Below are 144,179 nucleotides of genomic sequence, written 5' to 3'. Positions count from 1 at the left end.
TGTAGGGTTTCCCTCTGAAATACTCTCAATAAATAACACTGATCAGTCTAACTCACAGTAGAGCATCCTGTGCTTGTTATGATATGCATTCAGTGTGATCACTTTAGAAGAGAGGAGAAGAAAAGCTTGCGGTTCATTATAGAGAGAAATGAGAGGAAGGGAACAAGTTAGATGCATTCTTAGAAACACAGACGACAAGGAGGAAGAACAAACGAAAAGTAGGAAAAAGCTCTAATTGGTCCAAGGATGGAGGGAAAAAAAAAAAAAAAGATTTGGTGGGAAGTGTCTTTTTTAATGCATAGGGGCATTTGCATGAGAAAACAGTTTTAGTGCATTTGTCATTGTGCAGAATGAAGAGTTCCAGCAGTCAGGCAGAAGAGGGTGAAAAGATGCAAAGGAAAGACAGGCCATTCAGATTATTCAACCCGGCAGGGCCTTTGGTCACCCGCCTCTGAGCCCCAAGACAGCTTTGCCTCTTTTATCTCACCCAGAGCCCTTCTCTTGCCGTCTTCACATGTCCCAATCCGAACCAGAGTCTCACCGTTCACCTCGTTTGTTCCCTGGACACTGGTGGCTCATTTAATGAACCAAACAGAGCAAAAAAAGAGAGAGAGGGAAATTTTTCTTAAAGAGGTGATGAAAATAACGAATACACCATTTGGAGTCTGGCATGCAGGAGGGAAACAGTTTGGAGCAAGCTGAATGAAAACTGAGTAAAACTCCCCACCGACACGATTCAGAAGTTAAGACAAGAGACCCTCTCTCTCTCTCTCTCTCCCTCTCTCTCTCTCTCTCTCTCTCTCTCTCTCTCTCACTCTCTCTTTTTCTCTCTTTCTCTCTCATCCAGCAGACAAGAGCACTGTACTAATTAAGCCTTTTCTGTTTGCCATTGGAGGCATTTCAATCATGAGCCCTTGATAAAAGACATTCCACTCTCACTGAACAAGGGGTAGAGTTTGAGTGACACAACAAGCACAAAAGCCTTATGACGATAACTGATTATTTACATACTTGACTGATTCTTACATTAGGCAGATAGGGCGAGTGTCAGTAATTTTTGTATGAGTGATGAATTATTCTTGGCTTTTTAGCTTTAGTGACAGAGATGGGAAAATGAAGAAAGGAAAATTTGGTTTTGCATTTTGCTGCTGACAAATAAAAAACTGCTCACGTCGGCACCCGTGAAATGGGTGATAACAAGATTTAAATTCAAATATAAGTCATTTAAGGATATAAAGAGTGAAACGCTCACTGGTGTGGACATACAGAAGGATTTGACAGCTTGTACGCTGTTTTTTTTTTTGTTGTTTTTGCTCCGCCTCATTCAAACAATAACACGGCAATACACAAACAAACAGATTTTGTGTTTTGTAGCATTTTGTTAAACACGGTTTACGTTCTCAGAATCTGTGTTAGTTTGATGTATAATCTCTCAGTGACATTCCCGTGAGTTTTAATGCTGGTTATGATTTTTAAGAGTTCAGTAACGTGTCTGCATTGTCAGTGGCATTTCTCTCAGTTAAAGTGGCAGTTTCCTCATTGATTACGCTTTGAGTGAGTTTCTTTAGACATCATTCCTTTGCTCTACAGGGGACCATCTCTATTTTTTTTTGTTTGTGTTGAGAGTGGCTTAGACAATAGCCTTTCTCATAGGAGTGTATGAGATCAATTCAGCCTAAGTATTCTGAGTTACTTGCGGGAGGTCGATCTCCTCATCTGTCACACGATTATACCAATTCAATGGAAGCACTGACCCCTGAAACTGCGTGTTATCTTAGACTGACTGGAGTTTGGGCAAAGGGCTGGAATTCTTTGGACACTTGTAGATGAATGAAGGATCCTTTTTCGATGTCTGTGGTGCCAAAAATCGGTTTATATTTAAAAGAGGGCAAAACCACACAAAATTCCTCTTTTACATCGTAGGGCTTGCATCACTATTATTATTATTATTATTATTATTATTATTATTATTATTATTTAGTGTTAATTATTCTCTTCGAATACAGAAAACACTTCTTTCATGTTAACTTTGTTTTCTACATTAAAGAACAGAGACAAACCCAAACCCAGTTGGACAAAACTCTTCACATTTTTATTTACCTGTGCCTACACCAGAGCTTACATCAGTGATCTGTCTGTCTTTCTGTGGGCTGCCCTATTGTAGCTGCAGAGGAGAACACTTTTACCCACTCTAAAATCACAGCCCTCCCTCTGAGCTGAGGTGTTTGCTGTGTCAGAGAGGTGAGGAAAAAGCCTTTGAGAGATTCAGAATATCATGTGAGGCCACTGGGTTGCAAGATGTGTTTGAGTCAACTTGAACATGCGCGAATAGAAAAAAATAAAATAAAATGTCAGCGGTTGATAAAAGTAGCACGTTTTACCAGAGGAAATCTGGTGATCACACAGTAAAAAAGAATATTATTTATGAAAGAAAACACATAGTAGGGAATCATATTATAAATCTACAAAAGACATGTTCCCCTCATTTTTAGTGACATTCTCTTCATATCCTGTATTGGAAAAAGAAAAATCTCCTTTTGAAAATTTTTAAACAAAACTGTGATATTTATTACAGTCAAACTGAGTTTAAACACCGCATTAATGAATCATCAAGAGTCGTATAACAGTAGGGAGGCTTTCTTAAGTGAAATGTGTCTAAGGGAAAAGAGCGGGCTCGTGGGAAAAGGGTTACCCGGCACTTTTGTCAAGATGTGGAAAGTTTGCTTTCCCCTAATGTGAAAGGAAAAACTTTTTACAAGAGCTTTGAACTGTCAACGTGAATCCCACGTCTTATCACTTTTTTTTTTTTTTTTTTGCCGTTCATGTAAACTGCATAACTCCCTCTCACCAACCTGACTGGGTCTTGAAGAACGCCGTTGAGTTGTGCAGGGAGTTCCATGGAGATGTTGTGTTGTTGTATTCCCATCACAACACATCTCCCAAATGTGCACTGAGTTTCCATGTTAAACGATGACTAGTTCTCTCTCATATGTTCGGTCTATTTTCTCACAAAATATATGTAAGATTTGCGGAGGATTTATTACACATGGTTTGGCTTGTGTTATTATATTGTTCTGATTTAATTTGTGGTCAGGGGTTTTTTTTTTGGCTGTTATGACTTCAGTACTTATTTACATTGTACAGCCAAATGAATGAACCGAAGTTATCGCCATTTTAATTAATCTAGCTGGCACGATTAAAGAATGTTCCAGGATGTTCTAGACTGCCTCTAGAGCACCTAGAGTCTCTAGAGCCCTAAAATAAATTTTGCATGAAGCTGAAAGAAGCGTTGATCATAATGACTTACCGTTCAAATCTTTCATTGATCCATTCATCAAGAGCCCTGGTTTTTCAACATTTTTATGGGTTCAGATTTATATGTATAATTCTGAATACAGTTTCATTTTTTATATAAATGAATGATCCAATGTTTTTCTACCGACTGTAATTCAATTAGACTCAAATCAACACTAAGGCCCTGGCTCTAGAGCAAGTGATTGAACCGTGAAGTTGTAGGCCGTGTTCGTCGACCAGAGACAATCAGGCATCAAGCGCTATCTAATTACATGTAATAAAATTAGAGAGGTTCTGTGTCATGAAAGGACATCACACACCATGAAACACTGGAAAATCAAAAGGTCTGCCGGCCACCAGGGGCATGGGATATGAGCCCCTCTATGAAATGTGATGGGGATCTATAGCTCTTCTCCACTGGCTTTGATTCACATCTTAATTAATTCCTGAAGGGATGCTGTAACCGGATGATACCCTTCTAACTCTTAAAGAACTTTTGACAGCCGCAAGCTGTGGGTTTACATCCAGAATTATAAATGTAACATCATCACTTTCATATTGAATAGCATTGTACGCCTTTCAGACAAATGCATGATGGCAGATAATCCCCCCGCTGTTTCTCAAGGCTGACTGACTGGTTTACTTGAGAGATGCCAGGGCCCTGAATTCTGGTTTCGAGCGTGCATAACAATGCAGGACACGGCGTCACACCGAGATTCAAATGTTTACACAATCCAAATTCAGTTATTGTAAGACAGAGCTCTCTGCAGCCAGCAACCAGGCCCTTGATAACTTATTTGTCTACGTCTCAGAGCTACAAAGCAGGCGAGTCGGGGAACTTGCCTTTGCAGGGTATGTTCTTCATTAGATCCATACGACAAGAGATTAAATTGAAAGGCGCTGAAATGCAGCCAAACCACAGACTCCTCACTGACAGACTGGAGGAGAAGACACACATGTGGTGCTCTGAGAAAGGAAAAAAAAAACCCCAACAAAAAAACAAAACATGTGGTGGTCTGAAAAAAAAAAAAACAGACTTGTGATTACCCTTAGCAATCACAGGCACTCCCACAATCAAGCAAAGGGTCAGGGCTTGGCTTCTCTCTGTACCTCCCATTGCAGGGAGAGAGGGAACAACCATCAGCTGTACTGGCAGTCTTCATCCTCCAACCACTCTTGGCTCTCTACTGTGTCTGTAACCATTAGTGCTGCCTGTCAGGTGAATTAAGCTCGTCGGTTTTATTTGACAGAACTGCATTCTGAACTGTAGAGATGGTTGGGGCCAAAGCAGGTGGCTTGATAAATCACACAGATACCGTCCCTCCAGCTCTCAGTTCAGTCGGTTTTCACATCGCAGCTACCAGTTTTAATGTTAGTGTGAGCATGGGAAATATGTCTGCATTTACCGCATAGCTATGATTGTTGTTAGCTTTAAGGCGTCAAAGAGTCTGTTATCCGGTTTAGCGTATCATGCTGTCATTGCCAAACTTACAGAAGTGTGACAGCCAGATCTCTGTTAAACCTTCCATTTCATTGGAAATACCCTCTGAAATAACAGAAGAACATTTTTGCTAATGTGTCAGCTATTATTTAAATTTTGAAGAGGCTTAGCTTGAATTAAGGCCAAAATACTTTCTTACTTAGTCATAATTATTGTTCAGGCAGCCAAATATATTAATAGCCGTTAAATGAAACAGCTACACTGAGAGATTGTGCGAATCACACTGTACCGTTTTCGTGCATGTTGAAATGCTTGCAAAAAGACCCTTACAGAACTGTATATGAAAAGTAGATGATGCTGGGACAGTCAAGGCCAGTGGTAGCTGCAGAACTGTTCCGTGCTAACTCCCACTGATCCAGGCCAATCTAGTGTTTGCTGAAGCTGTGGAGTGGCCTCTTGAATCCTTCACGAACAGAAAGGAGAGGAAGTTTACAACATGGACCCTGGCTGTTAAACCCCAAGTGTCTTTTAACAACACCATTTGGCCTGTGGATCAAAGCAAGTGGGGTGAAAAAAAAAAGAAAAAGAAAAAGAAAAAAAGCCTTCCTTTGGGACACAGCAGCGGCCGCCGCGATGTCCCCATTCCCGCCCCCCCCCGGGGGGGTTTGCTTTTCGAGGGCGTGCCTTGGGGGCGAAGGGGTCACACACTGTGATTTTTAGTGCAGTGGTCCTGCGTTCGGAATCTCCTGAAAAAGCCCCTCTTGGCACATGCGAGAACTAATAATTCTGTCGGTTGATTTGGGGAGACAGGACGAATCCTCCGGTCAGGTATTCTTCCTCTGAACTTCAGAAGGGTGTAAGCTCAACATCTGTTTGGCATTGGCAGAACCCAGGGAGATCATTCACAGGATATTGCACTTACTGGCAGGGGGTGTGATCTTAGCTACAGGGTTCCTCTCAGCTCCCCAGCCCAGTACATACTCTCCATGCCCTCTACACACACATGCAGGATTGCGTGCATACATACATGTGCACATACACACGCACCGCAGGCAGGCATGCGGGCTCACTGCTAACTCTAACCCTAACATTTGTATTCTTTTTCATTTATAGTCAATAGACCTCTGTCCCCTCTATTGTAACCCACTAAATATGGTAAAGGGCACTTGACATCTGAGACCTTCATTTTATCTCTGTAGACTTCTATTTTATATCCCTTCAAACATTGCGTGTTTCCGCAGCTCTGTTGCCAACACTTTCAAAGATTCCAAATGGTTCATTTTTACAGTGTTGGTGGAAGGAACCACAGCTTAAGACCAGATTAATGTAGTGTCTGAAATAAGTTTAGTTTACTCTAATCACAGTCATAAAGTCCAGAATGATCTCTTTTGCCAAACTATTCATAACAAGAGGCAGATTCCAAGTGTCCTGTCCAAAAAATGGCACTGACACATTTGGGTGAGTGTTTCTTTCATAGTTGTTCTTGGATAGTTACAACAAATTCCAGTGACCTGAATTTTGCCCTTAAATCTACTTTCTACAGGAAAAAAACTTGCCTGGTGCTTGACTAAAACCCCCCCCCCCAAAAAAACAAACACACAAAAAAAAAAAAAACTGTCTCTGAAGATACGAAGGTGAAAGAATACCCTACGCTGTTTACAAGTTTTGCTGGAATCTCTGGTGTTAGACTTTTTTTTATTGCTTTTATCCAGTGTGCATGTAAGTTACAGTAACACTAAACACCGTAAAAGCACACTTGGCTGGAGCAAGCGGGGCTGAGTGATTGCCGAAGCATGTGAGCGGTGGGGTAGCGTAGTGGAGCTCGACGTGAGTGCACTGAGATTTCGCTATGTGACCTTTCAATGCTCTGTCAGAGCCATTTGTTTGGCTGACAGCTCGAGCTGTAATTAGTCAGAATGATGGCTTGTGGGTAGCTGTAAGTAATCCTGCGTGATGAGCCAAACTGCTCTGCACAAAGCTCATTGCACCTGGAACATAGAGACATTCATTTCTTTAGACGTGAAGAGCGCGTTCCTCCCGCTCTCTCTGTCTTCGCTGAGCTTGGGTTCGAGGAATTGGGGCCCCCATTCTCTCACAGGCAAAATGCAAATGTTGAAAAGTACAAGGCTATCTTCTTTGCACATTAAACATGCGTGACATATTCTGTATATGCTGTCGGATGTAAAATATATATCTGCGCACGGCTATGAGTGCGGACACGCGTATTCTAAAGCAATAGTGTGGAAAAAGTTAAACAACACTTGAGCTAACTGAAAGCCTATGTGCGTTATGCATTGTAATTTAGACTCTGTGCATCACTATGATTTAATCTCAGCGTTATGTTTATTAGGAACATGTAATAGTGCTTAGGTCTTAACAAATGCATTGGCATGATCGGTGCAGAAACTTAAACTATAAACCATTTTTTTTTCTTTTTGCAAACTTCATGGAAGCAACAGCAAGGATTTTAGCTCTTTATGCAGAAACTTGAACCGCTTTAGGGACTGAATTTAAAGTGCTTTCCAAATGCCATTAGAAAATGTTGAAGGAGGAAGATATTTTTCTGTAGTTCAGATATACCTTGTTGGACTCTCATTCCCCGTCTTTGGGTTAAGGGTCATTTGTTTCTCAGACATCTTTCCATTTACCTGTAAAATAGTCTTGACCTTCAAACTCTACAGTGAGACGGACTAAAGGATAAACAAATATTTTCCTTTTACTTTGACCTAAGGTTTAATGTATTAAGTCTCTTAATGTAGTGGGCTTTTTTTGTTGTGTTACCAGTGCTGCTATGTACTGATTGGAAAAAAAAAAAAAGTTTTAATGGTGTCAGAGACCATTTTAGCATGTGAAATTAATGTTTGTTTTCACATATAACAATTACTGAATTTGGGGATGTCACTGATGGCAGTGCTCATGCGGTTGACTGGTATTCAAAATCCCACCGTCTAAGAGGAAGTCAAAAACATCCAGAGACCCTCAAACAAATGAACTCATTGATATCTGTTTGCTGAGCTCTCAGAGCTGGTGAGAGAGCAATCACAAGTAGTGACACTCCTGTGATCCGGCGAAGTGTTAACACAAACAGTCATTCATTTCAACACAATGAGGTGCCAAGTGAGAGAATTTGTTGCTGTTCCCTTAATTTACTTTTCTCCACTAACCCAATTGTCAGTTATCGTGCTCAAATGAAGCACTGTGTGTCTGTTTAAAGACAATGAAGAATGACAGAGAGGTGAAGATAAGCATAATCAGCTATTTCTGAGCACAAGGGGTTCTCTGCATTCCATGCATTTGTATGTTAAAGTACTGCTAATTCCCTTAAGAGATTTAATTAGCACATATAATCGTACCATGTGCTAATGGTGGTATGACATTTTCTAAAAAATAAAGTTCTGTTGCTAAATGGACCTTATGACCTTAAAGTTGATAATTAAGTGATGATTTCAAAGTTATGAAGTGACTGAAAAAAGACAAATATGATTAGCTGTACGATTCAATAATTAGTTAATTGCTTTAGTACAAGCACTCAAATATCAGGCACCAGTGGAGACGGCTTCCAGGATACTCAAAGAGATCCAGAGCTTTTAACAACTGGTAGCCCGGCCTTATTCAAAGGCTTACGCACGTGTAAATGACAACTGCTATGTCAACCAGTCTTACAAATGAGGTGGTACATGGAAGCTAAAGTCCTGAGCCTGACTGATCTCTCATAATGAGCTCACTCAGACTACAGCAAGGAGCTCAGTGTATGAGTGATATAACGTCCTTATGTTTTCTCTTTCTTAGTGGCACACACACACAGAGAGTATAAAGAGCCCTTCCACCTGTTACACCTCTTACGCCGCCTAAAAGAACCATTGCTGAACACACACAGAATATACACAGCTGCTCGTCAAGCTTTGTACTCTTCTGGTCGTATTCAAGTATATTGGGAAAAATTGTTAAAAAGGAAAAAAAAATTTAACTTTTCCAAAAAAGTTTTAGATCAACAACACTCCATTCAATCTTAGGACTTTTTGAATTGCTTGTGTTTTGGTGAATCACTGAAGTAACAGTGTTTTGCTTTTTAGTCAGAAAGCAAATTTCAGCTGTATTTATTTTATGGAATTCCTTAGTCATTGGTAACATCTCATATTCTGTGTTGCTGACTTGAGAAATACCATTTTCGTGATCATTCCTCAGGAAAATAATAAGGGTTATTGCTAATTGTATAAATGTGTGAACCATATTCTCAGCTCCTGCAAAGCAGTTTTTGAAATCACCTTTGGTAAAAGTAGACAAAACATTCATTGTGTTTCAAGAACAAAATATGCCACAATTAAATGGTCTGTTATGTTTAAAATGTCATTAATATATGCTGAATGGGAAAAACATCTGACTTCAATTTGATCAGACCTAATTGGGACTCTGACTCCCCTGTGAGGGGAAGGAAAGAGAGCCTTTACTCATGTCTGAGGGCAGATCTGATGTTTATCGTCAGAATGGGATTTGCTTTCTTTCTGTAATCTAACTTAAATGTCTCCATATTGTGGCATACTTTGAGAGTCCACTTTCACAGAGAAAATTAATATAATTCAAGACGAGAAAAGCTGTGTGGTGTGTGTGTGTGGGTGTGTGTGCATGAGTGAGTGTAAGTGCAAGTGTGTGTGTGTATATGTGTTTGTGTGTCTGTCTGCATGTAAGTCTAAGTGTGAGTGTGAATGAGCATGTGTATGTGTATTCATGAAAAGGCATAGTCAAGCTTAATAAATTATTACTGTTAAATATTATTATTTTAAACATCACTTGATCATCACACTAAACCTTAAATTTTTCCTTTCAATTTGCATTTTGGTTTTAGGTTTAAGCACGAATATACTGAGTTTCTAAGCTATAAACTTTCCTAACACGGTTTGGGATACATTGCGGAGCTTTTTCCCCGTGCAGGGGCATCTACATGAGGGAAAGCTGTGGAGTTTTCATGGGGGAATGATCCTTTTTCATCTTTCCCTATTCTCCCGACTGTCTCTCCTCTCTGATCTGGACTGTCTCTCCTGTGGTCCTGGTGACCACAGCTGAAAAAAAAAAAAAAACAACAACAAAACGACCGAGTACCTGGTGTAATTTGTTTGCTCACACTGCCATCTGTCTGTTTGGTTCCTGACGTTCTTGACACCTGTACCGCTCCATCATGCTCGGGCTCCTCTGGCACCTCCTGCTCTGTTTTGACAGCCTCCACCCAGCCCCGAGTCAACCGTCTCCCCCGGAGGCCAGGCCGGGACGGGGTGTGAGTGGAAGACAGGGTATCTTTACCCTTCTCCTGTCTTGCTCTCTGAAGTTACATGAAAGAGCCTTTATTTTCCCCCAATATGTCTCACACTTGACGTGGATGTATGTTGGAATCTTAAGAATCTAAGGTCAGGTAAATCCAGAGACATAAGCAAAGCAATATCCACGTTATGGTACAGACTGACAGATGTTTGATTACAAAGAATAATTGGGTATTATTTGCTTCTTTATTTTATTTATGTATGTATTTATTTATTTATTTGGTTTTACATTGATCTACATGTTTAACAGTGAATTGAATAATAGAGAACTCTAGGGAGATGTCCATCAGATTTTCTGCCAAAAAAACAGGAAATGTTAGCAAGGGAACTTGGAGCATCAATTTTCAAAGATGGAATTATAAAATTAAAAAAAAAAAAAAAAAATTCAGAGTGAATAGAGGTTCACATACATAAATTAATACTGATTCCGACAGTTCTCAGTTTATACTGGATTTAACTGTGACACTGGAGAATTGTGCTCTGCTTTTTTTGACCACTGTTTGTAGTAAAGTTTCAGGAAAGCTTTACAGACTTGCTCTGAGTTGTCTCGTTTGAAGCGTGTTTGAAAGTTCAGCAGTAAAAATGAAGTGCCAGTGATGATGGAGGGGGAGAGGGGCAAGGGGGGGGGGTCCTCGGTCTTGGCTGAGGAAACCTGAAACAGATGCCATCAAGCCCCCATAAGTAAGCCACCTCCTTTAATCGGCTTACCTTGAGGAAAAAAAAAAGAGAGAAAGAAACGGATGACTGAATAAACGCCTCTGCTCCATGCCTTGAAAGGTCACCTTAAAAGGACCATTTCAAGGTCATAGACAGCAAAGCTCAGTGTATATGTGTTAAACAATCTGCAAAATCATCTTTCACAGTATATGAAAGCTGCACTTCAATTTTTACATATATATCACTTGACAAATAATCCCCTGTACATTAATTTGATACTGAGGATCATGACTAAAACTGCGTTTTAAAACTATAAAGAGGCATTGCACACAAATCTCCCTGTCTCGGAATGGTTTTCATCATTTTGTTTTTGTTTTTTTTTCATGGCAATGTATTACCACAAGGCTCACAGCTGCTGAATTTATCAGTGAGGAAGGAATATTTGATCTGGGATCAGTTTTAGAAAATGTTATTTCTGTCTTGATTTTTTTTTGTGTGGGGTAGAACAACTAATTGTTTTCACATAGTGCTCCCTCTATTGGGAGTAAAGTGCACTGTAACATTTTTTTTCACTCATCTGCTGTGTCATAGTGTCCTGTTAAAAAAAAAAAACCAGGACTGTTATGCTTGTTTATAGAAAGCTCTGTATTGCTCCACACAAAGTGCTGTACTGCGCTTTTGACACAAACTAGGTGTGATAAAGATAGATTAAATTATGCTTGTGCTTCAGGGTGTCTAAAACTCAGCTTAGTACCAGCATTCAGTGTTTCTATATACAACACATTGGGTACGGCTGTGGATTTGTGTATTATTTGTATTCGTATTAACAGTTTGGCAAACCCATCTCTCCTGTGCTTACAGGCTCTTCCAGTTATCCTTGGCCATGGAGACCTCCACACCGCCAGCTGCGCAGAAAAAGGAGTGCAAGGGCTCCAGCCTGGAGGGAAACAGCTTCAGCGACCTTCCAAAAAAAACCTCTCCCTCAGCATTGGCCAGAGGTACAGCCCTAAATCTCCATCTTCTTTGTTCTGTCTTAGTTTAGTCATCGCTCTGGACATTCAGCCGTGTAATGACATATCCACACGGCGTATGGCATAAAACAAGAGAATATGGAGGCGACGAATTGGCAGATGTGTTAAAAAAAGTTTATAGAAAAAGCGCCAAGAAAAAAAAACAAAACAAAACAAAAAAAAAGAGCCCCTCAAGCTGACAACACACAGGTCAGTGAATCCTTGCCTCTGGTTTACACTCGGTCTCGCATATTCCAAAGACTTACAGGGCCGGACTGGGCTGGAGCGAGAGACCAGGCATGTAAAATATACCCTTCAAAGATAAAATGCTGAGTAGAGAGAGGATGCTTCTGGGGCTAATCGTTTCTGATAAGCTTTACCCAGATGCGCCTCAGAGTCAGAGGTGACTTACAGTGCACCTCTGATAAAAATCATAATATAACTTTGTCAAGCCGCATCGTTAATACAGAGGAGCTATTGTACTGCCGGGCAGATAATTCACGGCAGGAGGACAACAAGGTAGCGAGCGTGGTTCCTTAATCGTTGCTGAATGGTTAATGTGACAGGGAAGGGCTGGGGCATTCTAACGGTGTGATTGTGTTGAAATTAATGGATAGTAACACCAGTATTCTCTCCAAAGGAGTGGAAGAGGAGAGAAAAAGCATGTTTTAAACATGGCCGAAAAGAAGGAGAGAGTGATGAAAGCTCTGTATAATGAGGCTGAAAGACCTTGTTCTTACCTCCAGAGTATAAATGTTATAAATTAGTCAAAATGGCAGCAGAGCACTGGACGACACGGTCCTTCTGAGATTGACAAAGATGCTGGTTGAGGGGGCTACCTTTGAAATGTTAATCGAACTTGTGATTTTGTGACATTTTTACTGTTTAATGAAGGGCTTGGTGGCCTGCCATGATAAAGAAGAAGAAGAAGAAAAAAAATACATTAATTGTTAAAGAAATTTACAAAAATGAGGCCACACATCCGCATCGTGACAGTTAAATAATAAAAACTTTTGTAGCCTTGATCATTGTTTGCTTTTCTGAGTGATCTTTCTCATTTATTGAGGAGTTATTATTGTTATTTCTGTATGCTGCCATGAAACTGTCATCAGTTGGAAACACAGAACAGGCATTCCCTGAGTGATGTTTAAAGATCTACAGTATCAGTCCGTGAGGAAGCGCGATACTGCTTACGCATGTCATACGCCTTTCTTTGCATACCCCCCCCCCCCCCCCCCAGTAAGTTAACTTTCTGGTCTCCCAGCAACTTGAATATGAAAATATTCTGCTTTTGTTCCCTCACAAAAATATCATTTTTTCATTTTTTTTTTTTTCGTCTGGTACCAAACTGGCTAAAACAAGCTTTTCGCATGTCCTATTACCTTAGAATGAAAACGAATCATAGATAATTAAACAGTAGATGCATACCGCACATTTACTTTAATAGATTGTGGACAAAGTGTTACAGTGCGTTGGATTTTTTTTTTTTTTTTTTTTTGCCAGAGTCAACACAGGCCCACAGAATGTCTTTTGCATTACGACTAGAGTATGTCCAGTAGAGGAGAAGAGAGAGAGAGAGTGAACGAAAAAGCATGTTTTAAACATGGCAGAAAAGAAGGAGAGAGTGATGAAAGCTCTGTATAATGAGGCTGAAAGACCTTGTTCTTACCTCCAGAGTATAAATGTTATAAATTAGTCAAAATGGCAGCAGAGCACTGGACGACACGGTCCTTCTGAGATTGACAAAGATGCTGGTTGAGGGGCTACCTTTGAAATGTTAATCGAACTTGTGATTTTGTGACATTTTTACTGTTTAATGAAGTGCTTGGTGGCCTGGCATGAAAAAGGTAATGTTATTAATTGTTAATTGATTAAACTGATACGTTAAATTAGGCTATCGGCACAAGAGCTGTGAATGACAGTCATCTGTGTCATAGCAAATGGGCGTTCATATAATTCAGTTTTCCTATGTGATTTTGTATTTCACAAGATTATTGTAAGTTTTAACATGTATTAAATCATTATTATTTATGCTGATATTTTACTTTGTGCCTTGACGTTTTCAGACAAAGAAGTATTTCAAAACGTTTTCGTTTCACAAAGTGTTCCTAACCCAATTTGTCAGTCATAGCAAAGCAGTGAGTTCAGTGAGAGCAGTGAGCTAAATAGACTTTAATGAGTAAATTCCTATACAATGAATACCTTGTTGGAATGGAATATGCTTCAAATCTTGGCTAATGGGAATTCAAACAACGTTTCATCACTTATGAACCTGAAATCTCAGTCCCTTAATATGATCAGTGCTGCTTATTTAATCTCTCTTGTGTAGCTGAATGGGCTCAATTCAAACACAGATTCTGAGGTCATGATTTTAAGTACTTTGGGCAAAGGGAGACCTCTCATTCAGACCAGTGCCTCTTGAAGGATAAGTCCCCTCAGAGAGGTTGGGGCCGGGGGGTGGGGTGGGGGCCAAGGGGGGTGGTTTCGCTTTGAAATGGTCTGCAGAGTGTAGCCTGGCTAAGAACAGGAGCAGCCCTCTTCTACACAGAAGTACTACCCTAGTGTGTCATAGCCCAGGTGTGTGTGTGTGTGCGTGTGTGTCGGAATGTCTAATTGTCTGTGTCTTCGTGTTTTTGTGAAACGCTGAAATAAAACATATTATGTTTGGTGTACCGAAAGCACTACACATGTACCTGGTGCCTGGATCTATAGAAAGCAAAAGAGTGAGAATGTGGGAGCAAAAGGCTTTGGAAATGAGAGAAATAATCAGATTCAGTGTTAATGACTTTGGCAGTTAAGTACAGTCAAAGGTTTTAGTGTCTGAAAACTGCACTGCTAAGGGTGTCAGATGCACTGTGTCAGATGAACTTCTCTCTCAAAAACAAAATATTTGTATCCCTTAAAGTGAACAGCTATTATTCAGACTCTGCTGTTATTCTGCACAACCTACACATGCATATGGAGGTAAGAGAGACAAATGTATTACATTTAAAAAAAAAAAAAAATATTGGACATCTCAGCAGCTCTGTGATCAGGGTTCTGAGCCTATACCCTTCTGTTTGAAGGCTCCTCGTCGCAGCCTCGTGACCCTCCGTTCTTGGACATGGTGTCTCTCTGCAATATAATCTAAAATAGGCAAAGAACCATCACACAGGCTCAAACAGGGCAGTAAGTACTGTCCAATAACATCTCATCCAACTGGCTCGCTGTGTCCTATTGCTCTGCTGAAACTTCAGCAGCCTGCCAGTGCTCTCAGACAGGACAATTACTTATCAGAGTATCACGTATTATTATTCCTTCGGCTAGACGCAGATAAGTGAATATGCAGTATTGGGTAGAGCGAGCCGGTTGAAGTAAGGTCCTTGAACCCTAGAAATACATCCCCCGGCCCCGGCCGGAGAGAGAGAGAGAGAGAGAGAGAGAGAGAGGCAGACACTTTTAATAATATACGGCCTTGTTACGGTGCTTTACTGTCGACGTATAGTTTACAGTGGGCCGCAGGATTCTTGTCACCTCGGTCGTGCCCACCTCGGAGAGCGGCTGCCTCCTCTATTAAAACACCCACTCCGTTTTATCCTCCCGTCTGGAGTTATTTATTCCTAACAATTTCCTCTCTATCAGAGAACATGGCTAATGCAGACTTTTAATATGTTATTTACACATAAAAAACAAGCTATTTACAACACTGGATGTACGCGAAGGAGAGAACGAATGGCCTGCCTCTCCCCTCCGATCCGTTATATCTGAATTTAACAATCTGGATTGCTAATAGAACCATTTATCACGTGGCGGTCATTTGTTTTACGCTCGCGGCCCTGCGCCTGGTTCCCAGCGGTCTATGGAAATGGAGTGCCTATAATGAACAGGAGGGAGAGTCACTTTGTTTTAAAAGTGAAAACAATGCTCGGAGTCAATTAACACGGGACCAGGTGTCTGCTGCCGTCCTGGGCGTTTTACTGGACCGACTGTGGCATTCCGCCTCTCTGGGCACCGGTTATATATTAACGAGAGGTTATGAGAGAAAAGGCTGTTTGAAGGCGAGGAGTCGAGTCTTGTTGCGGTTTATCGCAGCGTTGGACATCGGCGCGGTTTTAGTGGCTCATCAGACTCGTGCTGCCCTCTGCGCTTTATTAATGAATTTAAAACGAGAAGCTGCGTCTCTTCTGACAGCTTGCATCTGTCTGGACTCCAGCAGGATAGGAATCCAGATTCTCTCGTTTTACGCTCGCACGCGTGTCACGATGCCATTCACAGATTGGTAGGAGGGGAGGCCTTGTTACGGAGTGGACAGATCTCAGCTTGGCCGTTTTTAAAACGCCAAAATATTGCTATATAACCAGATCTGAATAACATCCAAATATATGCTGGAACTGCCAGGCTACTTTGTATTACTTTCTGTTGGACTACAAAATTTAAAAACCTATAATGTAAAAGTCAAGATCTTCTTCAATCTTCTTCTTCTTCTTCTTCTTCTTTTTCTCCTTCTTTTCATATCAAAGACGTTGCTATGTTTACACCTCTAATAAATTAAATGTGTTATAATACACTTAAGATTAATTTAAGATGACTGAAAAGGTATACAGAAATCAGGTGATATTTGACTGATTTGATATCGAGATTACTAAAATTATTTTAGTAATCTCAATATTATGGAACACAGTAATCCATTTTTCAGAGGTACAGGCTTCGGTTCACGTTTCTTCTCCTGCGTGTCTGTGTGTGTGTAAACTAGGGCAGCCGGCCGGGTACTGGTAATGATTTGATTAACTGGGTTTGGTAGCTGCTGACATACATCATGCTGAAAGTGAGTTTGTCATGTGAGAGGGAGATTGATGGGCACCGCTAAGCGCCTCTGCTTCACTGAAACCCATTTCTGCTGAGTCGGGTCGGCCCGCAGGGACCTCACTGAGTACTTAGCACCTCCCTGCCTGCCCCCCTCCACCCCCCACCCCGGACCTTCAGACCGCACTGAATTAAAAAACAGAGTGTCACATCCACAACCTGGAGCCAGGGTCAAGGAATAACTATAGCAAGAGATAGGTATATTCTTGTTTCCAGAGTATTTCAGAATCCATAAGTTCATGATTATCCTAAATATGTCTCTAACGCAGGTTTGGTCACGTTCCATATGTATGTTATATGTATTTATTTTATCTTGACACAAGGTGCATATTAAAGAAGGAAAGTACATGCATTATTTCAGAAGATCCACAGAACCTCTGCTCATTGCAATGAGAGAGAGAGACTGTTAGATGGATGGTTGAGAGGTAGGCTGAGTAAATAGTTTTTTAAGAGAGGCGGGTTTGCGATAAGGACAGTTTCCTTTATCAACTGGCTTAAGTTGTGGTGGCGACAGTGAGTAATTGATGGAGGAAAGATGCACGGCCCCGCGGCGACTCTGGTTCAGCGTGGGGACCACTCCAGGGGTCAGGACGATGGCAGAGAAAAATGCGCCTGAAAAAGCTCAGCGTCCACCTCCTACTACTAAAGGACGGCCACTAATTTTTCTCTCACAGGGAATTTCTATTTCTTTCTCTCTCTGTCTCTGTCTTTGTCTCTCTTGTTCTCTCTCTCTCTCTCTCTCTCTCTCTCACTCCTCTTCCTCTCCTTCCCTGATTTTGTCTCATTTTTTCCAAGTACCTTCAACTCTGTCTTTTTCATTCGTACAAGAGTGACTTCAAGTACTTTTGTATTATCTTTGTGTACCCCTCACTTTAAAGTACAAATTAACACAGACGTGGACTCACAGTATGAAATTTCAAATTATTACCGAAATTTAGGAATGATTCTCTTTTCTTTTTTTTTGCTGCTCTATTCAATCTTGATATTTTATCTCACTAACAGGCCATCTGATTTGAGTCAATCTCTGATTTGAGTCAGTGCACTTTTTACAGATAATGGACAAGGAATGGAGGTGGGGCTCAAGGGCCTGAATAAAAACAGTTCTTAAGGAGAGGCTATGAGCAAAAGAAACAGATTACAGGAAGGTCTGTTGAGTGTACTGCCTCTATAGCCGCCGTGAGCTAAAACATATGTTACACACAGGCTGTACCTAATACAGGCAGCAATTATTTCTGTAACCCCCCCCCCCCCCCACACACACACACATACACACATGAAAACGCTCTTCTGTAGCAAGGGGTAGACCAAGAATAGTCTGGATAATGGGTTTGTAGCTTACATACATTTAAATGGCTTTTTGTAAACATTTAGCTTGATGGCCCTCTAAGATGCCCTTCTTATTTTCCCTGAAATTTCGGTTGGAAACGAGGGGGGGGGGGGGTGGCTGAAGGAGCTTAAAGATGAGATATACAGTACTAAGTGAAAGCAGAGTGCCTTCTCATTTTTCAGCCTATTTATAGACAGGCCCTTGATTGCCGGATAAAAATCAGCTTGAAATACACAAGCTTTTTTTTTTTTCCCTCCCTTTTCCTCTGTAAGAGAGCAAGAAGTTGTTTCTCGTGCTTGAATTTTGGTCATTAAAGGAACTTTCAACTTTGAGGATTAATGGCCCAGATATCCCAGAAACTGGGAAGAAAATTCATGAGTATTTTTCCCCCCCTCATCATAAATCACAGAGGGTTTCTATGTTTTACATTCTATTTCTGTAGCTAGTGGTTGAAGAGGCGCATTTCATAATCACTAAAACAATGAAAAACTTAAACCGATTTAATCAAATGTTGTTATTTATCTGAGGAGTTGGAGGTTTAAAGTGCTGGTGATAGTCAACATATAGGCATAATTAGCTGCATACAGTTAACAATGCAATATATTAAAGTCAACTTTCAAGACAACACAGTTTTGTTACACTTACTGGCCAATACTTGTAATGTGTGTCAGATCCAACATCAGAATAGATATTGACAGAAAAACTGCTATGTTGGAACCTCTGCGATTAAGTGTAGCCTATCTGATATTATTTTGTTGCATAGGAACATTTCTTTCTGACATCAAAGCACCTCAGTTAAAGTAATAGTAAGCTCTGGGCAATGTCTGGAAACATAAATCTCTCCAAACCAGAGGAGTTTGCACGAGCCCAACCCAAAAACAACACACTACATTCCTGGCGATTCGCAAGTGTTGGCGAGAGCTTCAAGCACTATATGAATGCTTAAGAGGATTAGTCCAAACTTCCTCTCTCTTGCTCCCCTTAAAGAAGCAGCATGCTATTCACAGGACGTTCCACCCTTCTCCCCAGTCTTACCAGTGTTCCCAACCAAATTTTAGCCCTCCCCTTTGAGACTGAAGCATTTTGGGATTTGAGCGGGTTCTTGGGAAGCTTCCCTGCAGCACAGACCTACAGAATTCCCCTCGTTGAGCCATTCCCAGTGGAGAACTGGGCAGAAGAATATGGGAAATTGGGCCATTTCACCTCTGAGTGTGCCATTCGGCCTGCCAAAGACATGAGCAATTACCCAAACAGAGCCAAACACCGCTAAAATAAAATATTGACGTATTTATTTTTCATGGCCCGATTTGCCTCACGTTTTATGAGAGGACAATTTTTAATTTATACAGTTTTCAAAAACCATCAAGACACATTTAAATAATGCTCATAAATGTTTGTTATAGACATGATAGAAATCAATGAATAAAGTAAAGAACAATGATTTTTAAGTCCTGTTTTAATCAAAGTCGACGGCTCTTAGTTGTGATTTATTCATGACGGTGGAACCAAAATAGAGAGTGGATTAGGAGAATGATAAATAACACCTGAAGATAAGCCCAGGGAATGAGACACGGAGTTAGATCAACAGTTTTCTCATGACAGCAGGTTTCTGACAACCCACAGAGATATTTAACTTTTTACTGATGGAAACATCCCACAAGAATAATGTGTGAAAATTGCTGTTTTCTTTTCTTTTTCTTTAAGCCTAAAGCAAACTGAATGGTGCCCGGTTCGGCTGCACATATACTAAAGCAAGCAGAGTGTCCACAGACACCTTTGCATACAAAATTTTAGCATGAAAAGGTAATCATATCAAAAAGCATCTACATGTAAAAATGTTTTACTTTTTGATAAAAAGCCTTTTAAATCAGTATTATTTAATGAAAGCGGTATTAATATTACTTTTATTCATAAATGTTCATTATATTTTATATCTTGTGTTTTCTTCATATATTGTCTAGATGCTACAATTAGTATGACAGACTCTTGAACACACACACACACACACACACACACACACACACACAAATCTGTCATTACTAAGAGTTGTATGATTTCTCATCTTCCTGTTGTTGGGCAATAACGCTGTCATCTTTGTCGTAGTGCATACCACCTCTACACAGTTATCCTTGCTGAGTGATACACTATATTTTCATGCAGTGACCCTTTCATTTAAACATCATGTAGTTACGACGCAACAGCTCTAGCTGCAGTTCATGTTCTGGCCCATGGGTCCGGGCGTTAGCTTCTGTGTGGCCTGAGGGCAATCCAAATGCTGCCAGATACTGACAGTGTAATCTGTCCTTGAGGAAATTCAAAAAGAGATGTGTGATCCAAGAATATAAAACTATGAGAAGGAGGCTACATTCTTTCTGCCTGACGTTTAGTTGTTTGAAGCCAGAGCCATAATTATTGGAGTTTTATGCGAGTAGTAACAGTCTTCCCCACTGAACACTGAAATGTGGATTCAAGCAACAAGGCAAATGATCAAGACAACACATTCAGAATTAGGTCAGCAAGACTTCCCAAATCTCAAGACCAGACATCTTCCTCAATATGGCAAACACTGTCCTTCTGGTAACATTTTTTATCTTTATGAGACGTCAGTATAATTGTTCATTTTTGCTAAAAATCCCGAATGAATCCAGGCATCAACACATTTCAAAATCAGAGTCTTCCAGTTAAGAAATAATAAACTTTGAATTATAAACTTTGAATAACTTTAATAATACACTAACAGTACGTAATGTGTTCTCTGTGTAAACTGTTCAGTAGCAGAGAAACACTGATAGCTTAGGTTTTGTTGAGTTGATTCTGGGGATTGTAGAATACCCTTTTGCTCCCAGTGAGAACCTGGGTTTAATACTGCTCTTGAATCAGCAGTGTGTTGACTGCTAGCCCCCACCCAGAACCACAGAGGCAGCTGAACTAACTATGTGGGCAGGCAGAGCGGGTGGCAGACGGGATGCCAGGCCCTGTGGCACATTATTACACCAGCCCAGACTCTGCCCACATTCACCCTCTGGGAAATTTAGGGCTGAAGTTCAAATGTGTGAAGCAGTAGGGTGTGCTGAGAAATCAAACCAAAATACTTGGGTCAACAAACACAGCGTTTATTTCAAAAACCATTTACTTTTCTGTTTTTTTTTTTTTTTTTTTTGTGGCCGTGTTGATTTTGGACTGATTAGAATATTTAAATTGTAAATGTAGTGGGGAACTGTAATGCAATACATGACCGAAACTCAGAGCTTTAAAACCATATACTTTGTGACTTAGTGCTGGTATCATGGTCTCCATACTGTCTGCCCATATCTTAGGGTCTATGAATGTAGACACCAGTCTGTTTCTTTTTCTCCCACTGAATCTGGATTAATAACGAGAAAATGCCTTAAACAGGACAGCAGAAAAACATCGAGGAACAACGATAAAAGGAACAGTGATAAAAGGGAGCAGGAATATTGAACAATGAGCACTATAAGAACTCTAAGGGAACATTCAGGAAACCTTTGGTGTAAGAACAGAGAACGTAAGCTGTGGAAGTACCTAGCAACATGGCAACAGATTCATTCATGCAATGCAGATCTGTGTCTGGAGCCAGAGACGAGCAGGCCAAGAGTTAGCGAACAGCACAAATCACTCTGATATCAGAGAGTCCTCTGTGTATGGGTCTTTGGAGTCTTTAACATGCTGATTTACATGAGAAATGTAAGAGGAGAGAGGAGAGGAATAATAATAATAATAAAAAAAGAAGCAAAACAGAAAATGTAAGGCTTAAGGTCTTTGACCATGACAGGGTAGGGAGAAGGGGGACTGGGGTATTATCGTATAAGAGCTGTTTTTCTCCCCTCCTTTCTTTCATTATTCTTTTATGTACAAGAGGGATATGCTGTGTACATGTTAGCATTTTGAGGGAGCTTGGACTGCAGCCAATTAGTAGACTAACCCCAGGTAAAGTTTGCCCCTGTGTGTCTGACCAGACTCTGTAGGTGGAGATAGAAAGGCACCGGGGCCAATACATCCACTGCCAGCTGCAGCTATTACACTTCTAAAACCAATCAAAAAATCTCACATATTTGTAGGTTCAGATTAACATAATGTTTATTTAATGTATATTTATGTAATATTTAATGCTTACATAATTTGCTTATTGTGTGTGTGTGTGTATATATATATATATATATATATATATATATATATATATATATATATATATATATATATAATGAATAATTATGTTTTGAGAGGAAGATATTTTTGTATGATTGTAAAAAAAACTGATAATGCTGAGGTTAAAATGCTTGTCTTTACCAAAACTCAGCTGTCAAGACTCAGCATCTGTCTGAGGGCACTGTCTTTCGTGTGAAAAAGCACAAACTACTGCATTATCTAGAAAAATTAAAATAAAAAAAAGTAACCAGAAAATATTTTGTAGTGTTATTAAGCAGTTAATTTTTTTTTCATGTGATAAATAGGTTAGGAGGTCAGAACAGCTGTTAGTATCAATTAGTGCAATCTGCCTTTTATAGTGGAAGTGCAAACACTCTTAGAACCATATTTTTAATCTTGACAGCAGTTTTTTATTCACAAAAATAAATAAAAATGAATAAATAATAAAAAAAACCCCAATAAATAAATAAATAGGTGATGAAAAAGAAAGAGAGCCCCATGAGAAATGGAAGAAAAGGGGGCAAGAATGTGGATCTACAATGAGACCCCAGATCCCTAAATCTATTTAATCCCTCTATTCTTTAGCTCTCCATCTTTGTGACATGTGATTTTGGCCGGGACCTACCCAATGCTCTCCCCAGTGAATGGGCTTCACGCCGTGAGGAAAATGTGGGCTCAGAGTAGCAATTTGTCTTCATACATTTATCAAAAGGATGAAGGAAGAAAAAAAAAAGTTATTATAGGGATATTTGATATTACGTCAAATTAGGTCCGACTTCGACCGCAATTGTGGGGACATTTGTTATTTCCAGGACCTGTATTTCATGCAAAAAAGCACAGAGCTAAGTGAACCTTCAGGGGGTTTGTCAAGCGCTTCATAAAATACTCTTTTCTTTCCCTGCTTACTTTCTCTCCTTTCTATTCTAAGCATTGTTATGAAGAAGTACTCCGACCAGGTTTAAGAAGCCATGCAACTATTGCTTCAAAACACTAAAAAATTGTTAAAAGGCTATTTTACAATGCAACCGATGCTAGGTTTATGGAGCCCCTGTCTGTTGTGAAGTTTAATATAAATTACATGTGTATGGCTCAGACAGTTTTAAAATGTGATTAATTAATAATTCCATTCCAGATTTTTGGTGACAAAAAGAGACAGCTTTTTGGCGGGAGAATGAACAGATATGGACAGCTAAAATTGTTCTGTAAACGTTGCCGCTGTATGTAGACTGTTGAAAAGTATAATGAGCATAATCTGCTCATAACAGTAAAAAGAAACAGGTGGTGTGTAGAAATACCAGTTAAATTATTGTTACATTTTCACTGGACACTACTCCGCCAGTCATATTCTCCACGGGTTTTTACAATGAAGACATAAGTGAGAGGCCCAAGGATTTCCTCTACTTTACCAGACTCTCCAACCTGCTAGAAATCTGAGCTTTGCTCACATCATCACTGGCCCAGACCAACTGTTACAAAAACTATTAAACAGGAACAGGTGGCTTTCCAAACACTTATTCAGCATGAAACACACTGAGGGAGATTTTCCCTCATAAACACACTAACACTAATGTTTTACCCATTAGCATTCAGAGCCTTATTTCTCTCTCTCTCTCTCTCTCTCTCTCTCTCTCTCTCTCTCTCTCTCTCTCTCTCTCTCTTTCTCTCTCTCTTTCTCTCTCTCTCTCTCTCTCTCTCTCTCTCTCTCTCTCTGTCTCTCTGCCTCTATGAAAGGAACCATACAAATTAAAAAGCTCTGTGAAAAATGCTTTGTTAGGCTGTGAAGACCAGATGGGATTGAAAGTAAACATTTTAATTTAAGAAGAGAACAACAACAACAACAACAACAACAACAAAAACCTTTCTCTCCCTCTCTCCTCTGACCATGAACTCAGACAAACTCATGTTATTGGATCTAATTGCCCAGATTTGCTCTTTGTGCTCAGAAGTTCTGTGTGTAATCATAGGTTAGCAGACATTTCATCCACAAATTGCATGGAATAATTCATAAAGGCAAAATTCTGAACGATTAATTTTTTTTAAATCACGCAGGACATCACCCACTGCGGCGTTTTACATTTGAGCTTCCCGACAATAACCCTCAAACCTTCGGTTAACTTACCCTGTGACAGTGAGGTTTTGGCAGATGCTGGTCCAGAGGAAAAAAGATCATGTTACTCAGGGTAAATCTTAACCCTTTGAGCTGATAAAAGATCCGTTTGTGAATGAAGCCCTTTGTGTTCAAACATGAGGGCTTCCTTCATGCCCCTCAAGACCGCCCCCCCCCCACACACACATATACCCCACCACCAGCACCACTCAAACAGAGAGCTGAGACTGAAGAGCGTGTGGGCCACAGACACAGGCAGTCAAAATACCCACCAGCGCTTGAGTGAAGAGCAAAGACTTCTTGTGCCACAGGCTTGTTTTAGCACAAATTGAGATGATACAAACAGAGTTTAAATGGTATGTGACTGATCCAAATTCACAAATGTTTTGGCAGCTTTTCATTAATTTTATGAGATCAGATTTGGTGAAGGCTATTCATATTGAGTACTAAACAAACTCTGTGAGGAACACAATAACATGAGTGTTATTCGATGGTGCAAACTATTCATGTCCAGGGTTTACAAACTCAGTGAGTGTTATCCGTGCAGACATTTGTAAAACACTAGAATCTTTGTCAAAGATAAAGTAACAGTTTATAACAGTGTGGTTTGAAACACACTCTGTTGGCAGTTCAGCCAAATACACTTAGATGAAACTCTATTGGATTTGCAAATTTGGTGTCTCATTATAAGTTGATGTGGACTGACATGGTGACATACAGAGTGCACAAGCCATACTTGAGGCTGTCTTTGTTTTTAAGGAGGCCTTGTCTCCAAAACATTTGTAGCACCATTAGTAACACAACTGTTCTAACTTGGAGACTTGTCAAAGCATAAAATAATGATTTCAAACAATCAATAATCGATGAGATAATGCATGTGTTATGCATATGAAATGTGCAAAACAATAACCGTAGGTAGATTACAGACTTTTTAACAAACTCTGTGGGTACAAAATACACACGGTGCCATAGCGCGGCCTGGGTTCTTGTGGAATTTTGAATTTGATTACATGTTTCAAAGGACAAGTAACATTCTATCACTGCTGACAGCTAGCCTGCTCTCTTATTGGCGTGTATAAATTACAAAGACCTTAGTCCAGTGGTAGGGGGTAACCAGACTATAACAGATGAGACCCCTCCCCACCTCCATTTAACGACATACCGATCTCCCCGCCAAGTGCTTCTGAAGGTGGGGTATTCTCCCATTCCAGCCCCCCCCCCACCACCACCCGTGGACCCCCTATTTGCGCGCTCTCATTTCACAATCAAGTAAACCCCACTCGCAGACCCCTACAATCACTGGGCCTCTTGTCATAGCAATTACAGCGCACGTTTTCTAGTTGAGATTACAACCAGCTGAAGCGGAGAACTCATAATATGCATCCGACAGGGAAAACCTACACCCCCCCCCCATATTTCACCCTTCCCCCGTCTACCATTATAAAAAGAGTTAGAGAAGTTACCCTCGTCCCTGTCTGATATTCAGTTACGTTTTCATCAGTCTTACTGAAATGGAAGTCGTGTTCATGCTAACAGTGGTCCACTAAGCGGGAGACCGTATGCTGTTAACATGAACATGAGTTTTAGTGCCCTCTATATAAGCTTAGAGTTTAGACTAATTGCTGAAACAGCACACTTGGTCTTCAGTACAGTGGTTGAAAGTGTTAGAGCTAATTATGTCCCAAACCAGGCCACACTACTAAAATAGGGTCATAATGAATGCCTGTTATCGTTGCCTTCTCATTAATCCTCTCTCCTTTCTGCCCCACAGCAATTTCAACCAATGGTGTTAATTACTGAGTTATGGTATTTTGTGATATGTTGCCCTATACCACACTAGGATGACATTCATCAGACACAGAATGATCTAAATAAATTACTGAATCATCGTCAGTCTTTGTTCCTCGCTGTTTTTGGTGACACACATGATAAAAGTTTAAACCACTAATACAAAACTATGAAGGTGTTGACTGGAACACTGTGTGTGCGACCTTACTGAGAGCACTACACTTTCCAACAGCGATATAAACTAAAGATATAAATTAATAACCAACTAATTCTAATTAATAGTCTTTTAAAATTAATGACTTAATTCGTTAACTCTAATTTTATGTTCTGGACGTCATTTTGTAGCATACGATCTGAAATAGTTTTATCGCTATTTATCATTCACATACGTTGATTTGTTTACTTATTCAATTATTAGCAGTCATAAGTCACATTTTGCTTAATTTATTTAGGATGGGAACTCCTCTGCGTGATTTGGAAGTGGCCAAGGCCCAGCTCATCCTGTATACAGAAGAGCCTTGGGATAGATGAGTTTAATTGTGTAGTTGGCCATCATTGCATGGCTGGAGCTTTTCCCTTCAGTAAGCACTTTATCATTAAGCGGCGTAGTGTTTGCCCGGTTTTGTGAAGCTGCCGTCGGTATTCAGAGGCTGAATAGGGAGGGTCAAGAGGTGCTCTGCTTGGGATGTGCTGGAGAGGCCAGAAAAGCAAGTTTGTCTCTACGGGCTCTCTGACAAGGCCTCTCAGGCTGTGTTAGATCAGTTTGACACTTCGCTCAAGAGCTTGACCATGGCAGACTCAAGCAAGTGTGTGCTTGTTTGTCTAACAGTATTTGCCTTGATGATGTGGAGCATTGAAGGATTTTGATTTTACCATTTTACTTGGTAACCAAATGCAGAATAACAGTTATTCCCGATTAAATGAGCAAACCATTCAAGTGTTGCTTAATGAAGGTCTGTAGGAATTGTAGGAAAATCGCTAATATTTATATTAAATAAAAATGATTTTGTAAAATCATGTATACGGGTTGTTATTGCTACTAAATGTAATTTTTAAGATATCATTAAATATAACTTTGTTCATGGTTTTCTTGTGTGATCAGTTTAAATTGTTAGTGCATTAGGACTTTTAAACGCAAAAACTTGCAAATGATTTGTAAATACATGCTCAGATCATTTATACTAAGACAAAAAGATACTTCGAAAATAGTAACTTAGAAAAAGGTGAGTCCACAAACAGCTTTAGATTAAGGTATGTAACACCTTGACAGATGATTTACAGATTTTTATAAATGTTCATGTAAATGGTTTTTAACACATCACGAAAACTTGAACATCTTTCATCTATTTGTCATTTAATAATCAAGTTATGGAGTGTTATTTGGTAGCATTAAAACACACTCTCAGACACACACACACACACACACATGCGCGTGCACACACTCAGAGGGGGAGAGAGAGAGAGAAAGAGAGAGAGAGAGAGAGCAAACAAATGATGGCTTCTGCAGAAAGCTATATGTATGATCATAATAATAAATGTAGATCAGAGAGTAAGTAGAAACAGTAAGTACCCTGAGTGTGAGTAAAAATGATTGGATGAAGATGTACAGCTGTATTTCAAATGTGATTCTCTCAAATTATTGTTGGATAATTCTTGATACTTTGAACATTCCAGTAGATAATGTCACTAGATGTATACAAAAACCTTCCAGAAAAAAAGAAAGAAAAAAAACAAAACCTACAGAAGGGGGGGTAACACGTCAAGACTTTATGAGGAACAGAACAGCTTTGTAAAGTATACTCAATGCAAAGCTTTTCGTGACAAATTGGAAGACCCCCAGGCAGACAAGCAGGGAGAGACTCCCCTCCACCACACCCCACCCCGGGTGAAGTAAAACAAATGCCCCCACGCCCCCCTGCAATGACACGTGAAGCCAAACTTTCTGGAGCCGTCCACACCCTGCAGCTGCTTCTCATTTTGGCTTTACGAGAAGCTCTCTGGCTGAGATGCTCTCTCCACAACTTGTCAAGGCAACGTAAGGCTGAGGAAACTCTTGATGTAGTTTCTCTGCTTCACAGCCATGACTTTAAACAGCTGACTACATTCCAGCTCTTCAGAAGTTTTTCATTAGCACTTAAGTCTAACGGAATTAGGAAAGGAGGCAAGAGAAAGATGGATAATTCTTATTTTCCATGCTATGAGAAAGACTGAAGCAATGTCTTTACCAAGTCTAGAAGCTAGTTAGAACAATATGTATGATGTTAAACTCGGTTTAATAGAGTACATGTGTGATAGGCGAGTTATTACTATGATATCACAACTGTTTTTAGCACCAGCGCTGGGTATAATGTCCTATTTAGTTATTTAGAAAATTCTGGTGGTTTTTGCTGTTATCGTTAAGTAGCTGCATAAAAATGAACTGCAGTCCGTGAAATGAGACAGGATGAAACTACCTTGGTCCTGTCCTCTCTTTCTCTCACTCACTCACTTATTCATTCACTCGCTCACTCGCACACTCACTCACTCACTCACTCAGTGAAGACCTGTATGAGAGATGACTACAGAGCTGTCACTCATTCTTTTCTGGTCTGCTAAGAACACCTAACTTTGATGAGTGAGAGGACAGTGTGAATCAGGGAGCATTTTTAGCTATTTCTGCACCGAGGACCATCCATCACAGACACAAGTGCACATAGCCAGAAGACGCAGAGTCCAAACAGAGCATCCGTCAACAGCGTTACCAAAGTTTTTATGTTTTTCACGCTCTTTTTCACAATACCGTACGGACCCAAACAAGACAAGCTTTCTCTGTTCTCCTTTTGCACACACACACACACACACACACACACACACACACACACACACACACACAGATGGAGATGCTAGTTAATTATGATGAGCCAAAGTGCAGTGCTCTACAAAAACACAGTGGTCGTTGGAATCCAGGCGTTATTTTTAGCTTTACGTGTTTGCGTTGTATTTTTTTTTTTTTTCCCGTCTTGTTTTAAATGAGCTCTGTCCATGTTTAATTTACAGATGCGCGCTAGGAGTAATTTCTCCACTCAGCTGGAGCCTCTCAAAACAACGTAATCCCTGCCGCCCCCTAGCAAGGGTGCTGCAGGGCTAATATGAATGTAAGCAGGGGAGCACAGTGACAGTCCCAGAAGCACCTATTTAATGTATTGTATCTTAATTATCACTCTCATTCATTCAGCCAGCCCGGCTCTTCCACGCCTTGTCTCAGACAGGCCGCTTTTTATCATTGCGCCAGTCTTAAAGATAATAAACTTTTGCTTTAAGGTAATTACTTAATCTCGACAAACCCGTGTGTTAAGCAGTGCTATTAAGCACGAGGGCGATAAATCAGGAGCTAGCGGTGCGGGTGATTACTGGGCTGTGTAATCAGTCTTTGGGACCCTTGCAGTCTTAAGTACCTAAATTACACAAACAGCATGCTAACAACATGCAACAAGATGTGTATAGAGCAGATCCCTCAGCCTCTTCATACTCTCTCTCTCTCTCTCTCTCTCTCTCTCTCTCTCTCTCTCTCTCTCTCTCAGAACACTAGTCACCGCACGTTTTCACCCTCTACATAATGATGCATGGAGCTTTTTAGCAGGTGGGCCGGGCACAGCTGATAAGTGAACCCCGTCCCCCACCCCCCACCCCCCACCCCCCACCCCCGCTGTCTTCCCACCTCAGTCACCTTTAACACTGGCTACAAACTGCAACATTCACAGAGACGCGGTCACCCTGCTGAACATTAACATCATAAGGATGCCGTTATTCTAGTAGAACATGGACAGGACTAAACATTCAGTTCTTTAATGAATATTGTTTAAATAATGATTTAAATTACTCAAGAAAACACATGTGATGTAATGAATGCAAGTTGCATGATACACTTTAACTGGAATCATGAAATATGAATAAAAAATATGAATAAATATGAAAATTTAAAAGAATACAACGGCCTTTTTAAATCAAAGAACCCCTGTGGTTTAGTCAAAAACAGACAACTCAATGGCTTAACCACATGTTTTAAACTGAACTGAATGCAATGTTAGAAATCCTGTGGGGTACAGATACTTATTAAGTTTACAATGGCCATATCCTCTAATTGGTCTTTATGCTCTTTACAATTAAAATTGATGTTACAAAAAGTTTCATTGCGCATATCATTTTATTTGAATGAGGAAACATTCTTTTCAAGCAGAATTTATCAAGCCCTGGCCTGTTTAAATTGACTAAGTAAACTCAGATCCTGATCATAAAGTCATTATTTATTTTTTGTCCTTGGTCAGAAATAAATGGTATGCCACTAAGAGCTTATGAATCCCACCAAGACTGCCCGACCACCTGTCATATCCCAGGATGCTCTGCAGCATCGAACCGAGCGTGCATTAGTTGGCATGGCGATATATAGTCAGGACTCAAGCCAGCGTATTCTGCTGGAATTTCCTGTCTAATATTTCTTCTCCACTCTGTGACTGAGACAAAAAAGCTCTTTAATTACACTCTAAAGGCATCATCCCCTCAGGAGATCATTACAGTTATTGAGCACTTCCTACACGAGGGAACCACTTTAGCGCTTAAGAAGTGCAGATTAAAGCGCACTATGGGACATCAGAAGTACATTTGTTTGCTTTTAATATTTACCAATGACTTATATCACCATATAGCATTGAACAAGAGACAGGAAGAACTCATGCCTAACAAGGCAGGTTCTTCGCAGCGGCTGTATAGAGTTGGCCCTATTGGTAAGGCGGAGCTAGCTGTACCACGCTAGCCTGTCCCTGGTACTGTAGGCTTCCCTGGTACACAGCAGGGTGACTATGAAAAAGTGAGGCAGCCTGCTGTGTTGTTCCCCCAGATGTGGAACAAATGTTATCAGCTAAAGACTAATAGATGTGAGGGCCTAAGTGAGACATTGCAGCCCTGTGTGCCCAGAGGGGATAGAGCCCAGTGAATCCCGTAATCGAGCCTCTTGAACTCTCCAGAGTGCTCGCCTTTTGTTCTAGCTGCAGCGCGTGAACAATGGAGCTGTCTGCGTGATAGAATAAGCCTGCTTGGTCAATCCCTGCCCAGCCTGCATCACTGAATGGCCTAGGACAGCACCGACCCACAGACCCCCACCCCCCAGGGGTTCTTACAAGGGTGATGGAGGAAAAGGGTGGGGGTGGGGGGGGGGTGCACTAGAGTCTGCGACCCTCGAGTGAGGTCGGTTGGGTTGACATGACAAATGTGAGCACTATGTGTCCAAGCAGGCTGCGAATAACTCAACTAATGTGGATAATTGAGGAAAATACTCCAAACAGTACTGTACAGTAATTTCTACTTTAATGATGGAGACTTAATGATATTTAATTGTATTTCTATGATAATAGAAAATGAGGTTTTTGTTGTTTTGTTGTTTTCTCTTATTTACTTAGTCATAAGCAATGGACTATAGATATGTTACTCCCATTACGTTTTCTTAAAGCTCTTACTTTTGTCTAGGTTATATTTTGATTTTCTTTTTTTTTTTGCCCATAAATTCAACGATTCAAAGGGAGAGTCTTTAAGTTTGACTGAATTCCCTGATGGTCAGCGTGATAGTCTGTGATTTTGGTTTGAGAGTTCTGTGGTGGTGTCCAGGGGCTGATGCACTCTGTCATGTTGGTGTGACCCAGTTCTCTTTGGGCTCATTGTCTGGGGCCCTGCTGGACCCCACTCCCCACTCTCTCCTCCAATCATTCACCCAGTGCATTAGTAATGGGGCATTAACTGGGGCACTGCACGGAATAAAGCTGTTTTTGCTAGCACCCACTCAAGCAGCCTATGCACTCACACAGAGAGCCATTATACTGCTTACTGAAGATCACCATGAAAAACGACTGCTTGCACTCTCTTGTGAGAGGGAGGCTGGTCGAGAAGCCGCTAAGGCTGAGAACTGTATTCAGTTCAACTTGTTCCAAACTGTCATTGTATTGGATTGTTTCCTTGGTTCTGAGTCATTATAATGGTTCATTGTTTTTTCTGTATTAGTCTGAGTTTGGTAGGAAGTATTATCTCAAAGTGTAAAGACAGAGGTTCTGTTTTCTACAAGTTACCATGGTGATTCTCATTAAATAAATTTCTCTCGTACAAGAAGCATTAGCTCGATCAATGCTACACTTTTCATGTTTTCTCAACAGCTGCTCAGTATTAGTGTTGTGGTGTGTACTTTTGAGTGTCAGGTGTGTTTTATGGTGTTTGTCAGTTAATCTCAGCCCCAGGCATTTTCCATGACAAATACTATAAAGAGAAAATATGACTTCCGTGAGTCATGCACAAAGTTTTCATGCCCTCAGACCAGTCTTTGTAGTGTATAATTTTTGAGAAAATTATGGCATGTAAACACCAAAGCATGTGTAATGTACTTACCACAAAGCAGCTTATTAATTCATTTCTTTTCATTTTTGAACGCTTTACAGTATACAGTTTCTTAAGAAAGAGAGTTTCCAGATGCACCTTTACCGAGTAAAACTGTACGGGAACACTCTTAAGGCCTCAAAGTCCCACAACGTCCCCGGGCTAAATAAAACCCAGCAGCTAAAAGCGTAAGCCATCCTGAGACGATGCACAGCACCCGTAAATAGTTATTCAACGTTCAGGGACATCGTGCACATCCAGCCACACAGAGCGAGGTCTGCTTCCTGTCCGTGGGGATGAGTCTGTCCGTCACGCAGTCAGACGGCAGGAGAGAGAGAGAGGGAATGAGGGGAGAAGGATAGCGTGAGAATGCTGACTCACACCGGTTTTGGTTGAGCGTTCCAGGTCTCTGGAGGTTCTCCCGAGTTCCTCAGGTATAGATAATGATCCGTGCCCCTGACCCCCGTAACCTCATTGCTCTTCACTCCCGGGTCACCCCTTTGTCCCCCTGCTGGAGTGCGTGATGCCAGAAGAATGTTAATTTGATCCAGAGATCAGCTGGACTGAGCCTGCATCTCCTCCCGCTGGAAAGAGATGTCACACGAGTTTACAATTAAAAGCAACTCCAGCTGAAACTGTAAGAACGGGAACGCGTCCCAAACCATAACGGCCGCTTCGATAACGAGTCCGGGTATTAATGCTCTCATGGAACATCGCCCCTCTCCCTCAGTCTTTCAGAAAAAAAAAAGAGAGAGAGAGAGAAGTTACCGAAATGAGAGAGCCTAATGAGAAACAAAGCTCCGTAAAGATTTTAACACCGTGAAAAGGGCCGTCCACATGGCACTAAAAAAGAAGCTGGTCCCTGCCAAAGATTAGCTGTGGTTTCTAGTCATCACAGCAATTAATGAAACCTTGTTGTGCTTTTTATAAGACTTCCTGAGCCAAAAAAGCATTTATTACAGGAAAGTGTTGATTTTGATCCTCTTTCGTTTCAAATAAAAAACAGCAACAGAAGAAGTTTTAATGAATAAAATAGCCAGCTAATATATACTGGAGACTGTAAACGTTCGGTTGTGTGCCACAGCTTTGCTTAGTTAAAAGGGTCCAATTATGAGGCCGCGGAGGCACGGTTACTGCTGCGGTATTTGGTTTCAAAGCGGTAAGTTTTTTTTTTGTTGTTTTTTTTTTGACCATGGCTTCCCTGGCACTGAGTAATTACAGCATATCTCGCTGTGAAGACTACTCTGCCGTGTTTGTTTTAGTGTTGTTTCGGGGCTCTTAAGGTTTCTCTACGAGTGAGAAGCGTGCGTGCGTGCCCGCACTCACCCTGCCTCTTTAACTGAGCAGCCGTCCTGCGGAGGGATGTAGCGTTGGGCTGTGGCGGCGTTCTGGTGGAGCAAGGCAGAGGAAAGCTTTTCCCAATGCTGTCAGCTCCAGTTTGCGTCGGGGCTGCAGTTTTCCTTGATACAGTCCATCATCTCCACTAGTTCAAAGACTGTCTAGCTGCAGGTCTTTGTCAAAAGCCCAGTTGGATATCTTTTATGTTCGAGATGTAGGATTTCTTAGGATGACTTTGATTATTTATTTATTCCACTTCTCTTGTGTGATAGTGCCAATATTTTACACGAAACGGCTCAGCTTGCTCTGAAATGCATGGAGCTTTATTGTAGTGCGTTTTCCTTTGAAATTTATTTTTGAAAGTCCAGCTTTTATTTTTTGAAGTTTCTCATCTCTCTCTCTCTCTCTCTCTCTCTCTCTCTCCTTCTCTTGTCTCTCCACTCTGAAGGGCCTCACCATATATTTCCAACCTTCCACACTCCTATCCCGATCGACATGCGACACCATGAAGGACGATATCACTACGAGCCACATACTCTCCACACTATGCATGGGTAAGCCCAACAATCCTCTTTTCCTCTCTTTCTCCCTTCTCCCTCTCTCCCTCCCTCCCTCACTCTCCCTTTCTCTCTCTCTCTCTCTCTCTCTCTCTCTCTCTCACTCTCACTTGTATATTTCTCTTATATACTTGCATACTTTTCAGAGAATTTACTACAGTCAAGTTCAGTGTTTATATAGAAAGAAATCCTCTTCTGTTTCTTCACTTAAAGTAATGTTGACAAACTTATTCAGAAGGAGCACAAGACAACTAAATTAGACAGAGAGCATTAGAACAGTGTGCACATGTGCGTGTGTGTGTGTGTGTGTGTGTGTGTGTGTGTGTGTGTGTGTGTTTGTGTGTGCGTGTGTGCGTGTGTGTGTGTTCATATGTATGTGCTTGTGTGTATGCGTGTGTGTGGGTGTGTGTGTGTGTGTTCGTGCATGCACACACGTATGTTGCGTCTGTGTTCGGCATGTTTGTGTGTGTTATTAAAGTAGAAATATTGTGACTTCTTATCATATTGAAAGACGTTACTACCAGAGACAGCAGATGACTTTAGATAACACCTCAATTTCAAAGTTCTGCTCTTGACTCAACTACGGAAAGTTTTGCCTCTCTAAATATGACATTGAACTCTGCATTTGGAATATTATCTTTGCAACTGTGTTATAATTAGACCATCATTAAACTCACTAGTTTTTGGACAGATGAGAATTATGCTTTGAAAAAAAATGAAATGTGTTTTCAGTGGGAGAGAATGTTCTTATTTCCCCTCACATCCCGTGTTCATGTCTCTTTGCCGCCGTGCGCAACTGCCGAGTCGTACTGCCTGTACTGAACAAAGGGAATCTGGCCAATTGACATCCCCTTTCCATTAGCAATGCTTTATAGTTCTCCATCAATCAAAGACAGAATTCCACACATACAGGATGTCATACTCTCCCACCCACAACAGACTCTTACATACAAAAACCTGATCTGCAGCTGGACAGACCATTTTTCATCGAGTTCCCAATCAAATACAGCAATAAACTACTAATTTTCAAACCATTCCAGTTCTGTGCCTCCAAAATAATTCAGTATTTGAAGTGTATTTTTTTTTATATATATGTATATTTTTTTTCCCCCTTTTTTGGGGGGCATTAAAAAAAATAAAAATAAAAAACTTAAAGGAGCAGCTATACTTGTTTTTCAAGTTACACTTGGTTGCTTGTTTGTTTGGTTTTTTTTGGATTATGTATTCAGCTTAGAAGAGCTGTTTTTTTGTAGCTAGGTCTTTTGGCTCTAGGGTAGGTTTATCTTAAAAAGGGACCTGAATAAATCAATAGAATTTAGGAAGTGGTGCTCTTACATTTAAATTCACAGATTTGATGGTGATACATATGGTGTGCCTGCTAGACGCTGGCCTATTCATCACCAGAGGCAGGAAGTGGGGGGAAAAACCTGTCTCACTACTCGGCCACTTTGATTAATGTGATTTGATCTTGACAGTGGACCCCTAATTCATCAAGACCTTGATCTAGCTGTCTTTTCCTTTGCCTGTGCCAAATTCATCTAATTACAGGAACATTGCACAGCAAATTAAGTGTGGTGTCATTTGTCGCGAGTCACGGCACTTTATTACAGATGCGTGGCGCGTGTGTCAAAGGTGCCCTCCTTGATTGTCTAACATGACATCCCCATACAGTCCCCTTTATCATTGTTTGCATATAACGTAATGAGAGAGCTGGTTATTTTGTCAAAGCTGTCAGATGAGTGGCCGAGGGAAGCTCCTCCGTTGATTTTTTTCTCTTTTTTCCCCCTTTCTTTTTTTAGAGAGCAAAGGGGGCAGCTTTTTTTTTTTGGGCACATTGCCAAATGACAGCAATCCTAGGATGCTGTGATTCATCTGAACACAGGATTATGGGAATTCTCGGTCTGCGCTTGTGTCAGAGACGGAGAGGTTCCAGGCTGGCGGAACATGCCTCCCACCCATCTCAGACTTTTTCCATTCTCTTACTCATTCTGCCGTCTGATGTCACGAGAGAGTCGATCATACTGATGAAAGTCAACAAGCTTCAAATCTCGACATTGCCAGTGCATGTCTTTTATTGATGCCTATGCAGTTACCACCTCTATGATTAAAAAACGTGACAAACTCATTAGCGCTGTTTCACGCAATGTAAAAAAAAACCCATTCCACGAGTACCATATAATCAGTGTTAATGAGACAAATGAGGACAGGACTTCTGATTACACCACTGAGTTCAAAGTATCAGCAGTGGATGCCTGTAAAAGTCTGCTGGGATCGGGGTTTTTTTTTGTTTTTTTTTTTGTGGTCCAAAATAACCATACTTGCACAAACAGCAGTTTGAACCTATTTTTCTAACTACGGTTGACTGCTTTTGGTATGATTAGGTTGATTTTTGCACACAAGCAGTGTGAAATTCAGGAAGGCAAGTCAGAACTCATTTGGATTGGATGCAATTGTTCTCCATTCTTTTGGTTAGAGCTTCAGGCTCTTCGTGAGGAGACGGATCAAGTCAGTCCTAAGCAAGTGTCCAATTGTCAAATTATTGAAGTATATAACGGAATGTTCTTCCATTGTTTGCACAAAAACATCAGCATCTGACTAGATTATACAAACTATCTTTGTGAGTGGATTGTTGCTTTGTTTTCTTGTTTGACAGTGGAGGCGTAATGTTTTGAGTTTGCATCCAAGGATTATCACGTCTTGTTTGAGGCTCCTAAACCTACCACAAGAGCTCTTTGGAAGCCTGTAATGGAAAGTGTGATTTATCTAAATCAGAGCTGCTACAGGGGTACAGACAAGCATGTGTCACACTGTTATTCATCTCCTGTGGAGGGACTCACCAGAAGTGTGGACACACAAACGCATACACTCTCCCTCTTTCTGTCTCTCTCTCTCTGTCTCTCTCTCTCCCTTTCTCACTCCTTTTCGCACCCTATGTCTCAAATGAAAATATAGACTCTCTTGCACACATACTCTATTGCTAAACATAACACACAGGCACATGCACAGACCAACACACAGTCACACATGCGCACACACACACACACACACACACACACACAAAATTATGCTTCTGCCAGCCAGTCATTTACACAGGCAAAGATGCTCATAACCCCTGGGATGCTGGTGGACAGGGCACAAAAGCAAATCCTACCAGCCTCCATTTTTCTGAGCCTTCAGACAATGTGTGCATGCGGACACCTGACTGGTTGGCACACAGTGAAACAGGTGCACTGTCCATCTGTTGAACACAAAGGCAGTACCAACACGGGCACCCAAAACAATGCCCCCCGTCACAGGGGTCTGGAACGATGGGCCGTTTTTAACAATGAACTGACATCTTCCTGTGAGCCAGAGCAGGAAACAAACCCTGTTGTTACTATGCTGTTATTGCAAAGGGCAATCACATGACACAGTAATCGCTATGAGAAGTGTAGTCATAATCTCTGCTATAATCGCAATGCACAGCTGCTCTTATTGTCTGGAAAAAAAATCAGCGAACATTAAGTAATGTCTCTTTCAAAATGGGCCAGTTCAAACCTATCTCTCAAAAACTAGACCTCAGAGTAATTTGACAAACCATATGTGGATGATCATAATTGAGAAATGAAATTCTTTTTTTTTTTTTTTCTTTTGGCTGAGGGCACTGCTACATTTATTTAGCCTAGCCAAGCTTTAAAAGCCCCAGGAAACCAAGCCGTAGCTCGATTTGACTTGGATGCATGTAGTTAACGTTACCCTAGTGCATTGTGGAAACAATATTCCACGATTACAAGAGACCCTCTCTCAAACAGAAGGCGGTTGAAGTAAGTATAGCAACGATTTCAAGGTTCCACATTTTTTTCAGCGCCAGATGAAGCTATCCTTCATGGTGTTTTATGCCTAAACTTGCCCCAGTGTCAAAATTAAAATCACAAACATCACGTTACTTGTCTAGCTGTGTATTGTGTTTGCTTTGTGTGTGAAGTGAGGGGGTTTGTTTTAGAAGTGTTTTGAATAAGGCCTGTCTTACAGAAATATTTATGTTGTTTTGACATTGCAGACCATACCACGCTGCACGCACTGCATGCAGAGGTGTAATATAACAAACGCAATGCAGATATCACACGGTTTGTTTCTCATTCGCGTCCAGTATTTTCTAAGTTTACATGAAAATACCAATACAGTAACGGCACTAATAATGTAATTATTACCTTTTCCTTTATCACATTTTCCAGCGGTTTAGCTCTCAGTTTGTACCATGATCTCATAGCTCTCTCACACACTACCAGTTGCTTTTTTCATTTGTCATTTTCCAGCATTATAACCATGAAGATTATACATTATTAAAACAGGGTGGAATTTATCACAGCCACAAATTAGACACCGGAGAATGAACATTTAATAAACTTTAATGACCTCAGATAGTGGAAAATCTTTGCAAAGGGCCCAACTCATCTATGTTGTGGGTGTAGCGTGTTGGACACACGCTAACAAACTGTACATGAAGCTATAGTGCAGACTGAAGAACTAGTCTGGACTGTGTCTCTGATATCTGTTGGATGGCGTTCAAAAGACATGAAACAGTCTGTGCCCTGAATGAGTAGGGAGACTGAACTCTCACATCTCGCAGACACACACACACACACACACAAAAATGGACCATGTGAACCTTTCAAGGACAGATGAGGTCATTCAGAAGCCAGTTCAGTGAGATCTGAGTGATTATGAGGATGCTTGGTAATCTGGAGATGTGAGATTCAGACTGGGTTTAGGGTGGGGTGCTGTCTACCTCTATCAGGTCTTAAACAGAGAACCTTTATGCCTGTACATTTGCGAGGCCTCTCGACGGCAGCAGAAAATTGGCCCTTTAACAAAGCATATAGTTTGAAGGCCTTTAGTGGTAAGAGTGTGTGTGTGTGTGTGCGTAAGTGTGTGTGAGAAAAAGCAAGAAAAAGGGAAAGATCGGTTATAATGATAAGTTAATTATGATGTGTAATTATAATTTAACATCGGCAGACATTTAATAAAAACATATGTCAGAACCTGTAAAAGGAGACTAGAAACCTCAAGACAATGCTTTTAATTATGTTCATGTGGTAATTTTGGAGTAGGGCTTGCATGCAAAGTTTTATGAATGTCCTGACAGTGCACGAAGAGAGCACGAAGTGTTGTGTGATTCGAGCATTTATGTTTTTTTTTTTTTTTTTTTCGTACAGAAAACTATGGCCAACCACAGTTCTGCAATGCTAATACAACAGACAAAACTAAATACATGTCTAAACAAACTGCTTTCTTTAAAAAATGAATTTCCTGCTGCTTCTTTGTGTGCTCTGTGAATCATCATAAAGAACTGTTTGGCTTAAAATCAACTCCCCCTCCCACATCCAACTGTTCTGTGGCACTGAAAGTTGTAACTGCAATGAAATAATTTCCTTCTAGAGAGAAAGTGGAAAAGAGGAAAAAACTAAAGAGAAAAAAAAAACAAGACTGGCCTGGTTTGTGTAATGCTGTTTGACACCAACCCATTTGACTTTAGCTCACCTACTTTTCTTTCTGAGGCCCCGTGGAGCTGACTTAATGAAAGAGCATAGAAAACCAGTATTAGGGCATATTTTACAATCATTTGATGATTCAAAACCATGGCCCCAAATGGAAAATATCATAATTTACCTGTTACCAAGATTATTCTGGTTTTCCTACATATTTTTATCTGGTTATTTTCATTGTGTCATTTGCAGGCTATGTATATGGTACATAGCCAAAAGTGGACACCTGCACACCAAGCATCTCATTCCAAAATAGTGAGCACTGATAAAGAATTGGTCCTTCCTTTGCTTCTAGAACAGACCCCACTCTTCTGGGAAGGCTTTCCTTGACATGCTGCAAAACTGATGCTGGGATTTGCATCCAATCAGTCACAGGAGCATTACAAAGGTTGGACAGTGATGTTGGGCGATTAGGCCTGGCTGTGTTCCAGTTCGTCCCAAAGGTGTGCAGCGGGGTTGAAGTCAGGGCTCTGTGTGGGCAGGTCAAGTTCTTCCACAACCGTTTCAACAAACCATTGCTTTGTGGACTTTGCCTCGTGCATGGGGGAACCCTCAGTGATGGAACTGGAAAGGGCCTTTCCCGAAATATTGCCACGAAGTTGGAAGCACAGGCTTGTCCAGAATGTCACTGTGTGGTTTAGTGTTAAGATTTCCCTTCACTTGAACTAAGGCTCCGAGGCCAAAACCTGAAAAACAGCCCCTGGCCATTATTCCTCCTCCACCAAACTTTACAGTTTGCACCATGCATTTGGGCAGGAACCATTCTCCAGGCAATCCAGATCCATCTGTTGGACTTCCAGATGGTGAAGCATGATTCATCACTGCAGAGAACGTGTTTCCACTGGTCCACAGGCCAATGGCAGTGGGTTTTACATCACTCCAGCCGATGCTTGGCATTGTGTACAGTGATCTTAGGCTTTTGTGCAGCTGCTTGGCCATGGAAACCCATTTCATGAGGCTCCCAAAGAGCAGTTCTTGTAATGGCTTTGGTTCCAGAGGCGGACTTGAACTTGGTAGTGAGTGTTGAAACCAAGGACAGACAGGTTTTACACACTACACACTTCAGCACTCTGTCATCCCATTCTGTAAGCTCTTGTTACCAGTTTGCTCCTGAGCTGTTGTTACTTCTAGACATTTCCACTTCACAAGAACGGCACTTACAGTTGACAGGAGCACCTCTAGCAAGGTAGAAATTTGGCAAACTGACTTCTTGCTAAAGTGGCACCTTGTCACACAGTACCACCTTGAAAGTCACAGAAATCTTTGTTGAGGCCCATTCTACTGTGTATGCCTGCATTTGTGCACCTGGCATCAACTGATGTGGTTGGGAGAATCAAATCTACTGATTAGACTGGGTGTTCACATACTTTTGGCCATAGAGTGCACATAAAAGACAGCTTAGGCATTTAACTGATCCAGGCTAATTTTAGTACACTTAAAATGATGTCATTTAATTATAGTGTTGTGTGTGATGCAATGTTAATGCCCATTGAAAGACAGTCTATCCTGCAATCACGACTTACCAGTGACCTCACTCTTAGCCTGTTCCCAGATCAGAATTCAGTAGGGAAAGAGAGCGCTTTAGACATGATCTCATTTTAACTGTGGTACAATAAAAAAGAGAGACAGTTCATATCTGAATTCACTGATGAATTACTGTACTTTCATGCTCAGACCTGAATGTATGTTCCATACTTTACAGTACTGCCTCAATTTAAAACCTCAAGTTCATGACCCAACAAGTATCTCAGATTGTTTTACACACCAGTCCAAAAATGCAAAGCATCGCCTATGGAGAGAAACAGAAAAGACAGCAAAGTCTATAAGCAGCTCACTTTGCAGACGGATATGGTTCTTCCAACTGGAAATTAAGGACAACTCTGGACTACTGGGCAACTGGTCTGTGTTCTAGAGTCATACTCAGATTGCACAGACTAATTAACCACTCACTTGTTAACTCACAGACCAGACACAACCCGTTCACTTTTAACAAGGAAGCACCGTTTCTCTATATGTCTCTGTGAAGTTTTACTGGGATCTTGAACTGCCAGTTGGTTCTGTTCTTCATGGAATAATCTGCTAAAGGCCTCTGGTGTATGAAACAAAAGTGACGGCGATAATGATGGTCAGAGAAAAAAAATGAATGTGACGATCGTAAAAATGACTAGCTTTGCTCTTCTCGCTCTCTTTCTCAGGCCTCCTGGATTGACGAGCAACCCTGTCATCTCTGACATTTCTCTGATCCGACTGTCCCCCCACACCGGGGCTACAGGAGAGTCCCCGTTCAGTCCTCCACACCCATATGTCAGTCCCCACATGGAGCATTACCTGCGCTCTGTCCACGGGAGTCCTACTCTGTCTATGATCTCTGCTGCCCGAGGACTCAGCCCTGCAGATGGTGAGTACCTCTGGCTGGTCTCTCAACTGCTCGTGCTCCATACATGAGAATTCTACTATTGATACCAGAGGAGTCTAATATTCACATACTCACAAATAAGAATTCCTTGAAAGTTTCATGAAAGCCACAGTATGATAAAACCCTTTTAATTTGCTTGTATTCTCTATCTTATAGCATTACAGCTATTATTTACCAACGCCAATGTTCATAGTGATACTGCTCACATAAAGTCAATCATATCGATTGCACAGTTGGAAAACTAATTGCTTACTCAACTCAGCTTTTTTTAATTAAGTCACATAAGAGACTTTTTGTGTGTGTTTTTTTGTGTTTGAAAGATTATACCAACACAGAATGGAGCTTGTTTTCTCTTTTTGTATACAGAGACAGGGTTAGACACATACACACTGCAGCGCGGCATGAATTTGTTTAACATGCCAGGAAATTGTATTGTGAGACTTTGAACTTTCTCTTCCTGTGATTTATACTTTGGGGGCTCATTGGAAGCCACGGAAATTAATAAAAGAAAACAGACCCAACAGAATTTCCCCAAATTTACCCAGACGCGATGACAACTCTTTCCTCAGAGCTGAATTACAATAACAGGTTGAGGCGAGCAGCGCCAATGGGAAATAAATCACATTTTACAGTGTGTCAACAGTAATGTGTCTGTGCTTTTAAAGTTAAATAAGCAGCGTGCCCAAGATCCCGACAGTGATAAAGCCGCAAAAAAAAAAAAGGGGAGAGTGAGAGCGGGAGAGGAAAAATGGAGGCTATTTGAGCCTGAGTGGATGCAAATAGGTAGTGGTGGCCTTGAATCTTATCCAAGCAGAGATAGGCTGGCTGCTCTGTTTTATGCCTGCTCTGACTGACCCTATTCAAAAATGCAAAAGCTCTCTCTCTCTCTCTTTCTCTCTCTCTCTTTTTTTTCTTCTTTCCAGGACGCAAGGACACTCTTGTTGGATATTTTGAGACTTCATTGTGAGTTGAAATGTAAAGAGACAGAGTCTAGACTGGAAATTATTTACTTGCATTTTATTTTCGGAAATACCGACGGACGGTTTGATAGATCCACGGCCAAAAGTTTTCAAAGCCTTTGTTCTGTTCTATTTCTGTGTCAGAACGGTTAAAACAGAATAGAGTCCTTGTGTTTTTTTCTTTTTTTTCTTTTTTTTTAAGTGTGCCTGTCATTTGTCATTGGATGAAAAGGAAGAGAGCAGTTTCCATAGCAGAGCTCTGGCCTTAACCGTTGCTCTGAAGCACTTAGTGGATTACTGGGACTCTGTGTTATATGAGCACTGCTGTTTGATTATTGCACCGTACGTGGAGTTGGATGACCCTTTATGAGAGCTGGAGACATAGATTTAGTTTGGCTAAGAAGTCAGCGCAAACACATGCCGGGTCCCCCCGTGTAGACGTCACAGCTTGATTGTTTCTGAAAGATCACTTGCTCTTAGACGATGGAAATGTTTTGAGAGAGGAGCGTTTAGGGCTGTGAAAAGGCCTCCCCAAAGCTTCTCAATCTCCACAGCGAAGCCCTGACATACTCCCAGCAGACGCAGCTGAAGGCATGAATGGGACCACGGCTCCTGTTGGATGAAGGAGCTGTGTAAAACAAATACGGCCCTCCGTCTTATTGTTCCTGACAGGTTTAAAAGCGGTTTACTGGGTGCAGATGTTAACACAGCTCCACTGTTATTACTGTAACACCCAGGGTCTCCTCCTCCGCTGCTTGTTTGGGACGTGTGAGTTTGTTTTCTGAGATTCTAACTGCTTCTCTGTTTTAAACAATTAGGGGACATGCAGGAATGCAACAGTCTCCTTTCTGCGTCCTTATCATCAGACGCTTTTAGCTAATCGCTCCAACAATCTCTCTCTCTCTCTCTCTCTCTCTCTCTCTCTCTCTCTCTCTTTCTCTTTCTCTTTCTCTCTCTCTCTCTCTCTCTCTCTGTCTGTCTGTCTCTCTCTCTCTCTCTCTCTCTCTCTCTCTCTTTCTCTCTCTCTCTCTCTCTCTCTCTCTCTCTCTCTCTCTCTCTGTCTCTCTCTCTCTCCATCAGAGCATTGCCAAGGCCTGCTGGTGTATATGTACCCCCCTGCCATTTTAAAGCATTTACAAAGCACCCAAGATCTACCTACCTCCATCTTATGTCCCTCAGTCCCCTCACCCTTACCTCTACCCCTCTCCCCTCTCTCCACAGTGGCCCATGAGCACTTAAAAGAGCGCGGTCTCTTCGGCCTCCCTCCACTACCCCCCGGAGCCAGTCCTGCTGAGTATTACCACCTGATGGCCAGCCACAGGAACCCCTACGGAGAGCTCCTCATGCAGGGGGCCAGTGCTGCCGCGGCAACCACACACCTGCCCGACTACATCAGCCCTGTGGACGGTGAGTACCAGAGAGAGAGAGAGGAGAGAGGCTGATAGGCAGGCGGGGGGGGGGGGGGGGGGGGGGTTGTTGTGCAGGGTCAAATACTGTTGGTGTCAATATGTAACAAATAATAAAACAAAGCTCGTTGACATTATTTTAAAGCACGTGTGTGAATGACTAGCATTACTTTGTGAGAATATTGGTAGGCATTACTGTCTTTAAATTTGAACAAAGTGTCACTGGTGATCACTGGACTTTCGAATTTCTGTGGTTTTGCTTTTTAGTACCAATAATTCAAGGGGTTATTTAGCAGCTAATTTGTGGTGTAACAGTTTTACTTATTTTCCATTTCAAATTCCTTCGTGGAAGACCTCAGTTAGCTGGTTTATGTGCTGTATTTTCTCCATGCCAAAGACTTTCCCTAAACAAGAACAGAACAGATAGTGTAGAGTTGACATTTATGCGAGAGTGTCTCTAAGGGTGTGTTTAATGTAATGAATACCTACTTTCATCCTCCACTTCCTCAGTCACCTTAAAAGGGTAGTCATGTCTAGAGGACAGACAGATTTTCGTGAGGGTCATGTTGCGGCGAATGCCAGGGACGTAACATCATCTATCCAGGCCTGTTTAATGAAACTTGCCATCGAACTCACGGGATGACCTCAAATGGAGATCTTACACACATAATGGAGGAGTTTCTTCTCTCTGCTTAAGCACAATATGAGGCCTGTGAACTTGTGACCTCTGACAGTTGAAAGGCCTGTTTTGACGGAAAGATCCGGAGTAAGAGTCACAAGCATTAAGCGTGATGCGTGCTGCTCTGTGTCTCTCTCTCTTTAATCTCATTCCTCAGACTGACGTGGTTCCCACCACCGCGAGTCCATGCCCTTTCTCTGCCTGACATTTATGTAGAGTCCTCAGAGACTGTAGCAGAAAAAAAGCACAGGTTGGCAGCAAGTAAAGCACAAATGATTTTTGTTTGTGCTCCCATCATTTAAACTTGTGGCTTTTTCCTCACTCATCGCCACAAAGACTAAGCAGTAATAGCCAGTCTACCTGCGATAATCAAACTCACATATACACACGCTGCTCTCCCAGAGTTGGTGAACCAAACCGCCCACGTGCTGTTTACTCAAGAAGCCACCAATTTTAAGAACACATTTAATGTTTTGGGGGTTTTTTTTTTCTCTCTCTAGGTGAGATAGGGTCTTTTGCTTACTGTGGAGGTTTGATGTGGACAGAAGCTGAGCTGCAGCGTTGGTCTGCTCCAGGCTTGCTCACAGACACACACACATACACACACACACACACACAGACCCTGTGTTGAGTGTGTTGGCCAACTCATAACCTCACACTCAGACTTCTGAAAGAGAGACTTTGTAAAACTGACTTAAATATTTCAAATATTCTTTGGCTTATGTATCTGAGTACACACAGTATCCTCTGTGGATAAGGAACATTCAACCAGTGGTGTCCAAAATGCAAACATTAAGCTTTGGGAGACATATATGAGTGTTATTACCGTTATTACCATGAAATTTAAAATAACAAGTGCAACACAGAGAGAAGCTTACTCGGTGCATCATGCGTATTGTATATGAATACTGAAATTTCCTCACTCTACAAATTCCCTGTCAGTCTAACCAAAAACACCTCGACAAGACACTATCTCTTATGTAGGGGTGAGAAAAAAGCAGAGAGACATGGAGAGTGTGAGGAGAGAGAGAGAGAGAGAGAAATACATTGAATTAGGCAAACGCTCTATAACGTACAGTAGCTGCACATCCCTCTGGTCTAAAGCAAATATTTGCTCACTCTTCTCATCGTAGGCGGCGTCCTCAAGCCAACGGGCATGAAAAACAAACACGGCGGAGTGATTTAAGGCCCTGCATGGTCGTGCGTGGTGAAACGACGTGAAAACGCTCCACTCCTAACATGTCTGAGCAGAGCCTCGTCTTCATCGCCGACTAGCATCTCAAACGCAAACACAACACTCGCCAAAGCTCAGGGCTCAGCTAAAGCAACACGGATGAAACGTTCATTAAGTTGAATTTTCATTGACTAAGCTCTTCAGCTTTGCTTTGATTTGTCATCAAGCCACAACTTGAACGATGAGGTTCCTTTAGTAGTTTTTACATTCACGTAGGAGGTAGTTTTTTTGTTTTTTTTTTAAGTCTCTGGTTTTAAGAGACCGGATTGGATGGATAAACTGTTCGGTGTAGCAGAGCACAAACCAGTGTGTACATGTAAAACCCACAGACTAATGTACACAAGATGGACAATTCATTCTTATGGTTCCTGATGAAAGGAATTCTCCAAGTTTTGATTTTCAGTTGAAGTTCTACTGGTTGCACCATAGTGAGATCTCTGCTTATGGGGCTTCTAGGCAATATGTGATCTACAGCCTGGGTTACTGTAAAGGCAGAACCGACAAAGCATTCAAAATCAGTCAGTCTTTACATCCAGTATCCACCTGCAGCCCAGAACAGAGAGGTCCATCAGGGCAGCGGCGGTACACCTACTTTCACAGGTTCCTTGGGCTGTGGAGGAGAGGGGGTCCGGCAGGGCGCGGAGAAAGGAGGGGGTTCAGGGGCGTCTGGCAGCTTTAGCAGTCTCCGCTGACATAAATCACGGAAGGGGGTGCGGGGTGAAGTGGTGGTGGGGGTGGGGGTGGGGGGGGGGGGGATTGGGAGGCGAAGCAGAAGCCAGGCCCAGCTCTCCGTTTCCTCATTTATCAGGGGAAGTGGCACATTAATAAACACATCTCCCAAGAGGTGAGCACGTAACAGAGATAAATACCTCTGCCACTCCTCAATGGCTCGTCCCACACTCACAGAGAGAAAGAGAGAGAGAGAGAAAGAGAGGGAGAGAGAGACATTAATGCGATGCAAATCTGAGCTCAGTTTTTATGTCGGACCCTTTTTTTTTTCCCCCCCTTCACTACCTATGATTCTCCATCTTGTTAGATTTTCCAAAACCACCCCCACCCGTCTTCTTTCACAGAGCAGGAAAGAGCTATTTATAGTCTCACCACAGATATTTCAGAGGTGACTGCTGATTGGTTTTTGTGTCTCTGTTGTAATGATCTTTCGCATCATCTTTCTGAAACCTGGTGTCCCGGGATAGCCTGTGAAATCTCACAGCGTCCTGTATGTGTATGTTATGGGACTGTGTTGAAATTAATGTTTGGAAAATGACAGCGAACCATGAGCTCATGCTAAGAGTAATGGCCCTCACGGCTACAAAGCTGAAGGATTACTTATTAACACACGGTATATGGGGAAAGGGTCCAGAGTGGCTGCCTAAGTCTTGCACACAAACATACACGCTCACACATACACACGCTCACACACACACACACACACACACACACACACACACACACACACAGACACACACACACACACACACACATGCACAAACAGAGAGATGGTTTGTATAAGCCTGCTTGTGTTGGCACCACTTGTGATGGAATCATTATGGATGTCCTGTGGCCAGATCCTTTAGTTACGAGGCCGTCGGCTCTAATCACCCCCCCCCCCCACCCCTCCCACCCGCTCACGGCTGGGCCGGCTCCACTAACACCAGCACTAATGCTTAGCACCTGTTGAGCCAGCAGCAACTGCATCGCCATTTATCACAGAGCAAACACCCTGATCCACGGCCTTAACGCCAGCCCGCAGCCCGTCTCTCTCGACAGAAACCACGGCAGACAGAGAACCCGCTCAGATGCGCTGTTTTTTTGTTCGTTCAGCACAAAGAGTTGAGAGTTGATAACACCAACTTGAGATAGATTAGATACACTGTGTCTGTAAAGTTTCATTTAACGTGAGTGTCCAAATTCTCTCCTTTAGTGCGTCACTAGTCCAGTAATACCGGGTGCAATAACGTATGTAAAACGTGAAATAAAGGGTTTTTTTGTTTCTTTGTTTGTTTGTTTTTTAAATACCAGAAGAGAAAACAAAAATTGTTCTACAAAAAAGAGAGAAACATTTTTTTTTTTTTTGCCCTCCAGGGGACATCAGCTTCATTTTCATGCATTTCTGCTTTGCTGAGATCAATTCTGTAAATTGCCCTCATTAAACATACAGACATACAACTGCAACAGTTGATTGTTATCTAGGTAATTACAGTAAATTATTGGCAAATGATTAATTATCCCAGGTCCGAAATCAAAATGAGGTCACAGTGAGTTGAAGATGAAAGAGATAAGAGTATCCCATTTAAAACAGTCTCTCCCTAAGATTAACAGAGCGCAACATTGAGTGGTGGGGTTCCACACCTCCTTTCAGGACTGTTGGGTTACTTTGCGACAGAGGTCTACCGTAGCGCTGTTTTCACAGAGTGCTGCAGAGCTGTGTTAAAGTTTGGAACACAATATCCTGTGTGAGAGCCAAACTCTATCACCACAAACTGTACCAACTGTTTACTGGATTAGCAGGAAATCAGTCTTGAGCACTTATTGATAGGGCTGTGCTATTTCCAGTGGGGTTGAGTGTCGGGAAGAGCCTCCACGAGCATCAATCACCAAGTCCCGGCCGGTACGCTCCACCAAGGCTCCCTCTCCAGAAATAGAGCATGGTGGGCAGGAGGGGAAAATGACTAGGATGCTAACGCTCGCTGTGACTCCATAGATTTCTGCCTCAATGGGGGAAATTTTTTTTTTTTTTCTAAGTTTTGAACTTTAATACTCTCGCTATGGTAAGTAGGTGTCCCCCTTTGGGAAAGGAGAGTGCTTGGAGTAAGGGGGCCGGGGGTTTGGGTTATAGAAGGCAGATTTTTGGGGTATAAGTGGCTAAAGAGATAACTGGTCTTGATGGTATGAAAGAGGAGCCGGGGGTGAAAACCTGCTTAGCTCAGGAGGAGAGCCGCGAAATGAACCGTGCTATTCCTCTGGGTCCGAGAGCTAAAAACACAACCTGGCAGAGTGCTGTTTAGTAATGCGCTCTCTCTCTCTCTCTCTCTCTCTCTGCGTGTGTGCTGGTGTGTGTGGTGTTTGTGCGTGTCTGTTTGCGCCCCCCTCCGCAGTGTCCCGTTTCTCAAGTCCCCGTCTGACACCTAGACTGAGTCGCAAGCGAGCTCTGTCCATCTCCCCACTTTCGGACGCCAGCATTGACCTACAGACCATGATCCGTACCTCCCCCAACTCCCTGGTGGCCTATATCAACAACTCCCGCTCCAGCTCAGCGGCCAGCAGCTCTTATGGCCACCTCTCTGTCGGAGGCATCAGGTACCAAACTTATCAATCAAAGTCAAACGCAATACATCATCAGTCACACTGCACATACATGTGCGAACCTCTGTTTTAACACAGTGGGGACCACTAAATATAAATATACTGCCCACGCAACAGCTGCACTGAAGATCAGGTCAAATGTGCAAAAGATCATGGTTATGAATATGATTTTAGCTGGGGCACAGATGGTTTAAAATAGAATAAGAAGAATGTACACAGTTTTTACTTGTCCCTAGAAAGCATATTACACGAGGGTTTCGGTACTTAATCTTCAGTGCATCACTGCGTCAGTGAGAGACTTTATTTTTGACCTGCCAGTCAAACAATACGGATAGCTCTGCTGTTTCTTCAATGAATAGGAATTTCACAGTACAAAGTATGAAGGACCAAACCTTTTTATATACCAATCCTCATACACCACATGGATGCGTAATAAAAATGTCCACTCTCTTTTTTTTTTTTCTTTCAGCCCTTCTTTTCCTTTCCCTCCTTCCATAAACCCGGTGGCATATCAGCAGCTCCTGTCCCAGCAGAGGGGTCTGAGTGCTTTCGGTCACACCCCTCCCCTCCTCCAACCCTCCCCCACCTTCTCCGCCCGTCAGCACGCGCTGGGGATTTCTGCCCTCCCCACCTCTGCCCAGAACAATGACACAGAGTCAAAGGTACAGCTCAAGTCTTGCCCTTCCCACCAACAATAATGACAGGTTTTGAATAGCGCCTCAGGTAGAGGAGAACACATCTTTTTACAAATGCTGCATTTTATTCAAACCCCTTAAGTTTGAATTTAGCATGAGCGTGTGGAGCGTACTAATTTATCTTTACTGGTAATGTGTAGGGTAAGATAGCTCGCAGAGTTCGCGTTCAACATCTGTCCCACGTGACGTAGTATTCTAAAGTTTATTTTTCCTCTACAGAGATCATCATAATTGTTTTGAGATGGTTTGAGATGGTTTTCTTCTGAGATTTCTCTGTCCTGTTTCCTCCGCTCAGTTTAGTCTGTTGTGGCTTTGAGGGTATTTTTTTTTTTTTTTTTTTTGCCAAAGCGTATCGCTCCGTGAGAGACTCCCGTAACAGTGAACTCACCCCCAAGCGCAACTACGGGATAACGGACGCTTCTTATTCAGGCCCAGACGTACAGTCGAGCTCTGCTTTCCCCCTCAATCCACAACAGACACAGAACCGATACCTCAGAGAGGCCTTAGAGCTTGAGTGATGATCAGAACCATGTTTCTGCGGTTTCCCGCCATCAAACGCTCCAATATTGAAACCAGCAGCTGCCTCAGAAAATATAATGCCACACAGTGTCACCATCAGCACATTCTCTGTAAAAGCTGCTTCCAGAAGTCATCCGAGGATTACGATCCCAGCCACCCCCACACAGATGGGATGTTTCCATTTTCTTTCTCTCAGCTTATTATAAAGAAGCCTAAACTGTTTAGTCTAGGTGGAGGGTCAGGGCCGATATATGAGTCTCTTGTGCTCGAAGCTCAGATATTATATGGCATCAAAGCCCAACGCTGACACGGGTACCGAGCCAAACTCCTTCTATTTTCTCCCTCCCTCCCCTCCACTCTTCCTTTTTATGCAGCCCTCCATTGCTTTTTCTCCTTCTTTGTTCTCCCTATGTTTCTTCTAATTCACTCTCTCTCTCTCTTTCTTGAACGCTGTAGAACACAAGTGGAGATTCAGCAGTCAGCAGCACGGTGAACCCCTTGATCACCAAAAGGTCAAAGGTCAAGACAGAGTTGGAGGGTCCTCGACCTGTGTCCCCCTCTTCACCAGTAAGAATATAATGATCTCATCCTACATCATGTCAGTAAGTGAAACTAAGAGTAGGGAGTAGGCTGGGAGATGTTACTCGTATTCACCGTAGAAAGAGGAGAAAAAAAAGGGAAAAAAAAAAAACAAATGACAGTTTACTCTGCAGTTGACAGCAAAAGCAGCGACGTATCTCCTATGTGTCCTGTTATCCTGAAAAACTCCTTTTTCTGGAGACACTCGGCCCTGATCAATGACACGATACGAGACCCGCGGGAGCCTCCGCGGTCCCCTGACCCCCTTCTCAGCCCCCGCCAAAAGAAAAACTCTGTGTGATAAGAGCTTTGTATCCGTTCGTTTGTTCTCTCTCTCCGTTTCTGGCTACTGTGTAAACTGTGCCAGAGCACTTCATTTTAATGAAATATTGGCTGGCCGTTATTGTCATCTGAGGATTTTTTTTTTCTTCCCTCCTTTTCCTTCTCTCTCTCTCTCTCTCTCTCTCTCTCTCTCTTACTCTCTCCCTCTTTCTCGCTCTTCCCTCGTCTTTTGACAAATTTGCGGCTGCTCTGCGTTCGTGAGGCAGGTTTGGGTGTGATGCATGGGGACTGTGGCGGCTGCAGTCATCTTGGGGCCGGCAGAATTGATGAAGATAACGCACAGGGCAGAGATAAACATGCTGCAGTCAGCATGCTGTGTGTGTGTGTGTGTGTGTGCGTGCGTGTGTGTGTGTGTGTGTGTGTGTGTCTTGGTATCTCTATGAGTGGGTAGCACGGCAACCCAAGAGTACTTTTTAAACACCAAAGAGTGAAAGGTTCTCTTTACGTATGGAGACAGTACACATTATGCCAGTCAATCTGCAAGCACAAATTCCTTATAAACAGTGGCTTAGTGCAATTAAGAAGGTCATTCCTTCATATTTCCAGGATGAAGGAGACCACCAGTTTTGACGTTTCTGAATGCAGGTGCACTTTACGTCAATGAAAACTTGCGTTCTGTGTGTGTGGAACCTGACAGTGACCTCTGTTCACAGGATCATATGGGGAGCATGCTGGACCTGAAGGAGGACTTGGACAAGGATGAATGCAAGCAGGAACCAGAGGTGGTGTACGAAACAAACTGCCACTGGGAGGGCTGCACCAAGGAGTATGACACACAGGAACAGCTGGTGCATGTAAGGAGAGGGAGGCTGGGGGGTAGAAATGGAGGAGGTGGCCTATGCCGGGCCACATGCTGACAGTGGGGAGTGGGTGTATGTGTTTACGTCTGAGGTCAGCTGGTGGGTGTACAGAGAAGACAGGTGACTGTCTTAGAGTTCAGTGGAACATGAGTTGTTGCCATTGGGGTCATAACGGAACCGTATCATTTGTGGCCTTGTAGAGATTCTCCGCTTTAACAAGTCATAGGTCACAGTAAAATCTCTGTATCACTAGATTAGGCTCAGCTAAACTGATGTCTCAGTTAGCAGAAAACCACATCTGTCTTGCTGTGGAAATGCATACCCCAGTTCCTGTTTGGCAGGTCCTTTTTTTTCTCAGTACAGACATCTTGAATATTTTTGAAATATGCCATTTTATAAGACGAGGTTTTTGGAGAGAATGTTAAAACGGGGGGGTTGAGGCTGTCTGTACTACAGAAACCAGAAGTCTACCAGAGGATTTGTGTGCTGAGAGATCTGACCACCAGCTCGACCCCTGAAGGCCCAGGATGAATCTGAGGAGTTCGCGGACTATCAAATTTCATTCTGCCGAGAAGTGGGGTTAAAGGCTATGGCATGTGAACCGTTATCAGATATGTCCATCAAATACGTTCATCGTCATATGTTGCTTGAGTTGACAAGTCATTTTTTATATTTTCAGATAATCAGTCAATCAATCCATCCATCAGTCAAAAAGCTCTTTATTTACTGAGGTTATCTGATGACACTGTTGTTATCTCTGATTTATTTTCCTTTTTTGAGCCCATAATCTTGGGAAGCAATATGACCTCAGCCACGCACTGGGTGTAACTCTAGGCCCATCCACATACCCCAGTAAAGCTCCTCATGTCAGCTCATTTCACGGAGGAGCTGTCTGCGCTGATGAGAGGCAGAGAAGGACATGTCAGTTAATAGAGCTGATGTATGGAATGCGACTTTCAGTGAGACGAACGTCTATAGTTTATTTCACTCTGTCTCAGGGCTGGCCCAGACTAGTCATGGGATGCAACTCACGGCTTTAGAAGCCAGTGTTTCTGGCATCATTATTCATTCAGCCTGTTGTCCCATTGTGATCCACTGTTTTTATGAGCGAAGACAACACGCTTGAATGGTCTGTCATCATCTCAGAACAATGTATATATTCAGTTTATGTTTTCTTTGAATTGTTTCTATTTGTTTGTATCTGATCCCAGCAGTAACATCAAAAGATTAAAAGAGGAAGTTGAGACTAATTGCAGGATTCTGATAAGAAGTGTGTATTGTGTTGAGGTGGTGGGTACAACTCTTGTGGGAATGATTTGCACAGCAGATCTGTCCAAATCCTCAGAGACTGACCACTGCTACTGTTCCAAGAGCTCTGTTCGCACAGTCTCTTTTTCAGTGTGGGGCCACGGTGCTTTCTGTAGCATTCCAGCTAACCAGTCAAGCAGAGAGAGAGAGAGAGAGAGAGAGAGATAGAAAGGAAGAGAGCGAGAGAGAAAAGAGAAGAGAGAGAGAGAGAGAGAGAGAGAGAGCGAGAGAGAGAGTTCTTCAGGGGTCCAAGACCATGGGAGGCCCTGTCTGTCACACTTGGATATCAGGCTCAGCCTTTCATGGTTGAACCCATCCCCCCCGACACACACACACACACACACACACACACACACACACGCACATTTAACTATTTAACTTGGCCTCCCTGATTTGCCATCAGTGCTCCTTTCAAAAAATTGCTTTCATCGTTCCTCCATACTCTAAATTGAATTTAGTAAATGACACAGTTCTGATTGTTTGTTTACCCAAGTGTTGCTCTCTTGTAACAGCCCATTCGGCTGAAGAGAGGAACAAAGAACTGTTTGTCCCCCTGTGTTTGTACAGGCATAAACACATGGCATTTTGCCTTGTTATCAGAGGCTTGACATTAAAGCTACTCAATGGGCAGACTTTGAAATGATGGAGTGTCTACAGATGTGGACTATCATGATGGCCACTGTGGAGAGAAAGTGTGGGTTGAATAGAGGCAGAATCAGTTTTTCTGTTTGTGTTTGTGTTTGAGAGAGAGAAAGTGCATGGACAAGGAAGAGAAAGAGAAATCAGATTAAAGAAAGAGAGTGTAATGTGTTTGTGTGTGTGTGTGTATGAGTGTGTGTGTGTGTGTGTGTGAGTGTGTGTGTGTTGTTGCAAGGGATAGAAAAAAACAAATGACATTACAGTCTAAGCTGTAACCTGAGTCCTGTGTCAATAAAGACTTGTCTCTGATATATGCGGGATGGTACTGATGGGATCCCCAGGTGTGGCTGATTGACAGATAACAGCTAATGGAGCATTTCAGATAATCTTTTACTTTGTGGAATGCTATTGTTTTCTTAACAGTTTTCTTTCAGACAGTTTCATGTATTGTGAACACATGATTTAACTTGTCCTGAGCTGTCCGAAAGCTAGAGATTTCAAAACAGGACCAAAAGAAGCACCTAAAAATGACATAAAACTAATAACTGGGAGCGGCATTTTATAGGAATTGATTTTCAGGTTAATTGGATCTTTATTTTTTTCAGGGTATTTTATACACCTAATCGAACACATGTATCAAATCGAGCTGACTGAAATGTTCTCATGTTTTCTCTTATTTGAATGTGACAGTTGAAGAATGTATAACAGCTCTGATGAAAGACATTACTGTTAATTTCACAGATAAGTAAATGGCTTCCTGACAACCCGGATTTGGGAACTTAAGCCTTTAATAGTAGGAAACTTAAGACTTTCCCATCCATTGTCAGCGTAGTAATTGTCTTTTAGTATGACACGAGAAAGCACTGTGCCCCATTAAAGGCTGAGACTAAAGCCTGCAGTACTAAGTAAGGTTAACCCCCTGCCAGCACCTTGAGACAGTACTTAAAGAAAAATGTCTGAAGACTCTACAATGTTTACAGAGTCAGCAGAAAACCAACTAAAGAATTAACGCTACTACTATTTGTATTTGTGTGTGTGTGCGTATGTGTGTGTGTGTGTGTGTGTGTGTGTGTGTGTAGCACATCAATAATGACCACATCCATGGGGAGAAGAAGGAGTTTGTGTGTCGCTGGGAGGAGTGCTCACGGGAGCAGAAGCCTTTTAAAGCCCAGTACATGTTGGTGGTTCACATGCGCAGACATACTGGAGAGAAACCACACAAGTGTACTGTGAGTTAACCATACACACCACCTGACAAACTTACTGACCTTTAAATACACACAACATGCATACACACAGTGCTCACTCACACAAACAATTCACAGAATTGCTACAGATGAAATTGATTTAAGTTATGGTTTGTATTTCCTGACACAGCAGTGAGATGAAAAAGATTAAAAAATTATAATGAACTAGACAGGTTTTGGCAAATCGTGATTGCAAAAGCAAACCAAGTCTTCATTACATAGATTACACCAGAGGCAAGTGCAAAGACATGACTAATATTATGTCTGCCTGTTTCTAGTTTGAGGGCTGTTCTAAAGCATACTCTCGTCTGGAGAACCTGAAGACCCATCTGAGATCTCATACGGGAGAAAAACCCTATGTCTGTGAACATGAGGGCTGTAACAAGGCGTTTTCCAATGCTTCAGACCGTGCCAAACACCAAAACCGCACACACTCTAATGAGGTAAACACACACACACACACACACACACACACACACGCACATATACACACACACACACACACACACATAGCAAAAAAACGTGTATCCAGTATCTGTGTAGGTCAAACAGCAGAGCTTCAACAAATCAAAACTGATGCCACACAGTGACTCTGTGGTTGTAGAGCTCCACGACTCTATAGCCATGTAGCCATGACTTTTGTGGCATTAAGAAACTACTAACAGTATAATGTAATGTAAATTTGCCATTTTCAGCATACGGTTACAAATTTAAGTCAAAATTAGATTTGTCTAGAGTTCTCCCTCATCTGACTTTGTGATTGTTCCTGGACGCCCAACCTTGTCCCATTAACCAGCTCTGTGTGAGTCTGTTTGTGTGTGTGTGTGTGTGTGTGTGTGTGTGTGTGTGTGTGTGTAAATAATGAGGTGCAGAACTAATGAGCACAGTAGCCCACTATGCATTAGTGAGAATCAAGCACGTCCCCGTGGAGGGAGACCACCTGCAGATTGTGAATACAAAATGAAACCTGGAAGCATTTCAAGCCTCTCCCAATCCATCACACACTGAACAAGAGAGAGAGTGGGATCACCTCATTCCATACAAGCACTGGAGCCTCTAACTTCATTACCAAACACCATGCATCATAAACACTTAGCACAGTTAAAACAATCAGCCTGTCAGTGCTACACGCCTAATTTATACCTCTAATCGCATATTCAAAACCTACAAGATAATCTGACTAAACAGGGAGAAATGAAACTCTAATTTTAAATCATACATTTGAGTACGAACATGAAAAACGGAGACAGAGAAACAGCAAGGTATTTATCTCTACAGAAACCCTACGTTTGTAAAATACCGGGCTGTACCAAGCGCTACACAGATCCCAGCTCCCTCCGAAAACACGTGAAGACCGTGCACGGGCCCGAGGCGCATGTGACCAAGAAACAGCGCGGAGACGCACCCCCGCGACCCCAGCCGCCGAGGGAGAACGGAGAAAACGAGGCCGACACCAAGCAAGGAGGCCGAGCTTCTGAGGACAAGGTTGAAGCCAACAGCACAACCAGAAGCATGGAGGACTACCTCCAGGTCAAATCTATCAAGACAGAAAGCTCCGTGGTAAGATTCCACCTGTAACTTTAAATCTGCAGGCAAAATATCCTCCCTTCGATGTTGCCGAAATGTCTAATATAACTCGGCTAGCCGGCTTTCAAAGACCCTGTATGCCGTTGCATGCCTCTCTTTCTGTAGTTCAGACAAATGTATTATTCATTGAGATGAATTATACATTAAGAGTTTGTATTCTTAATCAGACGTTACACTAATTGAAACACACTAACAAAAGCATGATTCTGCTTCTGAATAGACTGACCTTTTCTAACAAACCACTCTGTGTTTGGCTCCACTCTCTCTCTCTCTCTCTCTCTCTCTCTCCTTCACACATTCCTTAAGGACAGACATTACTGAGGTGAGCACAGTCTGAGATCACGTTCACCACCAATCCATTTTCATTGACCTATACGCCACGTCAGCATGCATGTACCACGTAGCAGGTTTATTTTGAATAGGGGGACAGGAGGGAAAACATCCTGTTTCTTTTGCCTTCTCTCATCCTTACTTGTGAAAACTGTAACCCAGTAAATTGATGGTCCTTACACATAAAGGGTTTAATAGTTCCACCAGAATGTTCTCTTAACATGAAGAAAAACTGACAGATTTGGTTATTGAAACAGGTGTGAAAAATGTGACTTAATGTACATTTGTTAGATGATAGAAGAGTATCTCTGAGTACCTCCAACCCCCTGCAGGGAACTCCCACCACACACACACACACACACACACACACAGACATGCACACGCGCAGACACACACACAGACATGCACACACACACACACACACACACAGACATGCACACGCGCAGACACACACACACACACACACACACACACACACACACACACACACACACACACACACCATCAGCTCATTTCCCTCCTGTCAGAAAGATCTGAGGGCCATGTCTGCCACGCTAGGATAAAAGCCATTACTGAATGAATATTCTAACACTGGGACTGTTTTTGTGCACTGAACAAATAGCGCCAGTGATCAAGCTGTGATCAAGACGTGCTTCTCGGTTCACTTTGGGACAGAATGTATTTGCATCATGGAGGGGGGGGGGGGGGGGGGGGTTTATGAGATCCCATTAATACAGCAAGAGGTGGCTTACCTTATTTATGTTCCCAGTGTTTCCTTTTGTAAACTCACCCAACCAGCCTCATACATTATGCACAAAGATCTTGCCACAACAATCAACGATTTGTCACACACTTAACTTATCTTGCTTAAACAATCATAGTGTGGGTGGAGGGGGTGGGGATGAAAATATATATATATATATATATATATATATATATATATATATATATATGTGTGTGTGTGTGTGTGTGTGTGTGTAAGTATGTACAGTAAAAAGGATGTCAGGGCATGTGGTGGACTGTTCATTAATTGATATTACTTTGATTTGAAAACATATCAGAATGTGTTCTCAGAGGCAATGGAAAGGCTTGAAAAAGAAACAACTTGGGCACAGATAAATAGAATAGAAATAGTCTGGTTGAGGAAGCATCTCAAAGTGCATATTTGAGTCCAACACATTCTTAATTCACAAACAGATTACAGGAGCCTTGAACTGTTGCTTTTCTATAGAAAAACACTCATTATTTACAATTACGTTTGTGTAAGTAATCATGCAAGTTACATTTCTGTATGGGATACATCACTGCTGTATGTTTCCGTGGTTGGATTGTGTTTGCCATTTGATATAGATCTTCTGGGTGGTATTCATAGGATGCTGAACAGTCATGAAACTAAGTTCCAACTGAAAGTAACAAGCTGTGTCTCCTCAAATAATCAATGAGTGTCTTCGTGTCTCTTGACTGTGAGTTCAGAAGAGCCTAACTCAGTCTTACTGCCAAATTTCATTTGTATATTGATCTTTGGGTACAGCGATCTACGCATGCTTGGTTAGACTTCTTCACTTCTCTCTCTCTCACTCTATCCCTCTCATACGTCTCATAGATGTATCAGTCCAGTCCTGGTGGCCAGTCGTCATGTGGCAGCCAGCCATCACCACGTGGCAGTACCGCCCACCATGACAGTGGAGTAGAGATAGGCTTGGCCAGTGGGGGAAGCATGGGCGACCTGACTGCTCTGGACGAGCCTCCTGTGGTTGACTCCACCGTCTCCACGGGAACGCAATCGGTCGGCCTCCACCTGCGCAAAAACATGAGCACCTCCCACAGGCTTCACCACCTGAAACAGGAGAAACTGAAAACCGTGAGGAACTCATGCTCCTGGGCAAACGCGGCAGCTCCAGACCCTTACACCAAGCTGCCGCCTATACCAGGCAGCGGTGAGTATGCACACAAAACTCAGTAGTAAAAGTTTCAATGTTATCTGCTTTATGCTGTTAAAAGTTTATTTTATTCACGCCAAACCTAGTGTGAAACAAGAACGAGGTTGTATGTGTTAAAATATATATATATATATATGCTCATTTAGTTACTTCATACCTACATTCACTGAACTGCCAGAAATACATAGTGCGGTGAAGTCCACAAGGAACATCATAGATTGTGCACATCACACCATCATGTCTACCTTCTCTCGACTAGTCATAAATTATCCCTCATTTAACCTTTGACTGATCAACTAAATTCAGCTGCTAAGTGAGTTTACTTCTAGCAGTCTGCTGTCAGTACTAATTTTGTCATTACAGACCTATAAACCAGTCCTAATTCTGAGTCTGTTCTGTATCAGGTTCCTTACTGGAGAGTTCTGGCACTCTTGGTGGTCCCACAGTCCCGTTCCCTGACCCTCATCTGGCTGATTTTTGCCCTGGCGAGACGACGTTGCTGAGTCAGCAGTTGGGTCGGCGCGACAGCACAACAAGCACGATGAGCTCGGTGTACACACTCAGCCGCCGCTCCTCAGGAATCTCACCCTGCGATTCTAGCCGCCGTTCGAGCCAGGTGTCACAACATGCATCTCGCCTTAACAATGTCAGCTCGGCCGACTCGTACGACCCCATCTCCACCGACCTGTCCAGGCGCTCCAGCGAGGCCAGCCAGTGCAGCGGCCTGCCAAGTTTACTCAGTCTCACCCCAGCCCAGCACTACCGACTGAAAGCCAAATACGCTGCAGCTACCGGTGGTGCCCCGCCCACACCACTGCCTAACATGGAGCGTATGACTCTAAACAATCGCATGTCCCTGTTGGGAGACTCACATGAAGCTCCCACATACCCTTTCAATGTCCCCAGTGTGCCCAGGCGATGCAGTGACACCAGTTACGCTAGCAGCACTGTCCTTCCCCACGAGGTGCCAGGGAGAATCCCACGACGGGCGAGTGACCCAGTGAGGCGGCCTGCTGTGGATTTATCAGCTCTCCGCCAGGTGCAGCGCTTCAACAGCATGACCAACGTTCACCCAGCCCCACCCTTACATGCCACACGCCACCACCTCCCTCCGCACGGCTGCACACACTCCGACAGCAGCCTACACCATCACCCCTACATCCCCCGACCTCCTAGCATCTCTGAGAATGTTGCCATGGAGACCATCGTGAGTAATGGAGACAATCAGACCTGCGATGAAGAGATGATTCTTCCAGATGACATGATTCAGTACATTACATCTCAGAGCACAGATTCTATCCAACATACCGCAGGGTCTGGGTCCAGGTACAGCCATCAAACGCAGCAGGCTTTCCATGGCGACAACATGCAAGCACAGTCGTGTTATTACCAGCGACGGATGGCTGTGGTGGACGGAAATGCAAATACTGTATATCGACAGGGCGTCACTTCCTGTCAGATGACTCCAAGGTCACAGCAGCCATCTCCTAGAAACAGTAAAAGCCACATGCCGGTGCAATGGAATGAGGTTAGTTCAGGCACGATGGAGAGCTCCCCCAGCCAGGCCAAGCCACAGGTCAACCTCTCTCTGCTCCAGCAAAAACAAAACTTTCAGAACCTCAGCTCAAACCAACAAGTCGGGTCTATGAGTCAGAACCTTGCACATGCTGCACACCAGAGTTATATGCAGCAGAACACAGAGTTTATGCCCCAAAGGATGACCTGTGCACAGATACAAAAACAACAGCAGCCCTCTATAAACCATAATGAGCACATTAGCCAACGGCACAACAGCTATAACCAGGACATGAACGGTAAACAGCATCGCCCCTGTGCTCACATGGCAGGAGGCACTGTGGGCTTGTTAAGCAACACTAGTGAAACTCAGATAGGTCAGAGCCCAGGTATGCACAACGGCAGGTTACGGACTCAGCCGGTGGGCAGTCAAAACCATGTTACTTTCCAGAATAATCAAGGAAATTACTCCCAGATGAACACCAACCACAAGAGTTATAGTGCGCTGTCCCAGAATGGAAACCAAGGCCTTCTGCAGCCAAGGCCACCCCCAGAACCAAAGCCGTATAACAGACAGCAGTCAGGACCAAGTACAACCACACAGCAGCAACCTATACTCCCACAGTCCAACTTTAGCCCAGGCTTCAGGATCTCTGAGGCAAGTCCCAAAAAACCAGGCAGTGTAGGGTTCACTGGCACAAACAGCAGTGATGCCACAAACGGTGAGAAGTCTATGTTCTACACAGGACAGATTCACATGTTTGAGCCTGGAGACCTCAACATGCAAATGTCTCAGTGTGGGAGAGATGCAGTGTTGGATGCAGCGCAATATGGCTCGGCGAACACGATTGCAGCTGCCGTTGCATCCCCGGGAACCAATCAGGTTTCAAGCACCGTTGACTCGTCCCAGGGGGTGGAACAGCCACAGATAGACTTTGACACCATGCTTGATGACGGTGATCACTCCAGCCTCATGTCAGGAACTCTCAGTCCCAGCATCCTCCACAGCCTATCCCAAAATTCCTCACGCCTCACCACACCCCGTAATTCTGTGACGCTACCCACAGTGCCAGCAGGCATTGGTAACATGGCTATTGGAGACATGAGCTCCATGCTGACTGCTTTAGCCGAGGAAAGCAAGTTCCTCAACATCATGTCTTGAGAAAGCAAAGGTTTAACCAAGAACCAGGCAGTAAAGGCCTGAAAAACAGACAGACAAAGACAGGTGGGAGGATTTGTCCTCTGCCTAAATTGAAATGACATCCATTTGACTTCAGAATGTTAAGTGAACTTTTCTTTTTTTTTTCTCAGACAGCTGAAACTGAGAACCTTGGGACAATTCACGGGAATTTTTAAAGTGGTATCTGTTTATTTAGATTTTTTTTTTAAACATACATTATTCTATGTAGTATTAGTCATGAATTTAAATTGTCGTCCTCTGTTCAAAAGCCATATTTTGCCTTAGAACAGTATGTATACTGTAAATATATAAATGTAGAGAATTTGATAAACCACAGGATAATATTTTTATGCTGTCTTTTTGAGATGGTGAAGTGAAGAGTTTACTAAGTGCCTTGCTATGCAAAAGCATATGCATGTGCATATGTACAATTCAGTTTCATGTTGCATATTACTAGAGAAAAAAAACACATGCAATGTTGGAGTGTATGTCCTCCCAAGAAAATATACATTTTCTGTAAATGATGCATAGATAGTTATCAATATATTATAGCACATCTGGGTAAAATATGAGCGAACAGGTCCAAATTACGAGTTAGAGATCTGTCAGAGAACATGAATATAAGACTGAAAGGTCAATGTTGAATTATGTGTAGCTTACACCCAATGTATTTTTGAAGCATTCTCCTGCTCTTCTGTGACCATCTAGTTACAATGAACAATGACACATCAAGCTCCAAAGTAATGTTTAATGTTAGAACAGTATTGAAACATTGTGCACATTCTGGCAAAATATAGTGTTCTTTGTTCAGGGCTTCTTTCCTCCAGGCCTAATAACAGATAACCTTGGACTTGATGCTCTGATCTAAGCTAAAGTTGTTTTTTTGTACACTACCAGGCACCTTTACTGGGCTGGATATGTATATATATTTTGTATATTTCTACAAAATAAAGAACTGTTGTTTTTCTATTGTAGGGTTGTGTGGTGTGTGATTTCAAATTGTATCGTCCTGCAATGCATAACAGTATATTTCTTTAGTCTGACAGGACCTTCTTTAGAAAATGACATTAGACTATATTGTATTAATACCCTGGACAACGGTTGTTACATGCAATGTAATACTTTTAAACGTATACAGCATTACCAGTGAAAAAGATTTAAAATGTAAACAACCAGCGGAATCTTAAATAATCATTAAAACTATGTATGGTTATTCTGAGTTTGCAGCATTTATTAAAATCATGAATTTACTAAAAACGCATAATTAACAGTCATCCACATACAATTGTTTTGAAGAATGAGTGTATTTTCACATCTCCCTCCTGGCTGCTTGCCAAGTGACTATGTTGAAAGCAATCATTTTATGCTCTAGGAATAAAACATAAACACTTCCTTTACAATTACGTGTCTGCTCTGTTGGTTTCTAGACCATAGGGAATCGCTCACAAGAGAAATGAACTATCCTTTGCACACACTTCTTAAATGTTGGACGTTTATCACTGTTGATTGTTTTAATAATGGAGGAGCAAACTTTCTCCTTTGAAGACTCTTTTTATCCTTTGCCGACAATGCATTTTTTCTCCTTGGACCCTCTCTTAAAAGACACTGGGTAACTTCCAGAGGTGAGCAAGTGGCTTTGAAGCACCTTTCTACTCTTTAGTATTCCGACGTTCGCAATGTTTGCACAGACATACAACCCAGGTTCTTTCCAAAAACAGATAAAAAAAAAAGTATACTTATTTTAAAGAGGGGTGGGGAGGGGGGACTGAATGCAAGACTCATACCAAGCAATTTCCTAAGCTGGTCACCATGTTTTCTAAAATGAACAATGGCAGATAACCCCAAAGGAAAAAGTTGCTGAAACCACATAAAACACACACACTTGAAGGAGGAGAGAGCCAGGGACGAAGCTTTCACTGGAGCTGGAGGAACAAATGGTTTTATCCTGACAGTCAATTCAGCCGAGACTGCGTTTGATCTGGAGTTTCTGAGAACTGGAATTTCTTATTCTCTCAGAGAAAAGAAAGAGGGGGAAAATAGCCTTAGGAGGAATAGCCTGAGGATAGAAATAAAAAATTTTTTTTTCTTAGTGCAAACCGAGATAAGACTAAAAGTTAAGCTGATCAGATCCTTGCAACACCTTGATTAGGCAACCATTAAAATGTGCTTTGTTAATGTGATTTGACCTCAAACTCCAGGAGATCTGAACCTTTTTTTTTTTCTTTTTTTTTAAAAATGTACAGGTATTTGCAATGAAATCCAGAACATATAATCTACAAAGTATTTCACATTAAACACAACTACTTACAGAATTTATAAAGCGTTCATAACAAATGCACAAACTGCATAAAGCATTTATATTTTTATGCTGCAATTCTCTATGTCTCATTGGCACCACAAACGATTAGAAGAGCCATAATACCACCTAAACCAAAGACAGCATTAATGAAAGTTTCATATGAGTTCATGCACCTTTTTAAGGACTGTCTACATGGGCTCCATAATAGTTTTGTTAAATGTTCTGAAAAAACGATTCTTGATATTGTGTGTCCTAGTGTATTTTCTTTTCTTGTGGGAAAATGAAGCCAACCCATCTCATATTTGAGTACATCTCCTGCGGAGTTCAAGAACTCTCACTTCTTGAAATAAAATATACCAGAATGTTCACCCTGAGAACTGCTCAACTAAGAGTAATATGAGTAAAAGTACTTAGAACTGAGAAGAAATTAAATGGGAGTAAAACATAGGTCATTTATTACATCATTAACCCTTCATCAGGATGGTTCATCAGTCCCGCGCAAAAGCACACACAAGACTGAAAAACAAAACACAGCTGTGCAATAGGGAGTAGAGAAGCACCCAGTAAGTTCATTCTGTACCTATCTGTCTAATCACAGTCTCGCCTTTAGATTTCCAGGAGGGAGACAGACGTTGAGAAAATATCAGACTGGTGGCTGACAGGAAGCACATGTAGTCTCCTATCTTCAACAGTCCCAGTTTACTTTGAGGCTGCTGTTCTGACCTTTACAAAGCTCTGTAACAGAAGCCAAGTCCACTGTAAACCCATCCAGGAAATCCTCTCAAGATTACACCCCCCTCCCTCTTCTATTCTCCTGAATATGAGATTGGAAAAGAAAGGTGACAAAAACAGAACTGACATCCTACCCTGGGGCACCTTTTTCCTTCAGCAAATTAACATAAGCCGCTAATAAAATAACCACAAGGTCTGAAACCGTGGGGATGATTCAGTATCCATAACAAGCCTTGGGGTCTTGCGATGGGCGTTAGAAATGACAAATGTTGATTTGAGTGCGTTTTCAGTTATATGGTTCTTTTCATAGTAAAAAAGAAAACAGTTCTGCCAAGCCAATGTTGCTTGTGTGTTTATCCAAGCACACTAACTTGTCAGTGGAGGAGATTTAGCCGTGTAACAGCGATGAGAATGCATCTAGTGTTATTAGTAATAGTGTATTTACGGCCAATAGTTTTACAGTAGAATCTGCCCGCTGTGGCAGAGTGGACAATATATCAGGCATGGCCGTGAATTAAAGAGGGCTTAGAGGTATGCGTGTTAGACATGTCCAACATTCTCCATTCCGACCGCGGGGAGAATGATTTATAAACGGTGCTATGTGAATGACGAGGTTTTCATCACCCCGACACCCTCTGTGCACCTGCCTGCACTCATCACAAACACAGCTGGACACAGGCAGCTGAACACAAAATGAAGCCATGATCAGATCATGGGACTCTAGACCATTCTTGGGGAGCTCCACCGGCACTAGTCTGTAAAGGGTTAAAATACATGGGCCTGCTGCTCAATTAATCGATGCAATGAACACTAAAACCACGGAAAGTGAGACTTGGTTCTCTTGTTGAAAATATGGTCATTGAACAGTGTGTTTTTGTTCTGAGACGAAATGTTCTTGGTGGGACTTCAGTGCATTTGCTATCCATACCAACATTTATTAAACTTCACCAGACTTAACTGAAGAGATAGTAGGCTACGCCAGACAAATTGCTGAAACACTTATGTAACTGCTTCATTTGGACCCTATACATCAGTCCCATACTGTGAAAGAAGTAAATATTTTACACTGCATAGACATTACAGTTCCCCCACAATTGTCAGTATAGATAGTTACAGATAGGTACGAAGAGATATACCAGGAACACTGGCTGGTCGTTTTTTTTTTTCACTAGAAGGAAAGAGAGACAGAGACACTATTAGGACATCATGACAGCGTGCTGAGAGCAGGGGGCTGGACTAATGATGGTTTAATGTAGTGCTGCTGTCCAACTGGACACTGGGGTGGCTGATTGGGTGAGCAACGAGTGCAAGCCATACAGCCACACACGCATGCTGCCCAATCAATCAATTAAGCCAGTAGCTGTGGGCAGCAGGGCTGGGCGGCCGGCAGACAAGCAAGCTGAGGAAGCTAATTAACACACTGGGGTTACTTTAGCTGCCCCGCCTTAACGTTCATGCCCAGCTACAGACAAACTGCTCGATAACTGAATAAGAGGACAAGTGATACTGGATCATAGTTCCAGTGTTCCCAGTGTTCCCAGCGCATCATTGTTCACGGTAAATCAATCGGATCTTCACTAGCCCCCTTATATACGGAATAAATAATTTGTTGGGTTTTTTGTTTTTATTTATTTAAGGCTTTTTAATAGCTTCTGTAAATTAGAGCAGATTTATTATGCAGAACTACTTATGTATTCATGATAGCAGAGTAGAAAACCAAATTTTTCATTTTTATTTACTTTATTTTTTAAAACTGTAACACATATATATACTCCCATTTTCTGCTGAAGTACATTACTTTCAGAATTGGTTTTGTAATCCTGCCTGTGCAAAAGTTCTGGGATAAAAACAGATCAGGAGCAATATCCTGTCCTCCTTCTCATATCTCTCTGTCCTGTTTCAAAAATTCAGTATTACCCCCATTACATCCCAGCCAGTCATCGTTACATATGTCATGTGAAAACAAGACTGAATCTTCAGCGACCAAACAGCCCAGAGCCCTAGTTTTCCTGCCTTGCATCTGCATTGATGGATCATGTGCTGAAATTCTTGATAGGTCATTCATTTTTATTAAAATAATACCACGTAAATTCCTTTGAATTTTTCCCTGGCTCTTGCCACAAAAGAGAAACAAAATTAACTGATGAATAAATTTTAGTCACTACCCAAGTTGACTCGGAGCTCAGTTGTCATTTAACAGGACATGAAATTTTTTTCCTTCCCAGTTTCTGCTGACTGAGAGTCCAATCTCGTTTTAAAACTGAATCATTTCAGGGTCAGGGTCAGGGTCAAGATCAGATATTACCCACGCCAGCCAAAGGCTGAAGACACCACGATGATGTACCAGCATCTATGCAACAGCTCTAGCCAACTCAGTTCATACCCTGTTGCCCCATCATCTCCAATAAGCGTGTCAGTTCATTCCAACAGACCAGCCTAATCATACTCTTAGACCTCTCTCAGACAAGAGCTCAGACAAGAGGTATTGTGCTGTGGTTAATTACTGCAGAGAAAAGGGGTGGGGAGGGTAGGGGCAATGCAGAACTTCAAGTGTTCTCTGACTCAAACTGCTTTATGCTAATGTGCTTCACTGTGCAAGTGAGTTGAGAGCTTGAGTTGGTTAGTTAGCTGCCCCTCCCAGAGGATCTGGTGAGTGGAGGGGGAAAGTCCTCAGATCTCTGCCTGATCTGGGAGGGCCGTCCATGGACTGGCTCGAGGGAGGGGGGGGGGGGGTCTGCTCTGGAGGAGCTGTGGCTGGTACATTAGCTCTGATGCACTGACTGAGAGACGTGCACGGACCGACGGATGGACGGATGAAAGACCCTTTCCTCTGAAGACTGACGGTGGGCTCAAGCACAGATGGAGAAATGAAAGACGAAAAGGACTGTGAGTCTCATCAAGATTGGTTTGGTGAGCTGTCACGGTGAAAAGGACCCTGGGAGGAAGAGAAACACCGTTTAATCAACACAGAGTCCAACTTAGGCTTTTATCCCAGATTAGGTCCCACCGAAAGATTGATTTTAAAAAGGAATTTTCACGGACGCAAGCAAATCTGTCCCAAAATAAGGCCTTAACACTCAACACGGGTGGTTTTTGATTAAAACTTTTGGTTCTTTCTTGCAAAGTTAATTAAGTGGTAACTGTTTTTTTTCCCTACGCTCCCTGCCTTCATGGCTACGACAGACAGCAATTTCGACAATCAATAAATACTTCATTGCTGTATCAACCAAAGTTGTTAGGATTTCAGCAAATATCAATAGAAGCACTAATTTATAATAAATTCACGGGTGGGGAAACAGAGTGATACATGTGTGTTGTTTAGCAGGTGGTACGCCCCTGGACCAATGCCTACATACAGGTCTTGACAGATATGACGACACCATTTCCTGGATAAAACTGAAAACCAACTCCTGACAGAGTAATCAGAACATGTCAGCACAGGATAGTGGGGGGAAGGGAAAGGTCTTCTCCCAGGCCAACCTTTTGACTCATCGTGTCTCAAGAACTGCAGCTTGGCTCAACAACTCTGTCTCTAGAGGTTTATTAGCTTGGTGAGAGTTGCTGATGAAAGCCAGAGCCTTTGAAAACATTTCTATGGTATGCATATGTGTCCTCAACACAAGCCACAGGCAGATAGGAGATGACAGTAGAACAGTCTATATGTGTCAGTATCTCTGAGAGGAAAAGTAGAATATTTTGAGTTCGGTACTAAATTATGGTAAGGTAGTCTCAAGGGATGATTTATGAAGAGTATTAATAACTCATGGTTATGTCCTCCTGACTTCTGCTCCTCTCATTACAATATGACCACCACTTAACCAATCAGAGGGCGGGCTGGCTACCATGGTGAACGTCAGGGGCCGGGTGTCTGTGTCTGGTGAATATTAATGTTATGTCCTGCATAATGCTACCCTGCACAGAGGTGAGTGAGGCTCATATGAGCCCACGGGCTCAGTTAACGAAGGCCACAACTAACCCATTTCAAAGATAGAGGAGTAACTACAATACAAAATATGCAGAGTGCTTCCAGCGTGAATATGTGCTTTGTCTGTTCTTTTGTGTCTTGCCTGTATACACGTGGGGAGAAAATGATAAAATGAGGGAGGCTTGGAGAGAGAGAGAGAGAGAGAGAGAGAGAGAGAAGCAGGCTTATGTGTGTGCTTACACTTTTTCGTGTACAGTATGTGTTTGTACACACACCCCCTGTAGTCTCAAGTCATATGGTAAGATTTTATAAAGAATGCTAAATCAAATGTTGTGGGTGAGGCTTAGATTTACTAGAAATGGGCTCCAGCTGCAGACAAAGTCTTCCCAGCTGTACCCTCCAGAGCTCTACCACATCTCATGGCCCCTATCTCTCTCTCTCTCACACACACACAAACACTCACACACACACACACAGATACACAGATACACAGACACACAGACACACACTGCCCGGAGCCCACATACAGGAACCTGCTTCAACCACATACCCACATATGAGAAATCTACCTTCATCCATGTTTACCTTCATCTAACTTCATCTACTTTCAACATATAGAAACTCCACCTTCACATCAATATGCCTGGTACAAAAAAAAGAAAAACACGTACATGTCATATCATACCTCTCAAACTTCAATATCACCTTTACCTCAACAGGCTACCACATCAGTTCCTAGCATGAACTTTCATCAACTCCAGAGAAAAAAATAGAGTAACTTGAGATCAGGAAACTCACTAGAGTCTGTGAAAACACCCAGAGGAAAGGAGCAGTGTTTTCACAACACAGCTTTCATATGGTGGTTGGGGACAGTGATTTATCATAGATGACAATGTCTCACTACACAGAAAAGGTTAGGACACAAGGTTTCTCAGGATGTATGTATAGTACACGACCATCAAAGGGGATATTGTTTCTGCTTATATAAATTTGCTTCACAGTGACAACACGTCCTCAGAGAGAAAATACACTGACAGTGGTCAGCGCGCATTAAAAAAAAAACTATACATCCAAATCCACAATGACAGGCCTTACAACAATAGGCATACAATAGTGCTACTCCTTTTAGTTTCTTTTTAAAACTAGAGAGGATTGTTATTCAGTACACCAGCACTGCAGTAGGTGTGGCCCTGGTTCTACAGTAGCTTGTGAGAAGCATCCTAACGTTCAGAGGTCTATCAGTGTCATGAAATAATTATGCATAAATATTCATGCAGTGTTTCTATGCAAAATAGCATCTGTTTTGGAACAGCACACCATCTGTTTTGGGGACATTTTGGGACAATTCTGCAAAAGCGGCTAAAATATCTATTATCCTTTTCGATTAAAAAAAAAAAAAAATTCTCTTTCATGATCTACTAGAGGTAGGATACAAATAGCATCCTTGTAAATCATTTTCATAAACCCTGATGAAGGAAATTTTCAGTCGGTTGCTGAAGAATCAACCGGATTATTGTTAATCAGTTAGGCTTTACCCATCCATCCATCCATCCATCCATCCATCCATCTATCCATCCATCGGGAAGGAGGAAGGAAGACTGCAGGCTTGGAGTTACATTTGGTGCATAGCAGGAGCTCACAACATGTCTACTGCTTTTAGCACCTCCGAGGTGTCAAAGCCCCACATTATAGGTGGCAAAATAATCTCAGCATTCCTTAGCATGCAAGACAGTGCAAAAACGAGAGAAAGAGAGAGAGAGAGAGAGAGAGAGAGAGAGAGAGAGAGAGAGAGAGAGAGAGAAAAAGATCAAGACTTCCACTGAGCAACCAAAGCAGCGACTCCGTAGGCAAAGTCAGTCTTTCTAATGAAAATTTTAAGTTGAAACTGAAAAAAGACACTGAAAGAGAGGGCGAGCGAGTCAGTAGGATAGAAAGGGAGACTGAGAGAGAGAGAGAGAGAGAGAGAGAGGGAGAGAGAGGCTGGTGAAGAGTGAGAAGGGGGGATCGAGAGAAAGAGAGCGTGTTAGAGATCTGTAGTGTGAGAGGGGTCCTTCAGAAAGAAATGAAGTGAGCTGAGGCAGCAGAGGGAGGTCAGGAATGCCACCTCACTATGCTGCAGCCCAGCAGTCCGCTCCTCTCTGGGGCTTCCGCAGACCCTCATTAAAACCCCCATCACCTAACCACCAGCACCAGACTCACTCTGACCCTTCTCAAACCTAAACCCCATCCAAGAGCCTCATCATTCCCACACCGCCCCAGAAAGTCACTGAGTACTACCAGACTCAAGCTGCTGTAATGTGGCAGTCTGTCAGGTATTGTGCCCTCTGTTACATGGATGTTCCTTAGCAGGCACTGCACCATACTTAGCTATAGATGTGAAAGATGCAACATTGTGACATGCATACTTGAAATGTTTACATACCTGATACCTGATTCTCTCTCAAATCTTTGAAAACCTTATTTCCTCTGAGCTAAAATCTTAACTTAGGAAGTAAATGTGATACTTTGACACATCGTGTCATTTTGCATGAAAGGAACAAGAAAATGAGAAGTTGAGGATGACTCAAACCTTCTTGCATGGAATGATGTTAGCCTTGTAGCCCTGATGCTTCCCCCACTGAGCAAACATTCACAAAGGCTCAAGGGTATTCCTTTACACCACCCGACCCAAAACAATGGGGTATTTTACATCATCCAACCCAAAACAATGGGGCACCTCTCTCTCGTCCTCACTGCACACAAGGTCAACAATGTAACGGAGGTTTGAACATAAATAATATATCTTACATGCTCACAAAGACTGGCAGTCTGAAGATTTCTACTCTGCTGTGGTCACAGAGAGAGAGAGAGAGAGAGAGAGAGAGAGAGAGAGACAGAGAGAGAGAGAGAGAGAGAGAGTTTTCTCCAGGAGGAGAATTCATCCACATACAGTCTTTCAAAACAAAAATGTGAAAGCTCTCAGAACAAAGACCTCGTATATCCTCTGGGTTTGTGGTTTGGTTCAGTTTGATTTGGTTTATGTTTCCCGATTGCAAAAACTACCTCTCAGGGGAAAGAAGAAGAAAACAGGTTCGACTAATGTTTGCTGACGAGCCTGAGAAGATGTTTGATTCTGTTCAAACATCATTTCATTTAGTGAATCAGAGACAAATACTCATTTTATTGAAACTCAGTCAAGAAATTGCATGGACTTTTTTTCAAAAACCTGACTTAAAGTTGCCATTTGCCCTCCTTATTTCTGGAACACTGCTCTAATTCAGCCCTGGTGACTCACAACATAGCTAAATGAATTATTTTTCAATGAGTTTAAAATGTAGCATTATTCACCACAAAGCTATTAAAAGGCCCACTGTAATATAACTAGATTCAGAGGGGCCTGTTTTTGGCATCTTACAGTGCTTCTGAAGGGCTTTTTACAAGAAGCAGCATTAGCATTGGGACTAGCCTGTTGACATACCGCCCCAAGACACCGCTCCCCTCTCTGGCCGCAGAGCACGCCGGCACTCCAGAGAAGCAATGTCTGACGTTGATTATCAGCCTGGTAATAACCTCGCATAAAGCTGCGCAGACACCATCTAATCTCCACTGGTGAGTAATAGGCTCCGCTCCTGCACTGTCTCTCACATAGCCAGCATTAAGACACATTTATGCAAAGCAAGGCTTAGCCTGTCAGCAGCTAATCATCGCAAGTATGATCGATGATGTTTATTTTCCAGTGATGGAAAGCAACCCCCTGGCTGACGATAATTGTAATAAAAAGGACAGATCAAGCTTTCTAGGTTATTAAATGATCAGACCGTAATTTGCATTAATGTGCGCTTTTTTGGGGGCTCTGTCGGGATCCCTGCGCATTGGCTCGTTAGGGAGGGAGTCCACCTTCAGACGCACCTCATGCCCTTGACCTTCCCAGACTCCCTCACGTTCCCGCCAGGTCTGACTCTGGTGTCACAGAGGGTCACGGTACATGCTGAGAGAGATAGTATGGATTCCACATTACAGGATCTAGTTAACACTGAAACTCTCCTATCTCCCACGCTACACACTACATACTTGCCTTTTGTTCAATCATCACTCTCTACTTTAGCATTCCTCTGCAGGCATGTATGTAATGTCTTTGGTGATAGCCGCTCACACTGGTCCACACGCAAGAGGAAAGATGACAGTATACAACAGTAAAGGAACCATTAAATCCACTACTATACTTCTGTGTGCGTTCTGATAAAATGATTATCATTTAAACGACATATACATCATGAGTAGAGAGAATGGAACTAAACAAACACGCAAAATAACAACACTACAACGCACAGTGGAACTAACCATTTAATACACAACTCCAAGTTTATACACATGTTGTGACAAAAAAGTCATAATTAGCCAGAAAAGAAAACCACATGCACGGACTAGGTATATCTTTGTGTATCTGTCTTTCCATCTAGAAATAATACTGTGTAAAAAAAAAAAAAAAAAAACCATCATTTAGCCATGACACACCGGCCTACTCAAACAGTACGGGCTGCAAAAAATCCTTGAGCCCTTGAGAGGAAGCAAGTTCATTAGACAGCCAAAGACTGCACTTGGAGGCATTTGCCTCACTTGTCCTCTTTTTAACTAAGTGTTTGAAGAGATCTCTGAGGAGCAGGGAGGGTCTGGGGATGGTCCAGCTGGACAGGAGAAGAGAAGAGGAGAGAAAGGGCCCAGGCTAATAGGGGCTGCTCTGCTTTAAAGTACGATCTACCAGAGGAATGCATAAATGTGTAGAATCCCTTACGTGTGTAGAATCTCACAGAAAAGAATGTTTCTCTCTTTCTTTCTTCCTCTCTCTCTCTCTCTCTCTCTCCGTCTCTCTCTCTCTCTCTCACTCTATTGGATCTCTGCCTCTGTGTTCCATTTGTTTGTGAAAACATAAAATTTTCAAACTGTGTCTCAAATAAATAAATAAAAAACAAAAAGGCTACAAAAGAGAAATGACTGCCGAAGAATTAAATGAAGGTGACTGTCACTAAAAAAAGAGAAAAAGATCATTGCACTGAAGTCTCAGATACTGAGCGATTCTGTGATTCTGAGATGCACCGTACGATCTATGTGGATTGTTTACCTCTGTTTCAACTGATTTTCATTTGTCTATTTGTGCTGTCATCTGGGGATAAGTTAGTAAATAGTTGTATTACTTTTAGTTTGATATGACTCATAGCATATTGGCTTGTGACATTCTAAAGACTCTGACCATTAAGAACATTCACGGGAAGCAAAACAAACAAAAACAAACCAACCCCAAAAAATTACATACACACAATTATCGGAGGTGGCAATTTCAAACAGATGTCTGTGGGCTTTGGCCAGCTCCCAGCTGGCGTTAAATATAGTGTCTGATTAAGAGCAAGTGGTCCGAAATCCACGGTCAGCCAATCAGAGCCCTTCTCGGGTCTCTAATGACCCGAGGGTCAGAGGTCAGTGGAGTAAAAGCAGATGAGAGAGGCCGAGGGCCTTTTGCCAAGACAGAGCCATAAATCCGCTCTCTCGCTCACAGGAAGCCATCTTTTATCCTGCTGTTAAATACAAAACTAATCACAGCCCTACATAGCATACTATCCCACAGAGACCCCATACAGCGGGAGAACAGAATTAAGCACAGAGCAGAGGGCTGACTGCCTTAGCCCGGGACTATTGTACTGCCTCCCAGAGAGCAGTTCTGGCACTTTTACAGGACGTGCTCTCGAATGAAATAAAACATCAAATTGAATTATCCTTTAATCCCTAGATTCACTAATGAGTCTCTGATCAGTCTTATCGTTCATGCTTCTTTAAATAGTTTGGTGACTATTTTTAGGGTCTGTTCCAGCACCCATTTTATATTTGAATTCAGCTCATGAATGGACCAAATTTTCTGCAATGAAAATCTACTGTTCTGAAATATAAACATAGAACAAAATAGTAAATAATAATATTATTGCCTACAATGTTCACTATGTTGATCAACTGAAAAGACAAGTAACAGTAAGACAGGACAGTAACAGGACAGTAAACTTCATTCATTTTATTGAATCGCAGTGTTGATAATACAACACTTGAGGACAGCAACAGGTTAGAATCACAGTTGTCCTGTGTGAACAATACATAGTAATACATCTACTTAGCACAAATTTGTAGCAGTAAAGTGCCCTCTACTGGGTTCCTTAGACATTACAAGGAGATGCCTTCAGACAGATTTTAGTTCTGACAGGCTCGGCATAAAATTAATTAATTTAATATGATATTTAGTCAGTATTCATCTTTGTTCATCTCTGTTCATCTCTTTACATCTTTAATAAGATTGTAAAGACATCTATGATCATTTTCATATCGTGACATGAGGTAGGCTATTATTTGTTGAGGGTTTAGTCACAATGTCTGAACACGCAAATCAAACCAAAAGAACAGACAGTGAATCTGGAGAGATACTGTAAAGTTATGCTGAAAGTAACCTTGATTCCTCATCTTTCCTCAGTTTAGGATTCTCTGCCTTTTAGTTAAAGAGTGTTTCAGTGGCAGGTGTTGCCTAACACTGACTTCAGATTGGTACACTTTCCTGTAGTGAGGGAGGGAAATTGTGCCCATTCAAAATACTGAGGACCCATCTTGAATATTAACTGTCTGAATATTAACAGAAATAAATGATTAATATACTACTCACATAAAATAAAATTAATATCTATTTAATGAATGTGTTCAAAAAAGACATAAAAAGAGATTTTTTGCATGTGTATAAAGCCTTTTTTAGTAGCAGAATGAGAAGAAGAAGAAGCTGGCCAAAACACGCAGGTGCAATAACTGATTCTACCAGAAGAAAACTCTCAACTTAACTTATCTGTGGATAGCTAACTTAGCTTATCTATGTATGTACCTTATGCTGCTGCAGCACAAAACGCAAACCATTGCACGACCTCTGAGACTAAATCAAAACCCCATACAGTGATACACATTCCTAATTATCCACAGTTTATACAGGGTTAAGTCTGAAGATACTGCAGAGGTTGGTCCATCGCTGTTTTACTGTCACTGTCTCTGCTGTTGTTTTGGTTTCCTTGCATATCTGCAGCAATCAATCAAAACTACAAGGAGATGTCTAATTAATCACTATTTTACTTGACAGTAAAAACACTTTAAACTTGAAACATAACACGGTAGATTTCGCTTCAATAGTTGCTTCAATAGCTGCCTGTTGCAGGTTTTGCATAAAATTGGATTGCATTGGCACATTTAACATTTCAGTCGAGATTGAGCAGTCCTGATTTGACTCTACTGCAGGGATCCACCGGTAATCATCTTTTCCTGAAGTTTCCTCTTCAGGGTCTGATGTCTCAATTTGTGATTCTGTCTGAGAAAGAGGGATTTTCCTGCTCAACTATCGTCCCAAATCTGTGTAACTCATACATATATAATTGTTTGAATTTAAAAGGAATTCTTTTGAAAACTTTCAAACACAAGAACTGCTGATCTTTAGACAGTAATTCGGGTTTATATTTGCCATATAACTCTAACTTTGACAGATAAACGCGTAAAATTAACCATAAAACTGTAGCTCTGTTGAGTAATTGGGACACACTGAGCATTGTTCTCAGATAATGATGTTCAGACCACTCCGCACTGCATTATATCGGGTATTCTAGTCAATTACATCTTCATAATCAGAATGGATGATGGAGCGAGCAATCGGGGCCCCCAGAATCCCCGAACACGAGACATTTAATGTCAGTTTGACAGGCCTCACATGGGGCAGGGGAGCCTGGCACATACATATTAAAAAGGCCGATTAGAGGCGTTTAACTGAGGCCAGCCTGCGGAGATGGCGCTCCTCAGACCCGCAGGTCTGCATCTCATCAGTCCAGCCGGGCAGCTCTCCCTGCAGTGACCTCCTAGACTGCCAACGTCTGCTGCAGTCCACCCTTCCCAGCATGCACAGGGGCAGGCTGGCTCCCATGAGCCCTCGCTCACTCCCTGCCATCTGCCGTGATTTATAGAAAACGCCCGATGATTTATGGCCCAGTCATTCCACAATGAAGTCGTTCTCTTTCATTTGCTCGACCCTCCGACCTAGCCGCCAGTCCCGGCCAGGATGGGAAATATGCAGTAATCATACACTAAAAAGATACTTAAACAGAAGGGGGGGCTGCTAGTGAATGGAGGGGCTTTAATAAAATTAATTTTCAACAGAGGGTGAATTTTGATGAGGATTCAGCACATGGTGGCAAGGTGGAGACGAAGCACGGCCACCGTAGAGAGAGACAGTTTAACTTTAATATGACGGTTTCTCAGCTAGTACAGCAGGCAGGAAAGCACATAACTCATTTTTAATAGGGCAACATTAAAACGCTCAGCATTAATCCTCTGATGAAACCATTCTATACAACGCAGCTTTAGGTCCCTCTGTCATTTTTTTCTGTCTCTAAATAACGGCTATAGGACCATCACTTTGTTCTATGTGGAATCATTTCAAAAGACAACATTTTTTGTCTCTCATGGTGAATCTCACTGTCAGCAAAATAGTAAAATAATATTGCAGAATTGTGTCATTGTCAAATTTATTTACATTAAAAAGGTACATTTTTAAAAAGGGTGGGGCTACTAAAACCACCACTTTCGAATAAAAATGGAGTGAACATTACAATTAATCTTCAGAGGACACACACAAAGGGCCTCTGATGAAAACTAAAATGTATGACAAAGACAGCAATCCAGTTACTGCAATAATCTATGCCAGAGAGAATGATTGATGATGTGAGATTAATACTACAGAAATCAATTTCTACATGCTAATGTGTGTATCAGTGGAGACAGTGGAGGAAAATGGCTGAATGTCACTGAGGAAGGCAATCAGAGCTTTAAGTGAGTGCCATATTGGCATTTTCAGCTTCAGTGCTCTCTGTTATTCACACTCCCAGCATATACTCATAATGCATTCACACTGCTGTTAATCTCTGCTCTGTAAATCATAAATGACTGCTGTGTACACTACACACCTACTCATTGACTTTGCACTGATTGCTTGATCAAACAATACACTGGATAGTAGCTATAGCTATGTTCATTTTACATACATTTTAAGAATGCTATGAATTTCAAGTCAGTGTTCTTCTATGGAGAAAACGATGGAGGAACCAGGATATGTAACAGGGATTTCTGTTGGAATAATTAGTTGAGTTTGTTCTGGTACTCAGGTGTTTGGTATAGCATTACACCAATTTGAACCCATCCCAGGTTTCATAAATAAACTGAGATCTTTGTAATATCTCAGTGTTACTGGTGAACATTGTTGTGCCATATCTATAAGTCCAACCTCTTTTATCTATAGCGAGTCTCACATCATCAAAGCTTTGAAATAACTATTATCTCTCTCCCTCTGCTGGTCTACTCATGAACTGCACCACACTCATGCAGATATTTCCCTGATCACAGTTTGTCTAGAACTCAGATGCAAGCTTTCAAGAAACATTTCTGAACACTTGTACCTTTCCTCTAACTCATCGATATGTAATTGGAAACACCCATCAAACATGACACTTCTATTATAATCTGATGCAGCATAATTTTCATTTAAAATACTTTCAGACAAATACAAGGTCAGATGTTAAGCAAATGTAAGCATTTCCCACCGTGCTCTGCTTCATCCAAAATCTGACAACATACAGTATTTATCTCCCTTTCAAGTTCCATGAAAGAATTCCCATCAGTGGTTTGTACTCCAGTGCTGCTCAGACATCCATAATACAGATAAGGAAAGCTAAACCCCATACTGTTCTACCCCTACATATTTTTCCTCCTATGTAGTATTTCTTCTCACAAATCATTTCTATTTTCTTTTGCAACATGACATACAAGGTGTTTTGTAAGAAATTTTCATCAAAAATTCTTCTGAATAACCCTCCATGTTTACAGCTGCAGATCACTTGTAAATCATGATGTAAGAATAATGAAATGAGGAAAGAACAGCTCTCAAAACCTCAGCAAAGTCAGCACAGAGAGAAGATGAAGCCAGTTGAAGCAGACAGATGGTGCACTCAAACGTAGATCAGACCTCTGTGACGAGAGAACAAAGTGTCCAGATCAAACACCCTCATGACAGATGAAAGGGAATAACACGAACACTGACTTCTCCACATTTACATCAGAGCACCTGTGATGAGTCACACCTTTCTTCAGAAGTTTCCCCCAGCTAACACCACGCCACGGGGAGCAGCCACACAGCGTCTCCTCTAAAATCTCCCTCTACATTATAGAATGTAGCAGAATATAGTCAATGATGTATTTAATATACCACAATTACGTTCTTTCAGATGTCAAACGTTAAGAAAATTCCAATTATAAATACTATTTAGGTGCACATCCTTGTGATTTTCTCGGATCAGGTTTGTGAGCTGCAGAAAATGTATGACATTTATGCTTTGCATGAATATATACGAGTACAAAATAGCTTTAAGATATTCATTAAAAGAATATACACTATCACAACTGTATGGCTGATTATGACCTTATGTTCAGATACATTCACAAAAATTCACATTTTGTACACGTGAAAACCGCAAAAATATCAGAAGAATTTCAAAATAACAAGAACTAATGGTGAAATCCTGGGTGCTTCACATGAACCTTTCATTGCAGAAAGAACAGGACGTGAGGGTCTAAATGCGCTTCAGGGAAGCTACAGGGAGCTGGACAGACTCACATCACATCCACCTTTCATGCCTGAGGCAGACACGTCAGACAGAGAAACACTGAGAGGCTCTTCCGTGATACTGGGCAAATCTCTGATGAAAGCACTTGTAGCTTGGTATACAGGGCCCAAAGAAAACTGAAGTAACAGCCTTTACGCTCAGTAGCGCTCTCATGAACTTAGACAAGCACAGGCGACTTAACTTGACACGATGATATGATCATCCGTGTTTCACAAAGTTTCAAAATCAGTCTTCATTTTTCTCATCTTGCACTTAGGTTTTTTTTTTTTTCTTTTTTCTTTTCTTGCTTGGTTTAATCTCATCTAAAAAAGAGGGAAACCCTCAGGCCAATCAGAAGTCAACTCTGAGACCAATAACCGTTTCTGTATGTGAAAATGAATTTGGCTGAAACAAAACTAAAGACGAAGATATACAAAAACTACATTTCAGGCAAAGAAGGAGACAAGAGTTCCAACATGGAAAATTCTCAGGTTTTATGTCTACAGCAAATTAAATTTACAGATTCTATCACAGGTGAAGGTTAACAAAAACAGACAGTATGTACAGTTGTCCTAAACCACGCAAAATAAGACATATATGTATAAATACAGGAATGGATATTAAATAGGGGAAGCTAAACCAAATGCATGCACAGTAAGCAGTCTTCTAATTATGCCATTGCTAATTGTAAACAGGTCAGCAAAGCATAAAAGTAATACATTGGTTGTTACCTTAACAGTCTTCTGCAGTACGCAAGCTTTTCCCTTAAATAAAGATAAATCAAATTTTCTCCTAAGTAGAAAACCCGTTAAAATTCAAAATAACTTCAAGGTGACTGTCAATAGTTAGTACAGAATTCAAAGGTGTAATATTGCATTGGGCAACCACACTCAGAAAAAACTTGTTTACATCAGAAGTGAACCAGGGGGCTTGCCACATTTGCAAGTCTGCAAAGAGCACTCTATGTAATAAGTATACAGTGAAGAGATATATATATATATATATATATAGATAGATAGATATATATATATACAATATAGACACAATCTGAAAACTTATATCTCAGTGCTGCTTCACCCCAGGCCAGTCAGATCACTCCAGTTTTGACTGGTTTTGAATATAAAATTGCAGGTTTTTGAGACAGCCACAGCTAAAACATGCATGCGTTTGATAGCGTGCAATATAGAGAGGTCACTGACGATTTTAATTGTTTAGAATCCGCAATGTGGTCTTTTTTTCTTCATGTAAGTATTAAGCGTCCCATTTTTAACAACATTCAGTAATAATTAGTTATTATTCAGTTATCTCAAAGATTACATATGAGCAGAAATGATAAGCTGGTCGTCAAGAATATATGACACTTCGAGTCCTTTCAAACACTGTAGCTTTTAACATTTCTGAAACAAGGTCATGTTTTGGGAATTAATTAATGTAGTGAGACGGTACGGTGTAAGGCCTGATGGTGTGATCAGTAAATCTTTACTGAATTAACCAAAAAGACATGTGTTAAACATTCATCAATAGTATATTATGCTGAACATGGTACAGCTGTTTAAAACCGATTAAAAGCATTTCATATAAGGATTTTAAAATGCCATATTGGGAGACATCTTCCAATAAGATCATTTTGGGACTTCAACTGTTGAAACAGCACTTCTGATTCAAATTCAGTTTGGATTTTTTTTTTTTTTTTTTACAAATCAGAAATCAGAATTATTGCTTATCCAGAAAATACTTAATTGGCCTTTTTCAGTATTGTTATTTTTTCACATTTTTTTCCGACTGAATATGGTAGCACTTTTTGAAGATACACTCTAAATATCAGTCACCAGTAAAGACATTTCAGATTGTCAGTGTTCACATTATCAAGATCAAATTTGTTCCTTTTATATTATCTTCAGGGACATTCTGAATTTCCGAGATTTATTTTAACTGAATTGGAACTCCAATGTGCTGGTGAGCGTACCAGTCAAACAGATTGTTCATCGGGCAAAACATTATTAAAATGAATTATACTTCACAATTTCTGAAACAGCTGCATCTGGTCATTCAAGATAAAACACAAGGCATCATTTCTTAAAGAGCTTGAGATCTTTTTCAAGGTACAGTACACTATGGTCCCAGGCATCCATCTCATTTCATTCAGAGTTCACTCAAAAACCAGTTAAGATCTTTCTCAGAGAAATCACTGGTCCAGCCAAATGATTGATAATACAAATCATGGAGTGTAATTTTGTAACACAGTCACAATGCAGAATGAGTGGAGCGAATTCACATCTTAAACCTTACTGGGTTTTACAAAAACTGTAGCTCAAGTATTTAATGCTAAATACAATCTCTGTTCTTGCATATAACAATAGTTTCAATTGTTCAAATGCCCAAAGTGGTCCCGAATACTTGATCGTCACTCATAGAATATTGTGGACATCATGGGGCAGTACTATTAAAGGGCTTCAGCCAATAAAATTATTCCTAAAAACCCCCAGCCTACACAGTTCTTTACATTCACCCTTCAGTAAAGAAGCAGTTAGAGCCACTTCCTATGACCATGATAGCAATACATGTAGTTTAACACTGATTGTGAGGAGATATAAGCTCCCTCTACAGTCGTTAAGATGGTACTGCAACCTTAACTAGAAAACAAAACACACAGAAGTTTGACTGAGATGCTGTACCAATTCCCCCACCCACATTTATTCATTACTACAGCAGAGCAAAGATCACAACCAATCCAATACCACTAAGTTCAGGAACAAAACTGGAAAAGGAATTGAAACGACTTTGGAATTGGATCATGTGAACGACATTGTACTGGTTGATTGGTGCTGAAACTGGAATGATTGACTAGCTGTGGGTGGAGATGTCGGTGGAGCTGCTGCTGTTGCTATTGCTGGTCTGAGCTCTCTTGATGTACAGGTTCAATAGCTTCATCTGTCACAAAACAAAGATATAGACACATTCTTGGGTCTTTAGGAACATTGAATTTCCAATTTAACTAAATGATACACCAAAATGGCAGATTAGAAAAACCTTATTTTCATCTAAACTACTTAATTTTGTTTCTTCACAGTAAAAGTCTCCAGAGTTTAAGTATGAGAGTGCAAGGCAAAATCTGAAGAGGATTTATATAGGGAAACTTTTTGAGTTTGACCTTACCTTACTGCCAGTGAGCTGAGAGAGGTGGGGCTTCAGATCTTCACCAATCACAGAGTAGATTGCTACCAGGCAGAACACACTGGCCTTACGAACACTGCTCTCAGTGTTATCATAGCCCTGTAACACACACACACACACACACACAGAGTGAGGCATAGCTGATGTGCAGCAGTTGTTTTAATTAAGCCCAGCTTAAGAAATGCCTGAAACTAACTCCATCAGAACATAATTTCTGTCAGCTCAAGTCCGGATGTGTGTCTGGTGGAAAGTGCTTACCTGCAGCAGACCTGGGATGATGTCAGGGAGGAGCTGGTGCAGAGACTCCTGGGCGATGCGTTCAATCACCTTGGTTTGCATTTTAATGGCAGCCAGGTTTATGGGGTAGTCTGCAGTCTGAATGATGGGGCACAGTACCTTAATGCACTGCTCAGGATGGATGGAGCTGGCCAAGGTGGAGGCAGCCTCCTCTGCAGCTCGCACCACCTGTGGAGGAAAAATATCCAACCAAAGAGTCTCAATTAGAGCTATTGCTACCACCGCAGTTTTGTTTTACCACAGTAAACAGTAAGTTCAGAAACCTGAGTTCGTGCTCCATTCAATGAACTATATCTACTGGTATCACTGTAGTTTTATAATACCACAGCAAAAAGCAAGTTGAGAAACCTGAGTTCGCGGTCCATTCAATGAACTATATCTCAGGAAAACTTCCTCAAAGTTCACCTAAAAGCCCCATAGGCCAGTCATGTAGCACAAAGGATTCATTCTGCTTGTAACTGTGAGGTTTTCCATTACTTTATGGTTGACTGATAAATTTAGTGATGGCAATAGGATACATTCACACTATGTTGTTACTGACTACAAAACTAGTTGCATTTACCCCTCATACAAATCATGGAATACCTCAACATATTTTCAAACACTGTTCTTTCATTTGATTGATGCAATTTCACTTGACTTCAATGCCCTGTAGGTTGACCTCTGCAGAGGTCAAAGGAAGGTGTTCCTCATACCTCTTTATGGGAGTCTTTATGAGCCTCCAGGGTTTTCATGATGGTAAGCTCTGCATAGTTTTTAAAACGAGCTGGCTGACTCCGCAAAATTTCCTTCAACACCCGCAGAGCCAAGGCCCGGATGGTATGCTGAAAAAGACGGCAGAGATCACTGATCAACAATTACCAGACACTCAACATAAATCTACTGTAAGCAGCTGTTGCTACGCAGCAAGTAACTGTAAGTTGAATGTTTTTTTTTTTTAAAGTAATGTGTCTTACATCTTTGTCACCCATTGTCTCAAGTAGTAGGAGCAGCATGGTCTTAAAGTGCTCCTCCCACACTGCCAGGCTGTCATCACGAGCAACCTTCAGCAACTCCAGCAGCGCCATACGCCTCTCTTCTACACGATCACTGCGATTGGACAGCTCCTTCAGCAGGTCACCAACCAGCTCCAAATGCTGCACAGAACCTACACACAATAAAGGGGAACACGTTCGCAATGCAGATGTTTTAAAAGTACATGACAATATTTTGATTGGGGTTTGTTTCTGTACGCGCGTGTGTGGGTGGGTGTGTGCGTTTTAGTCTGTTGAACTGGCGAGTTGAACAGTACTTACCAGGAAGAAAACTTTTAGATGAATGCATGATCTTATTTTCGCCACACTCCTGACGACGACCTGCAACACAGAGCAATATACTTCAGAACAAGCGTGTGTTTTTCTGTGTTTGCGTGTGTTACAGGTGTTACAAAATCAATGGGTGGGAGTAGTTTTGAAATGATGCTCAGTATCAAATAATAAAAATTCACGTAGGCTCAGTGACACAAGACAAGGCCATATTTATAAATGTATCCTTCTGGTGCAGATAAGAAACGGCAGATGTTGAAAAATGAGTACCATCACGGAACTGCTCCACATCATCATCAAACATGGCCTCTTTCAGTGCTCCTTTGTCATAGGCGCTGATGCTGTCGGTGTAGTTATATGGGTTGTAGTCCCGCATTCGTGGCCCACAGAACGAGCGAGGAGACGGGGTGTTCAGTAATGACGTCTTATTGTCTAGAGCCGTTCTTCCCCCTTCCATCACATCCGCACCAAGCCGGGGGTCAGCACAAGACGAGGCCACCCCCCCAGCCTGAGAGAGAAAACAGAGAGAAGAAAGGTGAAGACAAGTACCATGGGAGACAGGCAGACTAAAATCTAAAGTCAAGATAATTCACTACATCTATTTAAATAATTTGTGTTTTTAAAGGGTGCTCAGACAGGTCTAGTGAGGTTTTGAAAGATTCGTCAGCAATGCTGACAGGTTTAGTGATGGTGAGTAAATCAAAAACAAACTCTAGATTCAGTGTGAAGATACTCACACTGTCCTCCCTTTTGCTGTCGCGTCTGATTGGCTCGATCATGTCCTCTTGACTACGGAAACTGAAACTCTGAATGGCTTCGGTCACACCTCTCAGAGAGCTGTAGATCTCATCTGAGTTCAAGTTCTCAGTGTCATACTCCAGCATACTAGGCAAGACACAAACACACAAATGTGCACACAAGCCCAAACACACCCCACACACACACACACACACACAATCAGTATCAATCTTCGTAAATTCCACATTAAATTATGACATATTAGACAAGACAGATGACTGCCGTGAATATCTTGGTAAAATTTGTGTCAGGTACAAAAATGACAAATGCACATGCATTTTTATTTATAATGAAAAAACAATGACCACATCTGAGAGACACGGATTACTGTCCAGCAAAAACACAACACGTCACCAAAGCACAAACTGTGAGAGAAAAAAAATAATGAAGTGAAAAGTGAAACTTTTCAGAGAATTTCAGATTTCAAAGCCCATGACTGGCAAGTGAAAGCCCTCTGTATCACAGTGTTCAGTCTGGTTCACATATGGGGATGGAGAGTGAATGCAACTTAACGAAAGGGATTTCATAGATAGATATCAGTATTCCTTCAACCACTCCTTCAAACACACGCACATGCAACAGCTGTAAAACCACTACGGACCAAAAACACTATTAGGATGAGTGAGAATGACCGAGGTTGTGTGTTTTTAATGAGGCCAGGGGGAGCAGAACCCCTCTCCCTAGGTGTGTTACCTGGGGGAGAAAGCGCAGCGTAGGGCCCGGAAAGGGGGGGCAGCAGAGTTGGGGTGTGGGGGAGGGAAGGGAGAGGGGTGTTTAGCGAGGCCATTAGAACTCCAGCCCCATATCCGGCTGCGCCCACAGCACAGCCAGGAGGGCAGGACGGAGAGAAAGACGAGAAGGAAAGAATAGAGAGAAAGAGGAGAGGGAAAGGATGGAGAGAGAGAGAGGAGAGGGAGGGAAGGAAAGGGAGGTGAGTAAAAAAGAGAGACCCAGAGAGTGAGCAATAGGAGAGAGAGGAAGATATAGCAAAAAGGCAAGTAATAGAGGTAAAAGAGAGCAAAACAGTAGTGAAAAGTAGGGTCCCCACTCAGTATTAAGTATTTGCAATACCTGTGTATTTACAAGTAGTTAAGCCCACTACATCTACCTAAAACATATATATATGTTATACATATATATAACTATAAACTATACATTCTTACATCAAACCAAATATATTTTCATCATGTAACCAAATACTAATGAGTCAGACTCTTATGCTAAATGAGACTTATTTTTCTACTGCTGTATGTAAATACACAGATACAATACACACTTAATAGTAAGTAATATAGTAAGTAGAGAAATGAACTAAAATTAACCGGGATGCATGAAATCAGCGTAAGTGTATGCGTTATTAGTGTAGTAGATATACTATTGAAGGTTAGAATGTACCAGAAATCCACGAGCACAGATGAGACTTAAAACATTTCAAACAAAAAGCAAAGTGTAGAGTGGATGTTTGGATTTCTGTCCAGAACATTTCTGTTGGGGTCTTATGGTCACGAGCATACATGCAAATATAGGAAGATGAGCAAATGTGTGTCTTAGATATCTGCAAAGCAGAAGCTTCAACACAATGTATTTTTGTACTAAATCTTCCAAAAAAAGCAAAAAAGCAAAATTAAAAAAAAAAAAAAAAAAAACAATTGGCAGATTCATGGAAGTTTCACCACCTGTGATATTCTGCAATAGATTATGCCTTCCATTTTTTTTTAGATTTACGTATTCATAACCACGCATAATCTAGACACTGATCATTTCCACACACAATTTGCTCATAATTGTTCATCAAATTTACTCTGAAATATCACATGTCAAAAAAACATATTCTGTGACAGCTGCTTCTGCCTGACAGCTGCATTACTCTCCGACAGACTAGATTTAGACAGGGTTACCTTGGTGACAGTCCCCCCTGGGAACAGTTGGTAGGAGAAGTCAAGGGGCTTGTGCGACTGGTGGAATGTCTCTGAGGGGTCCGTCCTACTGTGCTGCTTGGAGAGCCCTGTAATTAAGTATGGAAGAGAGAGAGACTATGAACAACAGCACACCACATGGCCCGCAGCTTATAGGCGCTTAAAGTTCAGGCTTTATACAGGCTGCATATCTGTTCAATGTTGTTATTTTAAAATGATGCACCGACTCCTAACTTTGACCTCCAGACTGACTTTGATTTGCTAATGTGAGCGTGAGTCTAACAATGGATTGACAGCGAGTGAAGGGCAAGGTTTTGTGGTACCACGGAGATGTTGCTGGCATTCTTTAGATGGTTGTGCAGGAGTTTGGTAGCTCCATCCTGGAAAGTTTTGGGCAAAGCTCCCAGAAGCATGGTAAACTCAGGTGTGTTCAGCTCAAACAGGGAGATCAGAACCATCTGAGCAGCCTGAAAATACAAAGGCGTACATTTCAGCCAGACCTGAGAGTGCAGAAATCTGCACTATGAGGGTATATGGGACAAACTAGTGTACACTATAGCAGTGCTTCCCAATCCTGCTCCTGGCTGCCTTTTTATAATCACAGAATCAGGTGTGTTAGAGCAAAGAGAGCTCTGGGCCTTCAGGAGTATGACTGAGTAACGCTATACAGTGTTACATATTGTACACTATACGGTGCACAGTATGGGAGGAGACAAAAGAAAATTTGGTACACTATAGGAAAGAACAGGGACCTATAAGAGAGAACCGTACGCTAACAAAAAGTAAGAGGAAGACTAACGAGTACGAAAAAGTTGAAGAATGTGTACCATATTAGAGTATGACAGAGAGTCTGGAGTAAAAGAGTGTTTACTATAAGAGAGCATAGAAAAAAAAACAAGAATCCAGAATTGAAACACTTCAGTTAAATATCATACATGCATCAAGTCATAAGAGGACATGTCAACACCTAATGTTTAATTTGAAATGCACTGAAGCATGTCTTATGATAGGCAAAGTCGTAAATATATACAGAATCAGAATAACCATCAAAGACAGTACTCTGCTGCAAGAATTTCTAATATCCATCATAATGTTAGTTGGCCACATATGTCAGAAAAACAGCAAAACAGCCATGATACCAAAAAAATATACAGAGAGCACTGCAGTATTGTAGATATCTTTTTAGACACAAGCATAGGAAACGAACAAAGTTTCAAAGCATGCGTGTACATACATACACACGTACACACACACGCACACACACACGCACCCACACCCACACACACACACCCACACACACACACCCACACACACATGCACACGGCCATCCATGCACCCACGTACACACATACATCTACACCTGAGGCAAATAAAAATGTCAGTTTGAAGGTTATCCTCCATGTTTTTGAAAAGCTGGGTTAGAGAGAGCGAGACTAGACATTGCAGGCGTTTGAGAGGGTTTTTTTTTTTTTTGGCGTAGACCATGCCTTGCGACCGAGCGGTGCTACCTGCTTGCACCTATCCTCCAGGTGACCCTCCCCCGGCAGGAAGGAAATGGAGCTGGGCCTGCTTGTACACTCCTCATTCACCCAACTGTGTAGAGTCTACATGCAGCCAGTAGAGGGCAGTACAGACACATTCATTTACAGGGTTCCCATTTCAAAAGTCAAAGCTGCCAAGTTTGTACAATATAATGCTGATTCTCTACTGAGGAGATATCAAATTTCTGCTCCCACAGAACTTGTCTAAGAGTTACAAGCACAGATCTTTCATATGATCATCTTTTCATGTGCCCTTCCTTTTAGTATTGTATTTGCGGTCAGTCTGACCATAGTAACAGTGGCTTCCAAATGTCAGGTTTTTTTTCTCTTTTCAAAAAGTTTGCTAGACTGAAGAATTATAAGTAGACAGGATTGTACAAGACAGAAGAGACACAAAAATCTATAGAATAGGCACTAATACTAAGCAAAACAAAGAAAACAGAAAAAAATACAAACATCTTCAGTAACCCTGTTCAGATTAAGTTACAATTAGGCCAATCCATCAGTCTTGAGAAAATCCATCCCACCTTTCTGACGTCAGAGCTCTTCGGTTCTGTTGTCCAGGTGATGATCCGAGAAACAGCCAGCCGTGTCTCACTGGAGTTGACAAAATCAGTGGGATCCATCTGCCTTGCCAAGGACTCGATATACTTCAGAATCGCCACCTTCACCTTCAGAAATTGTAAAAGTGTCAGCATTTTAAAATTCAGAGCACAAGTTTCAGTTCTTGGGAACACAGGATTCCTAAAGTCCAAAATATTTACTAAGATACCACAGTCATAATAATCTCACAGATTTTCCATTACCATTCCATTAGAGTAAAAAGCATATTAGCCAAGGACATCATATTCCACCAACCTTAAGGTTTGGGGTCTGGGTCTGATCCACAATAAACCGCATGAGGATATTAAACTGCTGATCATATGGAAAAGAATCCCTGTTACAGAGAGAAAGCAAAAAAGCAAAAAAAAACCCAAAAAAACCCAAGACAGAAAGAAAAGCATATTTGAGACTCAGTATTTGCCATATCAAAAATCTCAACAAATGCAGTGGGTCAAAATACACTAAATTTAGAAAGCAAACCAAGATTCACTAAACAGTTGATTTTCAGGCGACCTTCATAAGTGTAGAGTCCAAAACACTTTTAGTTTGGCAGAATGAAGAAGTCAAACATTCTGAGGGGTAAAAGACAATCTACCAGAAGTCAAAGAGGAGGTGAATGATCCTGACCTGGTGACATCAAGGGCTCTTTGGACCTTAGCCTGAACGGAGCCCAGAAGATCTGCTCCCATCTTCTTGAGGAGCTGAGTGAGGAGCACAAACAGCCAATCCTGGAGCTCTTCTCTGTGTAACATAATGAAGTCCACCAGTGTCTCCAGAAACATGCTAAACACCTGTGACGACATGACCACAGCATTATGCTCCAAAGTCCATGACAAATCACTCATTTTACCAATAAACTGGGACTTCAAATAGGGACTAATTAAAAGGTGAACACGCTTGATTAGGGAAAACAGAAGCTCCACACTTACTCTCTGATGCAACAATCCACATAAGGCAAAACCATGCAACAGGGAAAAAAACCCAAAACATTCCATTAGTGACACAGCACCTTCCACACAAGGAGCCAAATGTTTTGTGAGTATGCTGATATTAAAGTCAACCAGTATGGATTTATTACTGGTGTGTAAAATGCTGTGAATTACCTTGCTGTGTGGATCTGCAAACATCCTGGTGAAAATCTCACATAACCTCTTCAGCTCAACGCGACTGGAGGTTAAAAATAAAAAAAAGAGTAAAAAAGCTTTACGTGAAGTACAGTAATTATATTCATATCTATTTTTTTTACTCTGAACAACACACGAAAGAAAGAAAACAGGGCGACGACAACAACAAGCCAAATTCTGCTGAAAAAGGTTTTACCACATTCAGAAACACGTCTATGAATGCGTTTTGGATAAGGATCCTGGACACCGGGCGATACCTGAGGATTCTTTGGCTCTTTAGGAGGTTCTGGAGGCCTAACAGACCCTCCTTACGCTCAGACCAGTTGGTGCTGGCGCAGTGGTTCAGAATCTCCGCCACGTCCTCCGTCTGACGTAGATAATGAGGGACGCCACCGTTCCGTGAGCTGTACGAGCGCTCCGAGCAAGCACTGGAGGCATCGCTGTTTGCATCGTCATCAGAGTAGATCCCCGGGGACTCGTACCTCCGGCGCATCGGCCTCCGCTGCGGCCAGGGAAACATAGAGAGACTTTGACGACTTCACGTGCAACTTGCGTCTGCGGTGACACTTGTCCTAACACACTACCATGCAACCGCTTTCTCACAGAGTTAGAGTAAACTTTGATGGCATGCAATGAATTCATGGTTGATGTTGTTGATTTGTGTGAAAAATGCTTTCTGATGAGCAAAAAAAATACGGTTAATGTTCTATTGAGTTTGTTGCGAGGATTCTGCACAGCTGTAAATGATCTCCCCCATAGCTGAAAATAAACAGTATGAGTACTGGTAGCTTTGATTTGCAAACAGGTTTGGCTCAATTCAGGCCCAATGACAATGTTCTTGATGAGTATCAAATGATGATGGTTTTCAGAAAATGAAGAGGCAGTCATATGTAGACGAGTGAAACAACTACCTTATTCCTGGAGTCTCCTAAAAGCTGAAGCAGTTTATGGTAGCCAAAGAGGGAAAGATAATTACATATTAAGGCTTTCAGTATAAAACTATTCTCAGTCAATCATAAATATTTCTTATTAAAAATTAAATTCTTATTAAAACTTGATTAAGTCCTAGGCAAAATGAGTAACAAGTATTAGTCCTTCTAAATCCCAAATTTCATAAATAATGTAGTTCTTTTCTGACATATTATAAATAATGCAACGATTTTCTCACACAGTTATACTAGATGTAATGGTATGATTGTCTCAGAGCTCCTATAATACACATAATACTAGGTTCAGTAATTCTTGTCTGACTCTGACAGTGTTAATGTCTTACCAGAGCATCAGCCACTGCAGCTTCCACCTCAGTGCCAGTGTTGAGGATTCGCATGGCATTAACTGAAGCAGAAATCCGAGCCTGGTGAATCAGGCCAAAACGATCTAAAGCAAACACACATTCATAAGAGGAGAGAGGGAGAAGATCATTACCAAGGCACAAAGGCGGAACGAGTCTATAAGAATCACGAGATGCGTGGAGGACCGACTGATGAGACTGGCCCAAAATCGTAGACACTCAAGTGAGATTACATAATGTGAGTACTGTAGTCAATCTGAGTGAACATTTGGAGAAGCATTTACGTATGAAGTGATTGTCTCAAAAACACAGAGAGCAAACAAAAATAAATACAGCGCCATTGCAGTAGAAACAGAGCTGCTGGTCGTAAAACTGATTAACAAAAGAAATCAAAGCAAATAATGAAAAAAAAAAATCAGCAAATCAAAATCAAGATAACAGAAACTGAATAAATACATGCATGTAAAAATTAAAACATTGCATTCAGGCATATACAAAACAAACAATTACATTCACTGGAACGACAAATGAAAGCTCAATTTAAGAGCAGTTCTCAGCCTGGCTTAATAAATTATGACGCTAAGCAAAGTAAATAATAAACTGGGCAAAAATCATAAAAAGAAGCCAGAACTTCACAGAAAGTTTGAAAGTAAAATAAATTGGAAAATACTGGACAAAACAGACGTGATAAAATAAAATATTTGACAATGAAAACAGTGTAGAGTACAAGTGAAAAATCATAGTTTACAGCTTGTACAGAAACTGAACCCAAATCAGAGAGCATCCCATCCCCCATCAGCAGCTCCTCTGATATTTAACAGTAAGTGGGCTCATTCCTGTGCAAATATGTGTGATGTAAACTGAAGTGAGCTCTCCAGCTCCCTCTGTTGGTTCGACAGTCTCTCAGCACCATGGATAAGTACTGATATGACTCAGAGGGGCATGCTGGTCACCTGTGTGGGTCAGGGAGTCGGCAGCAGTGAGAGCACTAGTGGAGCGGGAGTGTCGTCGGGAAACTGTAGGAAACGAGAGAAGGAAATTCATACGTAATGTTATTATCACATACGACTACATATTATTACCAATGACATAACAAAGACCAATAGATTCAAAGGTCTCACCCTGCATACAGTCCTAACAATGCCCATCTAAAAAAACATTTCCATTTTGACTTTATGAGGTACCAAGAAAACTAGACTGCATTCTCAGATGTTCAGCTTTAAAAGGTTTTTTTTTAGTTATACAAAAGGAATTAAACCTGAAACAAAATTTGATAGTGTTCTTTTGCAAAAGTCAACTTCCTATCAAAGGCCTAAATGGCTACATAAAGTAAAATATCTCAAAAATCTGTAATCTGAGATGATGAAAATGTGTCAGAGTTGAGGTTAATCCTCAGTTGTGTCATGGTGATGTTTGTACTAACCCAGAGGAGTGAAGCCGCGGGCAGGACTAGTGTCACGACTGCTTTCACGACTAGTGTCGCGGCTACAGCCCTGACTCATGCTAGGGCGTGGGATGCGGCTCCGTGCTAGCATACATTACAGAGAGATAAATTACATACAAACACACAGAGCACAGCACACGAGAGCCAGAGAAAGAGACAGAGAGAGCCAGAGGGAGAGAGGGAGAGAGAGAGAGAGAGAGAGAGAGAGAGAAAGGGGAAAGGAGATATCGACTGGGGAAATGGAGACAAAATACAATTTAAGAATGGTTTACCTGCCTATCCATTGTCATTGTGTAAATATACAGCAGTTCAATTGTTGACAAATAACAGGTTTACAAAAAACATAAAATGCATGTATGAAAGGAAAAAAAAAATCAATAAAAAGGAATACACAATGTTTGTACAAAACATACTACCATGACTCAACAGATTTACACAATTATTAATGCAACAGAGTCACAATTTTTACATGTAATCTGATCTAGAACAATGAAAAGGTGCAAACAAATGTTTCATGTAGTTCAACAAATAAATGCATAATATTTTAATCCATGATATCGCTGCATTCTGAGCTTGTTTGTGCACATGTACAGCTGTAGAAAACAGAGAATGCATAAAGCAGTGGTACAGAAGTTCTGAAGCTTTTCAACCTCAACACATAATCAGAAACTAATTTCTACCTTTGGAACATTTATACTTGATGACCAAATCAACATCTATTAGGACCTACAGACTCAAAGGGCTAAGGTGAATAGGCCTGGTATAGAAGGACAGATAGGTTTTTAATGGTATATCCATAACAGTACATGGCTGATGGGAGTGTGTGTGTTTATCCTCACCCTGACTGGATCGACTGGGACTGGTTTCACGGCTGCAGCCCTGGCTGCGTGGGATTTTGCTGCGTTTGTCTGAAGTTGCAGCAGCCCCTGTGGCTCTGGTCATTCTTCCATAAGTGTGAGGGAGTAGCTTCCCCGGGGAACTGGAACGACTGCCCGCTGAAACGCATCAGTACACGGTGAGATACATCAGCGTCACATAGGACATGACTCTAGTTCAAACACAGTACTACTTAGCATGTTATGAGGGAAGTTTCAAAATGCCACAATTAACTTATCACAGTTTGAATTCAGATTCAATTATGTCATAAGAGTTTAATCTGAAAACCTTCAAAGTTGGTTTTCAATATGAAAAATTTTCCAGTGACTCTTAACGACAAAAACAGAGAGTTAATGAAAACAGATTATGGATGGGGTTACACGTATGCTTCTGAATATACCAGGAAGCCACAGAACAGACTGAGCACATAACCGGGAAGCAGACAGGAACAAACAGGCATCAACAAACAATGATAACAGAGGACTGACTTGACTTATCTCGATTCAGATTAAATCCTAAACTGGTGGTTTTAGCAGCTGCAGGCGTTCGAGTGCATTGACACAGGCGTCTCATGCTTGACCACACTACATGTAGTAACAAATGCATCCGTGACAGAGCATGCACACGGCCCAGAGATGGGATGGACAAGCTAAACAGTTCTGTTTAAGTGCCATATCACAGATCTTCCCACCTGTCGGGTTAGCTGATCTGGATCCTTATGCATGACAAAGTATGATGTAGAACAGTAAGAGGCATCCAGTTACATGAGGACAAAGAAACTACAATACCCAGCATACATTAGGCATGGCATAAAATCAGCATGTGTTCCCCAACATCTGTTACAAAGAGCAACGGAACTTCCTATGCTGATGTTTAGAATTGCACAACATGTTTTGCACGAGCGTGAAAACAGTGTGGTGGTGCATTCTGGCCAGTGACGTGACAGGACGGGACGCTGTCATATCCACTCACGTTGGGACTGGGACACCACTTTGGCTCGGCTCCGTCCCCTGCTGTCCGTGACTGACACGCCGCCTCCAGCTGAGCTCCCTGAGCTTTGCCTCCTGGTGCGCACACGACCTAAAGAGAAAAGGAATAACGAACGTGTTTTCCTGAAAAGAAAAACGCACTCCGCACCAACGCAGCATACGCACAGCTGTAGCCCTAAAATCAGACTGTTTTTCAACCTACTGAACATGAGGAATGTAAAATTTGAATACAGGGTCTATGTAACTTGGAAATCACAATATGATTCATAATGTCCCTAGAAACACAAGAAATCTCTTGATAATCTCACTAAATATAGACAAACACATGCAAGTAAAGTTACAAACCATAATCATAAGAAAACTTCAAAACAAGATTGAGTTATGACAGAGGTCTACTCAAAACACTAATACTGAGAGAAATGTAAAGACATAAATGCTGGAACATTCCTGGAACATGAAATCTTTTCATCAACATTCAAGTATACAAACACATAACATGCTGCAATAACAAAGTTCCTTTAAAGATTAAATATGCACAGCTTTAACCGAATATCACAACATTACAATCACATAGGATGTACTAAAGAATCCCTATAGATTGCCCTGGTACTATTTCTATGTTTGATGAAACAGTAATTATCCATCCAGATACTCTTGATATGGGACATTTAAAGGAATATGTTCACATGATATTATGTATTGGGAGTAGAAATGTAATTACACAGGGTTGGCCCAGAAGTATCACTTAAAGTATTGTTAATGGCCAGATGCGTCTTCTATACAGGCAATCCATTCATAAAGACAGGACAAGATGAAACCTGGCTACAAATATGTACATCCACTATAACAAAAAACAAAAACAAAAACAAATACACAACATCCTATCAAACTGTCAGGTTTAAAGTCAGTCAAAACCAGATCAGAAGGTGGATTCTGACTGACTGATGTAATGTAAATATGACAAGCACTGTGCAGTCACTTTAAGGTCAGAAGAGAGGAGGGTAACACCGTGCAGACAGTCCATGCAGACCTCAACAAATGACTTGTTTATATGGTATCCATGGACCACAGACACAGAAGGTGACACTGGGGAAAAGTAGCCCTCCACACATAGACACTGCTCAGGCAGACACACTGCTTACCATCCAGATAACCAGGACAACCATCTTTGGGTTCATTAAAATCAGGGAAGCCAAAAGGAAAGGCATAACAGCAAGATATTAGCCATAACAATTGTCATTATTTACTACTGGACAACCAGAAAAGTCTACAGGTGGGGACAGGGTTACAGGAAGTGAGCATGGATCAAGGTATTCTAAACAAAAAAAACAAAACGTTCAACGCATTAATTATCCTCTCTGCGCAAATCATCTATCCATGCTAAATGATCCTGATGAAGGCACAGATACTGAGGTGTATGGCATCTTGTCGATGTTTATGCGTAACAATTCTGAATTCTGTGTTAGACAATCCCTGGCTGCTTTCTGCTGTTTATCTCTCTATTTTTTCCCTCATTGTCGCTCTCTCTAAATCTCTCTCTTTCTCTGGGAGTGTGCACAGATCAGAGCAGGGCCGGTAAGACTTACCCAGCGAGGCGTAGGAGCCGGGTGGCAGTGCCGTGGCCGAACTGAAGGGGGCAGCAGCAGGCGTGGCAGGCATGCGAGACTTGGCAGTGGAGGCAGCGTTGACGTCCACATCGCTCCGTGAGCGCTGGAGGGAGCCGGGCGTGGAGGTCACTCTGGAGCTCACCCCTTTAGCTGCAGAGAGACAGAGCAGAGTAAATGATATACGATCTGATATACAGAGCAATGATATGATATGACACGATCTATACAGTTAACGATGCAAAATGACATGATAAACAGAGCTAATGATATACGGTGACAATGACAAAAGACAGCCACCAGTTCACACAGAAAAGCTGACCACTTGATAAGACTGATTCAACCACCAATGTCTTGGACAGACACAGATGTGCAGTCAACATATAATTTATAATCAAGTGATAACATGATTAAACACAAGTAAACTTAAAACACCAAAAAAGAAAGACAATGTAACAAAACCCTGATTAAGACATTATGTATAATTCCATTCAAATCAGCATCTGCTGAGACATAATGGATCTTTAACTATGAACAGTTGTCCTGACTGCCCATTTCCTTTTAAACTGTGTTGTTCCCCTGTCACACACAGCAGCAGGTCTGAGTCCTTACTTCTGCTTACGCTGCCTCCAATAGGGGTTTTTGCAGATGAAGGTCGACTGTGAGAACATGAGAAAAATTACACATGAAGTTGCTGCGCCGTTCTTACTGTCAAAATTGCTATCGCATTGACGTAACCGCTTTGCAGAACACATCAAATAAAGCACACAATCACATAGTAAGTCCAAAGAAAAGCTTATGTAAAATTCAGTAATAAATTCCAGTCATAAATTCAGCAATATAATGCAAATAGGTCTTATAAATCTTATCTAAGTCTACGGTAAACTGTGTGAGGCATCATTTTCCCTCAAAAAAGTGTACTACGGACAAAATATCCAGACCATCCAATATAAGAAGCCATTTATGATGGGCATATTCATATGTAGTTTTGCAGAATATTAAAACGTTGCCATGAGCGGATAAAGCCTTACTTGAGGCTCTCCTGGGAGCTAGAGGAGGAGCGGTCTGACTGAGGGAGGGACATGATGCTGTCAGAGCTCTTTAGGTGAGACTGTAGAGCCTTCTGATAGGTCAGCTCCAGGGCCTGAAACAGCTGCTCCGCCTCCTTACTGAAGTGACCATGAAAACCCCAGTAACATCTGAGATGCAGGAATAATAGGTTAAAAAAAAAATATAGACATAACAAGCCTTCATACATTTGCACGCTTTAGATTTCAACATTCACAGCCACACTCACAATTAAAAAAAAAAAAAAAAAAAAAAGCATTTTAGGAATTCTTAATTTCTATTCTATTATACAATTTCTAAATATTGACCAGTAAGGGTAACCTGGCCTTGAGTTAAGATTCAGCTGAAGCAGAAACTCTGTATGTATTTCTTTACTTATTTGTTTGTTTCTTTAATGTTTCTAAAGTGCTGAACTTCATTCTGTTTTCCTCTCAGTACTAATTACTTTCAAAATTCAAACAATTTCAGAATAAACCAAAATGTGATTCTGAGAGTGACTTACTTTCTTGCCACAGATCTGGCCTCAGAGTCTGCATCATGAACGCCCTTTTTAATGGTCTCCATAAGGACGGCAATGTGTCTGAGAAACAGAGGCAAGGAAGAGAAAAAGAAACACTGGAGTTCCTCTACCAGTAGCCCCTGTCTGCCCAAGTTCAAGTGACTGTGGAAATGTATCTCAAATCAATAGCAAAGCAAAGTCTCCAGACAATTCCAGAGCTAGAGTCTGAATCCATTACAGTTGGAAACCCCAGTGGACAGTGAAATAGGATGTGGGCACAGGAAACACAGGAAGGGCTATGAGCAATGCCACGGTAACCACTAGAACAAATGCCATTGACATTAACTGTGCTTGCAAGAGAGAGTTGGAGGCTTAACCTCAAATGTGTGTTTGTGTGTGTTTTCATTTAAAAGCTTTAAAAGAGTTTTTTTCTTGTGCTTTTGGCATTTACAAATTATCTCTTTGCCAATTTCCACTGGAGCTTGGGAAACAGGATTTTCAAGTGGGTTTTATAAGTCTTTCTACCACTATTTTTCACAAATGTCAGTGAACCAAACCAGCACCACACGTGCTGAAGCTCGATCCAGTTCCTGCTCACTTATGGTGACTGCTGTCTGCATGCAGCAGCAGAGCCATAGCAGATGCCTGGGTAAGTTTTATAGATCGGGGGCCATCTGTATCAAATGTCTGAGAGTAAGACTGCTGATCTAGAATCAGTTTGTGCCTTTTAATAAGACTAATAAAATGAAGTATATGCACAGAGGGATACTTGATACATACGGTTTTGCCCTTGAGTTGGGGTCTTACCTTTCCAGTGAACTGGTATGCCACTCCTGAAGCAGAAGGTCCAGAAACTCGTAACAGCGCCTATGAAGAAGACAGCCTTCAGTTACACAACAGTCCTGTGAATGAGAACAAAGCTAAACATGACTCAGCTTGTTGTGGAGACTGATATCTGAAGTGCCTTACCGCCTCACAGCCACAGATTTTGACGTGCAGTTGCTGGTCATGATCGGGATGAGCCGAGGGTAGTGTGTGTGCTGAGGGGCAGAGATAGAGTATGTGTCAGGAAAAAAACATGTAAATAACACATCACAGAGAAGCAAAAGACACTTCGGGGACCAAGCACACATAAATCACAAAGTGACTAAACTCATATGAAACCAAAGAGATAAAAAAAAACCTGAACGGGAGAAATATATAATGACTTAAATAAGTTACAACAATCATGTAATATGCAACGCGTAACACGGTATCGGCTAAACCATAGAGCTTAGCCGCGTGTGTAACCTCTCTTGTCGGTGGCAGTGCGAGTCAACTCACTCGTATGATTAGCCGGATGGCGGCGACCCCAGATGTGGCCATGATTTTGGCACTGTTTGGGACAAGGTTGAGTAGTGTGGGCATGATGGACTCTGCACCATGGTCAAATTTGTTGCCCAGGACAGAAGAAAGGTGCCTATGCAACAAATCACAACAAATCAAGCACTTATTTCACCACCTACAAGCACTTCTGACAAAGCTTATGACAGTGTTTAGAAGCTGTTAGGCTGCTGTTTTAATCATTCAGTGGCTCAGGTTTCTGTGTGTAGCTGTTCGCATATGTCAGGCTATTAAAAAAATCTTACCCAAGGGTGATACAGGCCTCCCGCACCACCTGAGAGCGCAGGTCTTTAGCCGAGAGTTTGAACGCTCCCTCCAGCTGCCTTAATTGCTGTGTGAAACATTCGTGCTCTGTTGCTCCCGCCAGCAACAACGATCGCACCTTCTTCAGCTAAAAAGGAAGGAAGTGAGAAAGTGACTAAATAAATGTGTGAATAAGTGAATGAATGAGTGACACTTTCACTAAATCAGTTTATCAGTCAATCAAGAGAAGCCAAGATATACTGAACAGACAACCTAAGATAAGACGTAAGAATAGAGGCAAAATAAGACATAAGATAAGAGACAATCTTACTGCTGCGACTCTGAGCTCCCAGTCTTGTTTGTCGTCAGACAACACCTCTCGGATCTTGTTCAAGGAATCCTCCAGTTCTCTGCTGGAGTAGATCTACGGAGAGTGGGCAGAAGAGTCAACCTCATTTCATCTGAACTCAGCTCAGGGGAAAACTTACAGGTAGCAATGCAGGGATTAGAGGGACAGGGTCTCATACCTGTATAGCAGGCACATCCTCAAAGGCACGGATGAAATCTTCCTCATCCACTGCCCCAGCACTCGATCCCTCCTTCCCTGAGGAGTACAACCAGCCCACATAAATACCCTCAGCCTATGATGACACCCAGATGTGTCTCTATAGCCAGACACACTTCTAGCCAAAATCTCTGTTCAGTTTATAGATTGGTGTACAGTTAACAGTGAATAAGAAACAAGGAGAAGCAAATTTAAGGCTATACTATCATGTCTGTGGGGTGCAAAGGTTATGAGAGTTGTAGTATTCTCTTGTAGGCAAGAACACACAGCAAATATCCCACATCTATATGTCCTGGCAGGTATTCTTCGGCAATTCTCATGTATTTTCCACGTGTTTCCAAAGTCTGTTATGTAATACATGCCTGATCCTGAAAATTTTTCTACAGAATATTTTCTATCATCTGTGACCTTGTAGATGTAGCTCATCTTTCAGAAACGATTAAAAGAGTGACCTTGACAGTGAAAACATAAGCAGCTCAGCATGCATGTCCTTAACAGTTATATATCACAAAATTCTCAGATTGATTCTAACAGATTAGAACAGAACAGGATAGATACAGAGAGGAACAATGTCAAAATCCATAACCAAATAAACAGAACAGAACAGCAAAGAACAGAACAGCAGAGAATAGAATAGAATAGAATAGAATAGAATAGAATAGAATAGAATAGAATTTCAGGAGTGAAAAAGATAAGAAGAGACTAAACTAAACCAGATTAGAGGAGAAAGGAGACAAGGCAAGAAATTCACCTGTGCTCTTGGTGCTGGAGGCAGAGCTGGGCCTTCGCATGGAGCCGGTCCGTCGGCTTGAAGACGCTCCTTTGGAGGAGGAAGAGCGCCCCCCATCCACAGAGTCATCATCATCAATGTTCTTATCTGTGAGGTCAGACACAGCAATAACACACTATTCAGAGTGTGCTTAAAAGCAGTTCTCAGAGAATTCTCCTAATGTAGGAGACATGTTAGCTGTGAATGCTCAGGGCAGAGAAGGCCACCGTTACACTCTGGGCTCTGACCTTTCTGAGGAAGAGCTGGGGATGCTTTGCCATGTTATTCCCCGGAGCCATACACGTGAGAACCAAAATGTGCCAGACCAGCAATCAATCCTGATTAATTATTCACACGTGCACACACACACACACACTCACACCTACACTCACGCACACACGCGTACACACACACCCATACACATTTGAGAGGCCTGGCAAATATATGACCCATCTTCAATCTATCACTATGTCCTTCCTTCTCTATTCCCTTGTGAGATACCAACACACACAACACATTTCTATACGACATGCACACTCCATACACACTCACATGGAGATTACACACAGACTGAATACATGCAGCATTCTGTCACACATATCAGATTCCAAACACATGGCACTAGAACAGAGGAGCGCATTAAAAGAAAGGGGGAGAGAGAGAAAGAGAGAGAGAGTGAAAGAAAGAGAGAGAGAGATAGAGAGAGTGAGAGAGTGAGAGAGAGAGAGAGAGAGGGAGAGAGAGAGAGAGGCAAAAAAAGAAGAAAACAGTCGTCCAGTGGTTCACATTCACAGCATATTTCCATTTCACATAATTGATAGGCAAGTAATTAATTCGGTAATTGGTCCTTTAGCAGTGCGTCGTACTGAAGCCTGATTGTTTTTCCAGAGCCTGGGCCTTTTAAATTCCCCTCACTCACTGCTGTCACCCCGCGCCCATGCTACTCCTCACAGCTCCACATTAGCCACCTCACATTCGCAGCTCCTCCTTGCTTGTGGCCAACCGACGCTGCTACATCCACTACGTTAACACTGCTTTGGTCTGCCTCTCCACCCATCCTCCATCCTCACTCTGTCTCATCCCTCTCTTCTTCCTCCCCCCATCCAACGGAAAGAGAGAGATGCTTACAGGCACAGATCCTCCTGCAGACCAGCTTCCTCAACATGCTGTCCCTCTTTCCTCCTCCTCCTCATGTCTGGCTCTGTCTCTACTGCCGTCCCTCTCCTGTCAGCCCCTCCCTCCCTGTCTCCTCACTGTGTGTGTGTGTGTGAATATGTGGGTGCGTGTGCATGCTGACACTCTCTCACTACCTCCTGTAAGCATGTGTTTGTGTGTCTGTTTGCGAATGTGCATGCATACATACACGCAAGAGCCCTCTTTGTGACTCCCGTGAATATGTGTATGTTGTTTACAGACGTGCATTCTGTTGTTGCCTTTAAGGGGTTTACACAGCTAGTCCACTTATATTATGGAAGTGTGAGTGCATGTGTGTGCCCTTCCAAGATGCTTTCCACTGGGGGAGGGGTGACACTGCAGGAGGGAGGAGCTACAGATAAACCCTCCATTTAAAAAAACCCACCTGCATTCTCTGCCTTGTACATGCACATAACATAAAGGTGTAGCTTTGTGCCCTGTGACAACTTTCCACTTACAGGCCTGTGTGTGTGTTTTCTTGTAAAACAGTCATTTCCTATGAGATAAGCGACAATGTGGAACCCAAAGCTGCCTGTCTGAGCAGCATCCTGCCGTCCCTCGCTCAAATCATACACTCATGATGACAACGCACATCACTAAATGCTGACAAGAGCCATATTTTAACGCAGCATTTATGAAAGTGAACCACTGAATGTGGACAAGAGTGGGAACAGACCGTGCTGTCTGCGTAAATGAGGTTACCAGACACTATAAATAGGATGGAAAATATAAACTTTTTTTCCCTTTTTCTCAATTGATTTTCCTATAGGCTGTGGGGTGGGTTAAAGATATATAAGAAAAGATGCGAAAGGTTATTGTTGCCCCGAGACAAATGTGTAAAAATACCGACATGGCAGATCTGGCTGATGTTGTCATTGTAATTAGCTTTCAACACCTCATAAATACTTCAGCGGAAAAGATAAATAAAATAAAACTTATCCCAGAAACCAGATATTATAGGGTTGCTGTGTCAGCTGCTATTCATAAAGCTTTTCAGAATGTTCATAAAATAGACCTGCAATAGCGATACCTCAATGACATTACCGCATTTGTCCACAAGGTAGCAGCAAGCCCACACGAGATGAGGTTTTATTTAATGCAAAATTAAATTCACTTTGTATGCAACAGTTTTCATCTCAGAGATCAAATGAGTTCCTGATTTTCTATCCTGATCTGACTTTCTACCTTGATTTGCAATGTAAGGCACGACAAAACAGCACAAAACAATATTCAAGGAGCTTTTCCTGTGAAGCTTTCAAAGACATCTGAAGCTTTTGAAAACTGCTGAGGTATTAAGAATGTCATGCTACACTATCCAAATTTGTCATTAATATTGATATTACAGCGTACAAAGCTCAAGCTTCATAGACACTCTGGTTATATACAATTTCTGATAGATAGACCTGGTCCCTGTAATGAGTAATATTTCAGTGAGGCATTTATGCGTGAAAATCAGTTAAACATTCATTAACATGACATACTCTACGACGAGAGCTGTTGCCTAAGGCCAACAAGACTGTTCTCTTGGATCTCCTCTGACTTACAACAACCCAGAGCTGAGTCACAAGGCTTCCCACCTGGAGAGAGGTGAGGGCACACTGGCTTTCTGTGTAATGTGTCCTGACAGATGATCTCTCAGTGCAAAATTCAGAAAATTAGATTACAGCAATTCAGAATATAGCTCCGCATGACATATCCTAGATCCAACATTAAACACATTCACAAAACCTAAGAACATAACGAAGAACATAATCCGTTTGTATCTTTCTTTTGTTCATTCAAGTAGTGCGAATATTTTTGTGTCTAACACATTTTGTTCCGAAGCTAAAGTTTCCGAGGAATCCTACAGGTTTTTAACCCTCTTTTTGAGGAACATAAAAAGCTAGCCACTGTCTTAAATTACATTTCTGCGAAACCCAATAATCCTTGTTAAGGGGAGGGGGAGTGTTTGGAATGTACTGGGAGATTTAGGAGTACCTGCTCATTCGCACAGATCAGCTTAACTTCAATCAGAATAAGAAAGGGACAAATCTTGAGAACACAGCGGGCAGCCGGTGTTCCTCAAAAATCCTCTCCAGTGTTACAATAGTTGATAGGACAGGCTGTTCTTTTTTGTTTATTCACGTTTTTCTTTTTCTTCTTTAAGAACAAGATCAAAAACATTTACACAATTTGAAATAAAAAATCACAGGACCATAGGACAATAAGGAAAATCACAAAGTTCCAAATCGCATGTTTTGTTAAAAACCAATACAGTGGCCAAAGAGTACAGGTTACTGCTAGCAGCAATTGATTGATAAAAAGTGGTACATAAGATTCAGTTCTACAATACATGTCAAGAGGATCAGCAAACTTAAAATATAACCCTATTTTGGTGGCTTTTTCAAATTTAAACTCAGTCTTGTAGGAGTATGGCCCATGTTGTGGGAGGAATTGTTCACTTGTTTGTCTATCTAACTAAGCAGCGCCGTAAGACAACCTCACCAGACTCACCTCCTGCTTGCTCCCGAGTCTGGCCCTGGGCCTGACAGACTATGCTGGCCAAAGAAACCCTGGTCAATGTTTCAGTCTTACACAACTCAGAAATTAGATACCACCAGTAACCTTGATATGAAAGGATAGACTGAGTCATACTTGCCATCATCAAGAAGAAACCTTGAGAGCCCACAGAGGAATGATCAAACCCAACTGAAACTATAAAGTATACATAAGTATTTAGACCACATTCAGAACCAGAGCAGACCAAAGCTAAAGCAGAGTGATTACACAATACACAGGAAGATGATATTGTTTATTGCTCCTTCTTGCTCACACACTCCACTCAAAATACAGAGGTGTTTCCAACTGCAAACAACAAAATAAATTATTTACATGTTTTTTTTTAAATGGAGAGAAAAATGAAAAGATCTTGGTGGAAGAATCTTAATACATCAGCCTACCCCTCAAAACCACACGCTAGGGTATTTTTTTTGTAACATTCAGCATATGAAACAGGAAAAAATAAAATGTCTTTATTAAAAGGAGCAGAGCTACTCTCTCTGCTGTTCACATATCATAGTTTAGCTTCTAAGGTATCTGTGCCTACTGCTTGAGCACTAGTTTATCCCAATCTGTTTAAGCAGATGCCTTGCACAAGTCCATATAGGGCCCGAGGAGTCATTTCTATCCCTGTGGTCTAGGCACTCAGACAAAACTGAGTCTGTTACCTACTGTAAATAACATTCTTCCCTCAGCTCATTCACATATAATCAGACGCTCAGACACACAGCTACAGTTAAGGGAGAATGGTCATAGTTTGTTAGGAGCAACAACTAGAAAACAATGAGCATGCAGCAATACATGTGTCTTACATGTGTCATTATCTTATAAGATTCAGTGATATATCACCATATATCACCTCCTTCGTCTTTGAGGCGCTTCTCCCTTCACACTGTTTTGCTAGTTGTCATTCCCTGCGGTGAAGCTGTGAAGTAACAATAGACAGCCTCGCTGCCGCCAATGTTTGCCATCACGATAGGCGAACTTCAGCCAAAAAAAAAACAAAAAGGCTGTCGGCCGCTCAATATAGCATAAGTTATGAGGTGGCATAAGCCTTGTTTACTCTACTTTACACCATTTTAAACACTACAGACTCTTTACAAGGAGTGTGTGTCGCGTACACTATTAAATGTGCTCTCGCTGTTCCTTGTCTATGTATTTTCTCTGTCCTGCCTGGACCTAACCAGGCCTCACGTGTAAGGGACCTGTGGGACACCTTTGGTCATCTGATCAGACTGTTCTCCTCCAAGCCTCAGTTTACACACATTTCTCTCATTCATTAACACATAACAGTTAATACGTTTGTTTGTATTACTTCTAGAAGAGAACACAAAGCTTTTTTTTCACAGCTAGAGCCATAATATACAAAAATCGTTCTCCTCCTTCTAAATGGTAAAACCTGTCAAGGTTAGATTCGTGTGAATAGTTGCTTAATGATACTGCATAACAAGTGACATGTAGAGAAGAAACAAGGGTTAGTGTCCCTGTCCTTGACAGGTGACTGTCATGCAAGGAGGAGACTTAAAAGATTGTGGATAACTTGGAGAAAACAGGGAAAATGCAAAAAAGGATGTAGTCGGCAGCAGTCCAGATTGCTGGTGAAATACTAGCCGCATCCTCTAAAGCCACGCATGTGAAATGTAGATCGTGCCATACCACACTTTGGGGTGATATTCACCCCTGTCTGCTGATTTTCTGTTCCAACCTGAGGGCATCATTACCACGACAGCAGATATACAGCGAAGTCAAGGAGAAAAAATACAACAGAAGAGAGTAACGTCAGAAAGGATGCAGAGACCTTGCACATAACACGCAGTAAAGTTCAGTGTCACTGAAAACTACACATGCAGTGATTACTTTCTTCTGAAAGTTCAAAATGTCCTCTCTTTCAAATCTTACTTTCATAAAGTGCACCCTGCCTCTTGCCTTCAGATAGCTAGAAAGTGAAATTGAAGCTGGTGGAACACACAGGCCTCTTTTCAGCAACAAGATGACCTGTGAAAACCTATACGCCATCATTCCCCCCAGAGAGCACCGACAATCAACACGTCGATTTCTTCATCCATTTAACACCAGGGAAACAGACCTGCATTCTCATACCTGAGTCTTTGAAAGCAACCTGACCACAGCTCAGCTGTTTTTCTCTGGAGATTAACCAGAGAACCAGAGCACTCACTGTGCTGTAGGCTAGTGTACAAAGAGGAGCTATTAGATACTAAAATTGGGTTTTTTTGTCTTTTTTTTTAGTTTAATGAGAGTCCAGTATGAAAATACCGGGATCAGAATTCAGTTTCTCTTATTTCAGAGCCGATCAATACAGACAAACAAACAAAAAAGAAAAAAAAGAAAAAAAAAGAGGGTGCTTACACAAATAGAAACCTAACAACGGCCAGGGACTTTTGCCAATAAGTGAGGTAACTGTTTAAAGGCCTTGTTTTGGAGAACTGTGCTGCAGAATGTGTTTGTGGAGGGTTGAAAGTAGAACAAGAGGAAGCAAGAGAGCTCCTACACACGTGCACACACATGTGCAAGCACACACACACACACACACACACACACACACGAGAAGTGAGAAGCCAGTTTCTAACGTCACAGTGGAGAAAAGCTCAGGGCACAGGGGCCAAAGCGAGGTTAAACAATACAGCTAAAGTATAACAGTGAGCAACCGAGTACAGCTGAACTCACACTGACTTCCACCTGGTTTTGAGTCGTCCTGGACCTTTTCAACAACAAAACCAAACCTTGACCCTGGCACAGTAAACAGCACCTATGCCAGCCCAATGGTGCCTCTGGGCTCTTTGTTCAGAACTTGAAAGTCACATGGGCAGAGATCTATTCACAGAACACAGCGGGCACCTTAATTGACTGTGCAGAACAGCAGACAAAAGCAACATTCAGCCTTTTTGCTGTGACCCAGTGCATCTGAGGCACCCTGGGCAATCTGAACGATGCTCCGTGCACATGTGCCCCTGTAAACACACTCATTCACATTGGCTTAATGAGCGCTCTATGAAACATCAACACGTCAGTTAAAAATGTAGGGAAACTTTAAGCATTATAAACATCAACTTTTCACCATGACTCTAGACTTTGAAAGGGCTCAGAATGCAAGAGTACAGTAAAGTAACATGCATTAGGACAAAACTTTTCATTGACAAAGTTACAGTTCACATGAATTGCAATGGCAAGAACTCCGTAGCATTACTGTGTGAAACACATATTACTTCTGCCTCCACCTCTCAAAAATGTTTCCTATTTAGCATGCATCACATTTTCTAATATCACACCACTGACCACATGCAATGAATAATTCAAGTAACCATTGTAAATACTTAATACCTCCTGAGAAATCTGAGAGCCTTAGAACAGATATATATTACTGTCTCACTGTAAAGTCTCAAATCAAAGACCACTAAACAACAAAAACCCTCTAAAAACATCCACAGAGGTGCACTTGCCTCTCACTGCCTCATTCAACATGGAAAATGGGTCAGTAACCTAACACAGGTACATCATGTATAGATCCCAGAAGTGCTACGGAAATGAGAATGACAACTGTATAGCGCCTACCAGTTAACTGTGTGGGCCCTGCATTAGGTTTAATGTCAGAGCAAAATAACCTACATTGCATCTTTTTCTTTTTATTTTGCCTCTTCAATTCCATCATTCACCTGCCAAAGCTTCACAAAATGTCATAAGCGTTGCAGCAAAACCGGTTACACTGCATACACAAATATTATTAATTCTAACTTGAGCCAACTTAAGAGCTTACCTTCTCCAGTAGTCATAGCCTGCAGGCTGTTCTTTCCTCTACAGCAGAGGCAGAGGGAGAGTTACGTGTGTGTATGCGTGTGTGTGTGTGTGCGTGTGCAGGAGGTGAAGTGCTGCTGTGCCTCCCTGTTTCTCTGCACTCCACTCTTTCTCTCCACCTCTCCACTCCCTCCTGTCTTGTGACTGCGGATACAACTCAGTGCCACTGTTCTCCATAATAAGAGTCTGCGACGGCTCTCTCTTTCCCAGCCTTATACCTCACCTCCGTCACTTCCCATCCCTCTCTTACTGTCAGAAGTGTCCTTAATCCCTAACTTGGCTTTCTAGACATCCAGGCGAAGCAGGGGTTATTAGTATTCTCGTGTGGTCAATGTGTAAGCCAAGGGTCTCTTTGAAGTGTGACGTGTTGTGTTGTGTGAGCTGGGAAGCCCTTTTGTTGTCTTTACGCTTTGTTAACAATTTAGCTGAACGGAAGCTCAGCAATTTAACCATTCGTCCCAGCATTCGTTGCAAAACAGATAGAAAGTGGCACAGTTTCCTAAAGTGTCCTAATTTGTTAAGAGTTCCAGATTAACCAGAAACAACCAATGTTGTTCATCTAAAGATCTCTGTTATGACTTTAAAATGTTGCTCTAAAATCTAAAGTGAAATGTTCAGAAAATTAACCTTGAGAAACTGCAGATTAGAGTTCCTCAAAAACGAGGAATAGCTGGGCTTTTTCTTTTTTTTTTAATTTGTACCCATTCCTGATTTGGGTCAGTTACAAAGAAAGAAAGTGGATTAAAAGTGTAATCTTTCTCCAAAGGCTTGTCTTGAAAGTAAAACCCCATGACTGTGATAATTAGGCCTTTTATTCCATAGACTTATGGGCCTCGGGCGAGTAAAATGATAAGGCAGCAACTAAAAGAGCCAGTTCCAAAATCAATCACAGCTAGATCAATAGTCCTGTCAGACTACAGTCACAGACTGAACACATCCCTCTAATGTGAGAAAAGTCCTTCAACTTTCAGTCATCGGAATGAACGGACTAGGATATGGCTTTCGTTTTGACAGCAAAATGGTTTCAACTGAAGTTAATTAGTGAAAATCTGTCATTCGGTGCGAGAGCGTGTGTCATAAACTTTTCTGACGTTCCTCACACAAGCCTTAGAGGACACGACCACAGCCCGGGTCTACAGCATTTCAGACACAACCTCTCATATCTCAACAACAACTTTTTCTATCAAAGCTCCTGTTCACCATACTGGTTCTTCAGTGTGCTCTATTCCTCATTCTACACAAATATTACAAATAAGAAAACAAAACACTAATGAGTTTATTTATCCCAAACAACAGCAGCCAATGACCAAAAGGTCTCTGGACGTGCCATCATTTTACACTGTCATTCTCATGATTTAGATTAATATGGATAGACATGATGACATGACGAGGGATGTTCTACCTGGGGGCCAAATACAGATGACCACACTCTGCTTTTAATGGTTTAAAATGATTTCAAAGTGTTTCTGGTAACCAGCACTGGGGAGGCTCTGGGGGGCAGGGGGGGAACACAGCCAGAGAACAAAAGACATAAGCCATGGCGTCTGACATAATACACGGCCTAGACATAAAGACACTACATTTATTGTCATGGAGAATTTGGTGCAATGTCATCCATGAACAGAATGTATCGGGTTATAAAAAGTTTTGTCATACGAAAAGTATATTCCCTAAGCAAAGTTTTGCAAGCGGGCAATGCAAATTACACCTGTTATGAGTCACTCCAAACAGCAAAACAAACAAAGAGAGACACATAGCTTGAGCACCCCATAGCTATACAGTAAACATAAATACAGAGGACGTGAGCTTTAACACTAACCTGAGGAGAGAATCATATTCCCAGATCTTTGGACTTCATCAAATTTGCTAAAAATTACATTCAACCTAAGAGCAGAAAAAAAAAAACTTCATCAGAGCAAAGTCAGACTACTTTACCTTCAGCAGTTTCATACGCACCAAATATGCATCTTCTATTGTTTTTCTAAATATAAGAAATGCAATAAATACGTACTGATAAATTTATAAATGTAAGATATAACTCGAATGGGCAATCTACCGTGATTGTGGGAGTCCTTTCTTGCCCAAGTCCACCCGTACTCTTTCTCCAACGTGTCTATAGATCTCTACTAGGCAATTCATGGCCACATCTCGAACCTACATTCAGATCAAATACACAGACACATCTTCAGCCACCAAAATCTAAAAGCTCCAATATCACACTGAAGCTAATAGTGCACAACATGCTTTTTATCATGAACTGGTCAAAACATACACATGTAAATTATATAATATATGCTTAAGGAACATGAGGTAAGTGGTATACGTGAGTCCCTTTCTCAACCACCAGGGGGCTCCAACAACCACCATGATAAGAGTTTTCTAATGTCACAGGAAGACCAAGGATAAAGTCTAAAGATAAAGGAGGGCAGCCTACCTGACTCGTGGGGTCCCCTAACAAGCTGCATATATGGGGGACAACCTTGCTTAGTGTTAAGCCTTGTGCTCCATATCTGAAAGACAACATGAGAGGTGAAAAAGGAAGAAGTGATAAAGCTTCTTTAGATATTGAAAGCTAAAATAAATAAAAGATGATTTTATTCATAGAAGTTCATTTGATCAAGACCGTGTGAATCTGTTCTTCCATACATACACACTTAGAGTTGCAATAAGGCAAAGACAGACACCCTCTCTGGTCCTGTTGTTTTTGTGTTTAAATCCTCCAAGCATTCGGTCCCATACATACTGTAAACACAGGAACAGTCTTAGCCATTCAGCTCCATTCATTTAAAGACACTCTGTAAGGATGAACAGTTTGGCTGTTGAAACATGAGGTTACCTGTGGGTTGGCAGCTTGGTCCATTATTTTTAAGAGTAAAGCATGAGCCTGGTCCCTCACTTGGTCTTTGGCATCTCCTAAACGGTCTATTAAACTAGGCAAGACTGGCAAAGGCAAGACAAGATATCACCATGAACAGTTCTGTGACGGATTATCAACACTGAACTGCTGTGAGGGAACCTCTGTACTAGAGAGCTTGATATGTCTCTGGTGAGATAATAACACACTCTGAATTCCACTGATGGAAAGACAGAAAAATGAAACAATGTTTTCAAGGACAAATGAGCCAACTTTACCTGTCCCAATTTGTGTCCTAAAGCGGTCCTGTAACCTTGTTACTAAGGCTGATATTACTTCCATTCCCAGAAGAGCAAGCTAAAAAGAGAGAAATGACAACATTAAAAAAAAAAAAACTTCAAATGTATTTATTTAGTGTTTACAAATAAATTTAAGGTGCTATAGCAGACAAAAAGCACCAACAACAAAACAACAGAAACAGATCAATACACATAGAAATGACTCAGCTTCAGAATGCAAATAGGAAGAGCAAAGGATTGTGGGTAATGTATTAAAACTCTCAGACTTTCATTTTTTACTGAGAATAGCAGCAACCTACGTTATAAATAAATATAAAACCAAGATTGTACTGACATTCCCCCACTGATGGAACATAAATAACAATTTCATGGTACACACCATGATATAAACAACATGGGAAGTTTATAAAGGCTTTGGTCACACAGAGCAATGCAACTGTCCTTGTCTGGGGGTGGATTGGGCTGTTCAATGAACGACTAGTGAGAGCATCCCTGCTGACACCTTACCAACACATTCGCATCACCTGAACTTCCTAGTTTAGGCTATGGTGCAATTTTTGGAACCTATATATCCAACATCGTCATATCGTTAAATAAAGAGCCCCCTAGAGGTAGCATCTGTCACTTATTTTCATACACTATTTTCAGGGCATGGGTTTCTCTGAACTACAATATCACCTTCCAGTGAGCACCTATAGCACGTTGGAGAATGAAAGCAGTAAACAGGGATTTATGACACAGAAAATGTATGTAAATTAAAAGCTAGCACAGCTCAGGTCATTTATGACCCAGAGAATGTATGTAAACTAAAAGCTACCACAGCTCACTTAGACACACTCACAAAACCACACACATAATTCCAAGCAGGTGTCGTTAAGAGCGAGCAGATCTGAGACTATGACAGTGCTCTCTCTCTCACTAGCTGTGTCTACAACCACATACTGCATACTGTATTTGGACGTACTACTAATGGTGGCGTACTGTTTTGACATACTATTTAGTACATTAGTATGCGGTTTTGGACGCAGCTACTCCCTCTGTATACTGCGTCAGCATGGCTTTGTCTGTAAATATGAATCATGGGCTCTTCTTAATCAATTCCTGTATATGCCATATGAACTTGCCCTCTCTCATTCTCTCTCTCTCTCACAACCATACATTAAACAGCTGGGCTACATGAATATATGTATGGGCACGGCTATACAAACACAGTCATAACTTCTGTACTTTTCACAACAGCTGCTATCTTCCCCATTTTTCACATGTAAGCTATTAACATGTGGTTCATTCAGACCTCTTCCTTCCTCCGAATCCAGTGTGAGGAGGAGCAAACTGGGGCTGTACGAGTGTGTGACTGGTAAAATAAGCTCTGTTGAGCTGCAGTGGGACTCCTGTCCTCATTACTGTGTGTGGGGTGATTGCTCTCACAAGAGAACACTGGGTTTCCAGGCCATGTCTCGGAAAGCTTTCTGATTGGCCGTCTGGACTCGGCAGTTACTGTATGAGCTGTGGGGTGCGGTTCTATTAAATGTCAAATAAAAGACTCAATAGGTGAGACCAACCTGGTGGTTCCACATTTTCACCACTGTGATCTAATTCTAATTGTTCTGTGTGCCCATTAATCCCCTGATAAGCCTTTGTATTGTTCATGTCTCCAAATAACAGCTGATGTGTGGTAAGTATTAGGGCAGAGTCTGCTGGATGCCACTACATCCGAAAAGTGAGTGCAACACACTTGCTGCAGTAAGTTGCCCCCACTACACGCAGGCTAATGGATTTAGGTTTAGAGGACAACGAGCACATTCATACTGGATAAGTTATCTGCCTGAAACAGTAATACCCAAATAGCCATGCAGGTATGCTATTTAAGCATGTGAAGACACTAGATCAGTCTGTGAATCTTAGTACACACAGACTTTATACACTCACGCTGTTTCATCCTGACTCATGATGTAACCAGCTATCTGTATGCCATCAATGCGGTTTTCATTAAGGGGCAAGTTAAGACGCGCATTAATCTTGCGTGCGCGGAACAGCATGTTTCAGATCTTAGCACATTTCTCCAGATGTATGAAGCACATTCTGATAAAGCTGTGCAGCCATTACATATTTATCAGGTCTTTCCTGCCACTCGGTCAGCCATATATTCTGTTTAAAATAGACTTCTCCTCCGCGCCTCACTGCAGCGCCATGCAGCCCGTCTGACCAGTGCTGCACTTGGGTAGAGAAGCAGAAAAGCAGAGTGGACAGGTTTGAACAACAGCAGAATTACTCCACATCAGGGGAGGTGGAGAGGAGCTCCAGACACATTAATACTGACATGCTCCAGTTATTCATGTTCTGTAAATAAACAACAATCCCAGATAGTTTACACTGAGAGACAGATAGCAGACATGATGTGACTAAATATACAGACAGTTATGGGTCAATCATAGAAAACGTGTAATTGTCTAATCTGCACCTGTTTGTCTAGGTATTGTCCACTTGGTGGCATACTTAAAGTGTCTGAGGGCTCGAGGGCCTTGAGGATATCTGAAGTGGACAGAGATTGGCAAAACACAAAGGTTTAAAGCAAGCAAGCAGAGGGCAGCCTTCCTCTTCCTCTGATACAGTGGGAATCCAATTCACACAATTCAACCTCAGTCTGTAGACCCGCCCTGTCTTCCTGCAGGTCACAGCGGGGGTTGTGTACAGTACTTACAGAAAACATGGCCTCTGTGTTTCTATTTTTTTTTTTTCTCCCTCTCCTCCAGTCCATATTTCCATAAATAGATTCGGTACATACAGCTAAAACTTTACAGTCAGCCCACACAACACTCTAGTTCATGGATAATTTCATCCAAGCTACATTAGCTGGCTGAGAGTCACCCATTACAAGTAGGAGGAGAAATGAAGGAGAGACAGAGGAAAGATGCAGGAGATTTATACAGCATTTGTTTCACACCATGACTCTGATGAATTACCTTTAGCCAACGCTCTACCAAATCTGTCAACCCAGATGGGAAATTTAGGAGATTTTGTGTGTAGTTCTACAGCGTTTATTTTAAAGCAGCATGTCTTGAACAAGTGCAAAGACAGAGTGTTAAATCTCATCTTTATGATCGTTATGTCAGTAAATCTTTGCAGTTATTGATTCTTCTTTCTTTATATGCAACATGTGAGTGTGTGCATATGTAATAGGCCTAATGTAATGGCCTGCTTTCCCTTACAGGGCCGGGTATGTTTTATGCTTTGTGTGAGCACTAACAGAGTCGAGTGTGTACTTTGTTCACTAAAAGGATTGAACCATGTTTGGCATCTCTACCTTTATGGACATTTGAGTTAGTGTGAACTGACCAAAGACATGTCATCTTGATAGGCTTTTAAGGTTCTTTCCTGAGAGGTCTGAGTCCAGGGCAGATGCATAATTCATCAAAGTCACGCCCTTCCCTGCTGACCACTCAAGATAATCTCACTCAATTGAGGTCAGGGAGCAAAAGAGCCATCCAACAGGACACATAAATCTGACAACACACAGGTTAAAACTCAGATATCTGACCTTCTAATTTGTCTCTGTGTTACAATTTAAGAGAGGACAAGCAAGGTTGAGTAGACTGACAATGGCTTTATGAGACTCATTACTGAACACTGCATCTATTGCATGAAACTCTATAAGGCAATAGAAGTGGCAAGGAATGTGCTTGGGGCAAAGAAGAAAAAAAGTAAGACAGAAAACAGGAAAGATGGGAGGAAAGATTATTCAGTTTATCCATGGTTCAGTCATTTCATGCAATCTCTATTTCTCTCTTTGATGGGTTGTAGCATAGCTTTAATCTAGAAGATGACTATATTACCGTTCACATTTCAAATCCATAATTTGGCTCATATTACACAGGGAGGGTCAGACAAAATGTACACTAGTTAGTGTGTCTAAATGAAAATGCTGAAGTTTATCAAGTCGTCCTTTAACGCTGGATTGGTTCTCTGTGTAGCAGTAGTGAGCCGTTCACATTTGGGGCACTAAAACAGACAAACTGAGAGTGAGGAGAGCTGATGATAGTGATAGGATGACTCAGCCATACTTTAGTGGAGTCTATGAAGCTGTACATGCTGTAAACCACCTCACTGCCCACCCTCCCATCAAGGTGACTTTCACACACTCTTTGCAACACCCTTCGCATACTGAGTAAGAGAGAGGGCTTCTGCTGCAATCACCTGACAACGCAAACAGGCTACGTCACAAGACTAAGCTGGGTTAGTCCCTACAGTAAATGTAGCACAGTCATGGCTGTCTACGGAGATTCCTTTGAGATCAATAAAGCATTAAGCAATCAGATGAAGGCTGAAAAAAGCAAGGGTGAGATATGGCTCTTTAGGTGCCTGCGATGAGTGTTAGGTTTGCTTTTAATTCAGGCTGAGACCAAAAACAACAGTATACGAGAAAGACAGCAGATGTCTAATGCAAACCGAACTCAACCGCACTGGTACACAGCTAACCAGCCACGTTCTCTGGGGAGGACGATTCAGTCAGGGTCCATCTCCTTGGCTAACTTGGCGGCAGTCACTGACAGTCTGACGCTGCAGCAGCAGACAGAGTCGAGTGAATAGCACCTGATGATACTAAACAAGTGTGGAGAAATGGGTGACTGACTTCTGCTGACACAGGGGAAGCTCGTGCTAATCTCACCCACATAGACTGAGATAACTACCATGTGAGAGGCAGATTTTTCCTGAATGTGGCTTTTGGGGTGCTACAAATCGGGAGAAAATGGGGAAATACTAAAAAATTCATTTAAAAAAAAATCAAGAGGGTTTCAATGTACTCCAGTGTTCCTTTCCGGATGGAACAAACCTCAGGAACAAAGCTTTTGTAATGGGCATCATCTGTTGTTCAGAGTTTTATGGTTTTGCAGCCAAGTGAAGACGAAAGTAGGACTTATCCAGGAAGAGACTCTACAGAACCAAAATACTGCACTCAGAGGAGCACAAACAGATGTCAGCTCTCAGTGGACCAACAGGCAATCTGACGAAGGTCACTGGTGAGTGAGGGACACCATGCCATGCCACACACATACACATAAACAGACACACACACACACAAACACACACACATACACACACACACACAAACACACAAGCGCACACACACACAATTCAGTTTAACCTAATTAATCCATCGTAGCTTTCATCTGTTGTATGGTCAGAAACAAGCAAACCAGGGTGGTAAATAATTCATTTTTACACTCATGGGAAACAACTAGGCTAGTGGTGAAATTCACACTTAAAAGAAATATCGGTTATGCTTTGCACATTATCCTTTGTCATAGGAATTACTGCAATCTTAAAATCAATCTTAAATGAAACACATATATTGCAAAGATTGTCAGCATACTACGACATATGACTGTGTGTGACAAAGCTCAAAAACACAGACGATAGAATTTCCTCGTGCTCACTGCTGACACAGCATAAAACATGAACATTATCATGACACAGGGCTAACACTGGGTATATCTTCATAACATTGATAATCCTGCATGAAATAAAGACACTCTAAAATCACAGGGATAATGAGATCATTGTTCAATGAGACTGTCATGGAAACTTTTTTTTTTCTCCACAGAAACAATAGAAACAATGCCAGAGTAACCGACCATAAACAGCCAACGTCTAGGCAAATTCTTGCTGATTTCTGTAGCACTTCCTTCTCTTGGCACTAAAAAGGTGAAGTGTTATTTTGAGACAATTCACCAAAACAGAGAACATAAAACAACATCAAGACAGAGCTCCCTGCCAGCAAAAAAAAAGGAAACCTCAAAATGTAGCTTATTTGCCAAGTCCATGTATTTCAGCCTTGGAAAACCTTCCGCAGTTCTCATAACAGTGAATGTATCCCTCACCGCAATACACTTTGACGACAAAACCGAACGTCAAAGAAAGAAAATGCTGTATCGTGCCAGTTTAACTACATAAGATAACTTGGAAAGTTATCATTAGAGATTACAAAAAATGCATAAAACCTTCTCTAAAAGATCCTTCAAGACAGTTTTTCAAAGAAGGTTAAAGAAACTTCAAAGTAACTGACTGATGCAAGTCCTACTCCATCTCAGCAAAGGTATTATAATGAAGGCAGAGCTGCTAATCATCTTCTAAATCAATGACCATTTTCATCCTACTATCACCCTAAAATCCTGCTGGAGTAAAATGACATAATGAGGCCAATGCTATTCCAGCAGGCCCAACTCTGAACAACACGTAAAATGAAAGTGCTTGTTTAGGCCAGAATGAGCATTTTATCATCTCTATAAAACTAATAATATAGGGTCCAAATGTATGCCTGTCTGTAATAAATCATTTCATTGCATAAAAAGCATTTGCTGACAAGTTAGAGAAGGGAATTGCATCCATCATCGCTCTGTTGTGGTTAATGTAAAGATAACGTCAAATACTGTGCAATCACGGACCCAATCTCTTTGTAGCGGAGATGAGATTCTGTTAATAGTAACAGATCCTAACACATTTGAAAAACATCTGCCGATTAATAATGAGCTCCGATGTTCTGGTCCACCTCACCTTGAAGTTGCTGGAGTTGACCCAAGAAGTTGCAAGGCTGTCCACCATTCTGTCCAGCATGGTCTGGTCATGTTCCAAATCATAAGACTTCTGTCTGTCCAGGATGTAGTCAATTATTTCCTGTCCAACCTGGAGGCGCCGTCCAACATCCCTCTGCATCACCTCCGCAACACAGTATTCCATATTGATCTCCATGTTTCTTCACACAAGTAAGGCAGCAGCACAAGATAACACAAAAAGAGCGGCCAAAAAGGTATGTGGATACAGCCAAGAAAGGCCTGGAAACTTTTTTATGTTTTTTATGTTTAAAACTTCAACTGTCAATGCACTGGCCAGACTGATGGGTGACTCTGATGTGGCACATGCCAAATAATTCTGAATGTAAACTGTTAACATGCAACTCTTCCCCTCCTTTTCTCTCTCCAAACTGAACAGTAAAGATGCATAGACATCAGCAGACTTCGGGAATAACAAACGGAAGCCAGACCAAAGTTCTGTCCTTCATTCTTCGATACGGCATTGCCTCTTCCTGTCCTACAAATATGATGAAAATGACTTAGTTGCAATAACATAACAATACTTTACAAATACCAACGTACGTATGTGCATAACGATAACCAAGGTCTGTTCCGGTTTTTTTCCTATGAGGCAATGTCCTTAACAGCAATATTTAAATGATACAGCGCTGTAGATATGCGCTGTTACATGATGTCCCCTTCAACACAATAACAAACGAGTAATTACACTTATTTTAAAAATGAAAAAATACATTTTTACAGACTCAGGTGTCGAAGTATATAACTTGAGATAGTATGTATGCACAGTTATTTTCCGATGTCAAACACATTTTTGAATCAGGAAATCATTCAGTGTTGCTGAAATAAGTGGTTTTGCGCATCTTTACAATGAAGGTAACTACAGATATGACACTGTCCCGCGTCCTTGCAATGAATAACTCACCAATGACAAAAAACATAACAGGATTCACAAGAGGCTATGTAGTGTCTAAATCTTGAGGGGTAGAAATTGTGTCTATCAAAATGTAAATGTGCAAACGTTTTGCAGAAAGCAAGACTTCATCGACTAAAGGCATAAATGTATTATACCATCCGGTATACTAATGCAAACCATTTTAGTAACACCTCTTATAACTTTCACACTCGGGATGCGGCAACCGTTCAGCGTCTTGGAAACATGTTAACTACCAAGCTAATAACGGTGGTATTGCAACTGACTGGTAGCCAACAAAACATATACTTAAGGAATCTCCGGGCAAACAGGAAATTACCGCGACAAACCGCAAAGCCCATAAGGCCATGGAAGCAACATTCCTGACATCAAGGCGGCATTATATCCTACGAGTTTTTGCTTAGCTAGCTGGCTAGTTTGATATCACAGTTACACGGGGTACGGTCGCGCGCGGTTGCTAGCAATTGCTAACGAGTATGATACTCTAGCCACAGGAGTGCACGAGGCCCATGATACTATATATTTACAAACATTGCCGGGTCGTTGCAACTATTTTCTCAAGCATTTGAAAACACAACTGATTTACTTCAAATTCAATTAAATGTAACGCGGCGGTGGTAAAATTACTGGTAACATACATTTAATGTTACCGAAAAGAGGTCTTTACTTTTGTTTGCGCTGTAGTTTGAGATGCACAACATCTGCAATTTAGCATGCAGATCCTCCAGTTCTTGAAGTCCTCAATGCATTGAAAATGAGGAGTTGACTGACTTAATACTGACTTGAGAGCTGAAACAGTAGTCGCTTGAAAAAATAGTTTATTCCTTATATTTTAAATCAGTTATCAAACGGAAACTGTACCACTGTAACTGAACTCAATTTAAAATGTAACGGTTATAGTCCAAGACACTAATTTACTGATGCTGTGATGACTCGCTAAACTGCTCTGAAATTACTTCATTGATCGTATTTAGCTCTCTGTCTGATAAACGGGTAAATGCATCCGTTAATACTGACAAAAACAACGACCAGTAGTTACATTATATTATCAGTCTTGCACCTATAATTATTAATAAATAATGTCAATACTTGCCATGGCTCTAGCTCCGTTTGCTGTGATACCCAAATTTAAGCAAATTATGTGCCAAAACATAAAGCTAAGCTTGTTGATTATCAGATCACTTCTGAGGGAAGCCTAGTTCTCCGCCTCAAATGTTGCGTGTTCTCAACGTGAATAACTTCATCATAGCGCATGCGTTGTATGTGGCGCTCTTTACACCCTGCAGAGCTGTGGAATCACCTCGCTACTCTCCTAAGCTCAACTATCCCCGCTTGACTGTCCTCCGAAAATAACGTTGGCGATAGTGCCCTCTGCTGCCTATATCATGTACATCATAAAGTCATAAACTCCGAGCAAGTTCCATATCACATTATTTTTATACTATTTTATTCAGTTCATTAAATCTGGTTATTCTTTTTCGTATGCTAGTGTATAACTATGCGGGTAAAACTGTGGGACAAGTGTGTTGGATTCTGCTTACCATAATCTTGGAGATGTTATTTTTCACACCCATATTAATGATGGAGTCTTAAGGCCAGAGCAAATAAAAGGAAGAAAAGGAAGACCACAAAAGCTAAACGGACTTCAAAAAATGATTTCAGAAAACACGCAATCACAAAAATCCTTAACCTTGATGCTCAGTATACACCTAAAATCTGAGACATTGGTTAATTTATATTTTCTTCTGTATAATATAACCCTGGACCATAAATACAAGGCCATTTTATTTGTTCAAATGAATCTATGTTTCTGTACATTTAACGACATGTACTGTATTTAAGCCAACTGAGTAAAAAAGTAACAGCAAATATGGTATGTAAGTTTCTGTCCTGAAGATTTGTTTCTTCATCTAGTACTAGATCATTTTTGTTATTCTTTATCACAACACTTTGCGTGTTCATTTGCCAGCTCTCCAGCTGTTTTGAAAAACAATTTACAGTGATTTTAGCTGATCATCGTCATACTCTGGTTAATGAGCGTTCTGTGATATTCGTCACGCCAATTATTTCCGGACCTTACAACGCATTCACCAAACTCCTCCTACCTCGGCTAAGTGTTCTCTATACGTTGGTGGCGTTTAGATAAGCACAAGTCCTGATGCTGTCAAGTTCACGCCTTAGTTGCTGAGTACTGCCGTACTAATGATATAAAAAAAAACTGATGGACCAAGGATACCTGACCAGCGGGACGGTCTAAAGAAAGAAGAGGACGTTTAAAGAAATGCGTTCCATACGACCCGAGATCTGCCAGCTTTAACGTCCCTGCGTAAGTTTTATCAAACCCCCACGAAAGTGGTCTTTATCCATTTTATTTTCTGTGTAAAATTTTGAATTTCGGAAACATATATTCGAGTTTAATGTAGCCAGTAACCGGTACCTACTACAAATTACTGACAGGTATTACTTAGTGAACTTTAATCTTTTTTCGTTTGTTGTTATCAACTATTTTGTAACTGGCCAGGTGCGACTTCAAACTCAGGTAACTAAGGGGAGGCCTATATTGAGAAATTAGTTTTTACTGTAAAATAGGTCGGCGGTTTCTCGGTTGCTACGGCAAACGTTAGCAACATGATAGTAGAATAGAACTGAAATCGGTCATGATAGGCCCATTCTTAGAGAGTAACTTTCATTTTGTAATTCTTGCTTTCTGTGTCATTATGCCGAGGTATTGCGAAAACAGAAGAAGTGAAAGCAAATTAAGCGTATTTATGTTTTACTTTCTTATTTTTATTAATTTCCAATCTGCCTCTGAAGTTGCCCTGTATATAATGGTGTATACATAAGCACACGTGTATTTGTGTTCTGTCCTCTCTTCTGTTAACATAAATTATAATTAGATTTTTCCCACCAGTGTTGTGTGTCCTTCATGGCTTTTTAAGGGTGTCAGAATGTATAAAATAGGCCTACTTAACTTTAGTGTACCCTTTCAAAAAATAGGGGTATTACTCTGAAAAAACATAAAAGCAATTAAATAATGCATGGTAATAGAGAATTGTGTTCCAATAATGAAATGAGCATACAGGAAATACTATAATCTGATTTAATGTTTCACAAGTGTTTTTTCCCCCTGAGCACCACTGAGAGCTTGTTGATAATGTCTCCAGCTCTATGTATTGCACAGGAAACAAAAATCAGATAAATTTAGGATGAAAGTCTCATAAACCGAAATGGCAAGTAAGACTCTCATTTCCACCACCAACACGTTTTTCAGCAGCTCAGTGGTAAAATTTAATGAAACATCCCTGTCACAATCTTTTGTTTACGCCAAATTTAGGACAATAGGTATGAATTCGGTTCTCGTGTCAGATTAAGCAGAATACATAAGTTTACTCACACCGCAAGTTGTTCACATATAAAGAAATGTAATGGCCGCATCGTAAGTAATGTCTTGGGTGGCCAGCATGCAGAAAGATGTTCCTCAGTTGTGGTTTTCAGACATGCTAGATCTCTGGAACTTTGACACATAGTCTGTTGCTTTAGAGCTTGGCCTACATTCTGACACTCTGTTCCGTCAGTGGGGTTGCATGGGTGTATTTGATACATACTTAGTGAAAAGCTTACTTTGCACTTAAAGCATGCCATTGACCTCTATTTTTTGCACCTCAGCAGCTAAACTCTCAGCAGGTCTCTTAAGTTTTGTGTCCTTTACTAAATTAATCAAAGAACGCTACTGTCTGATTCTGTCTGAGTTTTATACAGCAGGTTTACAGCAATAAAGATAACAACCCCCAAGTGCAGTGCTTAGTGAGGTTTATGTGGTCAACTGTATATCTGATTATGAAGAAAAAGATCTTGTGCTTAGAAATTCCTTACACATCAATTGTCACTTTAGTTTAAAACTTTAGCTCTCATGTTAATATGGTATTGTAAAAAACATGTTTTACTACATTCCCAAAATCTTAACAAAAATAGTTGAAAAACAGCTATATATGGATACATTGCTAGCAAAACATTAAGTGTTGAGCCACACCTTCGGTAATTCTTTCTTTGTGGCCTGTGATCTTCATTCTTCGCATGGCCTTGTTTATGACTTCAGTCAAATGTGTTCATTTTTAAATGGAACCCACCTGAAACCTACCTTGCTATCTGAACTTTCTTGTTTCTTATAACAGAGTCCTCCCAAAACCTTTATAAATTTCATTAACTTTTGAGTGGGACAATTCAGGAGTTAAAAATAGCGAATTAACACTATTCTTAACACTATTCTGCCTGGAACAGTGACTATGTGGACCTGTGTTCATGGCTTTGCTTTGTGACATGTTTGGCATGGAGTACAACTTTAGACAGCTTAAGGTCTGCTAGACTGGCCTCAGAGCCCCTCTGGTCATCATATGCAGACTGAGGGAGTTATACAAGTGTTTGTAGACAAAGTGAAGGAATGTGGGGGAGTGGGGTTAGGGGAAGAGGTGACCTTCTGAAGTGACTGACGCAGAGAACGAGTTAAGTGCTGCTTAAGTACTTGAAAGATGATTGGTTAGCAGGAATATAGCATGGGGCTACATGGAAATTCTTAGCCCAAAATGTCACGGATCATTTCAATAACACACACATCTAAAAAGGAGTGTCTTATGCATTTCCTCATGACAATGAGACAGTTCTCTTTCTGAGAAATGGTGTCTTTTAAATTAGAGAACTAAAAAGAGGGGGTAATCTAACTGAATATGGTGTAAGTACACAGATTATGATTCTGTTCTCTGACACCGTATTCATTATTGCATCATTTCCTCTTCAAGCAGTCTTAACCTTGCCTTTTTTCTACTTTCCAAAGCTACTGTCTCGATTATATGCATTCACACTCACTTCATTATTCATGCAATTGACCCTATTTTTCTCTATATTGTTAATACTGCAGAGGTACTAAAGGGCTAACAGGGGAATTTTTTGTGGATAATCTGGTTTCTCTTTGTAGATTCCTGAACCACATGGCTGGTCATACGTTCCCGCATGATTCTCTAAACTTTCCTGAGGAGAACGATGAGACAATGAGCCAAGACTTCCAACCCATGTCCTTCCCAGGAGCCCATCCCACACCTGATGGGGCCTCTGATGTTACCTTAAGCAAAGTAAAGGATGAAGAGCCTGTGTACCACCAAAACGATCACTGGAAATACAAAGCACCTCATTTGCCACAGCACCTTTGGGCTGGATACAGCCTTCAGACGCCTTTCCCCAGCCAGGCAGAGATTGGGAGGAGTAATCAGGACACCTGTCACGGCCCTACCTGGCACTACCCAAGTTATGTCAGCGGTAGCCATGAAGGAGAGGGCTATTCAAATAGTCTGCCATCCTACTTACCTTCCACGGAGTTCCACAGTTACACAAGAGATGATTACCATACTCAGATGAGGCCTCTCTCGCTGCCTGGTAGACACAGCCCCAGCATTGTCAGCCTGGAACAGCCTAGATCCCTCCACTCATTTCCACCAGGTCCAGCCTTACTTCCCCACTCACATTCTCCCTTCCCAGGTCACCACATGAACCCAGCATTTTGTGGACAATGTGGTCCAACTCAGCCTAGGCTGATTCCTGCCCACCTCCTGAGCCCCAGGCCTGGATATCATTTACCCCATGGGCTTTCTGGTGAGTTAATATATCAGTGTGACATGTATCATAATCAGCTTTTATGGTAATCCATGATTATTACTGAAATTACATGAAGTTACACCTTAAATAAAACCACAATATAAAGAGGGCAAACTGTTTATCTGGTTTTGACTGAATATTACTCAAAACATGGATTTGCTTTGAGACAAAAATAGACATGGTCGTCTCCATGATTCTTACCACACCTACATAATCTATGAAGATGTTTTCAGCAGAAGAATGCAGTTCATCCAGAAGATAATTGAACTTTGTGAGCCTCTCTTTTTCCCTCAAGGGTGCCTATTAGGTAGGAGGCATTTGCTAGCATAGACTCAATTTCATTAGTTTTTTTTTTCTTAAAGAATGTTTGTATGTTTCATCTCCAAGGCCCAGACCACTATAGACATGCAGAGACAGACTACACAAAAGGGTGAGTCCACCAACTGATTCTCAGACTCTCACGCTTATGATTCTCTTATCAGTATATCAAGTCCTCGAGCGGAATTAATATTACGTGTTGAATTGAACTCATGAGTCCAAGACTTTGATTCATTTAAAGAACACTTCATAAGAAGCTAGTTAGATGGACAGTTTCAGACCAAATTTCATTTCAAAAATCCCATCTGTATATCAGAGTTTTCTTCCATTGTGAATATTTTAAGTGAGAGAGGTTCAGCTTTACAAGTGACTGTAAAGAATCAAACAGATCAAATAATGTAAGTAATAGCTAAGAGGAGGACGGCCTTTGATTTTAAATTGTAGGAGACCCTTACCTGTTGCAGTTATATTTGTGACATCTCAGGCAAGCTGGGTTGAAGTAACGGGAGTCTTTTCAACAAGGAGCTCAACGAAATAAAAGATGACAAGACTCTTGAGCAGAATCTCTTTGCTCTTCTTTGTGCTCAGCCCTATAAAAAAACGTTTCTATGCCATCAGGGAAGAGATCAGGAAAGGTAGTATGAGTGAAATAACATAGGAATACAAGTGTGAACAAGTCCAGTGTTAAGAAAGAGTATGAGGCTTCCTGACCTTTTTTTTTTTTTTTTTTAATGTACTCTGTACTTGAGGTACAAATGTTATAAGACAATCTACGCTCAGGCTTTGCCGGCTGGAAGTATATCACTGCGGGGGGGGGGGGGGGGGGGGGGGGCGTAGCCCTGTGTTATTATTATACAATGCAAAGATATAAATTGTTGACATTTTTTGTTTTTACCTGTAGGAGATACACGTGTCCCAAGCCCAGACAGGCCAATCCTAGCTGCACACATCTTTCCCAGGAACAGAGTGAGTTTGAGTTTTGACTTAAAAGATCATTAACGATTGCCATGGTTTCTTTGACATTTACATGACACATCACACTCAAAAAAAAGTAAGTAGAACAGTCAAAGAGCTCGTTGTCTGTTTTTCTCACTTCCTTGGTCTTTCTTGTCTCTCTTAGGGAAGGTGTTTGTCACCTATGAGGCAGACAGCGATGACCACGTTAAGGAGATCATCAAGTTTGTGGCCTTGCTGAGAAGTAATGGCTTCGATACGCATGTATGATTTTTTTTTTTTTTTAATGTTTTATTGAAAGTTTGGGATTTTTATTTTTACAGCCAACCTCTGTAGCTTTTTGTAGATTTACAGATTTCAAATATCAGCAAATACGGCTGTAATATCAAGAATGATAATTATACTTTATCATGCTACAGACACATTATAATGAGATAAATGTCCTACAGAATTTCAGCAGGTAAAAAATATTGTACTGTAACTCAAATTTGTATCCAAATAGATTGATGTATTTGAGCAACACCTCAATAGCATCAGCAAGATTGACTGCATGGAAAGGTACCTCAATGAGGTAAATGTGAATTTATTTTCATGTAACCATAATCTATTCAGTATTGTGTTTGTGCCTTAAGTTTCATCTAGTTTCGCTCATTCTCTTTTTCTCTGTGCAGAAAGATTACCTGATAATCATTATCATTAGTATGAAGTATTATGAGACCGTGACCGGCGGTAACATCAGTATGGACAACGATGAGAGGACATTAAACACAGTCTACATTCACAAGCAGGTGGGATTAGCGAAAGATTATTGGAAACAGATATATCTGTGATGAAAATCATCAACATGATTTCCTCTTACTGACACGTTAAAACAAGTACTGGTATGACAGCTTCCCGTGATTGCTGTTTTCATATTTTAGTCATCAGTGTTTCATTTCAAACATGTTTACAGTTATGTTCACAGTATAACTTGCATCTTAACATAAGAATGTTCTCATTTCATAAATTAATGTCCCCCAATCTTCTCTTTGCCAACCAGTTGCAAAGTGAATTCATTCAAAACGGCTGCAAAAACTTCAGGTTCATTCCCATACTTTTCCCTGGGGCTAAAAGGGTAAATTTCTGCTAAAATGTTATTATTAATTCAAGGCACTTCATGGAATAAGTAAAATAACCTGTCATTTCTCTGGTCTTTTATGTTTTACATTGTTTGTAACCACAAAACAAAATAGTATTTTTGAGAAGTAGTGTTGATGTCTGTGAAACTGATTCATTGTCATTTTTAACACTTTTAATTTTTATTTCTCCCGCTGCTCTTTTTCTCTGTTTCTCTAGTGCCATGTCCCTGCGTGGCTGCAAAATACTCATATTTATAGCTGGCCGAGGGACCGCGACGATATTCTCCGTCGGCTGATGCGAGTTGAGAAGTATAACCCTCCACCTATAGGACCGCTGCCCACCATTGTCTCCATCCCCATTTAGGCACTGTTGTGGTCCTCATTCCTAACCAGCTATCCAGGCGGGGTTAAAGTCATAAAAACGACATGGCACAATCATCTACACCTCAGTGACAATTGAAGCATGAGAAACAGTTTATGGACCAAATGTTTGAAAGGTACACACCGCTGTGCAGTTTAATAATGCCACTGTTGGTTTTATCAGATATATTCAGTTTTTCAGCTCCAAACTAATATTTACCTTATTTAATGATTGTTATGAAATACATATAACACGTTTAATACATATAATTAAAACTGTAAGTCATTTTTATGATTATTTCTTCATAAGTTAACTGTTTGGGCTTTGGTTGAGCTTTTCTATTTAAAATTGGAGAACAGTATCGATAACAGTATTGGCATATGCTGTTAACATTTGATGTACTTCTATTTCACTAATTACAAGACCTTTAAAAAGTTTAATCTTTAATATCACCGTATGGTTCTGCTGAAAAACTCCATGCTAATTCAGAGATGATTTTGGCTGTTAAGCAACAACTTTCCACTTCAAGCTCTGTAACTGTATGCAGAAATTCATTGGAAATTTTGAAATGTTCTGACATGACATAGCATTATGTTCAGTTTGAGGTAAAAAACAATTGGATTTTTTTTAAGTGATCATAAAAGCTGAATTAGTATGTTTCATATCCTGTTTTGTGGGTAATATTCTTCTTTTGGTGCAAACCCAATTTATTGTTGAGAATCTTAATGCTCCAATATGTCAGTACTAAAAAAACAGTACAGGACAGATAGGGAAACATAACACCATATAAATTAAGCCAACTGTACATATAACATCTTAACAGATATATTCTAAATCATTTAACATAATGTTCTTTTTGTAGCAGTCTTGTGGAATTTCAAATGGTTGCAAACTGTGTATTACAGAAAACATACCATAGCTGTGTGCATCACAGGAAAATAAATATTATATTACAGAGTACTGTATAAATATCACTTACAGTTTTGACCAAAACAAATATTCACGTTAAATAAATATAAATACTAGAGTTCCAGTGTTGAAGACACAGTTTGTCCTATAGTTACAGTGTTGGCAAAGGTGTTTGCACATTCCATTTTGATCAATTTAGATTTTGACTGATTTTCAATACCCTCTACATGACACAAAATTATTACAATTCAGACAATTAATGCTTATGAAAGTAAAACTGGCTGTATGATTTGATTCATATAGTCCACATATCTTATCCTCACTCTGTGAGGACACCAATACATTGAAGATAAAATTATTTTCAACCCTGATTAACAAAAACTATTCCAAACACATTGGCTTAAAGAACATAAAACAGCACATAAATTGGTTTACACGACAGCTTCCCTTTCGTTTGTCACAGCTCTGTTTCTCTGAGGTTTATCGAGGCTTCAGAGAGAGAGAGAGGATATAGTAACTAATTTATGCAATCTATAAGTTCATGTTAGTAAAAATAAACGTGGCAGCAGCAGTAAAATTAACAGTAGTTACAAGGACACCGATACTTGGCCCATCTTTGACATCATCCCTTCTTCTGCCTCCAAACACATACATGGGGACATAAGTGTTACGATATCATAGGAGTGAATACTTCACAAACAACAGTAGCAGTGCACTATGTACATCATCAGTCTCTGGATGGATGTCCTTAAAGGCATTGGCTTTTAAGAAGGTTAGTGTAGTATTGGGATTTAATTGAACATGATAGACTCTGGATCCTGGTTCATCATTTGGGCCATGTGTCGAAGAACATCCTTCTTTGTGATAATGCCCAAAAGCCGTCTGAAGGAGAGGGAAAATGAAAATAGGTGAGTGCAACTGGAAGTACGCGCAACCCTGAGAATGAATTTGTGCTTTTCACTTTGATAAATTATTAAAAGATAAAACAATAAAAACTTCCTGTCAGTAGATGGCAGCACAAGGGCCCTCAAAAACAATAGAACGGAGAATTTTTTTTTTTTAAGCAGCACTGTGAATCAGAACTGATATTTACAATAACAAATCAATGGTACACTATAAGACATACCAGGCATATCATATCACAAGATCGTACAGTCGCTAAAGTGTGTGAAAAGCACCAAACGAGAACTCTTTCAAAAATGGAAAAAAAAAACCCTCTAGTAACAAGACCGTAATAGCAGGGGAAAATTCTCACCCGCTGCGGGTGACCAGGCACTGCCTTAGACCCAGCTTGCGGAAGATGTCCACCACCGTCTCCATGGGAGTGTGGTCGGTGACAGTGAAGGGGCTGAGGTTCAGGATGCGTCTGAGCTTCAGCGGCTGGGGGTTACTGGGAGGCTGCTGAGGGGCGTCCTCAGTGAAGTACACTATCGAGTTACTGACCACTCCGTCCTGCTTCTGACGAGCATTTTCTGCAGAAGAAAGAGGGGAAACAGTCATATTCAGCCACTCAAAAAAGTGGATTTAAGTAAAATACACCGCCAAGGAGTAAAAACGTAACAGAAATATGATGCTAATTCTGGCTAGTGTGCTAGTGAGGTTTGCTGATACATGACTTTCTTGTTAAAAGTGTTGATAGAGTGGAGAGACAGAGAGAGCAGAGGATACTGGCACATGTATACACTGAGTAAGTCTCTTACTTATGGCCAGGATCAGGTCTCTGCGCTGCACAAAGCCAATGAGGCGCTCGGACTCGCGTGACACCACCACAGGGAAACCGTTGTAATCGGTTTCTTTAATGAGCGTTTCCACATCCTCCACTGTCGTGCTATCCTGGGTGAGCACAGCAAGCGGGGGTTCACTCCGACGGGGACGCATCACGTCTGTGGCCAGCGTGCGATGAGTAAACTCGTCCTGGTCCAGGTAGGGGTAGCCATTCAGCCGAATATGAGCCTCGTAGATTCCCTCTTTCCCAAACGCATCTGCCACCCACTTACTGGTGACCGCCGCAGCCATCAAAGGCACAATGTACTCCAGTCCACCAGTCAGTTCAAACATAATGACCACCAGAGACACAGTCATCCGCGTCACCCCACCTGACAGACGAAATTAAAAAAAAAAAAAAAAAAAACAGTCTGTAACAGCATCATAAAATAAAATAAGCCTTGCATTTCTTGCTATAATATTTCAGTGCTTTACACTAGTTATTACTCAAAACTATAATTAGAGTAAAGCAAAACTAAATTTTTTTCTTGAATACTATCTTGTTCTATTGGAAATGGAAATCTTTTCCATCTATCTGCTACAGTCACCGGAGCAGAACAAAACCAAAAATATCTTCTCTGTCTCCCAGTATCCCACCTCAGAAGCCACCTTACCCAGACATGCAGCAGCTCCCACCATGGCATAAAGACCAGGGGTGACACAGTCTGCCCCCGGTCGGCACCAGTTCTTAAAGATAATCCAGTCATGGTGGTGGTATGCCATCTGTTCCACAGCAATGCCCACTATGCGCCCAGCTATGGCACCCACTGCCATACTGGGAATGAAAAGCCCAGAGGGGATCTGTTCAAAGTGTCAATAGTGAAGCAGCTTGGGTCAGGTTTTAATTCAACTACGGACCACGATTCCAAATTGTAGCTTTCTGTGTTATGTTGTTTACTATTATTATTATTACAAGTGTTAATTTTTTCAATACATGAAATATTTATATATTCAAAGATTACAAAGTTACAGTGATGAACATACTAGCACTAATACCCACAGCATACACTCTCTTTTATTGTCTCTCACTCTTTCTCATTTTCCACCCAATTTCACAACAAAACGATAATATTACATATTGCTCTACATGTTCCAAACCTCGTCAGAGCAATAGCAATAAGTTGTCCTGACCTTCATGCCAAAGGTGAAGATGGTGATGACGATCTTAAAGATGAGAGCCAGTGCCAGCTGCCAAAGGGCAGTGTAGACCCCGGGTCCGGCTGGCCTGTCGGGGATGTCGTCCACGGGCCGGGTCATGTTGGGGTTGTTGATGTAGTCGCAGAGCTGAGACGACTCCAGCGCCCCACAGTCGTTAAACAGCTCGGAGATGAGTTCGCTGGTGCTGCGTCTCGTGTAGGGGTTTGGGAACGCCAGGATGGCGGTGATGCCCGTCACCACGATCACCTCCAGCACCGGGTACTTCCCCAGCTGAGTGGTCTTACGGCGGCGACACCACGCGATGTTCCCGCGGATAAAGAGCGTTCCCCAGAGACCACCGAAAACTCCCAGCAGGATAAAGGGTACCAGCTCAGCCATGTACCAGGGCGTGTGGTACTCCACGTAAAAAAGCACCAGTCGATTGTTGCCAAATGGATTGATGGAGCGGAGTGTAAAGGCCGCGACCAGGGCGGCAAAGAAAGAACGCCAGAGAGTCTTCAGAGGGAAGTAGTAACTCACCTGTATTCAGAGTAAGAGCAAGATGTTGCTTTACTTATCTGAACATTGGCTCAAACATCAAAGCCAGAAAAGGGTTAAGGTTGTCCCTTTAGATGTTCATAGACTCCATGCCGTGGGTTGGAAAAGACAGATGTGCATGAAGGTCAAGCACAACAAACTAAACGTTCCAAACATAGAATCTAAAGATACTGAAAAGATATATGATGTATATAAATCCCGGAAATTCATTTATTCTCAATGGTAATAAGTGTGATGTCCCTACCTCCTCTAAGCTGAAGAGCACTCCTCCTATTGGGGCTCCAAAAGCCACAGACACACCAGCAGCTGCAGCAGCAGACAAAACCTGCAGGTCACACATACATATGACAGTCCTTGTGTGGGTAGAGTAACCACTTCAAACATTATGACTACACAAGCCACTTAGCTTATATTAAACGCTCATTTCAATTATGAATAGAATCCAACTTATTTTTATTTTTTTTTATACCCAAAGAGAAATATCAAATAAATAATGTAAGATACTAAATAGATATTATATTTCTCAAAAGATAAAGACATATGAAAAAACTTGAAAACAAAAAGGAAACATAGAACTCTCATGACACTCGATTTTTACAATATGACTTTTTTTTTTTTTTTTTACACAACCTCCCTCTATTACTGGAAGTTGCTGCTGTGCGTGTTGAAATGACAAAGACAAAAGATTACCAAACGCTTGCATACGTTCTGAGGATGAGGTAATAACAAAACTTACCTCTCTGCGCTTGCCCTCATTTTTGCTGTACTTGGAGAAAAGGCTGCAGAAGAGATTACCGCAGCAACATGCCACATGAACAAGTGGGCCCTCCTTTCCCAAACTGAGGCCCGACGATACAGCCAGGACCAAGGTCACGGTCTTTATCAACAGTGTCCACTTTCCCAGGTAACCCCGTATGATAAAGCCACTCAGAATGGTCTTAATCTGGCAAAAGGAGTTAGAAAAATCAATTAGACGAAATAAAATTCAACCACATGTTGATTCAATTACATGAATTTCGCTTAATTAATTATTTGAAAGAGCTTTACAGCTATGTACAGAATAACAAAAATCAACAATTGTATTATACATCAGTTGTAATTTACATTTTGACCTTAATTCCTCTTTTTACCTCAGGGATCCCAGAACCACAAGCATATGGAGCAAAGACTCGCACTAGAGACACAGCCAGGAAAGAGAAGAATAGAGCCCAAAGCACGTACAAGAAATAGTTCAACACATACGCCCCAGCACTCTGAAAATCAAAAGACAAATAGGGTTTTACATGACCAGTTTCCTATTTCACAGGTCATGTTAACTTTAAACTGAGCTTTCAAGATGTTCTTTATCTACTAGCTGTGGAAGAATAAAAAGAAGCTTATTTACATTACATGAAAAGATGTTTATCAAAGTTAGCTGGCAATGACCCGTTTTCACGAATGAGTGCCACAGAGAGATAATACACTTCTCTATGTTGCAGTGTAATAATGTCCTCCTATTTAGGGGAGTAATACAGTAATGGCAACAACCTCTGTGTGCCCAGTCATCAGCTCCGCCCATTTCTGCCACTGCGGGCATTTGTCACGATCAGCAAAAGTAGTCTCATTGGAGGTCCAGCAGCACTGTTCGTGACTGTACCAGAATGCAGACAAACACACGCCCTCTTTCAGATCTGTCATCCAGTCCACAGCCAAGTCAATGACACCAGCCAGAGTGCCTGAGAATAACATAGCAAAACAGACCATGTGCACCTTAATTTATCAGAGGACTGATACCAAGTAAAATAACAATCACCATTTAATATCAAAACTCTACACAGAATGTAATCTATAATTCCTGCCTTACCAGACAGAAGTCCAATGAGCAGCATCACCACCCATCCTGACCAGGCATCCAGTAAACTCTTAATAAATTCCCAAATGGACTCCTTACTCTTGTTCGTAATCTGCAAGACACCAAGATTAACTGGAGTTTTTTGTTTTTTCACTTAGCTTTAGTACTGACAGATTAAATGCAGATGGACAATACAAAAAAACTACTTCACTTTGATACACTTAGAATTTCACTTGTTATGTCAAACAACTGAAAGCTATTCCTGAATATGTGGGTATGAGTGTTTATGATCCCTTACTCTAAGACTTGATGCTGTATTAACAACATACTTGACTGGGATTGTAACACCAGCAAGAGACATAAAGGAAACGGCATCCAATTCAGACTGAATGTGGTCAGTATGTTTTACAGATCTAAAAGGGGGAAAAAATCTAGGTCCAAAATTGATAGTAAGGACAGTAAAGCCAACAGTAAAACTCTGTTTCACCTTTCTGTGGCGGTCTGTGTCCCTGGACTTCTCCCTAAGCCAGTCTATAGTGTGAAAGTCCTCGTAGGTGCCAACGTCAGGGAAAGGTTCGTCAAGAAAATCCATCAGGTTCCCAGCGCCATTCAGCTCCTCGGTGGGAGTGGCATTGCTGATCGCTGATGTGAAGCAGTTACGTTTGGTTAATAATCATTGCATTTTATTCTGCTTGCAAGAACATATACATTTTTTAGTAGTTTCTGTAATATTCTGTTTTAGACTCTACAAACGGCATTCAAAACGTCAAAACTCAACATAGACACCTATGTATACCTGCAGTATGCTTGAATCACTTTCCAGTCTTTTTGGTGAATCATCGATTGTACATTCGAATCACTGTGCAGTGCAACAGTGAAGTAAGCAAATAAAAGTTCACATTTAGTGCATAGCTAGATACCGGATAGAGTTTTATGACTGGCACAAAGAAAAAACGGAGTTAATGTCACTGCACATACCACATTGGCCTTGCAGCGACAGCTATAACACAATCTTTTCATTTCTCCTGTTTTCTGCTACTAGCCAACTCTCTGTATACGATAACATAACAAAACAGTGTAATTTGGAAAAGGTGACGCAAACCTATGTGCGACCGTTTCCTTTTCTTTTTGTTCGATAATGCAGGCTTATCTTCTGCAGATATGTAGCTTGGGTGGTGTGTGCACAAGATTCGGTCATGTCATTTTATCATTAACATTGCTTTTTTCCCCCTTGTCGCTTACCCTCTGCCTCCATCGCTGCGGCTTTTCTAACGAAGTGATGTTTTTACACTGCTGGCATCCCTTATATTACGTGGTGACGGTCAGAGATGGTCATTTTAACTATGTATTTGATTATTTCCACTGCACCTGCCACACAGCACTTAGCAGGCTAGTAGGTACCGAGGGAGACGTCAGAGATGTTTCCCAGAATGCACCAGCTCAAAGCGACTCAAAACAAACCACGGCTCGCCTATGTCAAAGACTGTGCGGTTGCTGCGCCTCTGCCGTGCAGCTAAAGCAACGTAGTTAAACACAGAACCAAGAGTGAAGCAAAGATTTGCATTTCGGAGATGAACGCCTTGAATTTGGCCGAATTTTAGCCTTATATTTCCAAACAAATAAATATAGAAATGAGGAATGTCGTATACAAGTGTAACCTGAACTGAAATTGTGGATCACACAAAAAGCGATAATATATAACACCAAATTTTATTTAAAGAACATAGCTGGGATACACATTTTTAAACTTGTAGGCTGCATATAGGTTGTTGATCAGCTGCTAGTTTTTTTATTATTATTATTTTAACCCTCTAGCAACTGTGTGGACACATGTTAGTAAGACTACAGAATTAAAATAATAGATTATGAGACGCTAATGTCCCGCAGTGTAACTAACCATATTAACTAATTGTACAGAACTCTCCTTCCTCCACCAGGACCTACTCCAAAGTCTGAAAAATAAGAAACTCTTCATAGACCCTTATATTTTACCCTACATATTTTGCATAATATATATGGATTTGTAACATATTGACAGAAATGTAAACACATTTTTATCCCCCCTCTCTTTCACCCACACATTCACACACACACACACACACACACATCATGCAATGTAAACCCTGCAGTACTTCAGTGTATTTGTGCATTTCAGCACATTTTCCTTCATCACAAATCACACCCATGGCCTGGTCAGCTGAGAGCAGAAGAGGTTATGTGGAGTGGGAGAAGTTTTGTATATTTGTGTTTGTGTATATTCTTGTGACTGAATTTGAGATTGTGTTTGTGTGTGTGTTTGTGTGTACGTATACAGTGGCTTTCATATTCTGCCTCCTACTACCAGGCGTCACCAGCTGCGTAATACTCCAAGATGTGATAAACTCATAAAAGGCTTTTGTTTTTGTTTGCAGCTCACAATTTTTGACAATTGAGCCCAGAAAAGGGGATATTTGTAAGTGTTTTTTTAATTGTATTTTGAAACAGCATGCTTAGTTTTAACAGTATTTTCCCATTTGCACTTTTTTTTTTTTTTTTTAATTATTCAGCAGCTTTTGAGACTATTTTCATACCCAAACCATGGTGTCTATTGGAACGTCATCGATCCATATCATGAGAATTCCAGCATGCTGTTAGGCTGGCAGATTGTAAATGGCCAGAATCATGTATACATGTGAATGATGCCGTTGTTTCCCCATCCCTGCCTAACACGTCCTCTTGCAGCCTTCTGACAAAGCGGCGAGAGCAGCTTGAAGAGGGGAGGGCAGCATGTCAGTGATTTGCAGATGATGAGCGTGTTCTCTGACAGGAGGCTGGTCATTGTAGACAGCCCCCTGCCCATGCTGTGCGAACTTAACAGCCCTCATTAATTGGCCTGACTTTCAAAGAAGTTCACTGATAGTGAGTTGGACGGGGGGGAAGGAAAAACACTTCTTTGAGGAGAGAGAAGAGAGGAATATTACTGAGTGCAGCCAGACAGCTGCACTGTGTCTGACCAGGCAGAGGAGCTATGGACCCAGGTATGTGTATTCTTGAACTTCTGGGGGTGTTTTTCTCCATTGGCGCTTGGCTTTGCTCGCTAGCCACCACGATGATGTCTCGGTGGCTTACCTTGTCCACCGAACTGCTTCCTGCAGAGAGCTATGAGATGGGTTTATGGGGGACGTGTGTCGTACAGGACCTTGGGATCCAGGAGTGTCGGCCGTACGACAGTCTCCTCGGCCTCCCGCCAGATATACGCCTGGCCAGGGTCCTTATGTGTGTCACCTTGGCAACAGGCCTGTTGGCATTGCTCCTGGCCATTCCTGGGATCTACCTGGTCAACAGCTGCAAAGGCTTAGAAACACTGCGTGCCAAGAGGACCCTGAAGATGCTGGGAGGGATTCTCTGCGTGGCTGCTGGGATACTGGGTCTCATCCCTGTGTCATACATAGCCCACCTGACAGTCCTGAGGTTCTTTGATGAGACTGTGCCAAATGTGGTGCCACGGTGGGAGTTTGGAGATGCTCTCTTCTGCGGATGGACAGCGGGGTTCCTTCACTTGGTGGCTGGATTCCTGCTGGTCACCTCCTGTATTTGCCTTCAAGAAGAACCATGTGCCCTTCCAGTAGCCATACCCTTACACAAACGTGCCAACAGTGCTGAACAATCTTCCAGGAGGAGGACAGAGTATGTGTAAAAAGAAGAAACCCTGTCTTTCTCAGAATGACGACATAGATTAAACTTTGCTACAACTAACCATGCACTGCAGCATTTTGTGTAAAGAGTGTTTTGATCATATGGGACCACCACCATTCTAGGATGCTCATGGGGAGGTGATGCTGCTATTTTAGGACCACAGGTAAAGAGAATTAAAATTTCTTGACTTTTTTTTTTTTTTAATCACAAGGTCAGTTTATTAGACAATTATAAACCTTAGTGAAGTAGCAAAATTACTTATTGTGAGCTACAACTGTAAATCATGAAATATCTTTTTTTTTTTTTGAATATTGAGTCGACATTAAAGAACATGAAGAGATATTTTCACGTGCGGACCAGAGATTTGACAAATGTGGATGGCATTATAGAAAGGGTGTATATATTACAAATGAAACAGCGTTTTTACTGTTACAATCTGTGTAAGTTCAAATTTTGTTGTGATGTGAAAAGACAATTTTAATTGTGGTGTCAATTAATCCTACATAGGCCTGGTGCTATGAGGTTTTCAAGCACATGTTTTCCACAGTGGAAATTGCTCTGGTCTGACACAGAACAGGGAAATACACAACAAATGAAAATGATTTCTGAAATATAGGAGAGCTTGACTGAAAAAATTTCAGTAAAAAGTATCAAACTGCATTCTTGTCATTCCAAACATTATACATTTTATTATTGTATCATAGAATACTGTGTTTAATCACTTACTGAGCGCATTTCATCGTTGAATGGGAGAGTGGAAAGAAAACATGTGAATAATGGTTTTATTTTGTTCTTAAGGTTGCATATACATATGTGTATGTGTGTATTCTTGTGGAGTGAATTTATTTTAAAATTATGTTTCAACTGCATATGCAATGGCAACAAACATATCACAGAACACCAAATAGAAAACTGACATATCGGATGTTTGTTTGTCTGAATTGTTGTGTTCTTGTTTTGTAATTATTTAATTTCTTGATTGAAAGTAATGGTCTATGATTGTTCTTTGAACTGTTGGAGTTGTGTGTTCCTTGTTTTGTGCTCTGTATGAAATGAAAGTGAGGTTTTTGGGCAAACAGGGTAGTTTTATGTAAGCTGCATTTGTGTGTGTGTGTGTGTGCGTGTGTGTGTGTGTGTGTGTGTGTGTGTGTGTTTCAGAGTCTCAGAATACAAATAGCACACAATACTATTTTGAGAACATTATTCATTGGATACATCTGTAAATAATATTGAATTGACTGAACAAAAATAAATAAAGATTTAAAATAATATTTATGAAGTGGAATCTTTCATATTCACTTTCATATTCACTTTCATATTCAATATGTGCTGTTCTGGTGAGGGTGGTGTCTGTTTTTTAATGACAAAGCAAGTCTTCTGGAAACAGCTCTGGAGATTAATCCCCCTTGATCCAGCCTCACTGATTCCTGAGGTAAGCTACAGTTAATGACCATCCTAATGACGATACAGGGAGGGAGGAATGTCGGACACATTAGCGTGCGACTATTGCTCGAACGTTATTGCACAATCCGACTCAGAACAGTGGCTACCCCTTTCCAAAGTCGTTTTGCACTTTTTGAACTCCTCTGAATGCTCTAACCCTGTCCTCACAGTTCCTCTGAGGTCCTCTCACACTGGGTCCCAGCCTTGACTTTGAAGGACCAGTGCTTCACAGCCTGCATCCATGCTGTAAGAAAGCTCTTTTTGTCACCCTCTAACAATGAAGCCATTATGTCTTTGTATGCTAATCCAGCCGTCTTTTTACATACAAAGGTTGGTTCAACATCAGAGAGGCACATGAAGCCATCACTTCATCCTTGTTTCCTGCCCACTTCCTCTGTGCAAATGAAACATGAGGAGGACTGACAATCATACAGACCTTTTCCAAAGGAGCCAATACCCCCCCCCCCTCCCAGGAATGAATAGTGGAGGTATTACTGTACTTCAGGGAAGAGATGAGACAGAGTGTTTCTTGGTTTTTTTGCACTAATGGAAACATTTAATGTTCTTATTTATTATTTGAATAATTAACTTAATGTTGACCTGTTTAGAATGAATGTTTTTACAAAATGTATTATAAAATGTTAATCATTAGCACACTGAAATACTTTAAAAGGTAGAATGAGATAAGCATTCCATTTTCCGTATATCAGGACCCTAAAACAAGATTTAATCATTTTAAATATTTCTTTTTTACTTGCGAAAGAATATGAACTGTATTGGTTTATATGATTTTATTACAGTTCTTATCAATAAACAGCATGGCAGAAATGTTTGACATACTTATTTGAAAAAGATTTATTGCATACTCCATTACAAAGCACTTTCACAGTATTTGCTTGGTGACATATTGTCATGCCATATACAGACATACACATCACCATAATCTATTTTCAGTGCTAGTAAATGAGGAGTTTAGTTAAACATCACACAATAAACGAAGAGCAAGCATACGTCAAGCATTGTCGTAAGCACATCTTAAAGGCAACACTTTTACGGCACAATCCACCAACAATCACACAAGGTGTGGTCATCTGTTCCATAACGCAGATGGTTGCTGTATTTGATTAAGGTGTGAACGATTGTGACACAACACCATCACCGATCACTGCCTTCTCTAGCTGAGATCAGAGTCAGGGGTCATACCTGGTAGTTCATTTTTCCTCTGTCTCACACTCACATACTAACACATAACACACAACACTCTCTCTCTATCTCTCTCTCTCTCTCTCTCTCTCTCTCTCTCAGTCACTCTCTTTCTCTTTCTCTGTCTCTGTCTCTCTCACTCACACATACACACACTCTCTCTCTCTCTGTCTCTCTCTCTCTCACTCTCTCAGTCACTCTCTTTCTCTGTCTCTCTCTCTCTCTCTCTCTCTCACTCACACATACACTCTCTCTCTCTCTCTCTCTCTCTCTCTCAGTCACTCTCTTTCTCTTTCTCTGTCTCTGTCTCTCTCTCTCTCTGTCTCTCTCTCTCACACACACACAAACAAAAAGGCAGCCTTTGTTCCTCCCCAGTACAATGAAGACCAAAGTCAGAGCTGTTTGGCACAGACTGAACATCCAGACTAACAATTAGTGCACTGATGGTCCTGAAATAAGACGTCTGGAACAAGGTTCACGTGCCCTGCCACTGCCATCCTCCGCTCCTGTTCACATGAACTGGGTCTCCACAGAGGTTATGGACCACAGCCTACCTACAAGGGCATAAGGCCCCCTGCCACTACTCATAATCTGCTCCTTCCGTATACAACTCCATTTCAAATTATGAAGATTTCTCTCAAATAAAAAAACATATCTACACACCTCTGCACCTTTACGCTTTCAAATCTCTATATTTCTACCATTAAGTGTATAAATCTGTATACTAACAACAAAAAAGCTGTAAAACTTACTTCTTATCAGTAATACATTTCAAACCTCAAAGAGGTATGGTAGCCTATATGAAAGTGATTTTTCTTCTCTTACAACATTTATTTAGCCGTGTCAGAGTCATGCTTGAATGAAAACAGTAGGCAAATATCACTGTGTGCAAAACAGCTAAATACACATGGAACCTGTCAGGAGGGAGCCAAACAATTCTATAATTTCATAGTGTGCTTTCCAATGAAATAAAGAGGTTAGAGGGGGAATAATATCTTAAAGTCATTGAAAGAGCAGGGGAAAGAGAAAAATTAATCCCTCTTAATTCCCCTTGACTCCTTATATCATGTAATCATCAGGATTATTGGTCTTTGTACAGACCCAATGATATGAATTCGGTCTTTTTCTCCTGTCAGGATGCATATCTGATTTTCAGTTAAGAAGTGTGTGGTGAATTCCTAACCGAAGACTCATTTAATCAGAACGCGGTGTCCTAAGTAAAACAGACAGCAACCTGCAAAGTCAATTATGCTCAGGGCAATACATCTAAAAGCCAACCCCATGGCTCAATATAATGATGTTCCCCGCTGTCTTTTTAATTTCAGGTTTAAAACCCTCGGTCTGTTTTTTTTACTCATAAAAATATCAACAAAACACCACAGCTATGCTTTAAAACCAAGACTGAAACACTAACATAATAATATACTTACAATCTTGATAAATTAAAAAGATACAATAAATATTAAGTGTAGTAGTTTATGATGATGACATATATCTCTGACATTTTGTTAAATAAGCAAACCAGGTTTATCTGGAATACATAAATAAAACAATAAAGGACAACAAAATGTCATTGCCATAACCCTGTAGTCACAGTATTTTCATTAAACAATGAAAACTCTCCTTTATGGTTGAAGAACACATTGTGATATGGATGAATGTTACATTATGAAACATATTTTACAGAAGGTATGATTGTACTGAAGTTTTATATAGTGATGACTTAAGGTCCACATTCTGCAATACAATATAAGATCACAGTAAATTTGATTACACACACGGTCCCTCAGGTGTGGTTGCGCAGCAGTGACTGAGGCAATAGTGACATATGATGTTATCTCCAGAGACAACTTATGTATAACTTCCCAATTACTAAGATTCACCTGAGACCACAGTTACTCATGCAGACATTCAGTAAATAGTAAAACAACGCTTTCACTCATCACACGCTCAACATGAAACATGAAACAAAACATGAACAAAAAAGAGGCAATCAGTGCAAACAAGGCATACCAGTAAAACTGCGTTTGTCTGTATTCATTATATTTGGCCAAATCATTCAAACAATTACACCAAAAACAGTACCGCTAATAAAAGAACACACCAACACGCCTGCTGGCACAGTGGTTCAGACGTTCTCCTCTGCCTGGAAAGCCCTGTTGTCTCTACCCTGACAATGGTTTGTGTTGTCCTTGTTGAAAAACAGGCTAGACTTCCCAGGGTCCCAGATTGCAGAGTGACCCTCCTCAGGCCATTGGGGTGTTACCTTGGGGCCTTGTCTCACAGGAAACCTGTAGGACAGAAATATGATTCCGCTAATGATCATCAGCATAAATGAAACCATCCCCATGGCAATGCCACCTCCAGTGTACTGCCTCACGGGAGCAGGGGGCATGTGGAAGTTGCTGGGAAAGTGGATGGTCTGATTGGTCACCACCGAGTTTAAGTTCCACAGGACGGGTACAGAGGAACACAATCCTGCCATTAAGAAAAGAGCGCCACCAAATGAGAACGCCAGTCGGATGGGTTTGGGTTCGTCCAGTCCAAAGTAGATGTTTCTGAGACCGTAGACAGCTCCGGCATTACCCACAAGGCCCAGAATCAGCGCCACCAGCATGAGAACTTGTGCCGCAGCGATGTCCGCTGGTGTGAACGCATCTGATATTGCTATCTTCTGACAGAACATGACATCATACTGTGAGGTCACCAAGACATGACTATAGAAACAAACTCTCCATATGCCAACCCAGGCTAGCCCAGACGTAATGACGGACAAATCATCCACAACCCAAACCCGCCATTGTACCAACCCGATGGTCACAATAGTGAGGGTCCATCCCACAACGCCCAACCAAAGTCCAACAAACTGAGCATGGGCTGTGTGAACCAAGTACGTCATAGTCACGAAAGCACCTCTTCAGACGCTCAGGTAATCCCTTCTCCCATCCATGTACAGGAATATTTTCTGATGAATGTCCTATGTGTGTTTACTGGTTGTTTGCGAACCTGAAAAATTTCACAAACAGATCTTGCGCTATGACTCCAGTTATGGTTTCGCACCAGCAGGAAGAATAGTGTCTCTCATTTGTACCAATACCATCCTGTCTCCAGGATACTCAGAAAACAAAACACCTGCGTCCCTTTGAGAGAGAGAGAGAGAGAGAGAGAGAGAGAGAGAGAGAGCGAGAAATACCTCGCATAAATGTGTGAACTAAGAGGGGCAAACAAAGAGCCCTACTGAGAAAAAACAGACTCCACAGAAAATAACACTGAAAAACCAGGACCAGTGAAACGATAAAAGTTTGGTCGGGAGTTATCAGACAATTTCAGTAGCTCACATACATCAACCAGGTTTAAATAATTACTCCGGTCCCCTTTGAAGAAGAATGTATTACGCAACAACAAAGACAGAGATCTGTACTTCACATATTTCACATAGACTGTGATGGAATACAAGAATCACTAGTAAATCCTG

The 144,179-nt window shown here is 41.3% G+C and overlaps 5 protein-coding genes and 1 non-coding gene across 9 annotated transcripts; 3 read left to right on the top strand and 3 right to left on the bottom strand.

The window, feature by feature from the left end:
• The first annotated feature begins 11,587 nt into the window (after positions 1-11,587).
• gli2b (GLI family zinc finger 2b) lies at positions 11,588-62,421 on the top strand. Its single transcript, XM_030771516.1, has 13 exons — positions 11,588-11,702; positions 34,125-34,230; positions 41,954-42,156; positions 44,355-44,540; positions 49,551-49,752; positions 50,228-50,420; positions 51,429-51,539; positions 52,547-52,687; positions 55,720-55,869; positions 56,166-56,330; positions 57,166-57,447; positions 59,408-59,741; positions 60,149-62,421. Exons 1-13 carry the CDS (start codon positions 11,588-11,590, stop codon positions 62,419-62,421), a joined length of 4,461 nt encoding a protein of 1,486 aa, XP_030627376.1.
• A 20,270-nt stretch (positions 62,422-82,691) lies between these two features.
• LOC115810972 (CLIP-associating protein 1-A-like) lies at positions 82,692-119,016 on the bottom strand. 3 transcript variants are annotated; one of them, XM_030773047.1, is made up of 39 exons: positions 118,822-119,016; positions 112,249-112,327; positions 111,953-112,056; positions 111,767-111,858; positions 111,551-111,626; positions 111,173-111,270; positions 110,936-111,000; positions 101,557-101,682; positions 100,768-100,844; positions 100,572-100,664; positions 100,243-100,388; positions 99,938-100,073; positions 99,584-99,654; positions 99,422-99,481; positions 98,618-98,695; positions 98,079-98,246; positions 97,660-97,706; positions 97,030-97,200; positions 95,427-95,534; positions 95,134-95,169; positions 94,418-94,573; positions 93,558-93,662; positions 92,117-92,220; positions 91,101-91,345; positions 90,823-90,886; positions 90,649-90,651; positions 90,347-90,510; positions 89,975-90,053; positions 89,644-89,787; positions 87,899-88,042; positions 87,558-87,664; positions 86,353-86,469; positions 85,595-85,746; positions 85,132-85,377; positions 84,514-84,704; positions 84,253-84,381; positions 83,519-83,725; positions 83,243-83,359; positions 82,692-83,017 (listed from the first exon to the last, which is right to left on the bottom strand). In XM_030773047.1, the coding sequence occupies exons 1-39, from the start codon at positions 119,014-119,016 to the stop codon at positions 82,931-82,933; spliced, it is 4,587 nt and encodes a 1,528-aa protein (XP_030628907.1). In that variant the 3' UTR covers positions 82,692-82,930. The 3 variants fall into 3 exon arrangements, with proteins under 3 accessions (XP_030628907.1, XP_030628909.1, XP_030628908.1); XM_030773049.1 differs by lacking the exons at positions 86,353-86,469; positions 93,558-93,662 and adding an exon at positions 91,755-91,778; XM_030773048.1 differs by lacking the exons at positions 86,353-86,469; positions 93,558-93,662; positions 95,134-95,169 and adding an exon at positions 91,755-91,778.
• Positions 112,705-112,834, top strand: LOC115811008 (U4atac minor spliceosomal RNA). The gene has a single exon (XR_004025269.1). It is a non-coding gene; the product is annotated as a U4atac minor spliceosomal RNA (small nuclear RNA).
• A 10,446-nt stretch (positions 119,017-129,462) lies between the features above and the next one.
• clcn4 (chloride channel, voltage-sensitive 4) lies at positions 129,463-134,259 on the bottom strand. 2 transcript variants are annotated; one of them, XM_030771074.1, is made up of 9 exons: positions 134,080-134,259; positions 133,683-133,805; positions 133,289-133,495; positions 132,797-132,877; positions 131,989-132,534; positions 131,472-131,658; positions 130,794-131,189; positions 130,349-130,565; positions 129,463-129,975 (listed from the first exon to the last, which is right to left on the bottom strand). In XM_030771074.1, exons 1-9 carry the CDS (start codon positions 134,227-134,229, stop codon positions 129,885-129,887), a joined length of 1,998 nt encoding a protein of 665 aa, XP_030626934.1. In that variant the 5' UTR covers positions 134,230-134,259; the 3' UTR covers positions 129,463-129,884. The 2 variants fall into 2 exon arrangements, with proteins under 2 accessions (XP_030626934.1, XP_030626935.1); XM_030771075.1 differs by lacking the exon at positions 132,797-132,877.
• Positions 134,260-137,390: 3,131 nt separating this feature from the next.
• On the top strand, positions 137,391-138,059 carry LOC115810949 (putative claudin-24). The gene has a single exon (XM_030773020.1). The coding sequence runs from the start codon at positions 137,391-137,393 to the stop codon at positions 138,057-138,059; it is 669 nt and encodes a 222-aa protein (XP_030628880.1).
• Positions 138,060-142,832: 4,773 nt separating this feature from the next.
• LOC115810147 (claudin-34-like) lies at positions 142,833-143,603 on the bottom strand. The gene has a single exon (XM_030772073.1). The coding sequence runs from the start codon at positions 143,601-143,603 to the stop codon at positions 142,833-142,835; it is 771 nt and encodes a 256-aa protein (XP_030627933.1).
• Between the last annotated feature and the right edge of the window lie 576 nt (positions 143,604-144,179).

Source organism: Chanos chanos, chromosome 4 (genome assembly GCF_902362185.1).
Source record: "Chanos chanos chromosome 4, fChaCha1.1, whole genome shotgun sequence".
In the NCBI taxonomy this organism is placed as follows: Eukaryota; Metazoa; Chordata; class Actinopteri; order Gonorynchiformes; family Chanidae; genus Chanos; species Chanos chanos.
Note: the sequence above shows the minus strand (reverse complement) of the source record. Positions and strands in the feature narration are given on the sequence as shown.

What these genes read in the sequence shown, in the direction of transcription:
- gli2b (XM_030771516.1), top strand. Translation starts at nt 11,588, where the DNA reads ATGGAGACCTCCACACCGCCAGCTGCGCAGAAAAAGGAGTGCAAGGGC. An exon ending in ACTCTCCACACTATGCATGG is followed by an intron (nt 34,231 to 41,953) that starts GTAAGCCCAACA and finishes TCTCTTTCTCAG; the next exon opens with GCCTCCTGGATTGACGAGCA. An exon ending in CTACATCAGCCCTGTGGACG is followed by an intron (nt 44,541 to 49,550) that starts GTGAGTACCAGA and finishes CCCCCTCCGCAG; the next exon opens with TGTCCCGTTTCTCAAGTCCC.
- LOC115810972 (XM_030773047.1), bottom strand. Translation starts at nt 119,016, where the DNA reads ATGGAGATCAATATGGAATACTGTGTTGCGGAGGTGATGCAGAGGGAT. An exon ending in GAATATGATTCTCTCCTCAG is followed by an intron (nt 101,683 to 110,935) that starts GTTAGTGTTAAA and finishes CTGACCTCACAG; the next exon opens with ATAAGAACATTGATGATGAT. An exon ending in CTCAGCTCACTGGCAGTAAG is followed by an intron (nt 83,018 to 83,242) that starts GTAAGGTCAAAC and finishes GTTTTGTGACAG; the next exon opens with ATGAAGCTATTGAACCTGTA.
- clcn4 (XM_030771074.1), bottom strand. Translation starts at nt 134,229, where the DNA reads ATGACAGATCTGAAAGAGGGCGTGTGTTTGTCTGCATTCTGGTACAGT. An exon ending in AGACCTGATCCTGGCCATAA is followed by an intron (nt 130,566 to 130,793) that starts GTAAGAGACTTA and finishes TTTCTTCTGCAG; the next exon opens with AAAATGCTCGTCAGAAGCAG. An exon ending in TGCCTGGTCACCCGCAGCGG is followed by an intron (nt 129,976 to 130,348) that starts GTGAGAATTTTC and finishes CCTCTCCTTCAG; the next exon opens with ACGGCTTTTGGGCATTATCA.
- LOC115810949 (XM_030773020.1), top strand. Translation starts at nt 137,391, where the DNA reads ATGGACCCAGGTATGTGTATTCTTGAACTTCTGGGGGTGTTTTTCTCC.
- LOC115810147 (XM_030772073.1), bottom strand. Translation starts at nt 143,603, where the DNA reads ATGACGTACTTGGTTCACACAGCCCATGCTCAGTTTGTTGGACTTTGG.